The sequence below is a fragment of the Ovis aries genome, chromosome 5 (assembly GCF_016772045.2).
Source record: "Ovis aries strain OAR_USU_Benz2616 breed Rambouillet chromosome 5, ARS-UI_Ramb_v3.0, whole genome shotgun sequence".
Taxonomy (NCBI): domain Eukaryota; kingdom Metazoa; phylum Chordata; class Mammalia; order Artiodactyla; family Bovidae; genus Ovis; species Ovis aries.
Window position 1 is genome coordinate 74,190,789 of NC_056058.1, and position 144,179 is coordinate 74,334,967.

The following is a 144,179-nucleotide window of genomic DNA, read 5'->3' on the forward strand; positions in this document are numbered from 1 at the left end:
AGAACCCCATTGCCTTTCTAGAAAGGCTAAAAGAGGCCCTCCAAAAGTTTACCAATCTGGAATTAGACTCTTATGAGGGACAGGTGATTTTAAAGGACAAATTCCTGTCCCAGTGTATATCAGACATCAGGATAAAGTTGTAACAGCTACAGCAGCAGGACCCTGTTTTTAGATGAGATGGTCCAGACAGCCACGAATACCTTTCATATCAGAGAACAGGAGAGGGAAACCAAGGCCCAGGGGAGGGAGAAAAGGAAAGAGACAAGGCATGCCCAGATGCTGGCCACCCTCCAAGGAAGCCCTATGGGAAACCCCAAGTCCTTGAAGGACAAGTCACGAGGCAAATGGCTAATCTGTAGACAGGAGAGGCATTGGGCCAAAGAGTGTCCAAACCGTGACAAGTCTCCTAAAACAGCTTATAAATGTCATCAGTTGGGACATTGGAAGGCACTCTACCCTTGGGACCTAAGAGTCTCTAGGTCAAGCGTCAAGTCTTCCCTCATGATGGTTCAATAGTACTGAAGCAGCCCACTCAAGCCAGCCCACCTGTCACAGATAACCATCATGGTGCTGGAGCCACGGATGCAACCGAATGTGGCAGATAGGTCTGAGAAGTTTTTGGTTGACACAGGGGCTACCTACTCTGTCCTGACCTCCCACACTGGAGCCTTCTTCTCCAAAACCTGTACAGTTTGGGGTGCTACAGGAAAAACGATTACAAAAAGATTCACTTGGGCACTTTGTTGATGGGGTGGACAAATATTTTTCCCACCAGTTTCTGGTGGTCCCCGAGTGTCCTACTCCCTTACTGGGAAGAGATCTTTCCCCGCCTTCAAAATCTTGCAGCTATTGCAGTCCTGATAGGAGATGCTTTAAAACTCTGTCTTGGGGGCAAGCTAACTATTTTTACCAGCCACCAAGTGAAAGAACTCCTGGAAGGGAGAGGCAATTTATGGATGTCTGATCAAAGTATCCTCAGATAACAAGTAGTGCTGATGGAAAATCCAGGCCCAACTCTACCCCCTTGTGAGGTTCTTAACTCAGCCACCCTCTTGCCTACTCCCTAGGGTGCTCTCTCCCCTTTCACTTGTGCCTGGAAACTGTACCACTGGACAAAACCCTGAGAGGGATTATCAGAAGATCCTCTGACCAATCCTGAGGAAATCTGGTACACTGATGGAAACAGCTTTGTCTTGGATGGAAAAACAGCCAGATATGCAGTAGTCTCCAATATTGATACCATAGAGGCTAAACCTTTGCCACCAGGTACTTTGGCCTAATTAGCTGAGCTCATAGCCCTGACTTGAGCTTTAGAGCTGGGAAAAGGAAAAAAATGTAGCTATTTACATTGACTTCAAGTACGCCTTTCTGGTGCTACATGCTGCTATTTGGAAAGAAAGAGGCCACTTGACCACCTTAGGGTCCCCAATCAAGTATGGTGATCAAATCCTTAGTCTCTTGGAGGCAGTCCATCTGCCTGCTGAGGTTTCAGTCTCCCATTGTAAAGGACACCAAAAAGGGAGCACGGAAGTGGCATGAGGGAACCAAGCAGCCAAGCAGGCAGCTAAGAGAGCAGCATTACAGAACAATGACCTAATAGGGGTTGCCACCTTAGTTCCACAGACTCATTTGCCAGAAACTCCTTCATATACTGAAGGCAAGACTCTTAATACTGAGAGTGATGGCTTTCAAGATCATATGGGATGGTTTCAAAAGGAGGGACTCCTTTTCCTGCCTGGGAACCTCCAATGAAGGTGGGTTAACTCCTTGCATGCCACCACTCAGTTAGGGGAAAAGGCCCTCCAAAGATTACTAGAAATGTCCTTCAGAGGAACAGGCCTCCAAAGGACTATAAGGCAAGTAGACTCCTCTTATCCCACTTGCCAATTAAACAACCCCCAAGGATTTAAAAGACCCCAGCTGGCCCAGCCCATCCAATGGCATGGGACCTACCCAGCAGAGGACTGGCAGATGGACTTCACCCAGATGCCAGTTTTTCAAGGGTATAAATATGTATTAGTCATGATAGACACATGCATAGGATGGACTGAAGGCTTTCCCACCCAGACTGAGAAGGCTGAGGAGGTGGTAAAAAACAAAACAAAATGAAAGAAAAACTGCTCCATGAAATCATTTCAAAATATGGTCTGGTGGGAATGCAAACTAGTACAGCCACTATGGAGAACAGTGTGGAGATTCCTTAAAAAATTGCAAATAGAACTACCTTATGACCCAGCAATCCCACTGCTGGGCATACACACCGAGGAAACCAGAATTGAAAGAGACACACGATCCCCAATGTTCATCGCAGCACTGTTTATAATAGCCAGGACGTGGAAACAAGCTAGATGTCCATCAGCAGATGAATTGGTAAGAAAGCCGTGGTACATATACACAATGGAGTATTACTCAGCCGTTAAAAAGAATTCATTTGAATCAGTTCTGATGAGATGGATGAAACTGGAGCCGATTATACAGAGTGAAGTAAGCCAGAAAGAAAAACACCAATACAGTATACTAACACATATATATGGAATTTAGAAAAGATGGCAATGACGACCCTGTATGCAAGACAGGAAAAAGGACACAGATGTGTATAATGGACTTTTGGACTCAGAGGGAGAGGGAGAGGGTGGGATGATTTGGGAGAATGGCATTCTAACATGTATACCATCATGTAAGAATTGAACTGCCAGTCTATGTCTGACGCAGGATACAGCATGCTTGGGCTGGTGCATGGGAATGACCCATAGAGATGTTATGGGGAGGGAGGTGGGAGGGGGGTTCATGTTTGGGAACGCATGTAAGAATTAAAGATTTTAAAATTAAGAAAATAAAAAACTAAAAAAAAAAAAAAAATACGGTCTGCCCAGGTCATAATAAAGTGACAATGGTATATCATTTACTTCCAAGGTCACCCAAGGGGTCTCTAAAGCATTGGACATTGCTTAATATCTCTATTGTGCCTGGAGGTCTCAGTATTCAGGAAAAGTAGAAAAGAGCCCACCAATTCTTACAATCAGCGATAAAAAAGATAACCCGGGAGACCTCCCTGGGATGGAAAGAGGCTTTACCAACAGCTCTCCTCTACATCCATATCGCCCCTAAGGAACAGGCTGGTCTTAGTCCCTATGAGATGCTATATGGGAGACCCTTTGTTTATGTCAATGACCTCTTCCAAGATCCAGAGGCTCAGACCTTTGGGTATTATACCATGGCCATTGGGCAATTCCAATAAGATATACACGTGATATACACGTGTGGGGTGTCAACCAGGGCCCAAAAGATTCTAAAGAGACACCACTATATGCTCCAGGCACTCAAGTCCTAATGAAAGTTGAAAGATGGGTTCCCAAAGGCTCAAGTCCAACCCACACTCCAACCCTACCCTGTGATACTGTGTGCTCCTCCAGTTGTCCAGGTATCAGAACTTGACGCTTGGCTTCACTACTCATGAGTAAAGCTGTGGAAGAAAATGGAAGAGGATACTCAATACACCAGTGAGCCCCTGGGAGATCCTAGATACCTATTCAGGATAACAAATGAGTGTCATTCTAATGAACACCCCCAAAATTAAGTTTCAGGGGATAAGATTTCTCAAGATAGCTCTAAAGAGCCAGCCCAGCTTGGTAGGGGCAACATAAAATAGACAGGAGATAGATCTCCTGATCCCTGAACAAGGAGGGACTTGAGCCATCTTGAATGAGACATATTGTCTGCCCCTACTAATCTCTGTTATCACCGTATTGATGCTGCTTGTGATTGCTCCATGTATTCTCAATTGTCTAACCAGTTTTGTCCTGCTCAGGTCAACAAGCTACCACATGCAATGCTAGTTCAACAAGGATGTATGAAACTGCAGTGACCACAGAAAATATCACTCACCCTTAGGTATACATCGCTATAAGGACGCTGAGACTTGAGACTAGCAAGAGAGGGAGGCCCAGTGCCCCTCGCCATCCCAGCTCAGCAGGAGGTAGCCAGAGAGACCTTGACGCCCCTATTCCCAAAGAGTTTGGCCTACCATCTCTTGAGGGGAGGATGTTAGGTAGTTAGAATAGGAAAAAGAAATCTAGAATGATGGTAGCTAAAAGACAAGGGAAAAGCCTGTGAATATAGAACAGAGGAAGGTCCAAGGACTGGAGTGAGACCGTCAGGTAAAGTAAACAGCTCTCCTGGCTAGCCCAATTTATACAGGGCAGGCTCAGGCAGGGGAGGAAAGCCATATAAAAAGAAGAGACAAAATTGGGCCTCTGGTCTCTCTTCTCTTCCAGTCTTTTGGGTCAGCCTCCCCTCACACCTCGAGTATGTATTTTCCTTTGCTTACCAAATAAAACTGAGCTGTAGTACTGGTCTGTCTGTCGCTTCAAATTTTCAATGCGGCAAGACAGAACCGAGGAAATTACAAACTCCCACGACAATATGTAATTTTTAAAAATTTAGAACTGTCCTACCTATCTGTAGGCAAAATTATTTTAATATAGTCCATTTTATTTTAGCAAATACATGAAAGTGTTATCATTGAAACACCTAATGAATATAAAAACAGATGTTTTACATTGTTTCTGTACTAAGATGTCACCATCCACTTTGTGTTTTAAACTTGTTGCACATCTTAATTCAGACTAGCAACACATTTCAAGGGCTCAATAGCTACAAATAATTAATAGCTACCATACTGCATGCATAATTCCAGGTACTCAAACATGACATATTCGTAATTTCTGATTATCCCAATAGATATATGGAACTTAAGAGACAGGAGTAAAGATCTCAGGTTTAAAATCTAATAACACTTCAAAAGCAAAAGGAGAGATAGGTATTAGCTATTAACATACAACCTAGACTCATTACTTATGTATGAAATCGTTGAGTGAAAACTTTTGTGACTATACCAGAGTAAAATCCTAGTAGTAACTGACTGACAAGGCTCTCAGTTCTGTAGGTAAATCAGAAATTTGAAATAAGAGTTATTCATATTTGATAGTGAAGGAAGTAAGCAGACATCTTAATCACCAATGGAGAGAAGAGAGGGTATCAGAATGACATATATGTTCAATGAAAATTAGTTAGAAATGTCTCAAAACTTAACCACAAAATTATCCTTAGAAGTTAGGTTTGTATCTATATTTAATTACCTCCTTTTCCTGGGAAAGACCCTGAAAATGGTCTACTTTTTGACTTCTTATTAAAAACTCACTCAAATGAGTTGAGAGTCCATTATAATATTGCCTGGGGATTACAGAAGAAAAAAATATAAGAATGTTATTTTTCCTGTTTCTTAGTTTTATACACCATAAATATCTAATTTTTTAAAGAAAATTATACATATTACAGTAAAACTGCTCAGATAGCACAAGGTTTACCAGTATGTTCTATCTAAGTATTATTTGGTATTTATTTGCCATCTCCTCTTAGTGGTTTTGATTATTTCCACAGTGTCTATATCAACAGCAGGACAAAGCACACCTTAAAGTAAGATATTATCAAAAGTAGCAAAATAAATATGTTAGGAATTAGCACACATGAATTATCTCAGGAATATTACCAGGTAACTTCTTTCTTTGAATATATGATTTAGTATTTCAAAATATAGATTGAGAATGCAGTCTTGTTTATAGATAGTAAAATATTTATATGTTTTACTTTCTGACATACTTAATAACCTTTTAAAGCCAGACATTTTGGAATAACAAATTATAATGGGACATTCTTTAAAATTTCACCAAGTAAGAATACTGAATTTGTCTGCAGGGCTAAATAAAACTTCAGTATTATAGTACCAAGTATTTCAAGATCCCCAAATTTATCCAGTCACCTTTACTGTTTAGAATCTCAAGTGTAGAATAGCAGCACAAGAATCACATACCATTTTATTGACAATGTGGTAGCTTCTTAAGTCTTCTGAGTCTCTTTTAAAGTTGTATCAGTAGTTACCAGCAGTTAGTTCAGCTCTTCTCTAGAAAATGCATTAGTTATGTGAGATTTTTTTTTCCAGTATGTGTGGGTCCTCTGGCACACACAGATCTATTTGACATCTTCAGAAGGTAATGTCTGTATGTAGCCTATGTTGTTGCTGTTGTTGTTTAGTCATTAAGTTGTCTGACTCTTTGCAACCCTATGGATTTTAGCCCATCAGGTTCCTCTGTCCATGGGATTTCCCAGGCAAGAATACTAGAGTGAGTTGACCTTTCCTTCTACAGAGTATCTTCCTGACCCAAGGACTGAACCCAAGTCTCCTGCATTGGTAGGCAAATTCTTTATCACTAGCCACCTGGGAAGCATGTAGCATATGAATATATATGAATAAATAAATTTTCTGAATTTATGGTATGAAACATTAGAGAGATTTTCTTTTCCCTTTTACATTTTTATAGTGTAGCAGGAATTCTATTTTCCCTGTGAAAAATAGGATAGCTAATATTTAGTAATTTTTTTTAAAGTTTATCTTCTGTTAACATGAAATACCTTTGCTGCTCTGGTGTGATCACTCACCTAGAGCCAGACATCCTGGAATGTGAAGTCGAGTGGGCCTTAAAAAGCATCACTATGAACAAAGCTAGTGGAGGTGATGGAATTCCAGTTGAGCTATTTCAAATCCTGAAAGATGATGCTGTGAAAGTGCCGCACTCCATATGCCAGAAAATTTGGAAAACTCAGCAGTGGTCACAGGACTGGAAAAGGTCAGTTTTCATTCCAATCCCAAAGAAAGGCAATGCCAAAGAATGCTCAAACTACCACACAATTGCATTCATCTCACATGTTATTAAAGTGATGCTCAAAATTCTCCAAGCCAGGCTTCAGCAGTACGTGAACCGTGAACTTCCAGATGTTCAAGCTGGTTTTAGAAAAGGCAGAGGAACCAGAGATCAAATTGCCAACACCCACTGGATCATCAAAAAAGCAAAAGAGTTCCAGGAAAACATCAATTTCTGCTTTATTGATCACGCCAAAGCCTTTGACTGTGTGGCTCACAAACTGTGGAAAATTCTGAAAGAGTACCAGCCCACCTGACCTGCCTCTTAAGAAACCTGTACGCAGGTCAGGAAGCAACAATTAGAACTGGACATGGAACAACAGACTGGTTCCAAATAGGAAAAGGAGTACTCAAGGCTGTATATTGTCACCCTGCTTATTTCACTTATATGCAGAGTACATCATGAGAAATGCTGGACTGGAAGAAACACAAGCTGGAATCAAGATTGCCGGGAGAAATATCAATCACTTCAGATATGCAGATGACACCACCCTTATGGCAGAAAGTGAAGAGGAGCTAAAAGCCTCTTGATGAAAGTGAAAGAGGAGAGTGAAAAAGTTGGCTTAAAGCTCAGCATTCAGAAAATGAAGATCATGGCATCTGGTCCCATCACTTCATGGCAAATAGATGGGGAAACAGTGGAAACAGTGTCAGACATTTTTGGGGGGCTCCAAAATCACTGCAGATGGTGATTGCAGCCATGAAATTAAAAGATACTTACTCCTTGGAAGGAAAGTTATGACCAACCTAGATAGCATATTGAAAAGCAGGGGCATTACTTGCCAACAAAGGTCCGTCAAGGTTATGGTTTTTCCAGTGGTCATGTATGGATGTGAGAGGTGAAGAAGCTGTGAAGAAGCTGAGTGCTAAAGAACTGATGCTTTTGAACTGTGGTGGTTGGAGAAGACTCTTAAGAGTCCCTTGGACTGCAAGGAGATCCAACCAGTCCATTCTGAAGGACATCAGTCCTGGGTGTTCTTTGGAAGGAATGATGCTGACTCATTGGAAAAGACTCTGATGCTGGGAGGGATTGGGGGCAGGAGGAGAAGGGGACAACAGAGGATGAGATGGCTGGATGGTATCACCGACTCGATGGACATGGGTTTGGGTGAACTGCGGGAGCTGGTGATGGACAGGGAGGCCTGGTGTGCTGCAGTTCATGGGGTTGCAAAGAGTCAGACACGACTGAGCAACTGAACTGAACTGAGTGTCTTGGAAACCTTCATTTCTAATCACTTTCCTCCATGTACCTGCATGACCTTAATACCAAATTTCTAGACCATTGTATTCATCTTACTATCCTCCATAACAGTTCTATTTCCCAAAATCTTAAACTCTTCATGTGAAATCCTCTATTCTTCCAACCTTTGAATTCCTTCACTGGCACTGCTACTGAACCTAGTTATTGACCTTCCCTCTCACTTCAGACTCCTCCCAGCATCCCCTCTGATTACCTTCTACACTCCCTCTATACCTCCATCACCAATGACCTTTAGAAATTTGAGCTCCCTTAATAGGTTATTTTGTAGCTGGTTTTTCTTTTCTGTTCATCTAGCTTGGACACTTTCATCTCTCAGTTCAACCATGATCTTGTAGGGCTTTCTATTCTTTTGTTCCCCTTCATCATCCATCACCTTGTTGGCTCAGATGATAAAGAATCTGCCTGAAAAGCAGGAGACCCAAGGTCGATCCCTGGGTTGGAAAGATTCCCTGGAGTAGGAAATAGCAACCCGCTCCAGTACTCTTGCCTGGAAAATCCCATGCACAGAGAGACTGGTGGGTTACAATCCATGGGTTCTCAAAGAGTCAGACATGACTTAGTGACTGAACAAAAACAAGGATCAGTCCAAGCATTCTATTTGTCTTATCCTTATGTCAGTTCCTGAGGACTGCTAGAGAATCATCACATAGCTATTAGATCTGGTCCATTGGGGCTGTGAGTAGAGACTCTTCCTCCTAGCTGCATTCTTAATAATGCCTGACAGTCTTTTCCTTTTCTGCTTATTGTCTCCAGTTTGTTTGTTTGTTTGTTTGTTTTTTTATGTGGCTATTTTAGTGTTATCAAGCTCAGATGCCATCAACAGATGTCTTGAACTATATCCTAACTGAGAAAACAAGTCAACAGTGACTAAATGCCTTAGCTGCCTCTAAAACAGAGTCTTCACAGTCAGAAATACTAGTTTATCTCCCTTTCATTCCTCCAGTTTCAGAAAATGATCTTTTAGGGTTAGTTTTTCACCCATGTTCTTAATCTCTTTTCCTCTCACATATTCTAGGGTCTTAATTCATCAAATTTTTCCTCACTTTTTTGGATCTGCAAAAAAGATCTCCTTTCATGCAGACACTTTCTTAAAGCAAAATAAAATGTTTCTTAGTCCCTGTCACAAGTAATCCCCCCTGCAGGGCTACATTTCCCACAGGTTAAATTTCCATCTTGGTTCTTTTCACATTCATATTTCAAAAATGACTGCTTTCCTCATTTTCTTACTTAGCACTTTGCCCACTGTAACCCATCTCTTATTTTTCCCATTTCAAATATGCTTTGCAGTATTGACTATCGTACTCCCTTTATGTCTTATCCAGTGGGCTTTCCCTAGTGCTTATATATCTGGACACTTAAAAAACATGCACATCAGACTTTGGCGTCCTTAAAACTCTCTCCTTCATTCTGTAGGTTAAACTCTTACTTCTAATGACTAAAGATAGATTGATTTATTGAACAAAAGGATCAATCCTTTTTATTTGACTTGTCCCTTCAATGCTGGTATATTCTCCCTGGTTCAATTCTTGTCAATTTACTTCTGCAATTTGGCATTCTTTCCATAAGTAATACCTTGCATGACTTTTGTCTCACATGTAACTCAAAGGCTAAAGTTCACAAATATATAGCTAAATTAATATCTAGCCTTATAGATGATGATAAGAAGAAGATGATGATGATAATGATTTCTTTCAGTCAAAGTCCACCAAGTGCTCTCCTACAGCTGAACACAGTTGGATTTACTGTTCACTCCATGACTGAGCGACTTCACTTTCACGCCTTGAAGCAGACAATGGCAACCCACTCCAGTGTTCTTGCCTAGAGAATCCCAGGGACAGGGGAGCCTAGTGGGCTGCCATCTATGGGGTTGCACAGAGTCGGACACGACTGAAGCGACTTAGCAGCAGCCAGTGAGGGAGAACACGTGAGTGGAGCTGAGGGACACATCAGTAAGAGGAGTTTTGAAAGGAATTAAGATTGGGTTTGTCTTAGATAATTTTGAGGAGAGTTCAAGGAAATTGAGTTTGACTCTGAATTGGAAGCTATTGGAGATCAGGCCTAAATCTGTGATAGACTATCTTAGTCTAGAAGGAAGGAACTATAAACCTAGGCTAAGGCTCTGATTGATAAAGAAGAGCAGCTTGTCATATCAGCCCTGAGAAGGGTTGCTTTTGGCATTTCCAGTTTGTATAATGACCATATTTTTGTTTATGCTTATACATGATTATGAAGTGGTCTTAATTTTATGTTTTTGTCTCACTTCATCATAGTCACAAAGTGACCTTGTTGGATCTTGGTGTTTTTCGTGAGATTGCTTTTACTCACAAGAGAATATTATGTCCTTAGCCAGGTCAGCCAAATGCCAGGTCAGCTCCTAACAACACCAATTCCTTGGTGTTGAGTCAGTTAGTTCTTCAATATAAGCAGATGATTTTTTTTTTCCTCTTTCTCAATAGCAATGATGGCAGTGATGCCAATAACAGGTATGTTAAGTCTTATAATCCCCATAACATTACAAAGTAGGTCCTATGATTTTTCTTTGTTTTTAAAAATGAGGAAATTAAGACCCCAGGATGGGCATAACTTAAGAAAGTGACAAAGCTGATCATTTGTAGAGACCAGCTATATCAGTTACATACCATTGCATAGCTTCCCAACTGCATCATCTCCAGGACTTGGCCACTTATTTTGTATTATCTTCCTTGTGATTGATTCTCACAGGTACAACTCAACAGTATCTTCTGTGCATGCTGTATTTCTCTTGCTTTCTGTACCAGGTCATCTCTGCTGCCACTGAGGTCCTTTGGTATCTTGGTATGACCAAGCTGATAGGAGAACTAAAGGATAATTGTACATGAGAATTATAGGTTTGGGAGTGAACATTTCACTAATGTTGTTGAGACCTGGTTGAATAGCCTCCTTTTCTTCTTCTACATGGACTATCTTCAAATGCAAAATTTAAATGGCCTCTTAGAGGATTCTCCTTTAATCAGAGTGTCAAGTGTGTTTGACTTAATATTGAATGTTTGCTTCCCCTATATCAATGACTCATTCAAATTTATCCTCACTTCTGCTTCCCTGGAATTGTATGCCTAATAAATTAGTGGTATTTAAGCTTTTACACCAGGTTTTGCTGTTTGGAGAAGTCAGGCAGTCGGAATTCAATGTGTGAAACCTCCATCTGGACTGTCTAGTCTCCTTCCAAGCAGAGAGGTTGAAAACCTCAGCTTTAAGAGAAAAGAAATCTCAGTTGGAATCTGGATATTGCTCTTCATAAGCAATGTGACTTTGAACAATTTGTTTGATCTTTCTTACTCTGTCTTAAAAATTGTGGATAACAGTAGAGTTGACACTTCAACAACACAGATTTGAGCTGCACAGGTCCACTTAACTGGAAATATGTACTATAGTACTATGTAATCAGAGGTTGGGTTGGATCAGTGGATATGGAACCACCAATACAAAGGGTTAATTGTAAGGCCATGCATGGATTTTTGACTTTTTAGGGTGGGGAGTCAGTGCCCCTAAGCCCTTGGGTTGTTCAAGGCCCAACTATACTAATTCTAAATAACACTACCTCCTTACAATGAGTTAGGACACATTTAATAATGTTTGCTCTGACTAGCACACTAATACATAATAACATACATATCATCCTCAACTTATGATAGGGCTTGTCCCAATAAACCCATTGTAATTTGAAAATGTTGTAAGTCTAAAAAAGCATTCAGTATACCTAACCTGGGACTTCCCTGGTGGTCCAGTGGCTGAAAGTCTACCTGCCAATGCAGGGAACATGGGTTCTATCCCTGTTTTGGAAGGATTCCACATACCATGGGACAACTGGGCCTGTACATCACAACTACAGACTCCATGCTCTGGAGCCTATGTGCTGCAACTACTGAAGCGTGTGTGCCCTACAGCCTATGCTTTACAACAAGAGAAGTCATGGCAATGAGAAGCCTGTGCATTGCAACTAGAGAGTAAGCCTGGCTCACCACAACTAGAGAAAGTCCACATGTATCATGGAAGACCCAGCACAGCCAAAAAAAAAAAGATACACCTGAGCATCATAGCTTAGCTTAGCTTGCCTTAAAAGTGCTCAGAATGCTTAAATTAGCTTACAGTTGGGCAAAAGTATCTAACATAAATCCTATTGTATAATCAAGTATTGACTATATCATGTAATTTATTGAATACTGTCCTGAAAGTGAAAAGCAGAATAGTCTTATGGATACAGAATGGCTATAAGTGCGTCAGTTCTTTACCCTCATGATGGCATGGCTGAACGGGAGCTGTGATTTGCTGCCACTGTCCAGCATCACAAGAGTATTGTACCGCATATTGTTAGCTGAGGAAAATCAAAATGCAAACTTTGAAGTATGGTTTCTATTGAATGCATATTGCTTTTGCACCATCGTAAAGTCAAATTGTAAGTTGAACCATTGTAACCCAGGGACTGTGGATGTAAGGATGATCTTTATTATCATTGCTAATATCCCTCAAAACATGCTCCTTCTCCTGTGTTCCAATGTTTGCTAGTGTTAATACTATAACCTACCACCCAACTAAACAAATCTTAAGGAAATCATTGACTCTTTCATCTTCTTCAACCCCTTTTCCCTCCAAATTTCCACCGCATAATTGCTCAATATATCAGTACTTATTTTACCCCTCAGATTTCCCCTCATACCCATTTAAAAATTAACCTTATTATTTTCATCGTGATGGTCCTAGCCCAGGTCTTTCCATCATCTCACCATAAAGAACAACAGTAGTATATTGATTTTCCTTGCCTAGCACATCACACTCCATAGTTTCCTTAGTTTTTTAAACCATCATATTTCAAGACCAATACTACTGTATTGTTAATATTTCTCTATGTCTCTCAAGTATTTATCAACCTTGGCCCCTATTGACATTTTGGTATGGATAATTATCCATTGTAAGGGAAAATATTTCATGTATATGCAAAATGTCCTTTGCATTGTAGGACTTATAACAGCATCTCTAGCCTCTATCCAGGCAATAGCACCCTCTTCCCAGTTGTGACAAAGAAAAATGTCTCTAGACATTGCTTTAAGTCCCTTGAGGGGAAAATCATCCTTTCTGGGCATGCTTTATAGACAGAGGTTGTGTTTTATTGACAGAAACTTCTGACCTAAAGTTCCTTGTTGGAAATATGACAAATGTCAAAGGAAACTATGAATAAATGAATGAATTTCTTCTCTAAAATCTGCATTTTTAATCTCAGGAACTGCCCTTCAGTCTGTGCTTCCTTGGCGTTTGCATTCTGCTATGCATCTATCTTTTCGCCCAGTTATATTGTATGATTTCCTTATTTCTTCAACACCTATAGAATGAGTGGAATGTAGAGTTCTTGATAAATACTTACTTAGTTATATTTACTTAGTAAATTAGCATCTATAAATTATTCTATTAATATGTTCAGACCACATGTTTTGTGGGTATTATGTAAAAATAGTTGTATCCTGTCACATCATGCAGGCCTTTCCCTTTGTCGCACTTTTGCCAACTATAATTAACAGCTACTTGTATTCTTAGTTATTTAATATCTGTCTATAAATTAGGTGAGAGTAAAGCCATGTCTTCTTTTTTGTTTTGCCCCCCAGGTGGCTAACACAAAACTTTGTGCAGAGTAACACATTCAGTAAACTGAAAATCTTTGTCCAATGAATGAATGAATGAGTGAATGAAACAGATTCATGCTGTTGCTATATGAAATGGAAAATTTATGCCCTTGGAGAATATGGCTCAATATATGTATCATGGTTCACTGATTTATGTGATGCATCAGTATTTGAACCCATATTGTATCATGTAGTTTTGAAAGTTTCATCTTTGTCAAATTAGTGAAAAAATAATGTCCCTCTAAATCATCTCACAAAATAGAGAATTTGAGGATGTCATAAGTCAGTGCACATGTTTGATATCCCAGGCTTGCAATCTCCAGTAGCTCAGCATGTTCATTTTTTTTTTCCAGTACTAATGAATTAGCCCACAATTTTAATTGACATATTGACCTTGAAAACTGCACAAAATGATCTCATCTGCCAGCCCATTATCTATGGCTTTATTAGCCAAGGAAATTTGACAATAAAACATGAGTCATAATTAATCTATATACTGATACTATAAATTATACTTCTATCAAATAAAAGTAACCAACATAATTCTGATCACTGGATCTCATAAAAATATTTTGGTCTTGTATTCCAAATAGAAAAGGTTTGTTCTGCTATTGTCTGAAACTACTTCTTAACCTATAATGTTTTCATCTCAAAAATGAATGTTTTATAAGCATTTCAAGGAACAGAGTATTGTTTAAGATCTTAAGTTTAGTGTTTTTTAAAGAATGTGCCCACATCAGAGGAAACCAGCATGCTATCTTAAAGAATATTAAGACTAAGAGGAAAAAAAAAAATCTCCTTCGTATATATTGCTGTGTATTTTCTTTCCTTATGGTGGATTCCTATAGTTCCCAATGGGGATCCCAATTTTTAGAATATGCAGTAGATATCTATACTATTGAAGTTAAACCTGAAAATTTTCAGGAGAAGCTGAGATATGGGCTTTCATTTAATAAGAAATTGAAAGCAAAGAAATCATAGTAAATATCTACAATAAATGACCTCTAATGGAAGTGTGCCATATTTTTTACTAACTGACTTAGAGTGTTCTGATGGAAATATTACGTCAAAACAAACTTGAAAGAGATCTAACCATAAGCAGTCGTATTAGGAACCTGTTGACTCTTCTATACCATTCGTAACTTAATGAAAAAGACAATCTTTTCTCACAGAAGTGTATAACTGTGTTCCAATAGGGAGTAAAAATTACAAAAGTAATAAATTGTCATTTCAACTTAAAAGCTACCCATATTTATGTGGACATTTTATTTTAGCTGAGAGTTTCTCTATTATGCATGCCTTCATTGCTTTTCAGCTTTTAACACACAAGTATTTTCCAGGACATAAACTGAGTTATTATTTTGTTTATTTCTAGTGCCAATAGAGTCAAATTTCCAATATACTAATGCTTAGTCTTCTTTTTCTCTTTCGAATCTCATTCCCATTTGTCTCTTTGTTCCTGTCCTGCAACTCTTAACAATGTGAAAGCACCCAAACTGCCTCAACATGCAGAGTTTCTGGTGGTGCTGTTGCCTCTGCCTAAAATGAACCACCTACTGTTTGTATTCCTGGAAAGCTCTTCTTTGCCTTTCAAATTTCAGCTCAAACCAGCATTCTTCCTCTTTGAAGCTACCATTGACTCTTCCCAGGCAGACTTAGGGGCTTATTCTTTCATACCTGCTTTGACCATTTCATCCCCTCTTTCTACTGTAGAAAGCAAATTATCAGAGGTTTAGTGTCAGTATCAGTGGACCTAGAAGTGTTACTTGCCTCTGAACTGATTAGACAGCATTTAGGAAATATCTTTAATTCTTGACCCTTGAGCAACATTGATGAATAAGAGCACATACAGAGAATAAAAAAGTCTTATAGCCATTATAACATGAACTTCCATTTCCACAGTTATAAAATGGTGATAATAATATCTGGTACTTTTATAAAACTGCAGTAAAATAACACATAAAAATGCTTTGTTGCCTTGAAAAATAAATTTTTCTAAAAGTGTTCCATACCTGTTTTACCAATTTCACTCTCCTATTTACTGCCCACCATTTGAAAAAATAGACTCCCCTCTGTGCACTCATTTCCTCTGGTTATAAACAAACTTGTAATGAAATTACTATATTTTTACTTAATTTTTATCTCCTTGATTGAATATAAGCTTCTTAATGTCAACTATTTGTGAAATTTTTCCTATATTCTTTAATTCCCACAAGTAATACTAAGCCCATAGTATATAGTCTTTGAAGGAATATGAAGAAGGATAGAAAAAAATTAGTTTCCACCAAGGGAAAGAAAGTAATTCATACAAATGACTAGTAAATAGAAATGAGTAGAAATACATAAACTAAAAACAAAAGCCTAGTCTTATCTTTTTGAAAACCACTCTTTATAATATCCTTCAGGAAGTCATTCTACATATAAGTGTGTATTTATGAAGGTATTCACATTTTACACTGAAGGTAGCCCACCTATTCCCTGTTCTAAACCCTCTGTCTTTTATATAAATACATAGTATCCAATTTCACTTCCTTACTGGTAAATATTAAATTATTGAGTTTATTTGTGAATGTGAAGACTCTTGAGAGTCCCTTGTACTGCAAGGAGATCCAACCAGTCCATTCTGAAGGATATCAACCCTGGGATTTCTTTGGAAGGAATCATACTGAAGCTGAAACTCCAGTACTTTGGCCACCTCATGCGAAGAGTTGACTCACTGGAAAAGACTCTGATGCTGGGAGGGATTGGGGGCAGGAGGAGAAGGGGATGATCGAGGATGAGATGGCTGGATGGCATCACTGACTCGATCGACGCGAGTCTGAGTGAACTCCGGGAGATGGTGATGGACAGGGAGGCCTGGCGTGCTGCGATTCATGGGGTCGCAAAGAGTCGGACACGACTGAGCGACTGAACTGAACTGAACAATGTTGTTATGGGGAGGATATTTGTGAATGCATGATACTTTGAAATACGTATCTTGGAGAATTTTTCTAAGGATTTATGTTAAAAGGAAGCCAAAGAAATGGACTTTCTTGTGAGGTAACAATGGTGTTATGTTTTCAGAGGGTTTTCTTTAGGATATTCCTGCACTGGAAGTGAAATTAGACTAAATGATTCTGAAAACCTCTTCATAATTCTAACAATAATCAAAAATTTTTTTCTGTTGCTATTTACACCAAGTAGTTCTTCTCAACCTTAACTGTGTATGACAGTAACCTCGAGAGTTTTTAAAAAATGCTAATCCTCAGGTCACAACCCTGATGAATTAAATCAGAAGTACTAGAAATGGGACTTAGGCCTCTTTAAGGTTCCTGGGTTATTCTAAAGCACATTCAATGTTGAGAATTACTGATATAAATGTCATGTCATTAACATTGTAAATTTGAAAAATAAAAAGAATGACAGCAGAAAGGTACAAGAGCTTTAAGGAATTTGTTTTTGTATCATCTACCAAAATGTGGGGCGTATAAGAGTAACTTAAAGAGTAGAAACAAATTAGAGAGAAACTTAGGCAATGCTAGTACAAGACTTTGGTAAATGCTGGTAATTTTCTCAGAGAAAATACTCCTCTCTGTCACTTTTCTCTCTGCCTGTGCCACAACAGAAGAGAAAAGGGTCCATATCTGCCTGCACTCTTTCTCATTGTTATTCATTGGTCCAAGGAAGCTGAGATGGGCATCTTAGTTTATTTAATCAGTGGTTCTCTACAAGAAGGTTAGGAATCATCTTTGTGTATCAGAACTGATATGTAGCAATGTCCATCAGAAGAGATTAGTAGGCTTCTGTCAGGATAGACGCTTCAGGGTAGAATGAAAGCTGAAGCTGGGTTAAGTAATTGGGTTCTTGTTCAATAAAAGTGCTTGTTTGTGCTGTGTAATGAAAGATCTTTGGTGCAATAGATGTCTGAATCCAAATACCCTTTGGATTTTCTGATGGATAAAGAGATAAGGGTGAAAGAGATTTAATTTAGAACTATTGAAAAACTTTAAAGAGATTAGAAAAATTGGTAAATGCACTTTCTTTTTAAAAATCAGGACTCTTTGTTACTTATCAGAATTAGATATTTTTTTAAAAAATTGACAATAACACTTTTTTGTTAATTTTGTTTCGACTGTCTTTTTTCCCCATTTCTGTTTGTCATCATTAACTGACCTTTTAGACTCAGGTTATGAAGAAGATAATGGAGAACTGTTATCTCCCAGCCCACGGACCCTAACCTGAATTTAGGAAATGGTAACACTTTCAGGTCTCACTGAAGTGGCACATCAGAATGGTAGGCAGAGCATTTGTGAACACGCTTATTTCCATAAAGTCAATACTCACTACTACTATATCTGAGCTTCTGTCAAAAAAGAAATTGACATTTAAACTAATATTTTTAAAGAGTGTACTCTAAAAGCATATCTAAACCAAAAACTTTCTGTGAGACATCAGAGCAGTGTAGGTGTCAAGTGGGTGGTATTTGGTGAAACATATTAATCTTAATAAAATCATTTATGTTTTGGGCATTTTAAAACTTTGTCCCAGATAATTTTAATAAGTGATTATTTGAATCTACTTACTTTCTTTGGGAAGAAATTATATTAGAGAAATGAGTAACAAAAAACACCTTTACTTTTCATTTTACTCATCTTATCTCTAACCTGATTAGATAGAAGTCTTTTATTGGGGAGGGAGTAAGTCATGAATTCACAACTCAACGGAGAAGGAAAAGAACTCTCTTGATTGGACATAATCTTTAAACTCATTTGTTTTTGTTCAGTTGCTAAGTCATGTCTGACTCTGTGACCCCATGGACTGCAGCATACCAGGCTTCCCTGTTTTTCACTATCTCCTGAAGTTTGCTCAAGCTCATGTCCATTGAGTTGGTGATGCCATCCAATCCTCCTTCACCTCTGCATCCTCTTGCCATCAGTCTTTCCCAGCATCTGGGTCTTTACCAATGAGTCAGCTCTTTGCATCAGGTGGCCAAAGTATTAGAGCTTCAGCATCAGTCCTTCCAATGAATATTCAGGGTTGATTTCCTTTCAGATTGACAGATTTGATCTCCTTGCTGTCCAGGGGACTCTCAAGAGTCTTCCCCAGTACGACCATTTGAAAGCCTCAACTCTTCAGTGCTTAGCCTTCTTTATGGTCCAACTCTCACATCTGTACACGACTAATGAAAAAAAAAAAAAAAAAAACAACAAATAAACCATAGCTTTGACTATACAGACCATTGTTGGCAAAGTGATGTCTCTGCTTTTTAATATTCCCTTTACTGCATGGTATGTTACAGGGTTTTGGTCTCTGGTGCAAATCACGTACTGTTTTTCCTCTTAGCCTCTTCAGTTCACATCCATGTGTTATACTCTCTAACCCTCCCTTCACTGGGTGATCTAGATATTCACAGTTCATATTATTTTGTTCTTTCCTCAGGTTTCCCCCCTTTCCTCCCTTCTCTCTTCTATTTCTCTGCACACACACATATATGTACATACCCCATTTTATCATTATATCTCAAATAAATGAACACTTGTTGAAATAACCTTGGTTGCCCTAACCTTGGTGTTGCCTAGCAAGCAACGCAAAACAGCTGAGCTAGGGAATACAAACACTGGGTGGAAGCAAAAGTTCAACCTAAAATTTTCTGTGTCAGTCTCAGCAGCTCCTAAGCACTTTAGAGATACATTTTCTTTCAGTGGAGGGTCAAAGGCACAACAGATGATGCATGGCAGTGCTGTAAGTGGGAGTCTCTTCTGATGAAAAACATTGCTTGCAGCCTGTGGGTGTCATGTGAGGGACTGAATTAATAATACTTTAAAAGAGGCAACTGGCTTCTGGAGAGCAACCACCTTTTAAAAAACAAGCAGACAACAACAACAACAACAAATTCAGGAGCTGGGCTTCCCATTTCTCTCTGAATGAAGGAGACCTTCTCCTTTTTCCCTAATTGTTGACTTCAGTTTGGAACTGACAAGTTTAAACAAGATGAGAATCGGATTGCTTCTGCCTATCTCATTCCTTCAGACTCAAGCCGACAATGTAATTAATGTTGCTGTAGGAGAAAGAAAAAACATTTTTGATGAGCACTTGTTTCCTCTTTGTCTTTTACAGATGCCTATCTTGAGAGGGTAACTGGTCTTTTTGACGTATTAGTAAGCAAGGTACCACACACAAGTGCCCTTGACGAATTTCATGTGTTAATTTATAGGTAAGCCAAGGTTGCCTTTGTCTTTTAAAAAATATTTTTACGGTACACAGAAAGTGAAAGAAATTACATGAACAAACATAGTTTCTTCAACTGGCCCTCCCTCTAATGTGTGATTTTCTTCAGCACATTGGCTTTCTGATTGTATTTCTTTGGGGAAATTAGCTACAGCCAAGTGTTTGTTACACTAATAGTTACCTGGCACCTGTTATAACTAGTTCCCCTCAGTATAGAGTTTCATTTCTTCTTGCCTAGATTATCAAAATAGTCTTTCAACAGCATTCCTACAAATTCCAGTGGACTTCCTGCCTTCTCTTAGGTTTCATGCTCAAAGTCTTTCAGTTTCTCTTTCTTAGTTACCAAGTTAATGATGAATGCATTATTTTGGCACTCAACATTGTCCGTAGCTAGACCAAATATATTTGCTTTCCTACTCTGACACATATATGCTCCAACTTTTGGTCTCTTAATTAAATTATATAGTGAGAGTATTCAGGGCTTGCCTATGATATTCAGTTAACATGGGTTGCTTTTGTGGTACACATATTTACTATTCTATTCATTTATCAAGATCCATCTTAAATGCTGTTTCATTTATAGTTTTTTTTTTTCCTTTTTTTCTCTCATTTACTCTTCTTAGCATCCCATGCCCACCACCTTCTACAACTATGGAAACACCATCATAATTTATTATTTTTTCCTTTCTTTGTTTTTGTACTATGACAAATGCCTAATACCTTATGATATATTTATCCCCATATGTTTCTATCTGCTCACAAGCACCACAGAATAGGAATAATGTTTCTTTTTATACATAATATAATTACATAATTTTAAGATATGTTTAATGGTTTGGATACTTTTTAGAGCACATATAAAAGTCTTTTTCTTACCTTCATTTTTAAAGAACCTGATTAGATTATTATGACAAAAATTTAGTGAGGATGCATTTGATGTCTTCTATAAACAAACATTCTGTCAAGAAGACAAACTAATATCTGTTTTCAATGGCAGCAGATTTTCTTGCTAGTAATAATGGGAAACAGATTAACCTCCTACTTTTTAGTCAAAAGAGGATTGAGGGTATTTATCATGCTTTGATTTGTTATCTCTGAATCTGCAAATGTAGTTTGGCTATTTATAGTCAAGGTAATATGTTGTATATTTTCAGGGTTGCAGATGAGGACATTATATTACTTCCCTTGGGAAAGTGGCAAAGTGGACATATAATACAAGTAATTATGGATGCAAAAGAAGGATAATATAGAAAGATAGAAGATGGCATTAAACATGAACTATCTTGTTACACAGTAGGTGACATACCATTCTCTATAGAGAAAGCTACGTAGAACAAAAATTCCAAGATTCTCATAATTTTGTGATCATAATTGTAATTTGAAATGGTTTCTACTTATAATAGGAATCAATATTTGGTCTTGTGTATCCTAAGTGTATTAGAACTATTTCAGTTCAGTTCAGTCGCTCAGTCGTGTCCAACTCTTTGTGACCCCATGAACCATAGCACACCAAGCCTCCGTGTCCATCACCAACTCCCGGAGTTCACTCAGACTCACGTCCATTGAGTTAATGATGCCATCCAACCATCTCATCCTCTGTCGTCCCCTTCTCCTCCTGCCCCCAATCCCTCCCAGCATCAGAGTCTTTTCCAATGAGTCAACTCTTCACATGAGGTGGCCAAAGTACTGGAGCTTCAGCTTTAGCATCATTCCTTCCAAAGAAATCCTCCCAGGGCTGATCTCCTTCAGAATGGACTGGTTGGATCTCCTTGCAGTCCAAGGGACTCGCAAGAGTCTTTTCCAACACCACAGTTCAAAAGCATCAATTCTTCGACGCTCAGCCTTCTTCACAGTCCAACTCTCACATCCATACATGACCACAGGAAAATGTAATTGACTATTTAGAGTATAAAGTAAAACTGTAAAATTTAGATCCATGAATCAAGGTAAATGGGGCATGGTCATGCAGGAAATGGTAGCATTGAATATGGACATCCTAGGAATCAGTGAACTAAAGTGGACAGGAATGGGCAAATTTAATTCAGGTGACCATTATATCTATTAAATGCGGGCAAGATTCCCCTAGAAGAAATAGAGTAACTTTCATAGTCAACATAAGAGTCTGAAATGCAGTACTTGGGTACAACCCCCAAAATGACAGAATGATCTGGGTTTCTTTCCAAGGCAGCATCAGAATAATCCAAATCTATGCCCCAACCACTAATATTAAAGAAGCTGAAGTAGACCAGTTCTATGAAGACCTACAACACCTCCTATAAATAACAACAACAACAACAAAAAAGGTGTCCTTTTAATTATAGAAGATTGGAATGCAAAAGTAGGAAGTAAAGAGATAGCCAAAATAACAGGCAAGTTTGGCGTTGGAGTACAAAATGAAGCAGGGCAAAGACTAGTAGAGTTTTGTCAAGAGAATAAGCTGGCCATAGTAAACACCATTTTACAATAACCCAAAAGATGACTACACATGGACATCACCAGATAGTGAAAACCAAAATCAGATTGATTATGTTTTTTGAAGCTGGAGAAGCTCCATATGGGCATCAAAAATGAGATGTGGAGCTGAATGTGGATCAGATCATGAGCACTTTATTTCAAGATTCAAGCTTAAGTTGAAGAAAGTAGGGAAAACTACTAGGGCATTCATGTATAACCTAAATCAAATCCCTTGTGATTATACAGTGGATGTGACAAATAGATTCAGGGGATTAGATCAGGTAGAAAGAGTGCCTGAAGAACTATGGATGGAAGTTTGTAATATTGCACAGGAGGTAGTGACTAAAACCATCCCAAAGAAAACCAAATACACGAGGACCAAGTTAGTGGTTGTCTAAGGAGGCTTTACAAATAGCTGAGAAAAGAAGAGACATGAAAGGCAAGGGAAAAAGGGAAAGATGCACCAAACTGAATGCAGAATTCCAGAGGATAGCAAGGAGGAATAAGAAAGCCTTCTTAAATAAACAGTGTAAAAAATAAATGAAAACAATAGGAAAGGAAAGACTAGAGATCTCCTCAAGTAAATTGGAGACACGTAGGGAATATTTCAAGCAAGGATGGGCATGGTAAAGGACAGAAACAATAAGAACCTAAAAGAAGCAGAAAACGTTAAAAAGCGGTGGCAAGAATACTATGCAAGAACTATACAAGAAAAGTTTTAATGATCTGAATAACCATGATGGTGTGGTCATTTACCTAGAACTGGACATCCTGGAGTGTGCAGTCAAGAGGACCTTATGAAACATTACCATGAACAAAGCTAGTGGAGGTGATGGAATTACAACTGAGCTATTTAAAATCTTAAAAGTGCAGCACTCAAGATGTTGGAGAACTTAGAAAACTGAGCAGCAGTCATAAGACTGGAAAAGATCAGTTTTCATTCCAATTCCAAAGAAGATCAATGCCAAAGAATATTCAAACTGCCACACAATTGCACTCATTTCACAAGCTAACAGGTTTATGCTTAAAATCCTTCCAGCTTGGCTTCAGCAGTGTATGAACTGAGAACGTTTAGATGTGCAGCTGGGTTTAGAAAAGGTAAAGGAAAGAGATCAAATTGCCAACATTTGTTGAATCATGGAGAAAGCAAAGGACTTCCAGGAAAACACCTACTTCTGCTACATCGACTACAGTAAAGCCTTTGACTGTGTGGATCACAACAAAAATCTGTGGAAAATTCTTAAAAAACTGGGAACACCAGACCACCTTACCTGTCTCCTGAGAAACCTGTATTTGATTCAAGAAACCAACTGTTAGTACTGAACATGGAACAAATGATTGGTTCCAAATTCGGAAACGAGTACCCCAAGACTGTATATTGTCACTCTGCTTATTTAACTTATATATAGAGTTGTTGTTTAGTCGCTGAGGTGTGTCTGACTCTGTGATCCTGAGGACTGCAGCACGCCAGGTTCCCTGTCCTTCACCATCTCCCAGAGCTTGCTCAAACTCATGTCCATTGAGTTAGTGATGCCATTCAACCATCTCCTCCTCTGTCGTCCCCTTCTAATCCTGCCTTCAATCTTTCCTAGCATCAGGTCTTTTCTAATGAGTCAGCTCTTCCCATCAGGTGGCCAAAGTATTGGAGCTTCAGCTTCAGCATCAGTCCTTCCAATGAATATTCAGGACTGATTTCCTTTAGGATTGACTGGTTTGATCTCCTTGCAGTTCAAAGAACTCTCAAGAGTCTTCTTCAACATCACAGTTCAAAGTTCAGTTCAGTTCATTTCAGTCGCTCACTCGTGTCTGACTCTTTGTGACCCCATGAATCGCAGCACGCCAGGCCTCCCTGTCCATCACCAACTCCCGGAGTTCACTCAGACTCGCGTCCATCGAGTCAGTGATGCCATCCAGCCATCTCATCCTCAGTCGTCCCCTTCTTCTTCTGCCCCCAATCCTTCCCAGCATCAAAGTCTTTTCTAATGAGGCAACTTTTTGCATGAGGTGGCCAAAGTACTAGATTTTCAGCTTTAGCATCATTCCTTCCAAAGAAATCCCAGGGTTGATCTCCTTCAGAATGGACTGGCTGGATCTCCTTCCAGTCCAAGAGACTCTCAAGAGTCTTCTCCAACACCACAGTTCAAAAGCATCAATTCTTCGGTGCTCAGCCTTCTTCACAGTGCAACTCTCACATCCATACATGACCACTGGAAAAACCATAGCCTTGACTAGACGGACCTTAGTTGGCAAAGTAATGTCTCTGCTTTTGAATGCTATCTAGGTTGGTCATAACTTTTCCTCCAAGGAGTAAGCGTCTTTTAATTTCATTGCTTCAGTCACCATCTGCAGTGATTCTGGAGCCCCCAAAAATAAAGTCTGACACTGTTTCCACTGTTTCCCCATCTATTTCCCATGAAGTGATGGGACCAGATGCCATGATCTTAGTTTTCTGAATGTTGAGCTTTAGGACAACTTTTTCGCTCTCTTCTTTCACTTTCATCAAGAGACTTTTTAGCTCCTCTTCACTTTCTGCCATAAGGGTGGTGTCATCTGCATATCTGAGGTTATTGATATTTCTCCTGGCAATCTTGATTCCAGCTTGTGTTTCTTCCAGTCCAGTGTTTCTCATGATGTTCTCTGCATATAAGTTAAATAAGCACAGTGACAATATACAGCCTTGACGTACTCCTTTTCTTATTTGGAACCAGTCTGTTGTTCCATGTCCAGTTCTAACTGTTGTTTCCTGACCTGCATATAGATTTCTCAAGAGGCAGGTCAGGTGGTCTGTATTCCCATCTCTTTCAGAATTTTCCACAGTTGATTGTGATCCATACAATCAAAGGCTTTGGCATAGTCAATAAAGCAGAAATAGATGTTTTTCTGGAACTCTCTTGCTTTTTCCATGATCCAGCGGATGTTGGCAATTTGATATCTGGTTCCTCTGCCTTTTCTGAAACCAGCTTGAACATCAGGGAGTTCACAGTTCATGTACTGCTGAAGCCTGGCTGGGAGAATTTTGAGCATTACTTTACTAGCATGTGAGATGAGTGCAATTGTGCAGTAGTTTGAGCATTCTTTGTCATTGCCTTTCTTTGGAATTGAAATGAAAACAGACCTTTTCCAGTCCTGTGGCCACTGGTAAGTTTTCCAAATTTGCTGGCATATTGTGTGCAGCACTTTCACAGCATCATCTTTCAGGATTTGAAACAGCTCAATTGGAATTCTATCACCTCCACTAGCTTTGTTTGTAGTGATGCTTTCTAAGGCCCACTTGACTTCACATTCCAAGATGTCTGGTTCTAGATTAGTGATCATATCATCATGACTATCTGGGTTGTGAAGGTCTTTTTGTACAGTTCTTCCGTGTATTCTTGCCACCTCTTCTTAATATCTTCTGCTTCTGTTAGGCCCATACCATTTCTGTCCTTTATTGAGTCCGTCTCTGCATGAAATGTTCCCTTGGTATCTCTAATTTTCTTGAAGAGATCTCTAGTGTTTCCCATTCTGTTGTTTTCCCCTATTTCCTTGCATTGATCACTGAGGAAGGCTTTCTTATCTCTTCTTGCTCTTCTTTGGAACTCTGCATTTACATGCCTATATCTTTCCTTTTCTCCTTTGCTTTTCACCTCTCTTCTCTTCACAGCTATTTGTAAGGCCTCCCCAGACAGCCGTTTTGCTTTTTTGCATTTCTTTTCCATGGGGATGGTCTTGATCCCTGTCTCCTGCACAATGTCACGAACTTAACCTTATGTATTTTTCAACAATAAATGAAGACTATAATATTCAGAAGACAGAACATATTTTTAAAAATAAGTTTTAACTACAAAAAAATAGAAGAATTGGAAAATATATGACTTAGAAGTTGGATATTTCAAAATATGAATGTTAAAAAATAAATATTCCACCTAAGTATTGTAAAATTGGAACGAAAAGGAGACAAATTTTATTACAGAAGTTTGTTCAGAAATTCTATGAAGGATGAAGTTTAGGATATCTTTCAACCTGTTGAAAGAATAAGAAAATACAATTAATAAAGGAAAGGACAATAGAAAAAAGGTTAAATTCATATTTACAAATAGTTGATATTCCTAGAGAAGAGACTGGTGGAGTAGAAGGAAGAAAGGCTATATGAAAGACATTGAAAAGAAAGCATTTATCAGCAGATTGATGTCTGAACTTTAGGCCTTATCCATACAACCAGTGGATGAATGAAATTAAGAACTACAGAAAGAAAATTGTTATTAAAGTCCTATTTATGTATGTACATTCCAACAATTTAATAATTAAATATAAATAACTATTAAACTGTAATTTCCATACAAAACATAGTTAAATAAAAATCCTTATAAGTATGATTAACACATAAATAAAAAGCCAGAAATTATTCCTAGTAGAGAAAATAAGTGATATTTTTAAATTCATAATAAGTTTTACATTGGTGTTTACATTCACCTGTTATGCTTCAGAAGCAGGAAAGTCTATGTAGGAAGACAAGATATTGGTGTGAGAGAGGTTAAAATTCAGATCAGCAACTAAAGGGATAGAGATAGAACACAGTGCAGAAATTCTGAAAAGGTCAAAGAAAGTAGTCAAAGAAATCATCAGTGAGGATGGGACTTAAGAGTAAGTTTCTGAGTAATTCATCATCAAGGAGATATAGGTTTAAATTCTACTTCTGTCATACACTAGCTTGAGACCAGAGACTAAATATCTGATCTCCCTGAATGTCATTTCTTTGTCTATTGAAACAGAAAACATGAAACAAAATAGTGTCATGGGCTGCTCAGTAGGACTAAGTGAGATATTGGGCACAAAGCATTTGACACAGCTTCTGGTACATGATAAACTTGATAAAATCCTCCTCAAAATTAATTGTTGTTGTTGCTATTATTTTCTTGGGCTATCTAAGTAATGCTTTGGAGTAATTTGCATATAAGCTAAGTGTTTTCATTGGAAGAAGCTTGATATATGGGGCCCAGAGAGTAGCATTTATCAGTTATGTGGTATAACCATACTGTATGCCTGAACTTCATATGTGATTAGTTTGACTTGGTATCTTAAGAATGTCATTGACTTTGATTTTCCAGTTTCTCACCATTCTGTATGGTCATCTCTACAGCTTTAGAGAAGTATTTGAATTGCCTCATTTAACTTTAAAAACACCAGGACTTTTTATTTCTATAACATACAGTTTGTTACTAAAATGCAGATATGCCTGGTAAATAAAGCACTTTAACATACCTGTGGTTATTTTATATTTTTATTGAAAACATTGGTTTAAATATAACAGTGCAGATTTTGATGGTCAGGGGTGAGGGTAGAAATTGAGAAGGACGAGATCAACGAAGGCACTGGTTCACCAGAGTACTCACCCTAGATAGTGATAAGTGTGTAAAAACATAATATCTATTCTTCTGTAAATAGATTTACAGGTGCATTTGAGTCAAACTTAACCTGATAGGCTGTATATTTTGTTTTGTCATGAAGTAGATGGAAAAATCTTTTCAAAGGCATTTTTGTCTTACATAGAGATTATTTTTTACCTTTAATCTCAGGTCATTTATTAGTGTTCAGTGATTCTTCACATAGGGATCCGAAACAGGCATCCATCAGAAATTTTGGCAAAAATGAAGTGGTTTCTCCAAATATCTTCTGACATCTCATTACATCTTAAAGAATTTATGGATACATTTACTGGAATTATGAGAATGCAACAACATAAATCCTGGAGAACTACAGTTTAACTAAATCTTAGGAACTTCTTGTCCAATTTTCAACGTTATTCAGAAGACACTTCTATAAGTTTCCAGTCATCCAAGTCTGTGCCCCAACCATTAATCCTGAAGAAGCTTAAGTTGAATGGTTCTATGAAGACCTACAAAAAACTTGCTAGAACTAACATAAAAAAAGATGTCCTTTTCATCATAGGGGACTTGAATGCAAAAGTAGGAAGTCAGGAAATACCTGGTATCAGACAAGTTTGGCCTTGGAGTACAAAAATGAAGCAGGGCAAAGGTTAACAGAGTTTTGTGAAGAGAACATACTCGTCATAGCAAACACCCTCTTCCAACAATGCAAGAGAGGACTCTACACATGGATATTACCAAGTGGTCAATATAAAAAATTAGATTGATTTTATTCTTTACAGTCGAGGATGGAGAAGCTCTATACAGCCAGCAAAAACAAGACCAGGAGCTAACTGTGGCTCAGATCATGAACTCCTTATTGCAAAATTTAGACTTAAATTGATGAAAGTAGTGAAAACCACTAGACCATTTAGGTATAAGCTAAATAAAATCCCTTATAATTATACAGTGGAAGTGACAAATAGATTCATAGAATACCTGAAGAACTATGGACGGAGGTTCATGACATTGTACAGGAGGCAGTGATCAAGACTATTGCCATGAAAAAAAATTGCAAAAAGGCAAAACGATTTTCTGAGAAGGCCTTACAAATAGATGAAAAAGAAGAGAAGCTAAAGGCAAAGGAGAAAAGGAAAGAGATACCCATTTGAATGCAGAGTTCCAGAGAATAGCAAGGAGAGATAAGAAAGCCTTCCTCAGTGATCAATGCAAAGAAATAGAGGAAAACAACAGAGTGGGAAACACTAGAGATCTCTTCAAGAAAGTTAGAGATACCAAGGGAACATTTCATGCAAAGATGGGCACAATAAAGCTGAGTGATGCTTTATTGATGAATTTATCGAAGAATTGATGCTTTTCAACTGTGTTGTTGGAGAAGACTCTTGAAAGTCCCTTGGACTGCAAAGAGATCAAACCAGTCAATGCTTAAGGAAATCAGTCCTGAATACGCATTGGAAGGACTGATGCTGAAGCTAAAGCTCAAATACTTTGGCCACCTGATAAGAATTGACTCATTGGAAGAAAAACTGCAGCTGGGGAAAATCGAAGGCAGGATGAGAAGGTGATGACAGAGGATGAGACGGTTGGATGGCATCACCGACTTGATAGACATGAGTTTGAGTAAGCTCCGGGAGTTGGTGCTGGACAGGGAAGCCTGGGGTGTTGCAGTCCATGGGGTAGTAAAGAATTGGACACGACTGAGCAACTGAACTGATATGTCCAACAGCTATTGAAGAGACAACCTTTAGTAATTTTAAAAGTGTGATTAGCATTGACTCAAATATAATCTTGCAAGTAAGTTGGGAAGTGTGTTGGAGTGAGAAGAGGGAGGTAAAGTGTACGAGAAAATGAAGATAGATTTCTTTGAAGGTCTCTCAGAATGCTTCAGCTGTTTAGGTTTTGCTTTGCTTCATTGATTGTTGCAGATACTTATCTCTCATAACTGGTAACAGTACCTAGCCTAGGCTGTTACATACAGCTCTCAAGCCTACTATGAGCTTCATCATTTGGCTCCCTAACCTCTTTTATGTTTTTTAAGAATTTTAGAACAAAATTATAACCTGGGCTTTTCCATATTTCCATCCTGGAACTGAACATTCTCTGTCATCATGAGAGAGAGAAAAGTTAACTGGAAAAGGAGAAAGCATAACATGTAACTCTCTCTTCAGATGTCCTTGGCAGAAAATCTAGGATAAGAAAGTCAATAAAAATTTTTAAGTGACAACAAACACAGTGAAATTTGTGTAACAAGATGTTCTACTTGGGTAATTTCTTAGAATAAAGTTTGTGATAGACTTAAGGTAATCTAGTCAATCACTGACTATGATGGAGTGAAAAATTAAGTTTGAAAAATAAGCCTGGCAATAGTAACAATTACTTTTGAGTCACCACCTATTTGGATGGAGTTCCAGTATAGGTATGTTAGTACTTTATTTTCAGAAAATTGTACTGGTATTTCACAGATTGAATAGCTCTGGAAAGATTTAGAAAATTTGCTGTTGCAACCAAAATTTTTTAAAAAAACTTTTTTTATATTAATAACTGTATATTCCTGTGATAATCATAGTACCTCACCCTAGTATTTGCCAATTCAATAAGTCGTTTCAAATTAAAAAGAATAGTTGAGATGTGCTTACCCCTCTTATTGCATCACTTCCCTCTCTGTCTCTCTTTTACTGTTTTCCATTGTTCTGTTTCTCCTTCAGCTATGTCAAGCTCTTTTGAATCTAAAGACATTACATATAGTATGTCCTCCGCGGACATTGCTCCCCCTACTCTCTATTTTTACATGGCTGCCTACTTGTTGCCATTAGATGAAAGATCAAAATTTTCTTTTTGTTTCACATACTGCCTGTGTGTGCGCATACATACAGTCATTTTCTTCATAGTACTTAAATGTTTAAATGGAAGAATCTTGTCTGTTTTTTCTCACTTGTTGTCAGTCTCCAGCAGTTTGTACAGATGAGTTACCTTTTTGTCCTCACTAGCTTAGTGTATAAATTAGTATCTACTTGGAGTGAGGACTCCACAAGCATTTGTTGAATGAATGGAGCCTTTTAACAAGGCAAAGATGATAATTATTTGCCTAGATACCCAGGAAATGTTTTACAATTATATCTTATTTAATGTTTTCTCTAACATTTTGTTGACTTTGGCTGATAGATTTTGGCCATTTCTTCATTAGCTAGTATTATGATGAACAGGACTTAAATAGGTATATGTCATTACTATGTAGGTCTGCATGGGACTGAAGATTATTGTAGATACACTACTAAGAGGTAGCAAATTTGTGTTAAAATTTGTATAGACACCCTTTTTAACACTTGGGTGTTGTGTGATCTGGATATTTATCATTAAATTTAGCTTAATGTATTGTTACCACTTGGTAAATATATTTAAATCAATTCCTATATTTTTATGACTGAAGATAGCTGTTGATACACACATATATAGCAGAGTTTTGGAGGCCAGAATACTTATTTATGAATCATTGCATATTTAACTGTCAATGATTTGTATTTAGAAAGCATTTATGTTTAAATATGTTCTATATTAGACAACTACCAAATGCCTAAGTCCTACTGCATATTTTAAATTTTCCAAGGATGGTTGAAAGTGTAAGATGCTAATTATCTTTTTCTGATGTGTTGGTGCTATTAAAATCATATCATGATAACTTATCATTTACATATAAATCTTGTTAAAATTTCAAAGCCTAGTGCTGAAAATATAAAATAAGTATATTTAATATAATTGACATTAGATTGCTATTTTCCACAATTTTTCTGAAGGTAATAAGAGAGATCCACTTTTGCATGCCTCTTCAAACAGCATTTTGAATTCTATCAACATCACACTCCTTTTATCCCCAGTAGCTGAAGTCCCAAAAGACTATCTCACCACAAAAATAACATCTGAAATATCAACTCTATGCATATAAATTCGGTTGGAAGGAGAAAACTCTTCATGACTTTAGAGATGTCAATTTTATTACAAACTGTTTCTTCTACACACAGCTATGTGAGCATGTTAGAATATATGTGCAAATTAATGTGTAATTCTTTCATTTTCCATTATAACTCAGTGTGCAAAAGAACTGTATAAATGCAAGTATACAGCAAAATCAAGGGTTCCACAGACTGTATACCTGTTTATATGTGGATTCTTTATATCTTAATTCTAAATTTATCTCAGAGAATTCAGGTTAACAAATGATATGTAAGCACTCATCATCCCAAAGTTCTACTCTTTTTTCTTTTTCTTTTTTTGTCTTTGATTTCTTAAAATCTTATAAACCAATTAAAAATTTCCTACCTCTCTCTTCCTCCCACTTCTCACATATACATACACACACAATAACAAACCTGAATTTCTCATTTTTATTCCTTTTTTGTTTTAAAATTAGTTAGCATGATCTTCCTGGTCATTTATACTTAAAAGCATGTATTCAAATCTACTTTCTCCTCATCTCACACTTTCATTCATAAATAATAATGAATTAAAATCCACCTATGGCACACATGCAACCAGTTTATTTCCGTCTCTCTGTTGTTCTCTAAATCAAGACAGCCTGGATTGTTTTTTCAGTTTTCTTTTCCCCCTACTTGCCAACTGATTTATCCTATATAGCTCACTAGGGGGAAAAAAAAAATAGAGCGCAGCTACAATTATGATGCTTGTCACCCTACAAATGCTCCATGACTCTTCTTTACAGAATAAATGTCATACCTTTTTATCACACTTTAAAATCAATCAATTATACTTATTGCAAAAATTCAAACTGAAAAATATGCAGAGAGAGGGATAATAATCCTTCTTCATTACTATCAGTTTCTTATAATACCACTCCCTCCTCAGTTAACATCTGACAATTAATTAGGATAGCATGCTTCCATATCTAGTTTTGAATGGCCTCTGTGTGTATGTGTGTGTGTGGGTATAAGTAGTTTGTGACTAGATTAAAAACAGATACTGGTATAATTAATTCATCATTCACTGTTTAATAACTAGATGAATTCAATTTATGTAGCCATTTTGTTTTTCATTAGAAAAATAGATATAGTGTTTTGAACATAGAAACCTACTGTAAATTCACTAATTGCAAAAAATTGTTAAATGTATTGTTTCTATTTTACCTGTTTTTATTTTACCTGTCTCTATTTTAAAGACCAAATATTAATTTTAATATATTTTAGTTTATAAACTTGTAAATTGTTAAAAATAATTAAAGGTTTTTTTTTTTTTTTTGGTCTAAGTGTCTTATTTACTGATAGAATCAATGCAGAGTTTTAGATTAGGTGCTCAATAAATATTTGAATCATTTAATGTATTATAAGGGGAAATCCCTGGTGGCTTAGAGGGTAAAGCATCTACCTGCAACGCAGGAGACCCGGGTTCAATCCGAGACCCAGGTTTGATCCCTGGGTCAGGAAGATCCCCTGGAGAAGGAAATGGCAACCCACTCCAGTACTCTTGCCTGAAAAATGCCATAGATGGAGGAGCTTGGTTTTTACATATCATTTTAATTGACTTAAAAAACCTGGGGACATAGAACAGATTTTAAACATGCTCTGATATGTTAACAGTATTGGACAAAGTGATCTTTATTAAAATATATGGTAAATAAGGAAAAAATGACCTATTTTCCTTGTTATCCTTCCTATTCTTACTCTGATGCCTGTTATTAAAATTTAAAAATATGCATTTTTAGCAAGAACTCTACATAGTTCATGTGCACAATTGAGTTTAAGAACTATTGCCTTTCAATGATTTCCAGTTAATACTACTTAATATTTGTGATTTAGAATGTATTTTTCAGGTTGAATTGAAATCTATTCAGAGTTTATAAAGTACTCTTAAAACTCAACAAAATTTTACAGATGGTTAATAATGTTGAGTATCCTCTCACGTGCTTATTGTCACTTGTCTATCTTTTCCAGAGAAATTTTTCTTCAGATTATTCGCCCATTTTAATTGGATTATTTTTATTGTTGATTTGTCAGAATTATTTATATATTCTAGACACAAGTCCTTTATCAGATTTGCAAACACATTTGCAAATATATTCTTCCACTCTCTGAGTTGTCTTTTCACTTTAATGCTATCCTTTCAAATACATTTATTAAAAAATTATGTTCAAATTTTTAATTCTTTTAATTTGGTTGCTTGTACTTTTCGTATAATATCTAAGACACCATTACTCACTTCAATGTGACAAAGATTTAAATTTATGCTTTTTTATAATAAGTTGTAGTTTCAGTTCTTATATTTAATGTATTTAATTCAGGTGTATTATTTTTGTATATTAAGTGGTAGTCCAAATAAGTGGTAACCCAAGTTCATTACTTAGTACATGTATGTCCAGTTATTGCAGCACCATTGTTGAAGGCTATACTTCCCACACTCAGTGCTTTTGGCACCTTGAAAATGAAATGTAAAGGTGTATTTCTGGACTCAATCCTACTTGATTGATAATTATCTCCTTGGGCCGGTACTGTCATACATTCTTGATTATTACAACATTGTGGTCAATTTTGCAATGGGAATTGAGAGTGCTCCAATTTAGTTCTTTTTCATGATCGTTTTGACTGGTCTGGGTCCCCTGTATTTCCATATCAATTTTGGGGTCAGATTGTGAATTTATGAAAGACAAAAAGGCAACTGTAATTTTGATAAAGATTACACTGAACCTGTAAGTAAATTTGGGGATTGTTATTATCATAAAAATGTTAAATTTTAAATCCATGAACCCAGGATTTTTCTATATATTAAAGTATTTTTAGTTTCTATGATATTAGTTTGCAGTCTTACACTTCTATTATATTTATTTCTATTTATTTTACTCTTTTTAGTTTTATTGTAAATGTAATTGTTCCTTTGCTTTAATTTCTTAATTATTATTAGTGTTTAGAAATATAAGTAAGAGTCAGACACGACTGAGTGACTTCATTTTCACTATCTTTCAATCTTGCTGAACTATTTTATTAGATCTAAAATGCACTTTTGGTATATTTTTTAGAATATTTTATGTGAAAAACTATGTCATCTGGAAATAGAGATAGTTTACTTCTTACTTTCTTATATAGACAAGTTGTATCTCCTTTTCTTACTAATCATCCTGGCTAGAACTTCCAGCACAATATTTATAGTGCTAATCTTAAATGGAAAAAGTATTAGTTTGTCATAATTATGTATGTTGGCTGTAGATTTTTGTGCATGTTCTTTACCAGTTTCAGAACTTTTCTTTTTACTCCAAGTTTGTTGACAGTTTTAAACATGAGAGTGTTAGATGCTCAGTTTGCATTTATTGAGATTATCGTGTAATTTCTGTCCTTATTCTATTAAAACTATGTGGACTTCCCTGGTGGCTCAGACGGTAAAGTGTCTGTCTACAATACAGGAGACCCAGATTCGAGCCCTGGGTTGGGAAGATCCCCTGGAGAAGGAAATGGCAATCCACTTCAGTACTATTGCCTAGAAGATCCCATGGACAGAGGAACCTGGTAGGCTGCAGTCTATGGGGTCGCAAAGAGTTGGACACAACTGAGCAACTTCACTTTCATTGTATTGGTTGATATTCATATGTAGAAACAACCTTCCATTCCTAAGATAAATTCCATTTGGTCATAATACATTCTGAATTTTGTCTGCTGGAGTTTAGTTGAGCATATATAGGAGATATTGGACTGTACTTTCTTCCCCTTGATATCTGTCTGATTCTGATATCATATTTGCCACATAAAATAAGAATCATTTTCTTCTCTACTTTTTTAATAGTTTGTGAAAAATTGGTGATAAATCTTTAAATGTTTAATAGAATTTGCAGTGAAGCTATAGGGTCCTAGACTTCCTTTGTTAATGTTGCTTAGGCACCAAGTTGTGTCTGACTCTTCTGTGACCATAAGGACTGTAGCCCGCCAGGCTCCTCTGTTCATGGAATTCCCCAGGCAAGAACGCTGGAGTGGGTCGCTATTCCCTTCTCCAGGGGATCTTCCAGACCAAGCATTGCACCTGCATCTGTTGCTTCACAGGTGGATCCTTTACCACTGAGCCACCTGGGAAGCCCAGACGTCCTTTAGGATTTTGTTTTTTGTTTTAATTACCAGTTCAGTATCTGTTCTTGTTATAGGTCCTTTCAGATTTCTTGTTTATTTTTGAGTCAGTTTTGGAACTTTGTATATTTTTAGGGGAATTCGTACATTTCATGTAGATTTTCTAATTTGTTGGCATAGTTCATGTAACTAATACCCTATATGATGTGTCCCTCTATGAGCCATGTCGTGTAGGGCCACCCAAGTTGGACAGGTCATGGTGGAGAGTTCTGACAAAACATGGTCCACTCTAGAAAGGAATAGCAGACCACTTCAGTATTCTTGCCTTAAGAACCCCGTGAATAAGTACAAAAAGGCAAAAAGATATGCCACTGAAGATGAATTTCCCCAGGTCAGTAAGTGCACAAGATGCTACTGGAGAAGAATGGAGAAATAGCTCCAGAAAAAGTGAAGAGGCTGAGCCAAAGCAAAAACAACAGCCGCTGGTGATGAAAGTAAAGTCCAGTGCTTTAAACAACAGTATTGCATAGGAACCTGGAGTGTTAGGTCCATGAATGAAGTTAATTTGGAAGTGGTCAAACAGGAGATGGCAAGAGTGAACACTGACATTTTAGGAATTAGTGAATTTAATTCAGATGACCATTCCATCTACTATTGTGGGAAGTAATTCCATAGAAGAAATGGAGTACCACTCATAGTCAACAAAATAGACTAAAATGCAGTACATGGGTATAATCTCAAAAACGACAGAATGACCTCTGTTCCTTTCAAAGGCAAACCATTCAATATCACAGTAATCCAAGTCTATGTCCCAACCACTAATGCCAAAGAAGCTGAAGTTGAATCGTTCTGGGAAGAGCTACAAGAACTTCTAGAACTACACCCAAAAAATATGTCCTTTTCATCACATGGAGCTGGAATGAAAAAGTAGGAAGTCAGAGATACCTGGAGTAACAGGCAAGTTTCGCCTTAGAGTTCAAAATGAAGCAAGGCAAAGGTTAACAGAGTTTGGCTAAGAGAACACACTGGTCATAGCAAACACCCTCTTCCAACAACACAAGAGATGACTCTACACATGGATATCACTAGATGGTCAATAAATACCAAAATCAAATTGAATAAATTCTTTGCAGCCAAGATGGAGAAGCTCTATAGAGTCAGCAAAAACAAGATCAGGAGCTGACTGTGACTCAGTCAGCAATAAACTCCTTATTGCCAAATTCAGACTTAAATTGAAGAAAGTAGGGAAAACCACCAGACCAGTCAGTTATGACCTAAATCAAATCCCTTATAATTATACAGTGGAAGTGACAAATAGATTCAGGGGATTAGATCTGATAGAGTGCCCGAAGAACTATGTATGGACAGAGGTTCATGACATTGTACAGCAGGCAGTGTTCAAAATCATCCTTAAGACAAGGAAATGCAAAAAGACAAAATGGTTGTCTGAGGAGGCCTTACAAAGAGCTGAGAAAAGAAAAGTGAAAGGCAAAGGAGAAAAGAAGTGATATTTCGATCTGAATGCAGAATTCCAAAGAATAGCAAGGAGAGATAAGAAAGCCTTCCTAAGAGATCAACACAAAGAAATAGAGGAAAACAATAGAATGGAAAAGACTAATATCTCCTCAAGAAAATTAGAGATACCAAGGGAACATTTCATGCAAAGATGGGCACAATAAAGGACAGAAATAATATGGACCTAACAGAAGCAGATTATATTAAGATGAGGTGGCAATAATACACAGAAAAACTATACAAAACAAGATCCTCCTGACCCAGATAACCACGATGGTATGATCACTCACCTAGAGCCGGACTTCCTGGAGTGTGAAGTCAAGTGTGCTTTAGGAAGCATCTCTGTGAAAAAAGCTAGCGGGGGTGATGGAATTCCAGCTGAAATATTTCAAATCCTAAAAGATGGTGCTGTGAAAGTGCTGAACTCAATACGCCAACAACAAATTTGGAAAGCTTACCAGTGGCCACTAGACTGGAAAAGATAAGTTTTCATTCCAGTCTCAAAGAAAGGCAATGCCAAAGAAAGTTCAAACTACTGCACAATGGTGCTCATCTCACATGCTAGGGAAGTAATGCAAAAATTCTCTGAGCTAGGATTCAACAGAACGAGAACTGAGAACTTTCAGATGTTCAAGCTGGATTTAGAGAAAGGAGAGGAATCAGATATCAAATTACCAGCATCTGCTGGATCATCAAAAAAGAAAGAGAATTCCAGAAAAGCATCTACTTCTCCTTTATCGACTATCCTTTTAAAGCCTTTGACTGTGTGGATCACAAAAAAACTGTGAAAAATTCTTCAAGAGATAGGAATACCGGACCACCTTACCTGCCTCCTGAGAAACATGTATGCAGGTCAAGAAGCAACAGTTAGAACCAGACATGGAACAATGGACTAGTTCAAATTGGGAAAGGAGTATGTTAAGGCTACATATTGTCATCCTGCTTATTTAAGTTATATGTATAGTGTACCATGCAAAATGCCTGCCTGGATGAAACACAAGATGGAATCAAGATTGCTGGGGGATATATCAGTAACCTAGATATGCAGATGACACCAAAATTATGGCAGAAAGTGAAGAGAAACTAAAGAGCCTCTTGGTGAAAGTGAAAGAGGAAAGAGAAAATGTAGGCTTAATACTCAACATTCGAAAAATGAAGATCATGACATCCGGTCCCATCATTTCATGTCAAATAGATGGGGAAACAAGGGAAATAGTGACAGACTGTTTTGCTTGGTCTCCAAAATTACTGACGACCATGACAGCAGCCATGAAATTAAAAGATGCTTGCTCCTTGGAAGAAAAGCTATGACAAACCTAGACAGCCTATTAAAAAGCAGAGATATTACTTTGCCATAAAGTTCCATGTAGTCAAATCTATGGTTTTTCCAATAGTCATGTATGGATGTGAGAACTGGACCAAAATGAAAGCTGAGCACTGAAGAATTGATGGGTTTGAACTGTGTGAGGTTTTGAAGATGCTTGAAAGTCCCTTGGACTGCAAGGAAATCCAACCAGTCCATCCTAAAGGAAATCAGTCCTGAATATTCATTGTGAGGACTGATGTTGAAACTGAAGCTCCAATACTTTGGCCACCTGATGCAGAAAAGACCATTCATTGGAGAAGACCCTGATGTTGGGAAAGATTGAAGGCAGGAAGGGAAGGAGATGACAGAGGATGAGATGGTTGGATGGCATCACTGACTCAATGGACATGAGTTTGAGCAAGTTCTGGGAGCTGGTGATGAATATGGAAGCCTGGTGTGCAGCCATCCATGTGCAGAGTCAGACTCAACTGAGCAAGTGACCTGAACTGAACTGAATAGCCTATATTTTAAAATCTGTATATTTGATTATTTCTCTTTTATTTCTGGTTATAAGAAGTTGTCTTCTACATTTTTTATAATTTTTTTTTAATTTTTACTTTATTTTACTTTACAATACTGTATTGGTTTTGCCATACATTGACATGAATCCACCACGGGTGTATACAAGCTCCCAATCCTGAATCCTCCTCCCACCTCCCACCCCATATCATCTCTCTGGATCATCCCCATGCACCAGCCCCAAGCATCCTGTATCCTGTATCAAACATAGACTGGTGATTCGTTTCTTACATGATAGTATACATGTTTCAATGCCATTCTCCCAAATCATCCCACCCTCTCCCTCTTCTTCAGAGTCCAAAAATCCATTCTAAACATCTGTGTCTCTTTTGCTGTCTCGCATACAAGGTCATCATTACCATCTTTCTAAATTCCGTATGTATGTGTCAGTATACTGTATTGGTGTTTTTCTTTCTGGCTTGCTTCACTCTGTATAATCGGCTCCAGTTTCATCCATCTCATTAGAACTGATTCAAATGTATTCTTTTTGATGGCTGAGTAATACTCCATTGTGTATATGTACCACAGCTTTTTTGTTCTTAATTGTTGATGTAGCTAATGGTTTGTAAATATTCTTGATCTCTTTGAAGAGATTTGTTCTGTTTATTTTCTCTGTTGTTTTTCTTTATCCATTTTCATTTGTATCTGGTAAAAATCATTATTTCCTTCCTCCTGCCTGGTTGTGGTTTCAGTTCAGTTAGTTCAGTTACTCAATCGTGTCCAACTCTTTGCGACCACATGAACCACAGCACGGCAGGCCTCCCTGTCCAAAACCAACTCCCAGAGTCCACCAAAACCCATGTCCTTCGAGTCGGTGATGCCATCCAAACATCTCAACCTCTGTCGTCCCCTTCTCCTCCTGCCCTCAATCTTTTCTGGCATCAGGGTCTTTTCAAATGAGTCAAATCTTCTCATGAGGTGGTCAAAGTATTGGAGTTTCAGCTTCAACATCAGTCCTTCCAGTGAACATCCAGGACTGATCTCCTTCAGGATGGACTGGTTGGATCTCCTTGCAGTCCAAGGGACTCTCAAGAGTCTTCTCCAACACCACAGTTCAAAAGCATCAATTCTTTGGTGCTCAGCTTCCTTCACAGTCCAACTCTCACATCCATACATGACCACAGGAAAAACCATAGCCTTGCCTAGACATACCTTTGTTGGCAAAATAATGTCCCTGCTTTTCAATATGCTATCTAGGTTGGTCATAACCTTTCTTCCAAGGAGTAAGAGTCTTTTTATTTCATGGCTGCAATCACCATATGCAGTGATTTTGGAGCCCCCCAAAATAAAGTCTCACACTGTTTCCACTGTTTCCCCGTCTATCTGCTATGAAGTGATGGGACCAGATGTCATGATCTTCATTTTCTGAATGTTGAGTTTTAAGCCAACTTTTTCACTCTCCTCTTTCACTTTCATTAAGAGGCTTTTTAGTTCCTCTTCACTTTCTCCCATAAGGGTGGTGTCATCTGCATATCTGAGGTTATTGGTATTTTTCCCGGCAATCTTGATTCCAGCTTGTGCTTCTTCCAGCCCAGGTTAAGAAAGCACTATTGTTAGGTAATCTTAGTCATAGTCACAAATTTAAATCTATTAAGTAAATTGAGAAAGACATATCTATAAACAAACAAAAACTATGCTCATTTGGTGCTTATTTCAGATATTCATGGTTCATTTAGCTTTTTAAAAATTAATAACTATAATTTGCAACATTACCAAATAACTCATTATCAAAGAGTTTTATCAAAAGAAAAAATTATTAAATTCATAATCTATTTGTAATAATAAAAAAGTCAGCAAAGTAGGAAAAGAAAGGAACTTTTTTAATCTTTTAAAAATAACAAAATTATCTCATAACACCCCACTGAAGACACCAAACTTAAAATACTTAATTGCCCAAAAGAACATTAAAATCTTTACTTTCAAGTACAGGCTCAAGATGTGGGTTCTCAGTATCACCAATGCTGTTTAATTTCATTCTGGAAATCTTAGAGCAAACAGGCTGGAAAAAGATATACAACCTAAACGAACTAAAGAGAAGATGCCAGCTTTCATTGAAGTGGGTAATATGAATATATGTTAGGAAATCATAAAATTTACAAGCATATTATTAAAATTAAAATACTTTAGCAAACTTTCTTAATATTATATATTATATCCACAGCATACTCTCTTGTAATTAGAATTAATTAATTATAGTTCCATGCAATATAGAAATGAATCATAAAAAAATCATAGAGTTGAAAACACAGTTAAACAACGTTTGAAGTATGCATAACCAGCTAGTAAAACTATAAAAGAGGAATTAAGAAGGTAAAAGTGAAAGTAGATTTAAAGGTTCAATTGGGAAGAGGTGTAATAGGGAAGGTAAGGCACTTCTGGACCGCAGGCATCTTTGCTGTGATAATTACATGGCCAATCTCTTTATAATTATGTGCTAAGCTAATCATTTATATTTTATAAACTTTCCTCTATTGTATTATTTTACAAAATATAGTCTAAAAAATAACTTGGACTCAAGGATAGGTTTGGAAAAGTTATAGTATGTAGATGAACAGAAGTGATAAAGTCAGCTCCATTTCACAATCAAAGATTACTTGATAAATTAACTGTGTAAAGGGTATTTTGCTAATAGTTGTTTATATTTAAAAACATATATATATATATACACACTCATATATATTGTATGTATATATACATAATCTTCTGTAAAACCAAGTACCAAAGGGATACAAAATACAAGTACTTCAAAGATTATTACTTTGATTTGAGATTTCATACCTCATATTTAGAAAATTTTTTTGGACAAACTCATTTGCACCTTCTGGAAACATAGCTTGAGTTTAATCTGTGTTATCTGGGGAAAAGAAAGATAGACACTGAGGTATGATTTAGACTTAATTATACATATTTGCATGAATTCTTTAATTTTAAGAAACTACATTATCTTGTGAATAGAATGTTTACCACTAATTGTGTTTTGGTTTTAAAAATGAATATGTTGAAAATAAGCTGTACTTAACATTCTAAAATAGTATTTCTATTAGATTTTTAAAAAGAATTTATGAAACAATGGTGGCAGTAACTTTATTGATATTCCATTTTATAATATGTTTTCATCTCCCAAACCATCATAAAAATAGATCAGTGTAACATTAATAAAATTACATTTTTTGCTGAAAAACAGTAGGGACAGTTGTATTTTTGCCTGAATTTGAGAAGTGTATATACTATGTCTACAGGCTATTTGTATTTAAAGAAGGATCAATATCCAATTCTTAGATGAGAGCATCTTCTTTTGAAGATGTGGTAGAGAATGTCAAACCTAATTAACTTGATCTATTATAAGTTTATCAAAAATATAATGGATGGCAGCATCAAACTGTTCCATAATTACCACTCACAGATGGCCAAGGTTTCATAAAAAGATCATATATGGCATAGTATAGTCTTTTTCTATTTGAGGAGAAATAAATAAATCTATTGGAATTCATTATATTGCCATCACCTGTAAAAAATAATATAGGGAGTTTTCTAAAATCTATGTTCCCTCACAGAATATTATTTTCTTCCTTTAGATGCCATTTGGTTATAATTATTTTGAATCATGAATGTTTGCTACAATAGGAAGAACATCAAATAAAAGATATTTCTACAGTACTTTGCTTATAAAGTTCTGAAAATCAAAACAAAATTTTCATTTATGGCACCTAATATTTTAGCATGTTTAAGTATCATGTTAATGGCTTTTTTGTTTCTTCTTAATGCAATTCACAACTCCCTTCTTTTGAAAATTAGACTGTTCTACCACACAGAATGTTCCAGTGGCTGGCACTGGTATGAAATAGCTCCATTCCAGATTAAGATAGAACTGTTATATAATTAGAATTTGATATTCAGAGATCATTTTATAATTCTAAAAATATTAGTAAAATATTAAACATACAAAATACATTGTTGGCAATCCTATGCATTGAGGTTTGCTACACTGCCATGGACACAACTTAATATTTTCCTATGAATCAAGCAGGCCTGCTGTTTCAGTTCAGTTCAGTTGCTCAGTTGTGTCCAACTCTTTGTGACCCCATGGACTGCAGCACGCCAGGACTCCCTGTCTATCACCAACTCCCATGAGTTTTCTCAAACTCATGTCCATTGAGTCAGTGATACCCCCCCACCATTTCATCCTCTGTCATCCCCTTCTCCTCCCACCTTCAATCTTTCCCAGCATCAGGGTCTTTTCAAATGAGTCAGCTCTTGGCATGAGGTGGCCAAAGTATTGGAGTTTCAGCTTCAGCATCAGTCCTTCCAATTAATATTCAGGACTGATTTCCTTTAGGATGGACTGGTTGGGTCTCCTAGCAGTCCAAGGGACTCTCAGGAGTCTTCTCCAACACCACAGTTCAAAAGCATCAATTCTTCAGTGCTCAGCCTTCTTCACAGTCTAACTCTCACATCCATTCATGACTACTGGAAAAACCATAGCTTTGACTAGATGTACCTTTGTTGGCAAAGTAACGTCTCTGCTTTTTCTTTTTTTAGGTCTATGATATGTTTTGAGTTAGTTTTTTTTAAAAAATTAATTTCTTTTTTAAAATATAAATTTATTTATTTCAGTTGGAGGTTAATTACTTTACAATATTGGTTTTGCCATACACCAACATGAATGCTGTCTAGGTTGGTCATAACTTTCCTTCCAAGGAGTAAGCGTCTTTAAAATTCATGGCTGCAGTCACCGTCTGCAGTGATTTTGGAGCCCAAAAAATAAAGTCTGTCACTGTTTCCACTGTTTCCCCATCTTTCCCATGAAAATGTGGGGCCAGATGCCATGATCTTCGTTTTCTGAATGTTGAGTTTTAAGCCAGCTTTTTCACTCTCCTCTTTCACTTTCAAGAGGCTCTTTTGTTTTTATTCGCATTCTACCATAAGGGTGGTGTCATCTATGTATCTAAGGTTGTTAATGTTTCTCCCGGCAATCTTGATTCCAGCTTTTGCTTCATCCAGCCCAGCATTTCTCATGATGTACTCTGTATATAAGTTAAATAAGCAGGGAGACAACATACAACCTTGATGTACTCCTTTCCCTATTTGCAACTGGTCTGTTGTTCCATGTCCAGTTCTAACTGTTGCTTCCTGATCTGCATACAGATTTATCAAGAGGCAGGTCAGTTCAGTTCAGTCTCTGAGTTGTGTCTGACTCTGCAACTCCATGAATCACAGCACACCAGGCCTCCCTGTCCATCACCAGCTCCCGGAGTTCACTCAAACTCATGTCCATTGAGTCAGTGATGCCATCCAGCCATCTCATCCTCTGTCATCCCCTTCTCCTCCTGCCCCCAATCCCTCCCAGCATCAGAGTCTTTTCCAATGAGTCAACTCTTTGCATGAGGTGGCCAAAGTACTGAAGTTTCAGCTTTAGCATTCCAAAGAAATCCCAGGGCTGATCTCCTTCAGAATGGACTAGTTGGATCTCCTTGCAGTCCAAGGGACTCTCAAGAGTCTTCTCCAACACCACAGTTTAAAAGCATCAATTCTTCAATGCTCAGCTTTCTTCACAGTCCAACTCTCACATCCATACATGACCACTGTAAAAACCATAGCCTTGACTAGACAGACCTTTGTTGGCAAAGTAATGTCTCTGCTTTTGAATATGCTATCTAGCTTGGTCATAACCTTTCTTTCAAGGAGTAAGCGTCTTTTAATTTCATGGCTGCAATCACCATCTGCAGTGATTTTGGAGACCAAAAAGAGAAAGTCTCTCACTGTTTCCACTGTTTCCCCATCTATCTGCCATGACGTGGTGGGACCGGATGCCATGATCTTAGTTTTCTGAATGTTGAGCCTTAAGCCAACTTTTTCACTCTCCTCTTTCACTTTCATCAAGAGGCTTTTTAGTTCCTCTTCAGTCTCTGCCATAAGGGTGGTGTCATCTGCATATCTGAGGTTATTGATATTTCTCCCAGCAATCTAGATTTCAGCTTGTGCTTCTTCCAGCCCAGCATTTCTCATGATGTACCCTGCATAGAAGTTAAATAAGCAGGGTGACAATATACAGCCTTGATGTACTCCTTTTCCTATTTGGAACCAGAGGCAGGTCAGTGGTTTGGTATTCCCATCTCTTTCAGAATTTTTCAGTTTCTTGTGACTCACACAGTCAAAGGCTTTGGCATAGTCAATAAAGCAGAAATAGATGTTTTTTCTAGAACTCTTGCTTTTTTGATGATCCAGTGGATGTTGGCAATTTGATCTCTCATCCCTCTGCCTTTTCTAAATCCAGCTTGAACATATGGAAGTTCACAGTTCACATGCTGTTGAAGCTTGGCTTGGAGAATGTTGGCCTACTATTTGTTCATACATAGTTAATATATATCCATCTGGTCTGTTCTAATACATTTATAGAATACAGAGTTTGATTTCTAAAGCAAGTTCTTAGAGTCAAATGCTTCAGTAGTTGAAATATATTCCATTAATAAAAACCAAATTATAAACAAAACTGATTAAGAGAAATTATGAGTTTTTATTATTATGTCCATCAAATTAAATGAACATCTATGAGGGGAAGGCACACACAATTCAAACAAAAAGTAAAATTACATTTTTTGAATTAACTATGCACCTTAGGGGCTTCCCAGGTGGAGCTAGTGGTAAAGAAGCCACCTGTCAAGGTAAGAGACTTAAGAGAGTTGGGTTTGATCCCTGGGACAGGAAGATTTCCTGGAGGAGCCATGGCAAACAACTCTAGTATTCTTGCTTAGAGAATCACATGAGCAGAGGGTCCTGGTGGGCTGCGGTCCATAGGGTTGCAAAGAGTGGGACATGACTGAAGCAACTTAGCACACATGCACGCGTGCATACACCTTAGGGATACGATATCAAAAGAAATGCCTTTACTTTAGATTGTTGTCTAATTATAAGCCTTGTAGGAGTTAAATTTTAATCAAATTTATGTTTTTATGATGATTTAAACTAGGTTGCCACTAGGATTGCCAGTAATCCCCCAAATATTTATTGAGTATATTTTGTAGTTCAGGTGATTTTCTCTAGGTTTTAGAGATGAAGTTGTGAAGTCAGAGCAGTTACTTCTTTTCAGAGTTTATATTCTGATGGAGAGAGGAGAAAAAAAATGAGATGACTTCAGATAGCAATAATCTCTATGATAAAATAAAATTGTGTACAACCACCATGCCTGCAGGTATACTTATTTAGATATTGTGGTTAATAAAGTTCTCTTTGAGATATGACAATTACATGAGCTGAATTCTGTTCTAGAAATTGACTATATCAAGGTCTAAAAAAGAACTTTTCAGGCAGAATGAACAATGGGGGCAAGAGCCATAATGTAGTCATTATGAGAACAATTATAAGGCCAGTGTTGGTGAATCCTAAAAAGCAAGGTGGGGAAATGGTAAGATATATAGTGAAAAAGTAGACAAGGACTAGTTTACTAAAAGGGCCTTTTTGTGACATGGCAACAACTTTGAATTATAGTCTCTATATAATAGGAAGGGAATATTATGATCTGAGTGACATTTCAAATGCATTTCAGTTTGGCATAGAGAATAAATTGCAGATACCAGTTATAGGTTATTACTCTGATTTAGGCCAAATGTGTTTGCAATAGCTACAAATACTGCAATTGTTTAAAATTATCTTTGCCAGGGGCTGTTTATCTGGGGATAAAATATCTTAGGAGAGAAATTGATTTGAATCTTTTTTTTCTTTTAGTTTCAGATGGTTTGAATGATGTGTTTAATCTATGTTCTATGTAATCTTTTAACAATACTTTTCAGCTTTTTATAATAAAGTAAAAAAATAATGATATATATATGCATATATATGTGTATATATAAGTATATATAAAAATCTTGCTAACATTTTTTAGGAGATATAGTAGTTTATATAGTACAAGCTTTTTGTATGATAAGCCAGAGGATTTTATGTGGGACTTTTGGAAAGAATAAGGCTCTTCAAAGAACATAAAGACCAAAAATATTTCAAACACTCTATTTTACTCAAATTATTTTCTATTGATCTTTCTCTTAGGTATGAAAAATTATTACTTTTTCTAACTCTTAAAAACCATCTTCAATTCTGTAATTGATTAGATTGATCTCCTCAGATTTGTTTAAAGAAACATTGTTAGAAAAATTTATTGATAGATATCTTCAAAAAGAGGATCCCATCTCCACCTATGTTGAATCAGTTGAGCCTTTAATGTGGTAGCCTACATCACTGTACAGTTTTAAAAGAAAGAATACAAGCTGAACTTCTCATGCATATTTCCATATGGGACAGTTTTTCCTTCAAATAGTGCTATTCACCCCTATCCCACAGAACACCATTTGAGAAGGCGCGCGCGCGCACACACACACACACACACACACACACACACACACACACACACACACACACACACACACACACACACACACACACACACACACACACACACACACACACACACACATATATGAAAAGTCAAAGTGATAGTCACCCAGTCATGTCCAACTCTTTATGACTCCGTGGCCTGTAGCCCGCCAGTCAAGAATATTGGAGTGGGTAGCCATTCCCTTTTCCAAGGGTCTTTCCAATCCAGGGATTGAACCTCCATCTCCCACATTGCAAGCAGATTTATTATAGTCTGAGCTACCAAAGAAGATATACATACATACATATGTACATAAACACACATATATATGTATATAAATCATATATAGAAATATATGCATATATTCTTTTTTATATATGGCTTTATATGAATACGGTTTATAGTTGCTTGAAATATAGGTTCAGTCTTGCTGCACAATAGGTAATCATTAAGGCCACCTCTCTTTTTTTAGGGAAACCTTGATTATTTTAATAACAATTTCTTTACTGTTTATTGTGCTAGTTTATCTTCTTATTACATGATTTGATTTCTGTCATGATCTTACATGGTTTTCATATTATTCTGGAACATACACTGTAAAAAATTACCTATAATTAAATAGCTAGCTCCATTTCCCATTCAACATTAAATGTTCTCTTTTATATTAATTAGATATAGATAATAGCCCAAATGAATAATCAATGAGCAGTCAACCAACAGATTAGCAATTTTTAGTTATGGATAGTTGGGATTGGTATTATTCTTGGGGTTATCTCATTGAAGGAAAAAATGTGTGATATAGTCTAGGAAATATGCTGGCACATTATGAGAAGTCCAAATGTTTTACAATATGCTGAACAAAATCATCTTGATTTTTTTTAAAGTAGGTTTATTCAAAAAAATAAATAAAGTATGTTTATTCATCAATAAAAGTATAAAAGCAAATAAACAAAAAGAAATACTTGTTCCTCACATTAATGTAGAACGTTTCCATTTCATAAACATTTATTTTCTACTTTCCAACAATAAAAGAGCTTAATGGTAATATTGTTACACTTTGATTTTTTCTTTGCCCTTTATTTAACATTTAATATTATTTAAAAAAATTGTAGGTAAACTATATCATGTTCTGTTTTTCTTTTTTATAGTCACATTTTGAGTTTAGTGCTAAAACAAGTTTAAAGCTAATAAGCAGAGAAAAGTACATAAGAAGAAAATAGGATAATCACAGAAGCATAGTTTAACCAATCTCTTATGAAGAGAAGATGTCTCCATTTGCTCTGCCTAGCCTTATTATCTCAGTCACTAGTACTGGATGCCCCTTCTCTGCGCTATGGCTTGTCTCTTTGTATTAGTATTCAGTGGCTCTCTTCTTCCTGAATACACCATTCAAAATTATGATATATTAATCACAGACATTAGGGATGGAAATGATCTATTACTGTAGGTCATCTAATACCCTCCAGAGGCCAGGCCTTGCTGTATTATCCTGTGCTTTTCACGGGTTACTTGAAATGATTCAAGAAAATGAAGATTTCCCCCATTTCCTTATTACGCAATCAGTTTCCCCATGGAATTCACTCTGCTTTGATACTCTAACCAGTTGCTAACAAGCAAACCATTTCTTGACACATGGAAAATTGCACAGACTTGTAAAACCTCAGGCACATTGTGCTCTTTAACACTATTATTAATATGTTAACAGGTGGAAACTTATTATCATCTGACTGCTTGCGGTGTGAAATATCTCATACTCATTTCATTTTCAATTCTTTGTAGTTTATAGTTACACTTGATTAAAGGTGGTACTGTGAACACTTCAAGTTGTTTTAATTCAAGATAAAAATACTGTGAACTACATTCAGAAATGTATTAGATATTGATTCTCACATGGCCTTAGCCTCTGTCTAATATGAACCCAAATGCAAAAGTTTTGAAACAGTATGGAAAAATCAATTATCAACCAAGCTCTAGCCAAAATTAGTAAAACAAATGTTTTGAAAGTGCTATGGAACAGTAATAGGAAAATACTAGAAGGCAACTTAAAATACTGATATGTTAGGTTTCCAAATAGAGGGTTTGAGAAGATTGATGATGGGGACTATTCTTTTTAGGTTGTAGCTTATCTGTTGTTCTTGTTCAGTCGCTAAGCTGTGTCTTATTCTTTGAGACCCTGTGGACAGCAGCATGGCAGGCTTCCCTGCCCTTCACTATAGTTTAGCTGTATTGCTCTATATTCTCAAGCCAAGTACATCCTGGAGAAGAATGCTTACATTAGGGATGCTGTGGTAAAAGAAATATCAGTGTCTTACATGTGCATGGTTTACATTTTTAGGAATGCTTTTTCCTGATTTTGGTGTTTTGGTTTTTTTTCTTTCTGATTTGTTCCTATAACTCAAAATGGAGTATGGCAATCAAATAGCAAATAGCAGTAGCACCTGGAAATAAATATGATATTTTTATCCTAAGTAATATTAAGAGGAAGATTGTACTTATACAATAAAACATTATTTATCTTAAATATAAATAGAAAGTTGATACAGTATGTAGCCATTTAAAGGATGAATCTGTGATATTTTCAGTTAATCTCATATCTCCTTAATTATGTTTCACAATGGGCCAGTTGAATTTAGTCTAATTTAGTCATTGTTAGCCTAAAGTTGGAGCCCAGCTTAGAGACTAATAGCAAATACAGAAAGAAGCAGGATAGATCTCATTCCCTAGAAAGTCTAGACCTACAGAAGCTGCCTTTTGCTCCAATAAATGTGACCTCATGTCCTTATGTTGTGTTCGCAAATTTTCACTCTTAAGATTATATCACTCTCAAAGTTTGTCAAGAAAGAGTTTGTCTAACTGAGCTTGAGACATGTTTGTTTCCTCCATGTACTAGGGAGAAGGAGGATTTGGTGTTTTTTCTGTTGGTAGGAATTAACTCCACTCCACCAAGTCTATACATGATTGGAAATCTCTGAAAGAGAGATATGAGTATAGAAAATGGTTAGAGGTAACTGAGGCTTCTTTTCTGGTGACACCATCTTTTCTCATAGGGTTTTAACAATCTGTCAAAATATAAATTTTATATAAAAGCTAATGTTGAAAATGTCATGATCTGAAAATTATAATAATTTCTTTCATTTCTATTGTCATTTTTATTCATTGTTCAGAAAAAAATAAGGCATTTACCTCAAAAGTTTTGTCCATAATGAAATGTCATAGAATATAATCTCTTCTTTTATAGTATATGAAGAATAATATTATGAAACTTATAAGGCTATTTTAAAGGTTAAATATGGCAATAAATATATTGCACATAGAATATATCTGGCTCTTAATAATGAGTGCAGTTTGCGTCTTATTCTTGAGAGCTAAAAGTACATTTTAGAGTGTTGTTGCTGCTACCAATACTACTTTCGATAACAACAATATTGTTATTCTTCAATTTTCTTGCATGTAGTGTATAGTAATGTGAAGTTGTACAGTCTGAATTTCAGATTAAATTTGATCACCACTGGTAATTTACTGTAAACATACACATGTTACTATGTAGTACACTTACAATAGATACACACAGACCCCATTCTCTGCTGTAAAATTTAATCTACACTAATATCCACATGTAATGAATACTCATAACTGAGTTTATATTATTTGTTGATTGTCTTAACTTTGCCAGTTGCCTCCCCTTGCGAAATAGAGGACAATGAAGGTAGTTGCGCGTTTCATCCTGTTTAGTGCTGTGTAGGCAGTCTTTACCAGTGCCTGGCACATCGTAAATTCCTAATAAACTGTTGCAAACTATATTGAGTCCCCAGAAACACAGGTTCAGTTCACTTTACTCTTCTGAAGCATTTTTATTTCAATGTCACAAATGTATTCATTTGGCACATTCCTTTTTCTCCCCAATCAACACTCACACGGACACAAAAACACAAACATACACATACAAATATACACACTTACACACACATTACCCAGATTTTAAAATTAGCATATGTAGAAGACACAGATTTTTCTTAGTGGATTGTTGTCTTTGCTAACTCTTACCTACTTCATGCTTATATTTCTTATTTTAAAGCATATTTATATTTTAATGAGCTATATAGATAATCAGCCTCTAATTGTATCAATTCTTTACTAGCAATGACTCTTAGATTCTTTATTTTTCCACTTTGATTGCCATGAACTTAGTCTAAGCTCTCAACACCTTTATTTTATACTTTGGTTTCTGCACTATCTTCTTCAACTCTAGTCTTTGCTGTATCTCTTTAAGTTATGTTCTCCTCTATCCCATATGAATCACCTATGAATCCATATTGTTTACCAAGGATAGTGTCCTCCATGGACTCCTCTATTCATGCCCTTTCTTTTCCTTAAATTCATTAACAACAAGTGGTAGGAAAAAATTACAAGTTGAAAAACAGCATGAGGAAAGAGAGAGTACAAAAATGAGAATGCTATTGTGAGAGGCACAAAGGAGAAAAACTGATTATAGTGTTGGGGGGGGGCAACTCCATATTAGGTTGGATTGCTGTTAACCTTATATACACAAGAACTGACTTTTGATTCACTGACACATTTAAAGCAGTAGGAAAAGACAGTGTTGTAAAACATGCCAGATACGCCAAAATAGCAGCAACACTGTAGTAATAGTGGCGACGGCATTAAAAGCTCATTCTTTCCAGACACTTTCCTAGGGCTTTGTCCCCATTATTTTAATTTATATCTCTTCATAATCTTTTAAGGAACCTATTACACAATATATAACATGGCTAACTTTTGCCTTCTATTTGTTATAATTTACAGAAGAGATAACTGAGATGTAGCGATATCAAGCAACACGACTAAGGTGAAACAGTTTCACTAAGCAGAATTTGTGGTTGAACTTGAGATTGACACTGAAGCTTGAGCACCTCACCACACTGTACTCTTTCTCCAATGCCATAAACATATAGACTATTATTGGTGAACGAGTGATAAAAATAAATGAAATTCTATTCTAGAAATTAAGTTCTAAGAAGATAGGAGGCAGATACATTGAATGACACAAAAGGATAATGTGTCTGATCTTTAACTTTATAAAATATAAAGTCATTTGCAAAATTAACTAAAACCCACTAGAATCTTAGAAATATATTCCTATTTGACAGTAGAGAACTAATATATAGATGAAGGTGCTGAAACAATGTCTAGGAGCTGTGAAAAGATCTGGCTTGTTCTGGAATATTTTACATTTAGACTGGTAAAGTTAAAATTGTATAATAATCTGACTGGGAAGTGGATTGGAGCAGGACTATGATTTGGATGAAATTTTGCCCATGTATTTAAGTTACTTGTGATAAAGGTTTCTTATCCAGAAACATGAAGCTTCTCTTAGTCTTTCTCACTCACACTACTCCATCAGAAACCAAAATGTATTTTGTTTGTTTTGTCAAGATAAGCAGAGTAAAAGTTAGGTAGGAAAAGTAAAGTTAGGTAAAAATTCTGTATGATAATATCCATGATAAATGTCTCAATTTTAGCATTAGTAATTTATGCAGAAATGGGAGCTATTTAAATAGTTTATGATTAGTTGAAGAGTATTCTGTGGTTTAGACTGGTAAATGATGTTATTAAAAGCCTAATCTTTATATTTAGTAGTAAATATTTTAATAATGATTATATGCTAAGAAATAAAGTTGTCTCCATTCATTTCTAATGCTATTAAACAGACAGTGACCATTCAAACAAGACAGAAGGGAATTGACCTGACATATGAAAAACAGTATAATTTAATTAAAACTGACTTGGATATTTTTTAGTAGAAATAAGTTGAACCTGTGGAATGGATTTTAAATGGCATTTGAAAGAAAAAATAGACCAGCCCTTAATTTGAACTTATCTGTTAATAAGTCTTAAAGTTTTAGTATATTTCATTCTGTATAATCCAAGGATATTACAAAAAATAACTAAAATAACAGGCAATTAATATCTTGAAATTAAATGTCCTTCTGGGAAATAAATTTTCATTATTTATTGTGATAAAATAAGCATTATTGGTAGTACAAAAGGCTTACAAACGTTGCTGACTTCTCATAGGCAACATGTAGTAGATATTTTTCTTTTGCCTTTTCTATTTTACTTGCCTTTCTGGGAATTTTTATGGGAATTGATAGTTTATATAGTGCTAAAAGATACTTGTATTTCCTTATAGTGTATATAAGAAGACTTTATCAGCTAGATTTATTTCATGATAATCTTGCAATTAATTTTAACTTCCTAATCATGAATATGTATGTACAGTTGTGAGTGGTCTTGAATTTATATAAAAAGTAAAATTGGCTTTTATCAGGTTCTTATTTTATGAATATACTTTTAATAGAGAAACTAAGGCTTGAAGAGTTTAAATTGTGCAAAATCACACAGCTAATAAGAGAAAATCTCAACATTTGAGTTCAAAATATATGACTCCTCTGTAAATCTCCTAACTACAGTGCTAGATTCATATGTATCTATCTTTATCTTTCAGTTCTCTAGATTTGTAAGGTTCTCAAATGCAAAGCACACATGTTGCTGAGGGGTTTTTTGACGTAGATTTTTAATACTATAGATAGTAATAAACAATTTTTGCATGTTTTAGTGTTGTAATACCAGACATATAAAATGTGCATAGAAGAAACGTAAATCTTAGCACTGAGGCAGAATTTGTGCTGGCTTGTGACTTACTTCTTAAGGCCAATATGACTGATGATATCTTTATAGTTTTCCATTTTAATAAAGATCTGTGCATTCTGTTTTGAAACAACTCAACCTATATATCTGAAAATTTTCTTTATTTTCCTTTTTAGATTTCTCATGGTAATAATATGAATATAAAGTATATCCTTAAATGTTTCTTTATAACTTAGAAATATCCAAAAGTTTAATAAACTTCTCAGTCTCTGATTATAAAAGGTTCATGCAAAGTAAATTGCAATTTCCTCTAGAGAGATGTGAGTTTATAAAGATTAATTCCTGTATCATTTCTCTACATCAGCCTAAATATTTTTTACTTCCCAGGGTGGCTCAGATGGTGAAGTGTCTGATTGCAATGTGGGAGACTCAGGTTCAATCCCTGGGTCAGAAAGATACCCTGGAGAAGGAAATGGCAACCCACTCCAGTACTCTTGCCTAGAAAATACCACAGATGGAGGAGTTTGGTAGGCTACAGTCCATGGGACAACAAAGTCGGACACAACTGAGCAACTTCACTTTTCACTTTTATTATTAAGTTAACTGGAATGTATTAGAAATATATAGAGAATGAACACAAATGGTTTTGTTAAATGGTCAATATATTATTATAAGGATCTTGAAACCCATAGCCATAACAATAATGATAACTATGACTTATTTAGATCTTACTAATATTGCTACACAATGCAGTAAACGTCTCGCATATTGAGTTATTTCATCCATTAATTATTTGTCGACTGCCTGCCATATTCGAGATATTGTTGTAGGTGCTTGCAATATAGCAATGGAAAAGTCAGAAAACTTCTTGCCTTTATGTAATGAATACTCTGCTGGACCTCAGTACCTACTGGGAAATAAGTAACATTTTATCCTACTTTTTTTTTTTTTTTTTTTTTTGCTGAGAGCTCTAAGGTTTCCTCAGAAAGTAAGTCACTTTCCGAAATCACTTTGCAAAGCCAGAATTCAACTCATGTTTGTTTGGTTCCCAATTACAAGCACTAAAATACTGATTAGTCATGCATCAATATTATACTTCAGATGTTATCTAAATGTTATCCAAATAGCTCATGTGTTAATACTTTGTCTTTTGAATTATGCTTTACATTTGTCATCTCTGATTACTCAGTTCTTTTTTGGGCTTCATGTACTTTTGCCTATGATGATGTGGGCACACCCTATGTGTACTGCCTTTATAATAAAAATATTGAGCAATATGAGAATCATAAACTACACAGGAGGCTGGATTATAGGTGGAACTGTTCAAAAGTATTGCTTTAATAGTATGAACTTTTGTCTTTTTTAAACAAAATAAACCTATCCCCAAAAGTGAATACCTTGTTTGCTAAGTATTATTCAGGTTATAATTTAAATTAAGTAATTATGCAGTAGTTTAGAAATCTATCTCATATAGTGATAAGTGTTATGTGATGTCACTTTTTAGAAGGGAAAATAGAGACATTCTACTTAAATAGTTGAGTAATGTGAAAGGAGTATATCTATCTATAAACTATCTGTTATATCTATTTATCTGTTAAAGAAATTTTCTCTTTCAACCTCAGGAACCTAGAACTGAGTCAATCTTGTTGTTCAGTCACTCAATCATGTCCAGCTCTTTGTGACCCCATGGACTGCAGCACACCAGGCTTCCCTGTCCATCACCATCTCCCGGAGCTTGCTCAAACTCATGTCCACTGAGTCAGTGACGCCATCGAAACATCTCATCTTCTGTCATCCCCTTCTTCTCCTGCCTTCAATCTTTCCCAGCATCAGGGTCTTTTCCAATGAGTCAGCTTTTCGCAACAGGTGGCCAAAGTATTGGCGCTTCAGCCTCAGCATCAGTCCTTCCAATAAATATTCAGGACTGATTTCCTTTAGGATTGACTGATTTGATTTTCTTGCTGTCAAAGGGACTCTCAATTCCCCAACACCACAGTTCAAAAGCATCAGTTCTTCAGTGCTCAGCTTTCTTTATGGTCCAACTCACATCCATACATGACTACTGGAAAAACCATAGCTTTGACTATGCAGACCTCTTATGGCAAAGCAATGTCTCTGCTTTTTAATATGCTTTCTAGGTTTGTCATAGCTTTTCTTCCAAGGAGCAAACATCTTTTAATTTCATGGCTACAGTCACCATCTGCAGTGATTTTGGAGTCCAAGGAAAAAATCTGTCCTTGCTTCCATTGTTTTCCCCATCTATTTGTCTATTTGCCGTGAAATGATGGGACCGGATGCCATGATCTTCATTTTTTGAATGTTGAGTCTTAAGCCAGCTTTTTCACTGTCCTCTTTTAGCTTCACCAAGAGGCTCTTTCCTTCCTCTTTTGTTTTCAGCCATAACTGTGGTGTCATCTTCATATCTGAGGTTACTGATAATTCTCCTGGCAATCTTTATTCTGGCTAGTACTTCATCCAGCCCAGCATTTCACATGATGTACTCTACATAGAAGTAAATAAGCAGGGAGACAATATACATCCTTGACATTCTCATTTCCCAATTTTGAACCAGTTCGTTGTTCCTTGTCCAGTTCAAATTGTTGCCGTTAATTTTAGAAGTAAACAAAAGATTTTGTTTCTGTGTTCTTCATGCTCTGCCAATCACAACCCCAAAGATGTGGTTAATATCTAAGGCAAAGTATTGTTAGGATGTCTTACTTTTGTTTCGTGGGCTTCAAATAGTAATCAGCAGCAATCTTCACTATAGAATTCATCAGTGGATTTTATGGTGATGGAGAGGGTCCTTAGGCTTTACTAGCATAATTTGAAAACTTCAGTGGTAAACAATCATCTTGAGAACATGTTATAAAGGGAATTCTGGGCTGTATGCTATTAACAGTCATAGGATAGGCTTTCCGTGGAATCTTCATTTTCAGTAGGAGCTTAAAAAAAAATCTTCATTTTCAGTAGGAGTAATTCTAAGAGTTTGTTTCTGGTTTTTAGTGGGTAACAGGCAGCTTTACTGAGTAAACAAGAAGTATTGAACTTCCATGCAAAAATAAATAAATAATTGAAAAGAATAATTTTCCTTCTTAAACATTATTCCTACCATTTGTGACACTTACTTGCCTTTAATCTGCTTATATTGATGGAATTCGTAAACTTCAAGTATTCCTCACAGACCTATGCTGTCATTGAAATATCTGATACTTGGAAATAAGCATAAATCCTTTCTTGATAGATCAAAGTTTACATATACACACATTAATAAAATTGAATCAGATATTTAGAGTGGACGGGTTTTCTATGAGATAAGACAAACATTAGATGAGCTTACTTTTAAATTATTTTTAATGCCATTTTCTAGCTTTCACAAATTGTTTTTGTTTTTGCATTTGTGACACTATGATTTATAAGAAATATTTAAAAAAAGAAATACATATTTGGTTTTAGTCCCTTTCTATCACCAGAGAGCCTAAAACCTTGGAATTTCATAAATGACAGAGTAATAAGGGTGAAAAGAGTACCTTTTGTTATTCATAACATGTCCCCTTCAACCAATACTGAGGTTATGTTAATGAGGTAACTTTTGGAAAACCCTTAAGGAGGGGCTGGTTGCCAGGAAAAATGATCCAGGAAAGGAAGAAGGCCTGGATATTGAGTTCAGGGATGATTTACTGATACCTGCCCCTGTAATGAAGACTTCATAAAAGCTTTAAAGGACAGGCTTTGATGTGCTTCCTGAACTTTGGTTGCTGAACCAGAATGAATCTAAAGACTGGAACAGAAGCTCTCGTATTCAAGACCCTTCCAGACCTTGCACCATGCACAGACATATCCCTGAGATACTGAACATTTGCTTCCAGACCACTGCAATAAAGTGAATTTTCAATACAGTGAGTCACACGATTTTTTGGTTTCTCAACCTTGTACTAATAGTCTATTAAGCGTTCAATAACAGTATTTCTAAAGAAAATAATGTGGATACTTAGTAAAAAGTCTTTATGACTAAAAAATGCTAACCATCATCTGAGCATTCAGTGAATTGGAATCTTTTTGCTAGTGGAGGGTCTTGCCTTGATGTTATGGCCACTGACTGATCAGGGTGGTTGCTGAAGGTTGGGGTAGCTGTGGCAGTTTTGAAAATAAGACAGAAAGAAGTTTGCTGTGTCTATTGACTCTTCCCTTTGTAAATAATTTCTCTGTGGCATGCAGTGCTGTTTGACAACTTAAAAACTAATTTATTTATTTTAACTGGAGGCTAATTACTTTACAATATTGTAGTGGTTTTTGCTATACATTGACATGAATCAGCCATGGGTGTACATGTGTTCTCCATCCTGAACCCCCCTCTCACCTCCCTCCCCATCCCATAACTTTTCCCACAGTAGAACTTCTTGAAAAAATTGAGTTAATCCTCTCAAAGTGCTGCTATCTTAACTTACAATTAAGTTAATATAATAGTGTAAATACTTTGTTTTCATTTCAACAAATTTCACAGCATATTATTGGGGATAGAGTCCATCTCAAGAAACCATTTTCTTTGCTCATTCATAAGAAGCAACCCCTTATCCATTAAAGTTTCATCATGAGACTTCAGGAATTCAAGTCATATATGCAGATTCTTTCAAATCTAGTTCTCTTGCTGTTTTCACCAAATCTGCAATTATTTTCACCCTTGAAGTCTTTATCCCCTCCAAGACTTCAGGAGAGTTGTAATCAACTGCTTCCAAATTTCTGTTCACGATGATCTGACCTCTTCTCATGAATCATAAACGTTATTAATGGCATCAGGAATGGTGAATCCTTTCCAGAATATTTTTAATTGAATTTTCCCAGATCCATCAGAGAAATCATTAGCTATGGCAGCAATAGCCTTATGAAATGTATTTCTTTAGTAATAAGACTTGAAAGTCAAATTTATTCTTGATCCAAGAGCTGCAGAATGGATGTTATGTTATCAGGCATAAAAGCAGAATTAATCTCATTGAACATCTCTATCAAAGCTCTGGGGTGACTAGGTATATTGTCAGTGAGCACTATTTTGGATTTTTTTTTTTTTTCTGAGAGTAGGTCTCAATAGTGAGCTTTAACTACTCAATAAACCACGTTATCAACAGATGTGCAGTCATTCTGTCTTTGTTACTCCACAACCGAAGTGTTTTTAACATAATTCTTGAGGGTGCTGGGATTTTCAGAATGGTCAATGAGCATTGGCTTCAACTTAAAGTCACCAGTGGCATTAGTGCCTAGCAAGAAAATTAGCCCGCTCTTTTAATGTTTTGAAGGCAGGTGTTGACGTCTCTTCTCTAGATGTGTAAGTCTCAGATGGCATGTTCTACCAGTAGAAGGTTATTTTGCCTACTTTGAAAATCTGTTGTTTAGTGTAGCCACTTTCAAGAATTTTCTTAGATAGATCTTCTGGATAACTTGCTGCAGCTTTCATATCAGTACTTGAGGCTTCATTTTGCACTTTTATGTTATAGAGGTGGCTTCTTTTCTTAACCCCCATGAACCAACCTCTGCTAGCTTCAAACTTTTCTTCTGTGGCTTCCTCACTTCTCTTAGCATTCATGGAATTGAAGAAAAGGCCTTTCTTTGGATCAAGTTTCTTTTTAATGGGATGTGTGGCTGGTTAGATTTTCTGTCCAGATCACTGAAACTTTGTTGTCAGCAATAAGGCTGTTTTGCTTTCCTATGAGTCATGTGTTCACTGGAGTAGCCCTGTCAATTTCCTTCAGGAACTTGTCTCTTGTGTTCACAGCTTGGTTAAGTGTGAAGAGACCTAACAAGAGACCTAACATTGGCTTATCTCAACTTTCAACATGCCTTGCTTGGTAAACTTAATGATTTGGAGTGAGAGCTTTTGATTTGAAGTGAGAGATGTGCTACCCTTCCCTGCCCACCTCCCTTGGAGGTGTCCTAATTTCAGTATTGTTGTGTCTTGGGGTTAGGGAGAGGACAGTAGTTGGTTGGTAGAGCAGTCATTAAAACACATTATTAAATATTTGGCACCTCAAAACAAAAATGATAGAAACATCAAAGATCATTCATCACCATAAGAAATATAACAATAGTGGAAAAGTGTGAAATATTGTGAAAACTACCAAAATGGGACACGGATACATAGTAAGTAAATGGTGTTGGAAAAGTGGCCCCATAGACTTATTCAATGCAGGGTTGCCAGAAACCTTTAATCTGTAAAAACTGCAGTATCTGTGAAGTGCAATAAAGCAAAGAGTGATAAAATGAAGTATTCCTCCATCTTTTAATTAGCCTACTCACTTATGTCCTTGAACATCCTGTGTAATAAAGCAGTAAGTTGATTAGTAAACTTGTTTCCAGAGTTCTGTAAGTGAATCTGGTCCAGGCTCCCCAATCTCTGGAATCTTATGCTAGATGATCTGAAGTGGAGCTGATGCAATAAGAATAGAAATAAAGTACGCAGTAAAGTCATAGGCTTGAATCATCTTGAAAGCACCCCAACAACCCAATACATAGAAAACCTGTCTTTCACAAAACCGGTTTCTCTTGCCTGGCAAGTCCCATGGACGGAGGAGCCTGGTGGGCTGCAGTCCATGAGGTCGCTAAGAGTTGAACATGACTGAGCGACTTCACTTTCACTTTTCACTTTCTGCATTGGAGAAGGACATGGCCACCCACTCCAGTGTTCTTGCCTGGAGAATCCCAGGGACGGGGGAGCCTGGTGGGCTGCCGTCTATGGGATCGCACAGAGTCAGACACGACTGAGGTGACTTAGCAGCAGCAGCACCTAGAAGGTTGGAAACCTCTGCTCTAAAGAGCTATTAGAACCCAGGAAGGACCAATAGAAATCTTCAGTTCATAGCCTGTCAGTCAGAAGAACAGGTAACAACCTGAACTTGTGATTGGCATCTGAACTGGGGGCAGTCTTGTAGGACAGCGTCTTCACCTGTGGAATCTGACAGTAGGCTGACAGAACTGAGCTAAAGTTGTAGGAAACCCACTCAAGGTTCAGTGTAAACTGTAGAATTACTTGGTGGTGTTGGATAATAAACAGCAGAGAGTGGAAATACTATATATTAACTTGAATATTTTTAAACAGCATTTTTCGTTTATGCCCCTGTATTCTTTGTCAAGATCATAGTTTGACTCGAATTCTTCTCTGCCTCTTTCTCCACTTATTTTTGCCTTCCAATTCACTTCCCAGTTTCTTGGTACTCTGCAAGTACCTACTGGTTTTCAAGATCATTTGATTAAAGAAAAAAAAATCCCAAGTTTATATTTTCCAAATATGTCCTTCACTTTTGGTCCCAAAACACAAGTATAAAGCTAAAACTCTCAAATATTATAATTGAAATCATCTGAGAATAGTTTAATATGAAAAAAGAAAATTAGCAAATATATTTTATGCAAATATGTTTAAAGTTGGTTGCTTTTACATTTTAATACAAAATTTTGATAAATATTTTATAATACAGTTTTGATTTATGTTATAATAAACTCATATTTTCAATTTAAAATTTAGCAAGACATATGAAAACTTTGAAATTCACAAGAAATCTTATTTGTATTCTTATTTTTGATATTTTGGCTGAGAAAAGAGTGGTTTGATTCACTGAGGATAATAGTCTCAACTAAAAAAAAAGAAATTCCACAACAACACTGTTTGCAGTTTTTGTAACACCTACGTGTTCTTATTGCCTCCCTTATGGTTCTGTTTGGAGCTATGCCAGTGTCATAAACTAAAAGAAAAAAACAAAAACAGTGCAGTGGAGTTTCCAGTAAAGGTAGAGTAAATAATTCGAACAAAGTTTTTCTGCCGAGGACAACTAGAATAATAGAAAATGGAGAGATGTAATAGAAAGCAACAGAATTAATAGGAAGATTAATGCCAGAATGTTTTTCCCCATGGATGTTTTCCAGTTCCTGAATGAGTTGATAAAGGGTTGAACAATTCTTCTGAAAGCTTTTTTGAACTAAGAGGGAAAGGATAGGTGTCCAGGGTGACATCATAGGGATATGGAAGAACTGAATGTAGTATCCAGCAGTGATTGCAGCTCAGTTTTTTATTCTCTCATATCTGGAATTGAATTGCAGTAATCTTACTGCTGGTCTCTCTAGAGACAGGCAGAACAAATATTAAAACTCTGGAGTAAGATGTTATCATCTGAAAAGTCAAATGATCTATCAACATTAAAAAAAAAAAAAAGTACACAGTAGAAAAATCACCAAGAATAGGAGTTGAGAATGCATGATGAAGAAAAGTAATAAAAGCATAGAAGATAGAAACAAGCCCACTAAGTTTCGAATGGTAAGGTTATTAGACACAGATCTTGAAATAATGATCTCTCTCTGTCAAAAGAAGCTAAAGCAAATATTGAGTACTTACAGAAGACTAAAAAATTTAAAATACCAAGTAAAAATACAGAATTTCAATAAATTCAAATGAAGAAACCAATAAGATAAGTTCAACACACGCTAGACACAGTTGAAAAGAGAATTAATCCAAAGAGGATATCTTAGAAGTAAATGTCCAGAATGAAGCACAGAGAAGCAAAAAATGAAAATTACAGAATAATGGAATGTGACATAGATCACACAGAAAGCAGGCCTTCCTTTCTGAAATTGTAATCCAAGGAAAATTGGATAGGAAATGGGGCAGAAGTAATATCTGAAGATGGCTCTGAACTGAACGAAACTGGAAAAAGGCATCAAGTTATCAAGTCACAGAATCGGGAGCACTACAAACCTCAATATGATAAAAATAAATTGAAACTCAGTTTTATATTTAAAAACTGCTGAGATAAAAATATAAAGAACTGGAGTTAAAATCCATCAGACATGTTATGTTCCAAAGAACAGTATGATTAACAATTGAATTTTCAATAAAAATGATGGAAACCAGAATACATTGGAATGACATGTTTAAATGATGAAAGAATACAAATTTCAACAAATTTTATACTCAGCAAAACTGTAATTCAGAAATATAGTAAAAATAAAGATGTTTTCAGAAAAAATGAGAAATGAGAGAATTTATTACAGGAAGATGCACGGTAAAACACTAAAGAAATTATTTCAGGAGAAGGAAACTTGCTTCAAAGACAGCAGGAAATTACACAGAAATAAGAATACCAGGAAGGGGGAAATATCTGGTATATCTGTAAGAATATTAACTTCATTCAACAAAAATAAGGATGTCTTATAAGGTTTAGCACAGCTTACAGTAATAGAGTTTAGGCACATGAGCTTAAAAAAAAGAGCTCATAACTAGAATAAAAAGAGGGAGAGAGTGAATAATAAAAGCTTTCAAGCAAAAAAGTTGAGAGATGGAAAATAAGAAAACAGAAAAATGGCCTATATAGAGAAGATTGAAAAATATGGTATATTTAAATTCAGTTATATAAATATATATATGCAGATACTACTCTAATGGCAGAAAGTAAAGAGAAACTAAAAAGCTTCTTGATGAGGGTAAAAGAGGAAAGTGAAAGAGCTGGCTTGAAACTCAACATTAAAAAACCAAGATCATGGCATCTGATCCCATAACTTCAAGGTAAATAGAAGGGGGAAAAAAAAATAAAAAAGTAGAAGCAGTGACAGATTTTATTTACTTGGGCTCCACAATCACTGTGGACAGTGACTGCAGCCATGAATTCAAAAGGTTCTTGCTCCTTGGAAGGATAGCTATGACAAACCTAGACAAGACTTTAAAAAGGAGAGACATTCCTTTGCTGACAAAGGTCTAATTAGTCAAAGCTATGCTTTTTCCAGCAGTCATGTGTGGATGTGAGAGTTGGATCCTAAAGAAGGTTGAGGGCCAAAGAATTGATGCTTTCACACTGTGGTGCTGGAGAAGACTCTGGAGAGTCTCTTGGATGGCAAGGAAATCTATCCAGTCAATCCTAAAGGAAGTCAGTCCTGAATATTCATTGGATGAACTGATGCTAAAGCTGAAGCTCCAATACTTTGGCCACTTTATGCAAAGATCTGACTAATTGGAAAAAAACCCTGATGCTGGGAAATATTGATGGTAAAAGAAGGGGGCTGTAGAGGATCAAAGTAGTTTCCCCAGTTGGTCAGGAATTTAAATAAGCTCCAGGAGATAATGGAGGACAAAGGAGCCTGGCATGCTACAGTCCATGGGATCACAAAGAGTTAGACACAACTTAACAACTGAACAGCAACAACAACAAATAGATTAAATGTTTTAATTAAAACACAAGGATTTTCAGATTGCAGAAAATAACTTCTAGAGTAACATGTCAAAAATATAAAGATAAACAGTTTGAATTAGTGAGTTGTTAAAAAATGATAGATATTATCAAAAGAAGAGGGAACAAAAGGTAGTTCATACAAAATACTTGAAATTCTGAGTTATATTAATGATAGAAATATTATAATTAAAGGTAAAAGAGATAAAGGTAGACAGTCCATATCAATTTTAATTCACTGATGAGATATAATATGTCTAAAATTATATAAATTATTTAGTATTTAGTAATATATAAAAAAGAAAATTTATAGCACTCTAGCAGAAAAAAGCAGGTCCACAAAGATAGTGGGAACTGTTTATAAAATTGGATCAAAAATCAGTGCTATAGAATATTTGAAAAACAATTAGCAAACCTGATAAAATGGATATTATGTATAAAATGTTACACCCAACAAATACAGAAACAAGCATTCTTTCAAGTACACTCATTTACAAAAGTTACATAGATACTGGGTTGTTTTTACTTAAGGCCAAAAAATAGATATCATAAAAAGAAAATGCTTTAGCCACAAATTATTTTTATAAAAACAAGTTATAAAGTTAAATAAGAAGCCTCAATATATTAGGGAACTAAGGGAAATACTTTTAAATAACTCAAAAGTCAAAGGGAAAAGCCATAATATAGACTAGAACAGATTTTAATCTGAATGATAAAAATAACACACCAAACCTTGCAGAAAAATCTTTGCTTAGAATTTTTGTCTTTCACTGCATGAATTTGAAAAGAAGAAAGACAGAATCAATTGACCAAGCATCCTGCTCAAGAAGTTATATAACAGTAATTTGTATATTTTCCAAATATAGGAGAATTAGAGTAAAATAATAGAGTTAATAAACCAGAAAGAATAAAATAACATTCAAAAGATCCATAAAATTGACAAACCTTGGTGTGTTTAGGGAAAGAGAGACAGACAGAGCAGAGAGAGAAAATGGCCAATTTCAAGAATAAAATTCTTAGAAATTCTAACTAATTGACATTCTGAAAAAGACAAAACTATGGAGATAGTAAAGAGATCATTGATTGCTGCGATTAGGAGTGTTAGGGTGAAGGGCATAATTGTGGAGGACCAGGAATTTTTGGACAGTGTAAATATTCTCTCTGATCCTATAATGATGGGTACAATGAATATGCATTGTCCAAATCCATATAACAGAGTGGGCTTCCTAGGTGGCTCAGTGGTAAAGAATCTGCCTGCCAATGCAGGAGACACAGGTTTGATTGGGAATATCCCCTGGAAGGGAAAATGGGAACTCACTCCAGTATTCTCGCCTGGAGTAACCTCATGGGACAGAAGAGCCTGGCAGGCTATAGTCCATAAAGTAGGAAAGAGTTGGACATGACTGAGCAACTGAGCAGGTATGCAGCACATATAATATAGAATACCAAGCTGCTGCTGCTGCTGCTAAGTCGCTTCAGTCGTGTCTGACTCTGTGCGACCCCCATAGACGGCAGCCCACCAGGCTCCCCCGTCCCTGGGATTCCCCAGGCAAGAACACTGGAGTGGGTTGGCATGTCCTTCTCTAATGCATGAAAGTGAAAAGTGAGAGTGAAGTCGCTCAGTCATGTCTGACTCTTAGCGACTCCGCGGACTGTAGCCCACCAGGCTCCTCCATCATGGGATTTTCCAGGCAGGAGTACTGGAGAGGGGTGCCATCACCTTCTCCTATAGAACACCAAGAGTGAATCTTAATATAAACTATAGACTTTGGGTGGTTGTTATGTGTTGCGACATATGGACCACTCTGGTGTGGGTTGTTGATAACGGGAGAGGCTTTGCATGTGTGTTGTTGTTTAGTCGGTAAGTCATGTCCTACTCTTTGTGGCCCCATGGACTGTAGCCCACCAGGCTCCTCTGTCCATGGGATTCTTCAGGCAAGAATACTGGAGTGGGTTGCCATTTTCTCCTCCAGGGGATCTTCCCTACCCAGGGATTGAAACCTGCATCTCCTGCTTGGCAAGGCAGATTTTTTTTTTTTTTTTTTTTAACCACTGAGCCATTACAGCCCATGGAGTCACAAAGAGTCAGACATTACTTAGGGACTAAGTAACAACAACAAATGTATGTGTGAGGGTAGTGAGTATATGAGAAGTCTCTGTATGTTCTTGATTTTACTGTGAAACTAAACTGCTTTAAAAGATAAAACTTTAATAGAAAAGTTCTCAGAAATATATAAGAGAATGTAATGAAATCTTGAAATCAATAATATGGCAATTTAGCCGACACAGTAGAAATAGTAATTTGAGTAATCCTATAAATACTGACTAAATTTAATCCCTAGTTAAAAGCCTTTCAACAAACTTTTTTTCTTCAAATATAAGGAAAACATTTCAAAGCCATGCAAAACAAAAGTTTAGGTCTAGATGCTTTCGTTTGGTGAACAATTACAAATATTTAAGCAATAAATAATTTAGTCTTGTTCAAAACCCTCTAGGGGGAATAAAAAGCCCACAGCACAAATGTTGTGATAACAGAACACTTCCGGAAAGGACATTTTTATGCCTATCTTAAGTATGAATATAGAATTCAAAATATAATAAATATTAGCAAACTTAGTTTAGGAAGTTACTAAAAAGGGTGATACATCATAACTGCTGCTGCTGCTGCTAAGTCACGTCAGTCGTGTCTGACTCTGTGCGACCCCATAGATGGCAGCCCACCAGGCTCCCCTGTCCCTGGGATTCTCCAGGCAAGAACACTGGAGTGGGTTGCCATTTCCTTCTCCAATGCATGAAAGTGAAAAGTGGAAGTGAGGTCCCTCATTCGTGCCCAACTCTTAGCGACCCCACTTACTGCAGCCTACCAGGCTCCTCCATCCATGGGATTTTCCAGGCAAGAGTACTGGAGTGGGTTGCCATTGCCTTCTCCAACATCATAACTAGTTTAATATTATTTGGAGAATATAAGGTTAGTTTAATATCAGAAAATCTATTAATGTAACATTAACAGGAAAAATAAGAATTATATCATCTTAAAAATGTTACAGGATAATATTTGATAACACTTAATTTACATCATTTCATATATACTCATTATTTTTAAAAAGTAGAAAATCAAGAATAAAATGAATGCCTTCAATCTAGTAAATGAATATGACAAAAAAAAAGTGGTATCACAAACATAGTGCTTGATATTGAAATTTTTCAGTTCAGTTCAGTTCAATCACTCAGTCCTGTCCGACTCTTTACAACCCCATGAATTGAAGCACACCAGGCCTCCCTGTCCATCACCAACTCCCAACGCCTACCCAAACTCATGTCCATTGAGTCGGTGATACCATCCAACCATTTCATCCTCTGTCGTCCCCTTCTTCTCCTGCCCTCAATCTTTCCCAGAATCACGGTCTTTTCAAATGAGTCAGCTCTTCGCATGAGGTGGCCAAAGTACTGGAGTTTCAGCTTCAATATCAGTCTTTCCAATGAACACCCAGGACTGATCTCCTTTAGCATGGACTGGTTGGATCTCCTTGTAGTCCAAGGGACTTTCAAGAGCCTTCTCCAACACCACAGTTCAAAAGCATCAATTCTTCCATGCTCAGCTTTCTTTATAGTCCAACTCTCACATCCATACATGACTACTGGTAAAACCATAGTTTAGTCATCCCTTTAAAATGGAGACATAGGTACCTGCTACTACCAGCCATTAGAATCTTATTGGAGATTTGAACAGTTCACCAAGCTAAAAGAAGAAACAAAAAGAATGGAACTGAAAAGGAATCTTCTTTATCCACATATAATAATGTATAGATATAAACAAAAGAATACAAATAAAGTATTAAAATCAATAAACTACTTTAGCAGATTCTCTGTTTGCAAGTTAAATCATAAAACTCAATTGCAAAGAAAAAGAAATTCTAAAACAGTATCATTTAAAATAACATAAAACATATCGAATAATAAGTCCAGCAAACAAAGAGAAATACCTCTCTGGAAGAAACTATAAAACATTATTGAGAGAATGTAAAGGAAATATATTGATGTGTCTATCATGTTTATGGAGTAAAACATTCATTATTGTAAAAATTCTAATTTCCCTAAGTTCACCTTTAGAGTCACTACAATCTCAATAAAATTCCAGTAGAGGAGTTTTATGGAATATGATGGACCTACCCTAAAACTGACACGAAAATGCTAAATGCTAATAATAGCCATTACACTCTGCCTCAAAGAAGAAGGGCAAAAGGGAGGACATGCTCTATTAATCAGAACTGATATCACATTGCAGTAAAGGAAACATGTGTCATTTCTGCAAGAATAGATAATCAGTTGAACATAAAATACTACAGTGAATAGATTTGTTCATATATGGACCCAATTCAAGTGTAAGTGGTAATGTATAGCAATAAGAAATAAAATTGTCTTCATAAATGTTGGTGCAGCTGTTGATTTTCTATATGGAAAATAGTGCAACTTGATTGCTACCTTGTACCATATTGAAAAATTAATTCCAGGAAATTATAAATTTAAGTGCAAAATAACAAAACTTCTAAAAGATACTATTGAAGAATATCTTTATAATGGAATGGGGCAATATTTCTTAAATAGGACGCACAAAAATGTAAACCATAAAAGAAAATATTGATAAATTGGACATTAGATTTAAGAACTTATTTTCAAGCAATGCCAGTAAAATGAAAAAAAAAAAAGGTCACAAAGTGGGAGAATTTATTTACAATACATAAACAGGCAAAGGACTAGTATCCAGAATATGCAAAGAACTGCTACTAATTAATAAGAAAATAACCCAAAAGAACTTGTAAGAAATATGGGAAAGCTATCCCATAAGATATCCAGATGTCGAATAAAAATCTGAAAAAATTCTTAAATCTTACTGGTATTCAGGGAAACATGATGAGACACCACTATGTATCCATTGAAATGGTTAAAATGTAAAAGTGTGGCAAAAGTGTAGAATCCCAGGAGCTCTCATACATTACAGAAGAGAGAGTAAGGGGAAATCAATGTGGTGCTCTCTCCTAATTGTGAATGTCTGCATACACCATTTTCTAGCAATTATACTCCTGCTCAGTCGCTTAGTCATGTCCGAGTCTCTGCAACCCCATGGACTGTAGCCCTCCAGACTCCTTTATCAGTGGGGTTTTCAAGGCAAGAATACTGGAGTGGGTTGCCATTTCCCCCTCCAGAAATGATACCCCTAGATATGTAGCAAAGAATAATAGGTATAAGAGACATGTATAAGAATATTCACAGCAACATTATGTAGAACATTTGGATAAATGAAATTGTCATGCGTGCAAATAATAGAGTGCCATAAATTAATGAAAATGAAAGATCTATAGCTACACTGAGCAATATGACTAAACCTTACAAATATAATATTGGTTGGATGATACCAGACATAAAAGAATATGATATCATTTATACATATTTCAAAAATTAAGCAAGTGTTTATTAGAGTTTTAAGCTAGATTTGTATAAATTATAAAGAATATATAAAGTGACTGCTATGAAATTCAGTTATCGTTTAGCTGTTGGGAGTGGATAGTTGGGAGGGAGTATGGGATTGGATTTCTAGGTTGCTTGCAGTGCTCTATTTCTTAATCTAAATGATGAATACACAAGTATTTACGATAAAATTTTATGCTATATTTTTTTACAAGTGATATTTTGCAATTAAAAGGTTTAAAGAAAATATATTTAAATTTCAGTATCTTCTTTCAGAAACACCTAATAGATTGTCAGGGTGAGGACGATATGGAAAAACTGTACATATTAACAAACCAGAGCTGTGGTCAAAGTTACCTCCATAAGTGACAACGTACTGCACCAAGGCAAATTACTAGTATCAAGACATGTCAATCAGGTGTGCAGTTCTGCAGAAACAAACATTCACAGCAGCAGCTCTCAGCACCACTGCTCTGGACAAAACAAACTAAAGCCCAAACCAAATCAACAAACAAAAACTCAGAGAAACTAAACTTGTGAAGGCAGTTCTCAGCTTTACATTCTGTCAGGAGACGTCTTTGCATAGTTGCATGCAACTCTCCTACATGGTCTTTCCAAGTGGCCATCTCTAATGCAACTCTAATGTACCTGCCAAACAGAGCTTTCAAGGGTGGGGTTAATTGGCTTTCATGGCCAGTATTTAGTTGATCACTAAGACTGTGCCATGGTTGGGATGGTAGTGATTAAATTACTTTCTAAACTAATTGAGAAAGTTTCACAGCTTGTTAGCAACACTTACAATAAAAAGGCCCTGTTGTCGAAAGATATACATGGATTTTTAAGATCAAATAAAATCAAATGTTGCCTTCAGTTGTTTAAAGTTTTTTTAATATAAATTTATTTATTTTAATTGGAAGTTAATTACTTTACAATATTGTATTGGTTTTGCCATACATCAACATGAATCTGCCACAGGTATACACGTATTCCCCATCCTGAACCCCCCTTCCTCCTCCCTCCCTGTACCATCTCTCTGGGTCGTCTCAGTGCACCAGCCCCAAGCATCCAGGATCATGCATCAAACCTGGACTGGCGATTTGTTTCATATATGATATTATACATGTTTCAATGCCATTCTCCCAAATCATCCCACCCTCTCCCTCTCCCACGGAGTCCAAAAGACTATTCTATACATCTGTGTCTCTTTTGCTGTCTTGCATACAGGATTATCATTACCATCTTTCTAAATTCCATATATATGTGTTAGTATACTGCATTGGTGTTTTTCTTTCTGACTTACTTCACTCTGTATAAAAGGCTCCAGTTTCATCCACCTCATCAGAACTGATTCAAATGTATTCTTTTTAATGGCTAAGTAATACTCCATTGTGTATATGTACCACAGCTTTCTTATCCATTCATCTGCTGATGGACATCTAGGTTGCTTCCAGGTTGCTTCCATGTCCTGGCTATTTTTAACAGTGCTGCAATGAACATTGGGGTACACGTGTCTCTTTCAATTCTGGTTTTCTTGGTGTGTATGCCCAGCAGTGGGATTGCTGGGGCATAAGGCAGTTCTATTTCCAGTTTTTTTAAGGAATCTCGACACTGTTCTCCATAGTGGCTGTACTAGTTTGCATTCCCACCAACAGTGTAGAGGGTTCCCTTTTCTCCACACCCTCTCCAGCATTTATTGCCAGTAGACTTTTGGATCACAGCCATTCTGACTGGCGTGAAATGGTGCCTCATTGTGGTCTTGATTTGCATTTCTCTGATAATGAGTGATGTTGAGCATCTTTTCATGTGTTTGTTAGCCATCTGTATGTCTTCTTTGGAGAAATGTCTATTTAGTTATTGGGCCCATTTTCTGATTGGGTCATTTATTTTTCTGAAATTGAGCTGCAGGAGTTGCTTGTATATTTTTGAGATTAGTTGTTTGTCAGTTGCTTCATTTGTTATTATTTTCTCCCTTTCTGAAGGCTGTCTTTTCACCTTGCTTATATTTTCCTTTGTTGTGCAGAAGCTTTTAATTTTAATTAGATCCCATTTGTTTATTTTTGCTTTTATTTCCAATATTCTGGGAGATGGGTCATAGAGGATCCTGCTGTGATGTATGTTGGAGAGTGTTTTGCCTATGTTCTCCTCTAGGAGTTTTATAGTTTCTGGTCTTAAATTTAGATCTTTAATCCATTTTGAGTTTATTTTTGTGTATCGTGTTAGAAAGTGTTAGTTTCATTCTTTTACAAGTGGTTGACTAGTTTTCCCAGCACCACTTGTTAAAGAGATTGTCTTCAATCCATTGTATATTCTTGCCTCCTTTGTCAAAGATAAGGTGTCCATAGGTGCATGGATTTATCTCTGGGCTTTCTATTTTGTTTCATTGACCTATATTTCTGTCTTTGTGCCAGTACCATACTGTCTTGATGACTGTGAATTTGTAGTAGAGGCTGAAGTCAGGCAGGTTGATTCCTCCAGTTCCATTCTTCTTTCTCAAGATTGCTTTGGCTATTCGAGGTTTTTTGTATTTCCATACAAATTGTGAAATTATTTGTTCTAGCTCTGTGAAAAATACCGTTGGTAGCTTGATGGGGATTGCATTGAATCTATAGATTGCTTTGGGTAGTATACTCATTTTCAGTATATTAATTATTCTGATCCATAAACATGATATGTTTCTCCATCTATTAGTATCCTCTTTGATTTCTTTCACCAGTGTTTTATAGTTTTCTATATATAGGTCTTTAGTTTCTTTAGGTAGATATATTCCTAAGTATTTTATTCTTTTTGTTGCAATGGTGAATGGAATTGTTTCCTTAATTTCTATTTTCTCATTATTAGTGTATAGGAATGCAAGGGATTTCTGTGTGTTGATTTTATATCCTGCAACTTTACTATATTCATTGATTAGTTCTAGTAATTTTCTTGTGGAGTCTTTAGGGTTATCTATGTAAAGGATCATGTCATCTGCAAACAGTGAGTTTTACTTCTTTTCCAATGTGGATTCCTTTTATTTCTTTTTCTGCTCTGATTGCTGTGGCCAAAACTTCCAGAACTATGTTGAATAGTAGTGCTGAAAGTGGGCACCCTTGTCTTGTTCCTGACCTTAGGGGAAATGCTTTCAATTTTCACCACTGAGGATAATGTTTGCTGTGGGTTTGTCATATATAGCTTTTATTATGTTGAGGTATGTTCCTTCTATTCCTGCTTTCTGGAGAGTTTTTATCATAAATGGATGTTGAATTTTGTGAAAGGCTTTCTCTGCATCTATTGAGATAATCATATGGCTTTTATTTTTCAATTTGTTAATGTGGTGTATTACATTGATTGATTTCTGGATATTGAAGAATCCTTGCATCCCTGGGATAAAGCCCACTTGGTCATGGTGTATGATCTTTTTAATGCGTTTGTTGGATTCTGATTGCTAGAATTTTGTTAAGGATTTTTACATCTATGTTCATCAGTGATATTGGCCTGTAGTTTTCTTTTTTTGTGGCATCTTTGTCAGGTTTTGGTATTAGGGTGATGGTGGCCTCATAGAATGAGTTTGGAAGTTTACCTTCCTCTGCAGTTTTCTGGAAGAGTTTGAGTAGGATCGGTGTTAGCTCTTCTCTAAATTTTTGGTAGAATTCAGCTCTGAACCCATCTGGACCTGGGCTTTTGTTTGCTGGAAGATTTCTGATTACAGTTTCAATTTCCGTGTTTGTGATGGGTCTGTTAAGATTTTCTGTTTCTTCCTGGTTCAGTTTTGGAAAGTTGTACTTTTCTAAGAATTTGTCCATTTCTTCCACGTTGACCATTTTATTGGCATATAATTGCTGACAGTAGTCTCTTATGATCCTTTGTATTTCTGTGTTGTCTGTTGTGATCTCTCCGTTTTCATTTCTAATTTTATTGGTTTGATTTTTCTCCCTTTGTTTCTTGATGAGTCTGGCTAATGGTTTGTCAATTTTATTTATCCTTTCAAAGAACCAGCTTTTGGCTTTGTTGATTTTTGCTATGGTCTCTTTTGTTTCTTTTGCATTTATTTCTGCTCTAATTTTTAAGATTTCTTTTTCTCTACTAACCCTGGGGTTCTTCGTTTCTTCCTTTTCTAGCTGCGTTAGGTGTAGAGTTAGGTTATTTATTTGATTTTTTTTCTTGTTTCTTGAGGTATGCCTGTATTGCTATGAACATTCCCCTTAGCACTACTGTTACAGTGTCCCACAGGTTTTAGGTTGTTGTGTTTGCATTTTCATTCATTTCTATGCATATTTTGATTTCTTTTTTGACTTCTTCTGTGATTTGTTTGTTATTCAGCAGCGTGTTGTTCAGCCTCCATATGTTGGACTTTTTAATAGTTTTTCTCCTGTAATTGAGATCTAATCTTACTGCATTATGGTCAGAAAAGATGCTTGGAATGATTTCAATCTGGTTTTAGCAGAACATCTGGTTCAAGTCTCAGGTATTAGAGAGGATTATATATAACTTTATATAACAAGCATATTTGAAGTATTTGGCTATTAAGCCCATTTAAAATATTAGAAAGTATACTGGACTTACAGATAAAATATATCTAATGATGTTAACTCTACAATATCAGCCTGTTAGATATTATATCATCCTTAAATTTAGGCTCCACTTTATTCAGTGAAGTTCTCATGCTGCTATGAAAATTTTCTCTCTTATGGTTATAAAATTCCAAAATGACTTTCTGCATAAAAATAGCAATTGTTATTTAGTTTCTCCTCAACATTTTGCTCTCACTTTTTTCAAGGTCCTGTTTAGGTTATCTTTGATTTTTGAGACTCTCCATTCTATTTCCTTCACTTTTTGTTTTCTTTATGCCACTCTTATAGCAATGAAACCATAATTTGTCTTATAACCCAATCGCTTTTATTTTTGTTGTTCACTTGCTAAGTCGCATATGATTCTTTGTGACCCCATGGACTCTGGCATGCCAGGCTTACAAATATTTCATTATCTCCTGGAGTTTGTTCAAACTCATGTCCATTGAGTCAGTGATGCCATCCAATCATCACATCCTCTGTTGCCTCCTTCTCTTCTTGCCCTCAGTCTCCCCCAGCATGAGAGTCTTTTCCAATGAGCTGGCTCTTAGCATCAGGTGGTCAAAGTATTGGAACTTCAGCATCAGTCCTTCCAATGAATATTCAGAATTAATTTCCTTTAGGATTGATAGGTTTGATCTCCTTGCTGTCCAAGGAATGCTCAAGAGTCTTCTCCAGCAACACAGTTTGAAAGCATCAGTTCTTTGGAGTTCAGCTTTCTTTCTGGTCCGGCTCTCCCATTCATACATGACTATTGGAAAAACTATAGCTTTGACTATGTGGACCTTTCTTGGCAAACTAATATCTTCCCTTTTTCATATACTAGGTTTAATAGGTCTAGGTTTGTCATAGCTTTCCTTCCAAGGAACAAGCATCTTTTAATTTCATGGCTAGAGTCACTCTCTACAGTGATTTGTAGCCCAGGAAATAAAATCTGTCACTGTTTCCATTTTTCCTCCTACTATTTGCTATGAAGTGATGGGATTGGATGTCAATTTTCTGAATATTAAGTTTTAAGCCAGTTTTTTCCCTCTCTTCTTTCACCTTCATCAAGAGGCTCTTTTGTGCCTCTTTGCTTTCTGCCATTAGGGTGGTATAATCTGCATATCTGAGGTTGTTGATATTTCTCCCAGCAATCGTGATTCCAGCTTGTGATCATTTAGCTAGATGCTTTTAATACAATTTTTATTATTCCTGTATTTTTCTGATTTGATTATTTTTTTCTGTTATTGACTTTTTTCTATTATTGAGCACCTACATTTTTTGTCTTAGGTTTTCTGTTAGCTCTATTTTCCCCGAGTTTCAATCACACCATAATTTTAATTATCATTTATTACTAATAGCTGCCAAGTCAGTTTTTATACCCTAGATAACTGTAGTAAGCAATATATGCATATTAACAGTCTTTACTCCTCAAAGATATCCCAGAACTTGGTGACTGCTAGGGCAACCTCTTTCATTTATTCACCCTAAGATTTATTGAAAACAGTTACTGTTAGAAAAGAAATTTCTAGGTTATTTTAGCAGTGACATTAGTGAATGGGAAAGCATGTTTGGGTAGGAAGAAATAATTTCTACTACGTAAATGCCTAAGGAATATAGATTCCAAACTAATGAGTAACTGTTTAAAACAGAATAAAGGGATCATTTCTGTTCAGGATCAGAATAAAGGGATACTTTCTGCTCTCCTTTATTTGAATTTGTTGGCATCTTATTACATTTTATCTCAATTTATTTCATCTAAAAATCTCATTTTTTGTGTATGAGTCATGATTCTTTTTATTAACCCTCCAGTACAGGAAATCTCAATTATTTGATTTTTCACCAATATAAATATTATGAAAGTATGAAAGAACTGTATTTATTCAATAGCTAAACACAGAAAAGAAACAAAAAAAGGTCTTTTTTTTTACTGTGAAAAATGTTATATATTTGTACCTCCTCAGAACCCTCTTAAAACATATATTCTTGAAAGTGAAAGTCAGTCTCTCAGTTGTGTCTGACTCTTTGAGACCCCGTGACTGTAGCCCTCCATGCTTCTTTGTCCATGGAATTCTCCAGGTAAGAATACTAGAATGGATTGACATTTCCTTCTTCAGGGGATCTTTCCAACACAGGGATCTAACCCTGGTTGGTCTCCTGCATTGCAGGCAGATTCTTATGAAATGTGAAATACAAAAAAAAAAAAAAAAAGTTTTGAAAATGAAAGGTGAAAAGACTTAGTGTCTGCTTATATGAAAATTATTTAAATATAAAGTTACAAAAATACTTTTTCACATTCAAGTGCAAATGGAAATGTTTGTATGTATTGTTGGTTTCATAAATTCTTAATCTTCAAGACATGCTAAATATTTATGACATACTAATAGTATAGAAATCTTTGCCCCCCACCCCCAATATGGCACCCTCATAATGTAACTGGGAATACTTAAATTTGAACAAGCATCAACATTCCCTGCAGGATTTGTTACACTCAGATCACTGGGTGTCACTCTCAGAGTTTCTGATACAGTGGTAGATCTGAGGAAGAGACTGAGAATTTGCATTTCTAGCACATTCCTAGTTGAGGCTTCTTAGAAGACCACCCATTGGGAAGCTTAGGCATATAATATTAATAACACTTTAATAATACTTTCACATCTATTTTAAAAACATTCTATATGTTTAATATGCCACATCAATAGATATTTGAAGAAAGTAAAAAGTGTAGCTTGATTTAGGGTCTGCATAATGCTATTCTTTTCACAGAATTTTTATTTAAACCTTGACCAAACCATTTGCACATTTAAGATAAAATCATTTACACAAAGCTTCAGGGAGTAATTTTATTGTATTACTTCCTAGACCAACATGCTTACTGAAATATCACAAACTTTCAAGTCTCTTCACTGGAAACAACACTGCAAAGGACAACTTATTTGGTGAACTATTTCAGAAAGAGCTCCAACATCATGAGTGATTATTATGCACAGCAGGTGTAAATGAATTATTTATCAAATATGTTTTCATTATTTCTCAGTGAAAACATTGAAGATCTTTTTCCAAGCACTCAATTTCAACAGTCATTTGTACACAGTGCAGGTCTTTACTTAGACAAATATTTATGGATATGCTTTCATATGAAAAATGAAAGAGTTATTACAAATGCAAACACTGTACCACATTTTAAAAGCTTAAAGTGAATAATTAGTAAATAATTATTCCATTTGATAAATAATTTTCTTCATTGCTCACTTTATCTCATTTTATATTTTAACATTTGGCACATTTTAAAGAATTTATTGTATACCCCTTTCTTAGAAGAAAACAGTTAACCTAAAATCATAAGCAGTTTATGCAACTTCATATTATAATGATGACAGATACTGCAATGATGTTGCAGCTTTCAAATTAAGTGTCAAAGAACAGATATGCTTAGGGAAACAAGGATTTTAACTATTTCTGTAAAGGTCTTCCATACATATGTATTAATGGTATGGAGGCTATTGCTCACAGAGATTTATTAGACTGGTTCAAAACTGGGCAAGGTATATGACACAGCTATATATTGTCAACCTGCTTATTTAACTTATATGCAGAGTACATCATGTGGAATGCCAGCTGTATGAATCACAAGCTGGAATCAATATTGTTGAGAGAAAATTCAACAACCTCACATATGCAGATGATACCACTCTAGTGGTAGAACGTGAAGAGGAACTGAAGAGACTCTTGATGAGTGTGAGAGTGAAAATGCTGTCTTGAAACTCAACATTGAAAAGAAAACTAAATCATCATAGCATGCAGTCCCTTCACTTCATGGTAAATAGAAATGGCAACAGTGGAAACAATGACAGGTTCTATTTTCTCGGGCTCTAAAATCACTGCAGATGGTGACTGCAGCCATGAAATTTAAAACAAACAAACAAACAAAACCCACTTGCTTCTTGGAAAGAAAGCTGTGGCAAACCTAGAGAGCATATTAAAAAACAGATATATCACTTTGCCAGCAAAGGTCCCTATAGTCAAGGCTGTGGTTTTTCCAGTAGTCATGTATGGATGTAAGAGTTGGTCCAGAAGGCTGACTGGTAAAGAATTGATACTTTCTAATTGTGGTGCTGGAGAAGACTCTTGAGAGTCCCTTGGACTGTAAGGAGATCAAACTAGTCAGTTCTAATAGAAATCAACCCTGAATATTCATTGGAAGGACTAATGCTGAAGCTGAAGCTCCAATACTTTGGCCATCTGATGTGAAGAGCCCACTCATTGGAAAAGACCCGATGCTCAGTAAGATTGAAGGCAATAGGAGAATGGGGCAACTGAGAATGAGATGTTTAAATAGCATGACTGACTCAATGGACATGAATTTGAGCCAGCTCCTGGAAACAGTGGAGGACAGAGGAGCCTGGTGTGCTGCAGTCCATGGGGTCACAGAGTCAGACATGGTTTAGTGACTGAACAGTGACTAAACAGCGACAACAACAAATAGTTTAGTCATCTTTGCATAGTCCCCACATCTTTTGGGTATTATCAATTCTATTGTTTTTACTTCATATTACATATAGTTTCTTGAATGTAAAAGGAAACAAAGCAATAATAAAAACATGAGTTACATTTGTGGCATTTTCTAACTGTCCATTTTACTGTATAAATGTAGGCTTTAAACAAAGAGCTTGACAAAATTGAGAAGAAAAGAATCAAGATTCACCCATTTTCTCCCAAGTAAATTAGTTGTTCTAAGTCAAAATATAGCACTAGAGGCTTTCTTACTTTCCATTTCAATACATTGTATGATGTTTTAATGTGTAAAAACCCAGCTGACTCGATTAGTCATGTTAATTGACCACTCTGTGGCTTAAAGTTCTAATACACGTGTGTATGTATGTCTTAGTTGCTTAGTCGTGTCTGACTCTATGCCACCCTATGTCACCTGCCAGTTTCCTGTCCATAGGATTCTCCAGGCAAGAATACTGGAGTGGATTACCAAGCCCTTCTCCAGGGGATCTTCCCTCCCCAGGGACTGAGCCCACGTCTCTTATGTTTCCTGTATTGGCAGGTGGGTTCTCTACCACTAGCACCACCTGGGAAGCCCAATGTCCTCACAGAGTTTAGGTTTAAAACAGAGTCTGAAGAAATCTGATGGTGATCATACATGTGAGAAATTTCTTACAAGTTCTGTATCATTCAGTCATCCACTAGACAGTAGTAGGAGATTTGAACAAGAGAATAATATTTTTACAAAATTTAATTTGAATATTAAATCTAAATAAATGTTAAATTCAAAAAAAGATACCCCATGTCCAAGGGCAAAGGAGAAACCCCAGCAAGATGGTAGGAGGGGCAAAATCATATTTAGAATCAAACTCCATACACACCAGAGATGCTCCAAGGGCTCAAATAAAATCTTTGTGTACACCAGGAGACGCCACGGAAACTGAGCCAGACCTGCCTTTGAGTGTTTGAGCGTCTCCTGTGGAAGTACTGATCAGCAGTGGCCTGTCACAGGGGCAGGGGCTCTCAGTACCACAGACCAGGGTATGGCATAAGCCCTCTTGGAGGAGGTCACCATTAACCCCACCAAAGAGCCGCCAGAACTTACACAGGACTGCGGAAAAAAAAAAATCTTGGAGGGCACAAACAAAACCTTGTATGCACCAGGACTCAGGAGAAAGGAGCAGTGACCTCCCCTAAGAGACTGACTTAGACTGGCCTGTGAGTGTCCAAGAGTCTCTGGTGGAGGCGTGGGATGGCGGTGGCACACTGTAGCTTCCGAGGCACCCAGTGCTGAAGTGTGTGCCCAAGATCTTTGAAGGAGGTCACCATTATCTTCATTTAGTTCAATTTAGTTCAGTCGCTCAGTTGTATCCAACTCTTTGCGAGCTATGAATCGCAGCACACCAGGCCTCCCTGTCCATCACCAACTCCTGGAGTTCCCTCAGACTCACGTCCATTGAGTCAGTGATGTCATCCAGCCATCTCATCCTCTGTCTTCCCCTTCTCCTCCTGCCCCCAATTCCTCCCAGCATCAGAGTCTTTTCCAATGAGTCAACTCTTCACATAAGGTGTCCAAAGTACTAGAGTTTCAGCTTTAGCATCATTCCTTCCAAAGAAATCCTAGGGCTGATCTCCTTCAGAATGGACTGGTTGGATCTCCTTGCAGTCCAAGGGACTCTCAAGAGTCTTCTCCAACACCACAGTTCAAAAGCATCAATTCTTCGGCACTCAGCTTTCTTCACAGTCCAACTCTCACATCCATACATGACCACTGGAAAAACCATGGCCTTGACGAGACGACCTTTGTTGGCAAAGTAATGGCTCTGCTTTTGAATATGCTATCTAGGTTGGTCATAACTTTTCTTCCAAGGAGGAAGTGTCTTTGAATTTCATGGCTGCATTCACCATCTGCAGTGGTTTTGGAGCCCAAAAATAAAGTCTGACACTGTTTCCACTGTTTCCCCATCTATTTCCCATGAAGTGATGGGACCAGATGCCATGATCTTCATTTTCTGAATGCTGAGCTCTAAGCCAACTTTTTCACTCTCCTCTTTCACTTTCATCAAGAGGCTTTTTAGTTCCTCTTCACTTTCTGCCATAAGGGTAGTGTCATCTGCATATCTGAGGTGATTGATATTTCTCCCGGCAATCTTGATTCCAGCTTGTGCTTCTTTCAGCCCAGCTTTTCTCATGATGTACTCAGCATATAAGTTAAATAAGCAGGGTGACAATATACAGCCTTGACGTACTCCTTTTCCTATTTGGAAGCAGTCTGTTGTTCCATGTCCAGTTCTAACTGTTGCTTCCTGACCTGCATATAAGTTTCTCAAGAGGCAGGTCAAGTGGTCTGGTATTCCAGTCTCTCTCAGAATTTTCCACAGTTTATTGTGATCCACACAGTCAAAGGCTTTGACATAGTCAATAAAGCAGAAATAGATGTTTTTCTGGAACTCTCTTGCTTTTTCCATGATCCAGCAGATGTTGGCAATTTGATCTCTGGTTCCTCTGCCTTTTCTAAAACCAGCTTGAACACCTGGAAGTACACAGTTCACATATTGCTGAAGCCTGGCTTGGAGAATTTTGAGCATTACTTTACTAGCATGTGAGATGAGTGCAATTGTGTGGTAGTTTGAGCATTCTTTGACATTGCCTTTCTTTGAAATTGGAATGAAAACTGACCTTTTCCAGTCCTGTGGCCACTGCTGAGTTTTCCAAATTTTCTGGCATATTGAGTGCAGCACTTTCACAGAATCATCTGTCAGGATTTGAAACAGCTCAACTGGAATCCCCTCACCTCCACTAGCTTTGTTCATAGTGATGCTTTCTAAGGCCCACTTGACTTCACATTCCAGGATGTCTGGCTCTAGATGAGTGATCACACCATCGTGATTATCTGGGGCATGAAGATCTTTTTGTACAGTTCTTCTATGTATTCTTGCCACCTCTTCTTAATATCTTCTGCTTCTGTTAAGTCCCTACCATTTCTGTCCTTTATCAAGCCCATCTTTGCATGAAATGTTCCCTTGGTATCTCTAGTTTTCTTGAAGAGATCTCTGCTGCTGCTGCTAAGTCGCCTCAGTCATGTCTGACTCTATGTGACCCCATAGATGGCAGCCCACCAGGCTCCCCTGTCCCTGGGATTCTCCAGGCAAAAACAGTGGAGTTTCCATTTTCTTCTCCATGAAGAGATCTCTAGTCTTTTCCATTCTGTTGTTTTCCTCTATTTCTTTGCATTGATCACTGAGGACGGCTTTCTTATCTCTTCTTGCTATTCTTTGGAACTATGCATTCAGATGCTTACATCTTTCCTTTTCTCCTTTGCTTTTTGCTTCTCTTCTTTTCACAGCTATTTGTAAGGCCCCTCAGACAGCCATTTTGCTTTTTTGCATTTCTTTTCCATAGGGATGGTCTTGATCCCTGTCTCCTGTACAATGTCACGAACCTCAGTCCATAGTTCATCAGGCACTCTATCTATCAGATCTAGGCCCTTAAATCTATTTCTCACTTCCACTGTATAATCATAAGGGATTTGATTTAGGTCATACCTGAATGGTCTAGTGGTTTTCCCTACTTTCTTCAATTTAAGTCTGAATTTGGCAATAAGGAGTTCATGATCTGAGCCACAATCAGCTCCTGGTCTTGTTTTTGTTGACTGTATAGAGCTTCTCCATCTTTGGCTGCAAAGAATATAATCAGTCTGATTTCGGTGTTGACCATCTGATGATGTCCATGTGTAGAGTTTTCTCTTGTGTTGTTGGAAGAGGGTGCTTGCTATGACCAGTGCATTTTCTTGGCAAAACTCTATTAGTCTTTGCCTTGCTTCATTCCATATTCCAAGGCCAAATTTGCCTGTTACTCCAGGTGTTTCTTGACTTCCTACCTTTGCATTCCAGTCCCCTATAATGAGAAGGATATCTTTTTTGGGTGTTAGTTCTAAAGGTCTTGTAGGTCTTCATAGAACTGTTCAGCTTCTTCAGCATTACTGGTTGGGGCATAAACTTGGATTACTGTGATATTGAGCGGTTTGCCTTGGAAGCAAATAGAGATCCTCTGTCATTTTTGAGATTGCATTCAAGTACTGCATTTCAGACTCTTTTTTTAACCATGATGGCTACTCCATTTCTTCAAAGGGATTCCTGCCCACAGTAGTAGATATAATGGTCATCTGAGTTAAATTCACCCATTCCAGTCCATTTTAGTTCGCTGATTCCTAGAATGTCGACGTTCACTCTTGCCATCTCTTGTTTGACCACTTCCAATTTGCCTTGATTCATGGACCTGCCATTCCAGGTTCCTATGCAATATTGCTCTTTATAGCATCAGACCTTGCTTCTATCACCAGTCACATCCACAGCTGGGTATTGTTTTTGCTTTGGCTTCATCCCTTCATTCTTTCTGGAGTTATTTCTCCACTGATCTCCAGTAGCATATTGGGCACCTACTGACCTGGGGAGTTCCTCCTTCAGTATCCTATCATTTTGCCTTTTCATACTGTTCGTGGGGTTCTCAAGGCAAGAATACTGAAGTGGTTTGCCATTCCCTTCTCCAGTGGACCACATTCTGTCAGACCTCTCCACCATGACCCTCCCATCTTAGGTGGCCCCATGGGCATGGCTCTTTTTCATTGAGTTAGACAAGGCTGTGGTCCTAGTGTGATTAGATTGACTAGTTTTCTGTGAGTGTGGTTTCAGTGTGTCTGCCTTCTGATGTCCTCTTGCTACACCTACTGTCTTACTTGGGTTTCTCTTACCTTGGGCATGGGGTATCTCTTCATGGCTGTTCCAGCAAAGTGCAGCTGCTGCTGCTTACCTTGGATGAGAGGTATCTCCTCACTGCTGCCCCTCCTGACCCTCAACATGGAATAAGCTCCTCTAGGCCCTCCTGTGCCCATGCAGCCACCACTCCTTTGATGTGGGGTTGTTCCTCCTGGCCGCTGCCCCTGGCCTGAGGAATGGGGCAGCTCCTCCTGGCTGCCGCCCCTGACCTCAGACATAGGGTAGCTCCTCTTGGTTGCTCCTGCGCCATGGCAGCCTGGCACTCTCAGCCACTGCCCCTGACCTTGGATGCGGGGTAGCTCCTCCCGGCCACTGCCCCTGACCTCGGACGTGGGATAGCTCCTCTCGGCTGACACCCCTCAGGCAACGGGTCCTCCCAGCTTCTACCCCTGACCTCGGTCGTGGGGCAGCTCCTCTTGGCTGCTCTCTGTGCACTGTCACAGCCGCCCTCGACCGGATAAGGATAACAGAATGAAAACCACAATCACAGAAAACTAATCAAAATGATCACATGGACCACCACCTTGTCTAACTCAGTGTAACAATGAACCAAGCTGTGTAGGGCCACCCAAGATGGATGGGTCATGCTGGAGAGTTCTGACAAAATGGTCCACTGGAGAAGGGGATGGCAAGCTACTTCAGTATTCTTGCCTTGAGAACACCATGAACAGTATGAAAAGGAAAAAAGATAGCATACTGAAAGATGAACTCCCCAGATCAGAAGGTCCCAATAAGCTACTAGAGAACACTGAAGAAATAAGTCCAGAAAGAATGAAGAGATGGAACCAAAGCAAAAACAGCACCCAGTTGTGGATGTGACGGGTCATGAAAGTAAAGCCCAATGCTGTAAAGAACAATATTGCACAGGAATCTGGAATGTTATATCCATGAATCAAGGTAAATTGGAAGTGGTCAAACAGGGGATGGCAAGAGTGAACATCGACATTTTAGGAATCAGTGAACTAAAATGGACTGTAATGAGTGAATTTAACTCAGATAACCAATATGGATGTGAGAGTTGGACTGTGAAGAAGGCTGAGCACCAAAGAATTGATGCTTTTGAACTGTGGTGTTGGAGAAGACTCTTGGGAGTCCCTTGGACTGCAAGGAGATCCAACCAGTCCATTCTAAAGGGGATCAGTCCTGGGTGTTCTATGGAAGGACTGATGTTGAGGCTGAAACTCCAATACTTTGGCCACCTCATGTGAAGAGTTGACTCTTTGGAAAAGACTCTGATGCTGGGAAGGATTGAAGGCAGGAGGAGAAGGGGATGACAAAGGATGAGATGGCTGGGTGGCATCGCTGACTCAATGGACATGAGTTTGTGTGAATTCCAGGAGTTGGTGATGGACAGGGAGGCCTGGCATGCTGCAGTTCATGGGGTCACAAAGAGTCAGACACGACTGAGTGACTAAATTGAACTGAACCATTATATCTACTACTGTGGGCAAGAATCCTTTAGAAGAAATGGAGTAGCCATCTCAGTCAACAAAATATACAAAAATGCAGTACATGGTGCAATCTCAAAAACAACAGGAGGATCTCTATGCATTTCTAAGGTAAACTATTCAATATCACACTAATCCAAGTCTCTGCCCCAACCAGTAATGCTTAAAAGCTGAAGCAAAATGGTTCTATGAAGACCTATAAGACCTTCTAGAACTAATACTCAAAAAAGATGTCCTTTTCATTAAAGGGGACTGGAATGCAAAAGTAGAAGTCAAGAGATACTTGGAGTAACAGGCAAATTTGGCCTTGAGGTATAAAATGAAACAGGGCAAAGGCTAACAGAGTTTTGCCAAGAGAACACACTGGTCATAGCACACATCCTCTTCCAACAACACAAGAGAAAACTCTACATATGGACATCACCAGATGGTCAATACCGAAATCAGACTGATTATATTATTTGCAGCCAAAGATGGAGAACCTCTATATAGTCAGCAAACAAGACTGGGAGCTGACTTGGCTCAGATCATGAACCCCTTCTTGTAAAATTCAGAGTTAGTTGAAGAAAGTAGGGAAAACCACTAGATCATTCAGGTATGACCTAAATAAAATGAGAAAAAGAAAAAGACTGAGAAAAAGACTGAAGGAATTAGATCTAATAGAGTGTCTAAAGAACTGTGGACAGAAGTTCATGACATTGTACATGAGGCAGTGATCAACACCATCCCCAAGAAAAAGAAATGCAACAAGGCAGAATGATTGTCTGAGGAGGCCTTACAAATAGCTGAGAGAGAAGAGAAGCTAAAAACAAAGGAGAATAGGAAAGATATATCCATTCTATTGCAGGGTTCCAGAGAATAGCAAGGGGAGATAAGAAAGCCTTCCATAGTGATCAATGCAAAGAAATAGAGGAAACAATAGAATGGGAAAGACTAGAGATCTCTTCAAGAAATTAGAGATACCAAGGGAACATTTCATGCAAAGATGGGCACAATAAAGAACAGAAATGGTATGGACCAAATAGAAGCAGAAGATATTAAGAAGAGGTGGCAATAATACAAGAAGAGTTATACAAAAAAGATCTTAATGCCCCAGATACCCATGATGGTGTGATCACTCACACCAGAGTGATCCTGGACATCTTGGAATGTGAAGTCAAGTGGGCCTTAGGAGCCAGACATCCTGGAATGTGAAGTCAAGTGGGCCTTAGGAGGCATCACTACAAACAAAGCTAGTGGAGGTAATGGAATTTCAGTTGAGCTGTTTCAAACCCTAAAAGATGATGCTGTGAAAGTGCTACACTCAATATGCCAACAAATTTGGAAAACAGCAGTGGCCACAGGACTAGTAAAGTCAATTTTCATTCCAATCCCAAAGAAAGGCAATGCCAAAGAATATTCAAACTAGCACAAAATTGCCCTTACCTCACATGCTAGCAAAGTAATGCTTAGAATTCTCCAAGCCAGGCTTCAACAGTACATGAATCATGAACTTCCAGATGGCCAAGCTGGATTTAAAAAGGCAGAGGAACCAGAGATCGAATTGCCAACATCTGTTCGATCATCGAAAAAGCAAGAGTTCCAGACAAAACATTTACTTTTGCTTTTTGACTACGCCAAAGCCTTTTACTGTATGGGTCACAGCAAACTGGAAAACTCTTCAATATATGGGAATATCATACCACCTTACCTGCCTCCTGAGAAATCTGTAAGCAGGTCAAGAAACAACATTTAGAACTGGACATGGAACAGACTGATTCCAAATCAGGAGAGAAGTACCTCAAGGCTGTATATTGTCACCCTGCTTATTTAACTTTTATAGAGGTACATCATGAGAAATGCTGGCTGGATGAAGCACAAGCTGGAAACAAGATTGCTAGGAGAAATATCAGTAGCCTCAGATATGCAGATGACACCACCCTTATGGCAGAAAGTGAAGAAAAACTAAATAGCCTGTTGATGAAAGTGAAAGAGGAGAGTGAATAAATTGGCTTAAAATTCAACATTCAGAAAACAAAGATCATAGCATCTGGTCCCATCACTTCATGGCAAATAGATGGGGAAGCAACAGAAACAGTGACAGACTTTATTTTGGAGGGCTTCAAAATCTCTCCAGATGGTGGCTACAGCCATGAAATTAAAACACACTTGCTCCTTGGAAGAAAACCTATGAACAGCCTAGACAGCATATTAAAATCAGAGATATTACTTTACCAACAAAGGTCTCTCTATTCAAATCTATGGTTTCTCCAGTAATCATGTGTGGATGTGATAGTTGGATTATAAAGAAACCTGAGCGCTAAAGAACTGATGACTTTGAACTGTGGTGTTGGATAAGACTCTTGAGAGTCCCTTGAACTGCAAGGAGATCCAACTAGTTCATCCTAAATGAAATCAGTCCTGAATATTCATTGGAAGGGCTGATGCTGAAGCTGAAACTGCAATAATTTGGCCACTTGATGTGAAGAACTCACTCACTGGAAAAGACCCTGATGTTGGGAAAGATTGAAGGTGGGAGGAGAAGGGGACAACAGAGGATGAGATGGTTGGATGGCATCACCTACTCGATGGACATGAGTTTGAGTAAGCTCCAGGAGTTGGTGATGGACAGGGAAGTCTGGCGTGCTGCAGTCTATGGTGTTGCAAAGAGTTGGACATGACTGAATAACTGAACTGAACTGAATTTGAATATTTGATATACCTCTTAGAATTACTTAATTTTTTAAAAAGTTTTCACTTCCAATCTACTCCTGGTTCCGCATACTAAATTCAGAAGGGGAATTAGTTTAATGTGAATGTAGAAAATGTTTTTCTTTTTAAGCAAGGACATATTTCTTTCCTTTTTCATAAGTAGTAGCAGCTATGAAACTATGTACACATTTTTTTCAATCTTTAGTTACAAGTAAATAATGGATAATTCATATCTGTAGTATTAGGTAGGAGAAAGGGAACATGTTGGCAGGCTAAGTATATGAAGTGTGTTTTTCATTTCACCATGGCATGCTTTAATCCAAGTATGTAGATAAAGGAATCAATTCCAAGGGACTCTTCCAGAGTCCACACATTAGAAAAAATGTTGGCTTTTTTCTATTAGCTGGTATTCTGTTAATTAAGTAATAAGTCTGTGTCCTGCTGTTCATATAGCAACTCAAAAATGGTATCAATTTAATTGTCAGATTGTTCATTATCACTTGTATATGGTATGTCTGAGAAGGCTGGAGACTCTAAATGCATTGCTCTAATAGGACACACTTCTGATATCACTGTCAGTTGATTGCTGCCACCTGAGAGAAGACAATTATAGTAAACTGGGGACATTTTCCAGAGTTATAACCGACAAAATGCGCTCTTAAGCTATTTCAATGGAACCTGACACTTGATCAGCAGTTTTGCTGAGGAGGGGGAAATAAAAACCAGCAGCATGAAAGGAAAATCTTGTTATCTAAAGAATATGGAGAGTTTTATTCTCTCTCAAGAGTAAGAGGATATGAAGATGGGACTGTAGGTTAGCTATTCAGCTCCACACAAAATTTTCAAATTCTTCAATTATTTCTTCTTTCTAAAAAACATAAAATTATAAAAAACAACAAAACAAGCAAACAAGGAAACAAATGACAAAAATAAAAGGACCAGAAAGGAAGATAAATGTTTGGAAGTTGTAAATAGGAAACAGTATTTTCAATAACATAAATCAAGGCAAGTCAACTGGTAGTAGTAAATGATAAAGAGATGTTTCATGCCCTTTATTTCCTGAGGAATATGCATGAAACCTTGTATTTGATAAATAAGGATCTAAGCTAAACATATATGAAAGATTCTTTAGAAATCACAGTTTTTCCCCACAGAATTGTTGCCTTCTCTGATACAAATGAGTACTTTGTACATACACATAAAAAGGGATTTTTTTCCTAGTTGAATTATTTTCATTGTGATGTGAAACAAGACATTTGTATGGATTTGATGTAGATTTTTGAAAACAGAAAAAAATCAGACTCCCATCAGCTGGATATTTTAAAAAGAGAAAATATCAAGCTTTTGCCTGATTCTACAAGATCCAATTATTAAAACTATAATTTGTTAGTAATATAAGAATAAACAAAATTGTAAGAAATGGCCACTTTCCTAATCTGGTCTTAAATAAGAAAATGAAAAAGAATCCTCATAAGCTGAATTTTCCTCACTTTGGTCAAAGTAATTGTGAAGACTGCATGAAATCTAAAATGGAATTGGATTATGCATAGATAATCACTTTTAACTGAGTCAAAAATCTGAGTTTGTTTTAAATTTTGGACAAAGTGAAAAATTACGAATATCTCGCAACATTCTATCTCATGCTAATATTACATAGTATACAGAAGACAAACACATTTGTTAATGTAATTGTTTCCTGCTGTGTGTACTTCATGGTTTCAAAACCATGGTTGCTCATATGGTAATTTATTTCTGTCTAGCAGATACCAGTTAATAACATTGAACATCACACAAGACTAGGGGTCAAAGAAGCTTATGAACTCTTCTACTGCCTCATCCTAGCATCACTCCTTCCCTTAAAAATACAAAACAAAAAACAGTTAAATCCTTTGACTTAAAGTAGATGCAAATACCTTAACGTGTTCCTCCTCTTCCTTGCCTCCTGCAATTAGAGCATATTTTAAAATTAAGGAAGAGAGAAGCTCCATAGTCTAAATTTCAGCAAGTATTAGCTTATGGTGCTCTCTCCCTCTGTATGTTTTTCTCTTTCTCTCTATTCTTTTTCCTCTCCGTAGACAAACAACAAAAATCTCTCTGTATATACATATATCATACAAATATCTATGTATATACATACATATGTTTATTTGAAAGACTATAATTCGATATATAATAGGAAAAATCTAACAATGAGAATAATCAAATGAAAATTTCTGATAAATATTGTTTTAGTGATTCAGTTCAGTTCAGTTCAGTCTCTCAGTCATGTCTGACTCTTTGAGACCCCATGAATCGCAGCACGCCAGGCCTCCCTGTCCATCACCATCTCCCGGAGTTCACCCAAACTCACGTCCATCAAGTCGGTGATGCCATCCAACCATCTCACCCTCTGTCGCCCCCTTCTCCTGCCTCCAATCCCTCCCAGCATCAGAGTCTTTTCCAATGAGTCAGCTCTTCACATGAGGTGGCCAAAGTACTGGAGTTTCAGTTTTGGCATCATTCCTTCCACAGAAATCCCAGGGCTGATCTCCTTCAGCATGGACTTGTTGGATCTCCTTGCAGTCCAAGGGACTCTCAAGAGTCTCCTCCAACACCACAGTTCAAAAGCATAAATTCTTTGGTGCTCAGCCTTCTTCACAGTCCAACTCTCACATCCATACATGACCACTGGAAAAACCATAGCCTTGACTAGACGGACCTTATTCGGCAAAGTAATGTCTCTGCTTTTGAATATGCTGTCTAGGTTGGTCATAACTTTCCTTCCAAGGAGTAAGCGTCTTTTAATTTCTTGGCTGCAATCCATCTGCAGTGATTTTGGAGCCCAAAAAATAAAGTCTGACACTGTTTCCACTGTTTCCCCATCTAGTTCCCATGAAGTGATGGGACCAGATGCCATGATCTTCATTTTCTGAATGCTGAGCTTTAAGCCAACTTTTTCACTCTCCACTTTTACTTTCTTCAAGAGGCTTTTGAGTTCCTCTTCACTTTCTGCCATAAGGGTGGTGTCATCTGCATATCTGAGGTTATTGATATTTCTCCCGGCAATCTTGATTCCAGCTTGTGTTTCTTTGATTAGTATTAAATATTAAGGAAATGGCAACACACTCCAGTACTTTTGCCTGGAAAATTCTACGGATGGAGGAGCCTGGTAGGCTACATACGGTCCATAGGTTTGCAAAGAGTTGGATACAACTTAGTGACTTCACTTTCATGTTCATTAAATATTACATCTGATCAAGAAACCAAAATACAAGCAAAAAATATTTAGGCAACAGTTATCATAGTTAAGTAAACAGTAGAAACATTCAAAGAAAAGGTAGGATTAAAAGAAGATATTGAAAATAACTATAAAAGTGAGAATATATTTATATTCCCCTGGAGGAGGACAACCCACTTCGTTATTCTTTATCAACATTCTCCACCAGAGTTATACTTGTTACAATGGATGGATCTATATTGACACCCAAACATCATAATCACTCAAAGTTCATAGTTTACATTATGGTTCACTCTTGACATTGTACATTTTGTGGGCTTGGACAAATGTGTAACAAAATGTGAGGCTCCCCAGGTCATTAGTAGTAAAGAACCCATCTGCCAATGCAGGAGACTTGATATCTGGGTTTGGTCCTTGGGTCAGGAAGATCCCCTAGGGGAGGGCATGGCAACCCACTCTAGTATTCTTGCCTAGAGAATCCCATGGACAGAGGAGCCTGGAGGGCTACAGTCCATAGGGTTATGAAGAGTCAGACACAGCTGAAGTGACTTAGCATGCTTGCATACATATAACATCATGTTATGTGGTATTATGGTATTTTCAAAAAATACAGAGTAATTTCACTGCCCTAAAACTCCTCTATGCTTAGTCTACTCATCCCTACTTATAAAGCTGCTATAAATGTCCATGTGTAGGTTTTTGTAAGGACTTAAGACTGTGACAAAAATTTTTAACCCATGTGGGTAAATACTAAGGAGTGGGATTCCTATATTGTATAATAAGAATATATTTAAGTTTGTAATAATCTGCCAAATTGTCTTCAAATTGGCCTTGCCCTTTTGCATTCCAGCCAGTAATGAATGGGAGTTCTGACAGTGCTGCTTCTTCACCCAGCACTGTTGTTGCCAATGTTTCAGATTCTGGCCACTTTAATAGGTATGTTCTGGTATCTCACTGTTATTTTAATTTGTAATTTCCTGGTGACATTTGACATGAAGTATATTTTCATGTTTATTTGTCATCTGTATATTCTATCTCTTGTCTGCTAAGGTCTTTGGCCCATAAGGTTGTTGTTTTTTTTTTTTTTTTTTAATTGTTATTGAGAGCTATTTGCATACTTTGGACATCAGTCTTTTATCAGATATGTCTTTTATAAGTATTTTCTCCCAGTCTTTGGGTCATCTTCTCATTTTTTGACATTATCTTTTATAGAACAGACATTTTCAAAATTTTAATGATGTCTAACTTATCAACTATTTCTTTCATGGATCATGTCTTTGCGTTGTATCTAAAACGTCATTACCATACACAAGGTCTCCTAGGTTTTCTCCTATGTTAGCTGCTAGGAGCTTTATGTTTTGTTTTTTACATTTGGGTCTGTGATCCATTTTAAGGTTGTTTTTGTACTTAGTCACTCTTTATTATTTGCCTTCCTTCATCCTAGCTTCCTTCTGTGCTCAATATTCTTCCACTTGAACAATTCTTTTCAAAATATCCTTTACTACAAGCCTGATGGTGATTAATTCTCCCAGGTTTTCCTTTTTATTATTTACCTTGTTTTTGTCTGAAACTATCTGTATTTCATTTTCATTCTCTGTAGATGTTTTTGCTGGATGTGGAATTCTGCATAAGTGGCTTTATTTATTTTATTCATTTATTTTTCAGATTTTTGAAGAACAGCATTCCATTGTTTTCTGGATTTTGTTTTTCTAGTAAATCAATTTCATTCTAGATGTCAGTCCTTTGAAGATACCTGTCTTTTGTCCTTAGCTGCTTTTAAGACTTTGGTCCATTTTGAAATAATTTTTGTAAAGGGGATAAGCTCTGTGTCTAGATACATTTTTTTTTTTTTTTGCATCTGGATGTTCAGTTATCTAGCACCATTTTAAAGTATATTTTTCTCTTAAAGCACAGGCAAAAAATGTAAGTGAAATCTGTCAAATATTGACATATATCTATTTTAATATTTTTCCTTTCCAAACACAATTTGTAGAAGAACTTTCAAAAGAGAACTTAATAAAAATTAAACATTTGTCAGGTACAAATAACAAAATCATTGCAAATTGGCTTAATGAAATAGAGAATTTGTTTGCTTACATAACTGAAAGGTATGTTTAGTTTCAGATAAGGATAAATTCTAGATCTCAGTGTACGTCACCAGGTTCTTTTCCGTGTTTGTTTTTCATTCTGTAATCAGTTACTTTTCACAGAAGTCCACTCTGTAGTACAGTAAGGAGAATGACTTACAGCCTCACTAATTCATATTAGAATTTCAGGACTAAATTTGGCCCAATTAGAATCATATGCCACATTTAGAGGTTTGCAAGGCAGTGATTCATATAAACCCAGGTCACATGCTTGTCCCCTTGGTCTTGAGAGAAATTTATAATGTTACAAAAATTTCAAGAGGAATCTAGGGAAAAATAAAATAAAATCAACTATATAATGGTGAATACTTGTGTGTTCATGAAGGAGCATGTGTGAATGTTCAGCATGATATGAAAGAATGGAAATTAGCAATATTAGCATCTATATGTTTATCACAGCACATTGCTCTAGCTTTACTAAAAGGGCTTTACATTTATAAATTTGTTTTTGCCATCTTGAGTAAATGTGAATAAGCTTGTCTTTTGAAGGGACCCGAGATGTTCTATAAGCTCTGGGGATATCTAGCCTCTAGTTAAGAGTGTTATTATGCTTTCCTATCCTCATTTAAAGGTTTTATACAAGCATTTTGATCCTTAATCAGCTTCATTCTTTTCAGACTATTTTATTTTTTAAAAAAGATACTTTATTCTTTTTCCAACAACAATCACATTCTGACACTAACTTATGCTGGTTCAGAACTTGTATTTAGTGAATTAGTATTGATTTTAAAATAGGATATTCTTAGAAGTAGAAAGCCTTTGGTTTAGCATAGAATAACCAGTGTTCCAAGAGAGAAAGCTTTCACTAAAATGTTGCTAAATGTACTTAAAAAGCTAAGATAATGCTTTAGATGGCTGAAACCTTAATGTACTGTCTCCATGTTTATCATGTTTTGCCATTCCATATGATTTTACAGCTTTTGGATGGTCACACATGGGTAGGTAGTGATGTTTCTGTGTGCCCAACTCACACTTATTACCATACCCAATATTATTCTGGTTTATGCAGTATTCTGAGAGTATCCAGAATGGCATAAACATTACAGTGCTTTAATCTTTTACATTAGTAAATGGAAAGTTGGGTTCACTATCACTTTCAAAATAAATGATTTATTCACAACATTTGGTCCATTAACGATAGTAACAAGTTTCACAACCCTGTAATAACAGACACTATTATCTGGCCTGATGGTTGCATGCTCAATTTTGCTTTAATAGAGTTGTTATCCATAACATATCTCTTTGCTGAAATTTCTGATAGATTGTTAAGTAACTAAAGGGAAACCAATATGGTTTTATGAAAAAATTCTGTGGGCTAACATGTCACTCATGGAACAATAACCTAGAATGGATGACAGTTCTCACACCAACTGCTTGACATCTGAACAGCTGCTAGTGCCCTAGGAAATGTCACACCATCAGATATAGGCTCTGAGTGTGTGAGTAGCAAAAATGTATCTGGTAGAGGCCAGCACCCCAGGCCATGACTAACACCCCAGGCCCCATCATCCCATAAGCTTGAAGCTGGGGTTGAGCTGTCAGTTTAATAAATGAATAGCCTCTTTGTTTTGATCAGTATTGTCAAGGCTTATTTCAAAAAGGTGCTCTGATTCCTCTCACAGTCTAGCCCAGCCAAAGTCAATTGGTACAATTTCAAGGTGAATTTATTCATTCTTTATAAAGTTCTGTGCACGAATATATCAAGACAGTTGAATAAATTGAAATAAATAGACTTGGAGTTACATATTCTCCCAGTAATTGAAATAGTTTCCCCCCAATATATTTATAGTAATAATTCTACCTTTATGAAACCTAGTCCAGCTACAGAAAGGAAAGCACAGAATTACCATTTTGATAACATATTTGGAAAATGCAATTGGGGCTAATATGTTGATAAGGGCATCTGAAAGTTGTCCTTGCCTTTAACCATTCCATGTTAAACTTTGAGTAAAGCACTAGCTTTACCACTTAATAAGGATGCCTGATTAGCCTGCATGGATGTGCAAATATTTACCTTGAATTTGGACATTTCTAAATAGAAATGCATAACCACTAGCTCTCTCTGTTTTACAGTACTTTGGATTTGAGTTGCATACACACTGAACTAAACATATACACTGAACTACAAAATATCAGCATTGATGTCCATCTGAAAAGAGCAAATCTAGTTAATTTGATGTACCCAAATAATTTCACATATGTCACCTGTCATCTGTCACCTGTCATCATTGCAGTTTTTAACAGTATACGACTGTTATGACTTACAGCGTCAAAGCTCTTTTTCCCCTTTATTTTGTGAACATTCGGAAGCTACATCATAGTCAGAAAGGGTTACTGTAACAGAAAAAGCTCTCCTGATTATAGTAGACAAACCTCCCCAACTTTATCTGTGTGTGATGGAGAGAGAATTAATATCACATACTTAAAGCATGCTGTTCTTAAAAGGATTTTCAAAGTATAAAATATCTTATCTGAAAGTTTGGTTCCCCTTAAAACCATCAGTAAGCCTTGGGAAATGCTGCATTCTGAGGTTTGAGAAGGAAAATGGTTTGACTTGATAATGAAGGACACCTGGGAGTGATTGGCGTTTGCTAACAGAAAAGTCAAATAATTGAGGTATAATGGTAAGAAGGGGTTTAGGGAACAACTTAGTCCAATGCTAATCCTTTGAAAGCTTGAAGCAATGTCTATGATTTCTTTTCTCCCTCTGACAAGCAATCTATAAAAGTGATCAAACTGATCAACTGAGAACGCTGTTTCCCTTCCTTTATCTTTTTTTATCTTGCTTTTTAAAAGCAAATTGAAGCTCCCTCACCTGTCCATCAGGGTGCATATAAGCTCTGAAGTGCGACCCCTGGGCAAATAAGCATTTCTTACCCACTGTCTGGAACATTATTATTTCATAAAACATAAACAAAAATGAGTGAGTTACATTCAGGCTCAGGAGATGTATGGGTTGAATAATATAGGTTTCAGAAGAATATTTTTACCTCTAGGTCATTTAAAAATATATATATAGCTAAGTTGCTATTGATTAAAAGTCATCTTCCAAAGCTCTTTCAGGAACACCCAAATGAATGTGTTGAAAATCTCAGCTCTGATTTTTGTAGATGGATGTCTAAACACTCATAACACATAATCAAAGCAGTACCTTTAATGATGGTGAACAGATATCATACCTATTTCAGAGTTTGAGCCTCACCTTAAACAGAAGGGAGCCTGTGGGCCTGAAAGAAATAGCCATGTTGCTTTGCAATTAGAAGTTCTCCTGTTGGCTTAAATTGCTTGTTGGTCATCAGTACTTTAATAAGCGAAATTATGTTGAGGAAGAAAAGACTGTTAAACTCTGAGAACTAATTGAGAACATGAAAATGGCAATCACCTTCCATTTCTAGAGACTGAGTTGTGTCTTAACACAAAATGATCCCTTGAATAAACAATTAGACTAGTATTGCCTCAGGAGACCATGTCTAAAAACACACGTGAGTTTCTCACTACCCATGCTTCTTGCCTTATATCTTAACCTGAGACTAAGCAGCTGTTATTTTCAAGGGATTTTTTTTTTTAGCGAGTGTTCATATGAGAACTTTATTCCTTTCCTTTCCAGACAAAGGACTTTGAGTAGCCTGCGTCCTGATGCTGTTGGTTATCCAGTTTCTCTGTAATGTTGATGGAAGCATCTATTCTCCCCATTATTTGAAGCATCACAAAGAACCTCTAGAACAGCAGTCAGCAAACATTTTCTGTAAAGGGCCAGATGGTAAATATTTCAGGATTTGTGATCTCTGTTGCAATATTCACCTCTGCCGTTGTAGTGTGACAGCGGTCACATACAATATTTAAATAAATGAATGTGGTTGTGTTCTATTAAAAAAAAATAGGTGGGTAGGTTGGATTTGGCCTGTGGCCTGTAGTCCTGTAAATTCTGCTCCAGAATAAGAAACATCTAACTAATAAGAATCTATTGCTGTTATTCACATTAATATATTAGTATGAGATATTGCTATCACTCCTTTGAGTTGGGATAATTCCGGATGAATATTTGTATTAATCTCTTAAACAATACAACCCCTTTATTAATCTGATTACTCTACTCTTACAGTTGTACAACAGAATAGCAGTCATATATCAGAGCTTACTGTTTAGTTACATGTTAAAATATGCTGCTACTGCTACTGCTAAGTCGCTTCAGTCGTGTCCGACTTTGTGCGACCCCATAGACGGCAGCCTACCAGGCTCCCCTGTCCCTGGGATTTTCCAGGCAAGAACACTGGAGTGGGTCGCCATTTCCTTCTCCAGTGTATGAAAGTTAAAAGTGAAAGGGAAGTCGCTCTGTCGTGTCCGACTCTTCGCGACCCCATGGACCACAGCCTACCAGGCTCCTCAGTCCATGGGATTTTGCAGGCAAGAGTACTGGAGTGGGGTGCCACTGCCTTCTCCGGTTACAATATAATTTCTCTATTTTTTACAGTGGCTTTACTGTATGAACTACATAATAGAGATTAGAGTACCCTCCGTGAGGGAGCAGAATAAAATCAAATAAACCGCTAGATAAAGTATCTACACTTGTGATAAGTAATTTGTAAGGGAAAAAAATGGATCTTGAGATGACAAATAATGGTGGTAAGGTTCTACTATATATTCAGTGGTTTAGAAGCCTCTTACCTATTTCTCTTTACTATTTAAGAATAAGTGAGTATCAGAGTGGGGCCATGCCTCAACCTGAGTCCAGTGGCAAGAACAATTAAGTATATCAGAATATTTTTAAAAGATGACTAATTTTCTGAATTGGTAAATATAAAATTCAAAAGACAAAAAAAAAAAAAAAAAGTCGTAAAAGTAAATTTTCTTCCTCACATGCCCCAAACAATGCAGCTTCCTTTCCTAGGTACAGTGATTTGCAAGTTTTGTTTTGTTTTGTTTTGTTTTGTTTTAAATTCATTACATGAATGAACTTAACTTCTGGAAAATAAGACTTGGAAAAGAGAGATATACCAATTTCCTGCCTTTATTATACATTGATAATATCAGTGTCAGGGAAGAGGAAATCCCCCCTCTACCCTTCTTAAATTCTAATCAATTGGACTAATAATAAAACACAAGGAGAAGAATAAACAAAATTGAATTTGTGCACATGGAGGTCTCATAGAAATATGACATAAAAAGTAGCCAAAGCAAGCAAGTTTTATACCTTTTAGACAAAGAAACAATGAATTTATTTGGAGTTGACAGGATGAAGAAATTTAGGGTTTGGGTGCTTAGTGAAGATTCTATATAGAGTTTGGGTTTGGGGTAGTAAATTAAAGAAGTAACAAAGTTTGTTTATACAGGCTTCTTAGCCCAGAATTCTCTATTCTGGTGGTAAGGGTTTGTTTCTTGCTTTTGGGGAAAGAGAAAAGAAAGTCAAAGTGTCCCTCTTGCTTTGGCCTTCTCTAAAGTGACATTAACTGAAAAAAATCAATATGTCATATTTTGGGGTGGCCTGCCCTGATCTCCAACGAACATATACAAACTCAATAATACACTTAGAGCTTAAATATTTGTAAAGGTTTGTTTTTCTACAGAGGTACTGTGATTGTGGCTCAGATCATGAACTCCTTATTACCAAATTCAGACTTAAATTGAAATAGGGAAAACACTAGACCATTCAGGTATGATCTAAATCAAATCCCTTATGATTATACAGTGGAAGTGAGAAATAGATTTAAGGGCCTAGATCTGATAGAGTGCCTGTTGAACTATGGACGGAGGTTTGTGACATTGTACAGGATACAGAGATCAAGACCATCTCCATGGAAAAGAAATGCGAAAAAGCAAAATGGCTGTCTGGGGAGGCCTTACAAATAGCTGTGAAAAGAAGAGAGGCTAAAAGCAAAGGAGAAAAGAAAAGATATAAGCATCTTAATGCAGAGTTCCAGAGAATAGCAAGAAGAGATAAGAAAGCCTTCTTCAGCGATCAATGCAAAGAAATAAAGGAAAAGAACAGAATGGGAAAGACTAGAGATCGCTTCAAGAAAATTAGAGATACCAAGGGAACATTTCATGCAAAGATGGGCTCGATAAAGGACAGAAATGGTCTGGACCTAACAGAAGCAGAAGATATTAAGAAGAGGTGGCAAGAATACACAGAAGAACTGTACAAAAAAGATCTTCACGACCCAGATAATCATAATGGTGTGATCACTCACCTAGAGCCAGACATACTGTAATGTGAAGTCAAGTGGGCCTTAGAAGCATCACTATGAACAAAGCTAGTGGAGGTGATGGAAATCCAGTGGAGCTGTTTCAAATCCTGAAAGATGCTGCTGTGAAAGTGCTGCACTCAATATGCCAGCAAATTTGGAAACCTCAGCAGTGGCCACAGGACTGGAAAAGGTCAGTTTTCATTCCAATCCCAAAGAAAGGCAATGCCAAAGAATGCTCAAACTACCGCACAGTTGCACTCATCTCACACGCTAGTAAAGTAATGCTCAAAATTCTCCAGGCCAGGCTTCAGCAATATGTGAACTGTGAACTTCCTGATATTCAAGCTGGTTTTAGAAAAGGCAGAGGAACCAGAGATCAAATTGTCAACATCTGCTGGATCATGGAAAAAGCAGGAGAGATCCAGAAAAACATCTATTTCTGCTTTATTGACTATGCCAAAGCCTTTGACTGTGTGGCTCACAATAAACTGTGGAAAATTCTGAAAGAGATGGGAATACCAGACCACTTGACCTGCCTCTTGAGAAACCTGTATGCAGATCAGGAAGCAACAGTTAGAACTGGACATGGAACAACAGACTGGTTCCAAATTGGAACAAGAGTACATCAAGGCTGTGTATTGTCACCCTGCTCATTTAACTTATATGCAGAGTACATCATGAGAAACAAGCTGGAATCAAGATTGCCGGGAGAAATATCAATAACCTCAGATATGCAGATGACACCACCCTTACTTATGGCAGAAAGTGAAGAGGAACTAAAAAGCCTCTTGATGAAAGTGAAAGAAGAGAGTGAAAAAGTTGGCTTAAAGCTCAACATTCAGAAAATGAAGATCATGGCATCCGGTCCCATCACTCCATGGGAAATAGATGGGAAACAGTGGAAACAGTGTGAGACTTTATTTTGGGGGACTCCAAAATCACTGCAGATGGTGACTGCAGCCATGAAATTAAAAGACGCTTATTCCTTGAAAGAAAAGTTATGACCAACTTAGCAGATTCAAAAGCAGAAACATTGCTTTGCTGACTAAGGTCCATCTAGTCAAGGCTATTGTTTTTCCAGTGGTCATGTATGGATGTGAGAGTTGGACTGTGAAGAAGTCTGAACGCCAAAGAATTGATGCTTTTGAACTGTGGTGTTGGAGAAGACTCTTAAGGGTCCCTTGGACTGCAAGGAGATCCAACCAGTCCATTCTGAAGGCGATCAGCCCTCGGATTTCTTTGGAAGGAATGATGCTAAAGCTGAAACTCCAGTACTTTGGCCACCTCACGGGAAGAGTTGACTCATTGGAAAAGACTCTGATGCTGGGAGGGATTGGGGGCAGGAGGAGAAGGGGACGACAGAGGATGAGATGGCTGGATGATATCACTGACTCGATGGACATGAGTCTGGGTGAACTCTGGGGGTTGGTGATGGACAGGGAGGCCTGGTGTGCTGCAATTCATGAGGTCGCAAAGAGTCGGACACGGCTGAGCGACTGAACTGAACCGAACTGACAATTAAGAAACACATAAAGCTATATGAGATACCTGTATTAGAAGGCAATATTCTGTGGGTCTGTGAGTAGAGGCACTAATTGCCAGTTTATTCCGGATTATTTTGTCAAGGAGGTTTGTATGGCAAGTAGCCCATGGAAGATAGAGATGGTAAGTCCCTGTGGAAGGAGAGCAGGGGCAGTTATTAGTTAGCATAAATGATTCAGGTTCTTAACCTCAAGATTCCTCAGCTGTGATGCAAGCACAGAGGACATAGAGCATCCATTTGAGCCCTTCCTTTTCACACCTGTGGGACTTGAAAGGAAACTGATAGTAACAGGCAACTCAGGGTGCTTCTATCTCATGATAAAGTGGAAAAGTGGTTCATTTCTGCGTTGGAAATCTCTAGTCTTCTGCCAGCTTCCATGAAACTGTGGCAAGTTAACTGTTTTCTCAGAAGTAGGGGAAAATCTCAGATCCTTTAGAGTTTATGATAATCTGTAGCAAAAAGTCCTAGAGTTGGAATTGGGGTGGAAGGGGAGATTAAGTAAATTGCAAATACATTTTAATAATTATGTTAACATATTTGAGAGTGCCTGTTTCTCTTTCTCCAATCTCACTAACAAATTGTGTTATCCAACCTTTGATAATTTGCCAGTTTGCTGAGTGAATATGGAATATTAATGGTGTTTTACTTTGTATTACACCATAAGCATCTAAATATTAACCAAGACTTAATAGCTGTGGATTGTCTATTTTTACCATTCAGTGATTTTTCTTTTTAAAAAGCTGATTATGTAGAGCTTTGTAAGTACTAAGAATTTACTTTTTGTCCATCATACATTCCATGTATTTCCTTCTAATATTCAACTGTTTCTTTTACTTTAAGATTTTTCCTGTGAGTCAGAATTTTAAAAACTGGAAGTGAATAAACATCAGTCTTTTCCTTAGGGCTCCCGGATTTATATAATATTTTGCCTTTCCTACTCAGATTATGTAAAAAGTTTTTATATACAACTTGTAAGTTTTGCTACTCTTGGCAATTTTCTGAATTTAGTTTGTGCATCTAGGTCTTTGATCCATCTGAAACATGTTTTCAAACACAGATTAAGATACAGATCCAACTTATTTCTTTTTCTGAATTGGGATGTGTTGAAAGAACCAATACCATGTTAGAAATCTTAATTGAGATTTGTAATGAAAAAAAAGAATTTCCTCAAGAATAACTTAATCACACACTTGAGATAAACTATTAACTGAATTTACTAAACCGTTAAATTAAACATTTCAACTAATTACCAATATACTATTGAATTGTAAAGTTTACTTTGGCCAGGAGGCCTTCTTCACAGAGGGAGGGAGTTGATATATGTTCTCTAGTGAGGTCATGTTTCAGGCCTGTTATTTTGATCATCTTTCTCTCCTTTCCTCCTTCTTTTCCTGTACACCTCCTTTTTTCCCCCCTTCCTTCCTTCCTCACTTCCTCCCTCCCTTCCTTCCTTCCATTTCATGAATCAGACAAATATACCTCAAAGACCAATTATTATTTTTATTACAGTGCTGCCCATATTTTATAAGCTTCCCATTTTTTAATCTCTGAGATTCTTCCTTTCCTTCTGTGTCTTTCCTTTCTTTGGCATTTTACTGCATTCTGCTGCTAATTGCTTTTTCTTTCTTGCGTCTTCTGCAGATTTCCACTCTGTGCAAAGCCCTTTACTGCTGCTGCTTTTTAGAAGACCTCTATCCCCTTCTGGGCTCTTATTACTCTCTTAGTTATTCCCTGAATACTTGTAAACTTATCTGAAACTTTCTGTGCTTTTTCCCAGGCATAAACGCCTGCAAATAATCTTAAGGTTTATCTCTCTTGTTTTGAGGGGTGCTTTTTCCCTTTAAAGTTTTTTTTTAAGTTAATTACCCTCATAATATAATGGTCATCTGAATTAAATTCACCCATTCTGGTCCGTTTTCATCCACTGATTCCTAAAATGCCAATGTTCAGTCTTGCCATCTCCTGTTTGACCACTTCCACTTTACCTGATTCATGGACCTAACATTCCAGGTTCCTATGCAATATTGTTCTCTACAGCATCAGACTTTGCTTCCATCACCAGTCACATCAACAGCTGGTCATTTTCACTTTGGCTCACTTCTTCATTCTTTCTGCAGCTATTTCTCCACTCTTCTCCCGTAGCATATTGGCCACCTACCAACACTGGGAGTTCATCTTTCAGTGTCATATATTTTTTTTTGCCTTTTCATGCTGTTCATGGGGGTTCTCAAGGCAAAAATACTGAAGTGGTTTGCCATTCCCTTCTCCAGTGTACCACGTTTTATTAGAACAAAACCATCTTGGGCAGCCCTACCCAACATGGCTCATAGTTTCATTGAGTTAGACAAGGCTGTGATCCAAGTGATCAGTTTAGTTAATTTTCTGGTTTCTATTCTGTCTGCCTTCTGATGGATAAGGATAAGAGGCTTGTGGAAGCTTCCTGATGGGAGGGACTTGCTCTGGGAGGATCTGGGTCTTCCTCTGATGGGCAGGGCCATTCTCAGTAAATGTTTAATGAAATTTTCTATTGATGGGTAGGGCTCTGTTCACTTCCTGGAGTTTAGCCTGAGGCCAAAAATATGGTAGGGCTAATGGTAGAGTTAGGTCCTCCTTCAAAATGACTTAGCTCGGACTGTTGTATTCAGTGCCCCTGACTCCAGGGCAGGCCACTGTTGACCCATGCCTGTGCTAGGGAGGCCTGGACACTCATAGGCAAATCTGGCCCAGTCTCTTGTGGGGGTCACTGCTCCTCATAGTCAAGTGGGTAGCCATTCCCTTTTCCAGGGGATATTCCCAACCCAGGAATGGAACCCAGGTCTCCCGCATTGCAGGTGAATTCTTTACCAGCTGAGCCACCAGGAAAGCCCCTAGAGTGGAAGTGATTATACAGTGGAAGTGACAAATAGGTTCAAGGGATTAGATGTGAAAGATAGAGTGCCTGAAACTATGAATAGAGGTTCATAACATTGTACAGAAGGCGGTGATGAAAACAATCCCAAAGAAGAAGAAATTCAAAAAGTCAAAATGGTTGTCTGAGAAGGCCTTACAGATGGCTGAGAAGAGAAGAGAAGCAAAAAGCAAAGGAGAAAAGAAAAGATATATCCATCTGAATGCAGAGTTCCAAAGAATAGCAAGGAGAGATGAGAAAGCCTTCCTAAGTGATCAATAGAGACAGAAGAAAACAAAGAGAAAGCAAAGAAATAAAAGAAAGCAAAGAGATAGAAGAAAACAATAAATGAGAAATACTAGAGATCTCTTCAAGAAAACTAGGGATGCCAAGGAAATATTTTACACAAACATGGGCACAAATAAGGGTCAGAATGGTATGGACATAACAGAAGCACAAGATGGCAACAATACAAAGAAGAACTCTACAAAAATGATCTTAATGCCCCAGGTACTCACAATGGCATGATCACTCACATAAAGCCAGACATCCTGGAGCGTGAAGTCAAATGGGCCTTGGGAAGATTGATTACGAACAAAGCTAGTGGAGGTGATAGAATTCCAGCTAAGATATTTCAAATCCTAAAACATAATGCTGTGAAAGTGCTGCACTCAATATACCAGCAAATTTGGAGAACTTAGCAGTGGCCACAGGACTGGAAAAGTCAGCTTTTATTCCAATCCCAAAGAAGGGCAATGCCAAAGAATGTTCAAACTACCTCACATCTACACTCATCTCACATACTAGCAACATAATGCTCAACATTCTCCAAGCTAAGTTTCAACAGTACATGAACTAAGAACTTCCAGATGTCAAGCTGGATTTAGAAAAGGCAGAGGAACCAGAGATCAAATTGCCAACATCCGTTGGATCATTGAAAAGCAAGAGACTTCCAGAAAAATATTTATTTCTGCTTCATTGACTATGCCAAAGCCTTTGACTGTGTGGATCATGACAAACTGTGGAAAATTCTGAAAGAGACGGGAATACCAGACCGCCTTACCTACCTCCTGAGAAATCAGTATGCAGATCAAGAAACAACAGTTAGAACTGGACATGGAACAACAGACTGGTTACAAATCAGGAAAGGAGTACATCAAAGCTATATATTGTCACCCTGTTTATTTAACTTATATGCAGAGTACACCATGTGCAATGCCAGGTTGGATGAAGCACAAGATAGAATCAAGATTGCTGAGAGAAATATCAATAACCTCAGGTATACAGATGACATCAGCCTTATGGCAGAGAGTGAAAAGGAACTAAAGAGCCTCTTGATGAAAGCGAAAGAGGAGAGTGAAAAAGTAGTCTTTAAATTCAACATTTGAAAAATGAAGATCATGACATTTGATCCCATCACTTCATGGCAGATAGATGGGAAATCAATGGAAATACTGACAGTCTTTATTTTCTTCTGCTCCAAAATCACTGCATATGGTGGCTCCAGTCATGAAATTAAAAAACTCTTGCTCCTTGGAAGAAAAATTATGACCAACCTAGACAGCATATTAAAAAAACAAAGACATTACTTTGCTGACAAAGGTCCATATAGTCAAAGCTATGGTTTTTCCAGTAGTCATTTATGGATATGAGAGTTGGACCATAAAGAAAGCTGAGTGCTGAAGAATTGATGCTTTTGAACTGTAGTGTTGGAGAAGACTCTTGAGAGTCCCTTGAACAGCAAGGAGATCAAATCAGTCAATCCTAAAGGAAATCAGTCTTGAATATTCATTGGACCGGCTGATGCTGAAACTGAAGCTCCAATATTTTGGCCACCTGCTATGAAGAACTGACTCACTGGGAAAGACCCTGATGCTGGGCAAGACTGAAAGCAGAAAGAGAAGGGGATGACCAAGGATGAGATGGTTGGATGGCATTACGGACTTAATGGGCATGAGTATGAGCAAGCTCCAGGAGATGGTGATGGACAGGGAAGCCTGGCATGCTGCAGTTCATGGGGTCGCAAAGAGCTGGACATGACAGAGCGAGTGAACTGAACTGACTGACCATCATTATATGTAGTTATATTTATTTTGGAACCATGGAAAAGACTATGAAACTTTTGGCTAAAAGGGAATTACACCCATATATTTTGTCAGTTATTCTCTTTGTCTCATTCATCTCTTTACCAAATAGTTTAATAAAATAGCTCATATGTCTTTACTTATATTATAGCTACTTTTTTGTTTTTATCCTGTTCCTGAAAAGCAAAATAACCTTACATCTAGATACTATTGCCTCTGACAAATTTCCATCATCCTGTCCATTTATTTGTAGGCTATGACTCCATAATCATGCTTTTTATAGGGATTCTCTTCCTATCCTCTTCAAATGAATTGCCTTTATTTCAAGAGAGTTTGTGCATTTTCTATTTCCTTTCCAGCAGGCCAACTACTTCTTCCTCATCTACCTTTTTAATCCTTCTCAGGCCAAAGAAACCCTTGTTCCTCATCACCTTAGATTTTGATAGCAATTAATCACAATATGAAATTTAATTTTGTTAATCTCTGTATTTCCTTTCAGTTGTTTTATTCCATGCAGAGCTATAGGGATATTATGGAAAGAAAAAAAAAAAGCAGAATATGTACTTTCTAAGTGCATGTCTGTCTAGTAACGGACTCTTGGCTCAGTTGAACTGGGTCATCTCCATTTGAAAAACGAGGGAGTTTGACCAGATCTGTTGTTTAGACTACTGTGCTGTCTAGAACCTCAATGTTACATCACGGTCCACTGATCACATGCGCAGGCTCAACTGTGCACAACAGTGTCACTATACCCCATAGATACCATGCATGCTGAGAAAATATTGGCAAGGTATAATAATAAATGATTGTATGACAAAATTAGTATGTTACATGAGTGTCCAACTAATAGAATAGTCTTAAAGGAGACTATATTTTTCAAATAGGCACAGAAGCACCATGTGGAGCAAAGCTTTCCTGCTCAGCCTCAGAAGCTGGAGTGAGGGACTCATGATTGCCTCTGCTGTTATCTTTGTATGCATTGGGGTTCCTTATAAGACTACATTTGAATAAATGGTTATACTGACACTGAACAACGAGAGAGAGAGGGAGAGAGAGAAAAAATCTTTTGAGGAGTCTTCAGCTAGATAATCTTTAATGCCATTTCTGGTTCTAAAATTCTTTAATTTATGACTTATTGATAATAAATAAATTTACTTTTAAGAATTATTTTTGAAAGTCAGTATTTTAATCTAACAATCTGAATTGTTAGAAAAGATTCCCTCCCTTGAGTAGTCTCCAATAGGAACTAAATTATTTTAAGAGGGATTGCAATGGGATAGTAGAAACATAAGATTTTAGGTTTCTTAAAAACTAGGAGTTTTCCATATATAAGGATGCTTTTTTGTAATATGCTGCTGCTGCTGCTAAGTCGCTTTAGTCATGCCCGACTCTGTGCGACCCCATAGACAGCAGCCCACCAGGCTCCTCCGTCCCTGGGATTCTCCAGGCAAGAACACTGGAGTAGGTTGCCATTTCCATCTCCAATGCATGAAAGTGAAAAGTGAAAGTGAAGTCGTGCCCACCTGTTAGTGACCCCATGGACTGCAGCCTACCAGGCTTCTCCATCCATGGGATTTTCCAGGCAAGAGTACTGGAGTGGGGTGCCATTGCCTTCTCCTTTTCGTAATATACTCACATTAAAACTAAAATGTAGCCTATTACAATGAAAAGTTATATTTTTTATTGTTTTCTAAATGTAAAATAAAATTCAAGTGATAACCTATAAATGCATTAGCTTGTGCTCTTAAAGGTAATTCAGGTTTGAATTAATGTTTTTCTAGTTTGTAGTTAAAGGAAATACATTTGTTGCTGTACTTTTGCTCTCAGAAAAGTTTTCTAATAAGAATTATTTCCGTTTCTCAAGCAATATTTTAAAGTAGACTCAAACACTTTTGTAAAATGGCATTTAAATGTGTCCTTAATTTTATATTTGGAGTTAGGTTTTATAACCAGTAAATATGCTGCCATAAATATCTAAAACAATTACAACTTTGTTAAAATATAGTAGAAAGAATTTCAGTACAATTGGCAAGTAACAAAATAAAATAAGAATTAATATTTTTAAAAGACCAGTATGAAAGCACTTTATTGTAAACAGTGAGAGTCTGAATTTGTTGTAACATTTCTGACATAAATTTTGCAATATTAATGAAGATACTTAAAATGCCTATGTATGAAATTTATTATCAAGAAATATTTAGAGATAGGAATACCTAAGTATTAAAAATATATTTATCATATTAGAAAAAAAGTAATTTAATGTTAGCAAAACAGAAAAGTAATATATAGACTATATGGAAGATATATGTTATAGTTATTAAACTAAAAATTAAGCAATATTCAAAGACATGTAACATGTTTATTTTAAGTAAAAAGGAAGATTATCATATATTTCATGTGACCATTATTTTGTTTAAAATCCATACATATAGAATTTAAACTCCAGACCTATGAATGTTTAAATATTTAAACATGAATTTAATATTTAAATTAAAGTGTTTAAACATGAATTTGTTTAAATTTCACACATATATTTAAAGCTGGAGAAAAAAATTCACTAGAATATTTTCAGTAGTCAAAGACATGACTATTAAAGATTATTTTATTCTTCTTTTCTTTACTTTTCAAATATGTAATGATATATATTTATTTACATTAAGAAAAATAATTTAAATAATTCATATTGAGATTCTGCATTATGAATTCACAGAAAAAATCTGAATGTTATAAACTGAATGCTTATGTCTCCTCCAAATTTATATGTTGAAGCTCTAGCATATGGTGGCTTTAGGAGGTGGGGCCTTTGGCAGATAACTAGGTTTAGATGAGATTATAGGAGTGAAGGCCTCCAGATGAGATTCATGAATGGCCTTATAAGAAGAGGAGGAGCTCTCTATGGCTCTATAAGAATACATCAAGAAAGCGGTCAACTGCAGGCCAGGAAGAAAGCTCAACCATTGTGGCACCCTGATTTTGGGCTTCTCAGCCTCTAGAATTGTAAATAGTAAATGTGTATTATTTAAACCATCCAACTCATGGTATTTTTGGTTATATAGACCAAGCTAAGACACCAAGCTAATTCATTATTCAGAAAACTAAAATCACGGCATCCGGTCCCATCACTTCATGGCAAATAGACAGGGAAGCAATGGAAACAATGAAGCACTTTATATTTTGGGGCTCCAAAATCACTGCAGATGGTGACTGCAGTCATGAAATTAAAAGACGCTTGCTCCTTAGAAAAGCTATGACCACCCTAGATAGCATATTAAAATGCAGAGACATTACTGTGCCAACAAAAGTCCATCTACTCAAAGCTATGATTTTTCCAGTAGTCATGTATGGATGTGAATGTTGGACCATAAAGAAAGCTGAACACTGAAGAATTGATGCTTTTGAACTGTGGTGTTAGAAAAGACTGTTGAGAGTCCCTTGGACAGTAAGGAGATCCAACCAGTCCATCCTAAAGGAAATGAGTCCAGAATATTCATTGGAAGGACTGACGCTAAAGCTGAAACTCCAATACTTTAGCCATCTGCTGCAAAGAACTGACTCATTGGAAAAGACTCTGATGCTGGGAAAGATTGAAGGTAGGAGGAGAAGGGGACGTCAGAGGATGAGATGGTTGGATGGCATCAATGGCTGGATGGACATGAGTTTGAGCAAGCTCAGGGAGTTGGTGATGGACAGGGAGGCCTTGTGTGCTCCGGTCTATGATGTTGCATAGAGTTGGACACAACTGAGTGAATGAACTGAACTGAACTGAACTGAACACTCGGTTTCTGTTACTTCTCAGATATTATTCTTTAAAAAGCTTATTATCATTTGTGTAGATCAGCATGGCATTTTTACTTATAAAGCTAGATTTGTTCTGCATTTCCACATCACTGCATCTGCTAGTCATCAGCAGACAAATGTGGGTTTATGGGTCATAGTATGAGAACCAATGAACTAGGGTATCCCTTGGATGTGGGAAGGGAACAGGGCACATGTTTTCATATGCAAGGCAATTGTCTTTCTTCTTATTCCTCCTTTTCTCCTCATCTTCCTCCTCTTCTTTTTCTTTGGTTTTCTTCTTCCTGTACTGAGACAGCAAGTTAGTATGAATTACATTAACACTATAAATTTTATCCGTTTGTTTAACTTTTTCTGCTGCTGCTGCTGCTAAGTCGCTTCAGTCATGTCCGACTCTGTGTGACCCCATAGACGGCAGACCACCAGGCTCCCCCGTTCCTGGGATTCTCCAGGCAAGAACACCCTGTACAGGAGGTTTTGGAGCCCTGAGTGTAGTCTTGGTTCCATGAGCTCTTATTCCTGCTGCTCCCTCTAGGCATGTGCTACTGGATCATCAGATCATTGCAGCATCGATCAATTTCAGTCTCTGCCACCACTCTGAGAGCTGTGATCATCTCTCTTGGTCTGCTTGGAATAGGAAGCTGAACATTTCATTAGGCTCCACACCTCCCATCTTAGGTTAGGGAAAGGGGGATTTGCCCCCATATCTTATGAGCTCTTTTGGATGATATAATAAATAAATTGATACAAGATAGACTAACAGGAGAGGGAAAAAAAGAAAAGACAATTTGATTCAGTGCCTGGAAATCTCATAGAAATGGAACACTCGAAGTGGCCAAAACACCACTATCATTTTTGGACAAAGAAATGATTACTTGTGAAGATTTAGCAAACTGACGGGCTTGGGATGGCAGACTGTTCAATAAGTAAGAAAGCTTGTTTGTACAGCTTTCTTAGCCTTGAATTACCTTCTCTGGCTTCCTTTAAACATTTTATAACCCTTATAAAATGATTTCCTCTCTTGTTTAAGGTGAATCCTATTACCTAAAGTAAAAGAGTCTTACCTAATATAGACAGTTAAATTAATTATTAAAACATGGTCACTGGATTCAGGAAAAACATTATCTAGAAATGTAAGGAAATATTTAGTGCAAAGATATAGACCATAAACGGACAATTAAAATTAGAAGGAGCTGAAGATCATTGAAATGTAGTATTTGAGAAAGGCTTAGAGAATATAGGTCCTTAAAACTTAAGAAGAGTTTCTATATGTGAAGAGGACAATATAGGTCATTCCAGGAATAGGAAATATGAACAGAAACATGGAGTTTAAACAAAGCGAGAAGAAAAGAAATATTTTTTTTTACTGGAACTTGTATACAGATTGCTTGGAATAAGCTTGCATATTTTGTGAGGCACAAAGGAAGGGTTTAGAATCTGGCTTTAGACTTGATGCAGTGGGCTTTGTTGGAGGTGGTGTATTTTTTCCTTACTCTTTGTTTTTTTAAACAGAGAACAACATGATTAAGTATGCTCCTAGGAAGATGAGTCAGGTAAGAAAATTCCAGATGATTTAAGAGCCTAACATGACTGAGTGACTGAACTGAATTAAACTGAAAGAGCCTAGAGCCCAGATGGAAGAGATGGATTAGGATGCTGTATCAATTAAGAGACATTTAGCTTTAGGTCACAGAAAAAAATAAAACTAACTTTATGGTTTAAGAAAGGAAGGAGGGAGGGAAAGGGAGAGAACAAATTGAGTTTATCAGGTCATGTAACGAAAACATCCATATGTGGAGTTGCAGTTAGAAATGATGACTTTGAGGACTCAAATGATGCCATTAGGACTAAATTTTCTCTGGAATCTGCCTCACTTTGTGCTGGCCTAAACCTAGAGCTGCACGTCGTCACATCTGCCAGGTCCAGTCTCTCTTCTCTGGATGTAAAAATGCCTACAGGAGCTCCAACATCAATCTCTCCGAGGCTCATGTCTCACAGTAAAGATTTGGACACCTTTCTAGACTCGTCCCCAAATTATTGGACTTCATTCTCATAGATTGTGGGCTGGATCATATGTCCTGGATCCCAGAACAACTGCTTCGGTTGGAGGATACAGTTCTTTGGTTGGTTATATTTTGATCAAATGTTGACCCGCATGATGTAGAAAGATTTAATGTTTAACTTTGATTTATTGTTCAATGCCATTATTTTGTTCCAAAACTACCTTTCATAAATAATTTCTTGTTTTGTGATGAGGAAAGCAGTATCATTTGTAAGATGAAAATAATTTACTGAGTTTTCAGTCATAAAAATGTATTTAAAAGACACAATTTCAGACTTAAGATTTTTTAGTACAGTGTTACTTTATTAAGTATTCCAGAACACACTGCGTATGACATATTTCTTCCTACTTCAGACTTTCATAACATAACCCCTTGAAATCAGGAGTTTATAATGGAAATACTGATGCTACCTTAACTCTGCTAAAGTGAACTGTGCTGCTGTGATAAGAGGAAAATGTATGTTTGCATTTGGAAGACTCATCATCTTTCCAAATCAAGATTAGTAGGTGGCAGGACAATATAACACTAAATTGTATGCAAAGATAGCCCAGATTTGAAATATGAATCTCTTGTCAGTGCAAGAGATGAAGATGACAGTTGTAATCTCTTCAGATTCATAATTTACTAAGTTGTAGTCAGGTTAGCAGTGATTGATCATACCTGGGCAGGGTGTTAGCAATTTTAAAATCATTTTATTGCATTACGCAAATAAGAAATTTAAAAGTTTTAGGCTGTCCTTATCTCTATGTTAAGCAACTCTTGGGTACAAACTAACCTGTAGAAACCATATCTACAAAGAGTATGCTTATATCTATCTATCTATCTATATAGCCTATCATTTTGTATATTATATATTACACAGTAGATTGTTTAGGTATGAAAAATATTCCATTATTGTGAGGATATAAAACACTTACTACAGAAAGAAGTGTGGCAAAGAAATATAGGTTTTGCTACTAAATAGTAAAATGAAATTTCTCACTGCCTCTATAGTCAACAAAGAACATTTTGAGATGAAATTATTCAGGGTACAGTAACAGAGGCAGAAAGGCAGAACTTGCTCCCTATTAAAAAATAAGAAACTATTGTGGTCTATCATAGCAAGGGATGTTTTCTATTCAAAACCATCAAGGAAAGGTATAGGAAGACAGCTGAACAATGTAGATAAAGGGGTTCTCAGTGATGGCTTTGTGTAGGCTTCTGCTTTATTGTTAACTATAGAAAGCATTGTCAAATTGGTGTGGCTTAGAACGTAGCAGAGGGAGTGTCCTTGGAAATATCAAAGGACATTTCCTTTTCCTTCAGGAACCTCTCATTTTACCATATCTCTGATTTACTTGCAATTTTAATTCTTAAGTGTGATTGTGTGATGAATCAGAGTAGTAGTCTCAGCTAAGCCTATATCACTTTGAAAGCTTACATGAAGGATGGTACGAGTCCCTGGGGAGGATTCCTCCCCAAACCTCCAGCTTTATATAGCCACAGTCCCTACCTGTATAGAGGAACGTAAATCTATGAAATACAGATCAATTTGCTATAGACAGTTAGAAGGAGTAATTATCCTCCTGGCATTTCTTCATTCCATGGAAATCAAGTCGATATCCAAGATCAAGTCTGACTCAACAAAAGGGAGATTTTACAAAGACTTGTGGGAATTAAAATGCAATATTTATATGAGACTGCTTCCTTCTCAGGTTGGCACGTGGCAGAACAGAGTGTCACACAGAATAAGGAACACATTTTATAAGAGACAACAAATCAGGAGTCTGCAAGAAGTGACTGAGCCCTCTGCCCCCAGTCTCTTATCCTCTGCAAAGAGATTCATGAAAGGACAGCAGTGCTCTTCTTGGCAGGCCTCCTGAAGGTATATTCCAGAAAAGGAAATCAGACTTCTGTTGTTTTCTCTTTTATTAGGGCATGCATAAGAAGGACCTGTTAGTGAGGGGACAAATTACTTTTGGTGTCAGCTAGCCTAGTGTTAGAAACCAGCTGACTTTATGAACTTCCTGGAGGAATTTTCAGTTTTTCTTCCAGGAAAGAAGCTACTAGCTTATAGGTATGATGTGAAAGAAATTCCTGATCTCTGGCAAAGTTATCATTGAGGCAATCCAGAGAGAGCATTTAAAGGTATTTTCAGGATATTCTACAAAAATAAATTCATAACTTCCTTCCACTATCATCTTCCCAAGTTGTCCCTCTCATCTATTTGACACTACTGTAGGAGAAATTGGAAGAAATCCAAACACCGTAATTTTTCCGTGTCTATTAATATTCCACATAGATCATGACATATATTGTTAACAACACTACACTCAACTTCGTAAGTTCACAATTCAACAGTTTGTTTGTATCTGAAGACTGGGAAAAAGCCAACAAAAAACCGAGTAACCTTCATTGCTGTTTACCGTGTTGCGTGCTGTGCTTTGTTGCTCAGTCAGGTCTGACTCTTTGCAACCCTGCCAGGCTCCTCTGTCCATGGGGATTCTTCAGGCAAGAATACTGGAGTGAGCTGCCATGCCCTTCTCCAGGGATCTTCTCAAAGCAGGAATCAAACCCAGATCTTCCATATTGCAGGCAGATTCTTTGCCATCTGAGCCACCAGGGAAGCAAAGAATACTGGCCTGGGTAGGCTATCCCTTCTCCAGGGGATCTTCCCAACCCAGGAATTGAACCAGGGTCTCCTGTATTGCAGGAGGATTCTTTATCAGCTGAGCTACCAGGGAAGCTTGGGACCTAGTATTGAGGGCTTTTCTTCTTTTTTTAAGCAAAGGCATTCTAGGTCACCCAGGAAGAAAGGCACAAAGGAAAACGATTATGCAAATATACGCCCATTTGCAGCGTTCTGCTTTTCAGGCTCTGGCAGAAAATGAATAGATGTGTAAAACGTGAAGTTTTCTGCGGACTGCGTGTCCTTTCTTCTAACATTTTCTCTCTTACTGCTTCTAACTGCTCACACTGACCTCCTTGGCACACTCCTAAGACATACTAGTGCCTTCGACCCTTTGTTTTTCTTCCTCTCTCGCTCTCTGGCTAAAACGCTTTACCCATAGATACAGGTATTACTTCCTCCCTTGTTTACTCATATCTCTGCTCAGAGTTCATCTTATCTGTGAGGCCATACTACTGGTTAGTACAGGGCAGAAAAAAGGTTATATCAGTGTTTATAGGTTAGAAAACCAAAGAAATAGCAATAAAAATGATCACTAATACAATGGAGAAGAAAACTATTAAGATTCAAGGGAAACAATTAAATTTGGGGACTAACTAAGTTTTAAGACAGCACTGTGAGCAGCCCGAAAACTAGGTGGGGAGCATAAGAGATTTCAGGGTTGGCAGTAGTTTGGAATTTGTCAGGGTAAATAGGTGAGTTAAAACCATTTAGATAAAGAGTTCTGAGAGCCAAGAACAAACCCTCAGGAGAACAAACATCTAGTGGGTATATAGAACAACAGAAGAGAAAAGAAAGCTGACATACAGAGGAGACAAAATTAAAGAGGAAGAAATTCTCCTCTCCCCTTTCAGGTTCTTCTGCCTGGTTTAATAATTCAACTGGCTTGAGACAGATTAACAGAAGGAAATTAAAAATAAATTTAGTAACTTGTATATGAGAACAAACTAGTCAATCCTAAAGGAAATCAGTCCTGAATACTGTTGACTAAAAAAGATTTACAACTTGAGAGTTCTAAGTTAAGTTTTATTTGGGGCAAAATGAGGACGGCAGCCTGGGAGGCAGCATCTCAGATAGCTCTGAGAGACTGCTCCAAAACGGCAGTGGGGGGAAGGTCAGTATATAAGGTTTTGATGAAGGCGGAGTTCCATACCACGAAATATCCATTTTACAAAAGGTTTTTTGTTGTTGTTGTTGTTGTTAGTCATGAGGATCTGAGGTCACCATGAAGGGATTTAGTGCTTCTCTAGATATGAGGAGATGCAAGGAATGAGATCATAAAATCTGTTCCTAAAAATATCCAACTATCTAAAAACCTGTACCACCAGATTCCCTGGAGCACAGAGTGCCTCATCCCATCCTGAACTCCCTCAGGGTTTGTTGAAGCTCAACAGCTATTGCACCATGGGTTTCAATCTCCATACGGGCAGATGGTAAATGCCTTTGTTGTTCAGTGGTTGGTCACGCTCTTGGTAAGTGCCAATTTGTAGTTGACACAACCCCCTTGTGGTCATAAATCCAACCGTACTTTGGGGGACATTTCATGACCATTTTGTACTGTGTTGCAGGGAAGGCTCGTCCCCAGTTCTAAAGAAAGCTTTTGTTGATAGGCCGTTCAGTGTGCTGTTATTGGACTACGTGTTAATGGTCAAAGATCTCTGGACACCTGTCTTCTAGTTATCATCCAGGAAAGTGTTCCCCTTTCTTTGCATCTTCCCATATGCAGAGTTACACTATTACAACCATTGCTCATATATTGAGCTATACATTTGATCAACTGCTTCAAGTCTAGTCATTATTTTCACTGGAAGCTCAGTCATACACTTGGTAATACAAGAAATAACAATCTTGTGAAAGAAGCAAATACAAATGGTTTAGTTAATAATATTAATGGAAATAAAGGTAAATACTTTAATTTTTTACCATGAGCCTCCCACACCAAACTGATTTTATTTATTTATTTATTTATTTAAGATCATGAAGACTAGGGAATGGGTCACTTAAAGCAGAAATTTTATTTTTCATGTGGTTCATCAAATGTGTTACATTAAAGGATTTATCAGGTATGAAAATATAGCATTCATTTTGAATTATAGCACAGACATCTCCCTGAGATACTGTAAGGCTTTGCAGTTGTGTAGCACTGCCTTTCTTATCATAGAGATCTCAGAATTCAATAGGCTAATAGCCCGATTACTATCATTTAAAGCTTATGAAAGTTGTTAGATATGGCCGATCACATCCTCTAACCCCACTGAAGGCACACATACACACGTACAAAAAGGTGTTAAATGATCAAACCAGTAGAATACAGATCTTTGACCCATTGAGATCATACTAGTGGTAGATTGTTTGGGGATACCTCTAATTTCTTAACATGTTTGACCTTAAATTCATGGGAATACCAGGCTACACCTTCATATTCATCCCTGTAGATGTCAAGGCCATAAATTAGTGCCACAAATCCACTGAATTCCATACCAATCACTCTCTCTAAGGGTAATAATAGGCATAGTTCATAAAGCACCCAGTCTTGTCTCATAATTACCAGGTTGATCATTTTTAGTATGATTTAAGCCTTCCCAACATAGAGTAGCTTTTAAACTTAAACGACCATCAGTTCAGTTCAGTTCAGTTCAATCACTCAGTCGTGTCTGACTGTTTGAGATCCCATGGACTGCAGCATGCCAGGTCTCCCTGTCCATCACCAACTCCCAGAGTTTACTCAAACTCATGTCCATTGAGTCGGTGATCCCATCCAACCATCTCTTCCTCTATCATCCCCTTCTCCTCCTGCCCTGAATCTTTCCCAGCATCAGGGTCTTTTCAAATGAGTCAGCTCTTTGCATCAGGTGGCCAAAGGATTGGAGTTTCAGCTTCGACGTCAGTCCTTCCAATGATAACCTAGTGTTAACCATGTAGATCCACCCCATAATCTTGGGAGTTTCCCTTTCAATAGATGAGAGATTAATGTTTTTCTTTTCTTTTCTTTTCTTCTTCTTCTTTTTTTTTTTTTTTTGAGACTTATCTCGTCACTCTGGTTGAATTTGAATGACACTAAGAGAAAACTTAAATCTATGGCTAACATCAGAGCAAGTATTCTTAATTGGCCAGTTGAGAGGATCCCACCTAATAATATCATGAACAGATAGAACAGGACTGAACATTCAACTAAAATAAATTTCCTAGGGGGTATTCAATCAGAGCCCTGGAGAAAAGAAATCCACCAAGGTAACCCAGAGGTACTAGACACAAGTAATTGGCCACAAGCCAACAAGTGGGTTGAGTTTTAAATTAGCATAGAATCATGTCCATGATAGAAAACATTTGATTGATAGGCATAGGTCCAAGGAATTAAGAAAACATTTTAAATGATTATACAAGTCAGATCACCATCTTGGGCAAGCGGGGTCTACTTCTGATGTCATCTTGTTCTCGTCCTAGTATTGTGTAGTTTCCTGTTTGAGCATTGTTTTAATGTGAGTTTGAGATCAGCAGTCCCCTCTATAGACCAGCCCAGCTTAGGGGTTTTTGGAAGTGGGAGTTAACGCGAGAGTCAGTTTTCCCTTCAGTTTCACGGTGCATGAGCTAGTTAAGAGTACCTGATAGAAAGTTCCTTCCATTCAGGTTGAAGACAGGTCCTTAAATCATGTCTTCTCCCAGTGTTGGTTGCAGGTCATGGATGAGGCATCTGATTTTCATCCAAAGACAGACTACTGAGATAAGCTTCAGAAACAACCCTAGAGTGTCCTTTAATAATTCAATTAAATCTTACATTAATATAACCTAACAGTAAAGAACTATCCAGGAAATGAGTCTTAGTAGAGACAAACCTCCATTAAAAAATGGTGATTTAACATTCACTGAAACATCTTTTTCTCCCTAAAATCACCCATCACCTTTACCAAATATAACCAAATTAAGACTTGTTTGTGATATAGGTCTGGTCTCAATACTCTTGGACTGATGATTTATATAACCATAATTGATCATAGACATTTTTGCTTCACTGAAACTTTTATAAAGTCTCAGACTGAACTTTTAAAATAAAACCTTTAGGGTTAGGAAAGTCATGCCAAAGACTTATCACAGATTTTGCCTAAAAGATCTAAGTAAATTCCTCCCTTCTCAAGATCTCCAAAATGCCATGAAATTTCGGTACCTGTTAGTGAGATAACTTTCCTAACTTATCTAATAAATTTGCAGGAAACTAAGAGGTTTCCAATCTCTGGAGGGTTCAGATAGAGAGAAAACATTAAATGTTTCAATTTGTTTATAAACTATAATTTTACCAAATTACGGTCAGAATTAGTTTGAGGAGAAGGTTTTTCTTACACCTGGAAAACACAGACTTAACCAAGTAATTTTTAAGATCAGCTCAGTTCAGTTGTTCAGTCGTGTCTGACTCTTTGTGACCCCATTGACTGCAGCACACCAGGCTTCCCTGTCCATCACCAACTCCTGGAGTTTACTTAAACTCATGTCCATTGAGTCTGTAATGCCAGCCAACCATTTCATCCTCTGTTGTCCTCCTCTCCTCCCACATTCAATCTTTCCCAGCATCAGGGTCTTTTCAAAGGAGTCAGCTCTTCACATCAGGTGAAAGTATTGGAGACAAAGTGTTGGAGTTTCAGCTTCAACATCAGTTCTTCCAATAAATATTCAGGACTAGTTTCCTTTAGGGTGGACTGGTTGGATCTCCTTGCTGTCCAAGGGACTCTCAAGAGTCTTCACCAAAACCACAGTTCAAAAGCATCAATTCTTTGGCTCTCAGCTTTCTTTATACTACTCCAAGTCTCACATCCATACATGACTACTGGTAAAACCATAGCTTTGACTAGACTGATCTGTGTTAGCAAAGTAATGTCTCTGCTTTTTAATATGCTGTCTACGTTGGTTAGGAGAAATATCAATAACCTCAGATATGCAGATGACAACACCCTTATGGCAGAAAGTGAAGAAGATAAAGAGCCTTTTGATAAAAGTGAAAGAAGAGAGTGAAAAAGTTGACTTAAAGCTCAACATTCAGAAAACGAAAATCATGGCATCCCATCACTTCATGGCAAATAGATGGGGAAACAGTAGCTGACTTTATTTTTCTGGGCTCCAAAATCACTGCAGATGGTGATTGCAGCCATGAAATTAAAAGACACTTACTCCTTGGAAGAAAAGTGATGACCAACCTAGATAGCATATTGAAAAGCAGAGACATTACTTTGTCAAGAAAGGTCTGTCTAGTCAAGGCTTTGGTTTTTCCAGTAGTCATGTATGGATGTGAGAGTTGGACTATAAAGAAAGCTGAGCACCAAAGAATTGATGCTTTTGAACTGTGATGTTGGAGAAGACTCTTGAGAGTCCCTTGGACTGGAAGGAGATCCAACCAGTCCATCCTAAAGGAGATCAGTCCTGGGTGTTCTCTGGAAGGAATGATGTTGAAACTGAAACTCCAATCCTTCGGCCACCTGATGCTGGGAAAGATTGAAGGCAAGAGGAGAAGGGGACAATATACGATGAGATGGCTGGATGGCATAACCAACTCGATGGACATGAGTTTGGGTGAACTCTGGGAGTTGATGATGGACAGGGAGGGCTGGTGGGCTGCAGTTCATGGGGTTGCAAAGAGTTGGACATGACTGAGTGACTGAACTGAAAGAAGCCTGGTGTTCTGTAATCCAGTGGAGCTGCAAACAGTCAAATATGACTGAGCAACCTAACTGAACTGATATGTCCAAGAGATCCAGGAGAACTGGATAACTCTCCAGAATTTAATCCTGACCTTAAATACCATCCTCAGCTAAAGACAAAATAAATTAGGGGTAATTTAAAATTCCAAAGGGAAGGAAGGCAAGTCACAGGGAGGAGGAAAACAGATGTTTCAAAAAGAAGCATTTGCTGGACCCTGCAGACTGTGAGACACAGATTAGACTCTGATCTCTGAATTTTTCCCCACAATAATTATCTCATATTCTTTGCTGACATCTTTGGTAATAGATCTATTCTTTTAACAGATCTACTGTCTAAATAATTCAGACAGTAAGAGGAAATATCAGAGTTTCTTCCTGAGTCTTTTGAGCCTTTGATTGTTTTCAGCTCAAAATAATTTGTGTGCCAGAGATATTTTGGGTTGGCAAATTTTGTTCCCCTGCTATGTGTAGCTATAATTAAATAAGATAATTTGAAATATAAAAAATATAAATTAAAAAATAGTTATCAGGAAATTTTTGAAAGGAAAGTATCAAACAATGGCTAAAAACAGATTCTTGGATTTATAAATTTGTCAGAAAATTAGAGAGTCCATTTAGTAGGAAAGTAGTTGATGATATCTGTTGACAGTGAAGACAGTGGATGCCCAAGTTGGAAAAAGTTGCTGTATCTGCAACTTAGATGGAGCAAAGTGGAGTTGGGTATTATAAATTTGCAGTAAGCCCACACATACAAGAAGTATACTTTCCTGTTGCAACATTTAAGTGAGGAAATAAAAAGTGTTTGAGTTGACAAGACTAGAGATTGATATACAAATCTGGAAGGGCAGGAAGACAATGGAATCAATCATTTATATAAAAGGATTCCTTAAGCACAAAGAGAATTCTGAAAATTTTAGTTCTGTTTTGTACTTATAATGAAGTTCCTAAGGCTAAGGACCATGTAAGCCAGGCTCTTTATACAGAGCCACAGTGTTGAGCACTGGAGTAGGTTCATATTAAGCATTTTATATAGAATATTCTAACTATGAAATATGGATGGCAATCTTTGGAACAAGTGTATAGCTAAGGTTTTATTTTTTCCAGTATTTTATATATCTAAGGACATTTTTCAGGGTAGTTGGATCATCTTATTACATTACCAGAATATAGGTGGAATAGTTAGGTCAATGAATTTTTTTTAAGTCTACTATTACTAAAATTTTAATTATAATCCCATAACTAATAATAACAGTTGTATATATATGTTTATATATATATATGATACATATAAAATTTATCAAGTGCTTAGTGTGTGTAAGTTCAGTTCCGTCACTCAGTCATGTCTGACTCTTTGTGACCCCATGAACCACAGCACACCAGGCCTCCCTGTCCATCACCAGCTTCTGGAGTTTACCCAAACTCATGTCAGGCCCTTTAAAATTTTATTTATTTCATTTGATATATCAAACAAACCCCACAAAAGAATCCTATGTATCCCCTGGTGGCTCACTGGTAAAGAATTTCCCTGCAATGAAGTAGACCCAGGTTTGATTCCTGGGTAGGGAAGATCCATTGGAGGAGGGAATGGCTACCCATTCCACTATTCTTGCCTGGAGAATTCCATGGACAGAGAAGCCTGGAGAGCTACCGTCTATGGGGTTGCAAAGAGTTGGACAGAACTAAGCAGCTAACATTTTCACTTTTATCCCCAGGTTAGAAATTAGAAAGCTGAAGCACTTGTGACTTTTCTGAGGTCAATTGGTTAGCAAATGTCTGAACAGGAATGATGTATCACACTTACATAAAATTGGCCACACACCTACACCCACACCCACATACACACACATATGGCCACATGATACTGTGCTGCTAGTAAAGATTTAGGATTCTTTTAATGAGATGACCTTGTATTTGGTAAGAAACTCTTACATTATCCAAATTCTACTACTTATTAAATCAATTTTATTTGCATACAAACCAGTTTGTTTCTAGCTTAATCTTTCTCATAGTATCCTTTTAAATGCAGCTAGCCTTGAAATCCCTCCCTAATCCTACAAATTCATTGGATACATTTTCTTTCTTCCCAGTTATCTCAGGTGATGGCTTTATTAATACTATGCAGTATATGTCACCATTTTTCCCATCCTTATACAATAGTTTCCTTATCAATCTCCTAACCTCTTATAATAATTTCTAGTAACTTTCTGCCTTGTTTCAAAACCAATGTTATATATGGTAGGGATATTTTGCATAAATTGTTATACCATTCCATATTGCCACAACAGTGCTGTTTAATCGACCAGCCAAGTATTCAGTGGCATACTTAGTTACTCACACATGTTTAGGGAGACTGTGGTTGGCAGATCCAAGTTCCAGTTACAGATTGGGCTCAAGTTTCTCATTTTCCCCTGGATGAACTAGCTAGCTTTGACATCTTCCAGTAATGTTAGGAATTATAAAGTAATGTTGGGGCTTCCTTCATAGCTCAGTTGGTAGATCATCTGCCTGCAATGCTCAGATGGTAAAGCGTCTGCCTACAGTGCGGGAAACCCAGGTTCAATTCCTGGGTTAGGAAGACCCCTGGAGAAGGAAATGGCAACCCACGTCAGTACTATTGCCTGGAGAATCCCATGGACAGAGGAGCCTGACAGGCTACAGTACACAGGATCTCAAGAGTTGGGCACGACAGCGACTAAACCATCACCCGTATTGTTAGGAGAGCAAAGAGCAGACAAGGTCAGTCACAGAGGCACACAACAAACCTCATTTTGTACTATGTGTGCCAATAGCTCATTGGCCAAAGAGACTTGTATGATCATGCTCAGAGTTAATAGGCAGGTAGATATGCTTCACCTATCATGAAGTCAAGCCAAAGGTACAGATGCACAGCATTAGTATCAGTTCAGTCACTCAGTCATGTCCAACTCTTTGCGACCCCATGGACTGCGGCATGCCAGGCCTTCCTGTTCATCACCAACTCCCAGAGTTTAACCTAACTCATATCCATTGAGTTGGTGATGCCATCCAACCATCTCAACCTCTGTCACCCCCTTCTCCTTCTGCGTTCAATCTTTCCCAGCATCAGGGTCTTTTCAAGTGAGCAAGCTCTTCGCATCAGGTGGCCAAAGTTTTGGAGTTTCAGCTTCAACATTAGTCCTTCCAATGAACTCTCAGGACTGATCTCCTTTAGGATGGACTGGTTGGATCTCCTTGCAGTCCAAGGGACCCTCAAGAGTCTTCTCCAACACCACAGTTCAAAAGCATTAATTCTTTGGCACTCAGCTTTCTTTATAGCCCAATTCTCACATCCATACATCACTATGGAAAAACCATAGCTCCGACTAGATGGACCTTTTCTGTCAAAGTAATGTCTCGGCTTTTAATATGTTGTCTAGGTTGGTCATAGAATTATGCCCCATATTTAATTTTCTATAATGAGATTTTACCAGTATTCCTCTGATTGATAAAGAAGATAGAACAACCAAAAACTATCATAATTTTGACTGTTGTTTTATCACAAAATTATTTTTATAACTCTTGAATATTCACTTTAGTAACTATATACTACAGAATGTAAATTATTAAATTACTAAATTTTGTCTCACCTTATGAATTGAGATTAGAACATACCGATAGAGTGATAGTTTTTAACAAACTAAATGTTTTGATTTTTTGATTTTATATCATTTCTAGAACCTAAAGCAGTGCATAGAACATGGTACACACTTATGAAGGATTTATTAACTTGAATCCTTAGTCATGTGTAACTTGTTTTCAATTAATATAATAAATAAACTCCATGTATGGATTTTTCATCATTTTCTTTCCAGTGCGAAAGTTCTGTATTTGTGTGGTAAATTAAATGCAAACCAAACAAAATGCAAAACTTTTCACTCCAAGTTCTACTTCCTTGTCACCTTTCATACGTTGCTGCTTGTTGTAATTGGATTTTTAAGCATTGCAAAGAACTTTGTATAAAAATATAGGCATTGTTTTTAAGCACTTCTTAAACAAATTCTCTGCTCTTCAGAGGAAGTGTTGTGAAATAAAATGTCCAGTCATCAGAAGCCTGCTAAAACCTTTCAACCTCTGTTGGCCTTTCTCTTTGCCTGAGTGGTTGCAGTATTTGTCTTGTGCTGCTGGAGGCTACCCGTGGTAACTTCCTGTAGCTAAGTCAAAACTCTTAGATTCTTAAATCCTGTGCCTCTAATTAATAGCTGTGCTACATTAAAACTAAGATGTTCATTCCCCTGAAAATGTAAAAACCTGATCTAAGTGAGCTGTATCTAACTAATCCTTTGGTGTATTCCCTGCTTTTGAAGAATCGCATTGTAACTCCCCAGCTTCAAAATAAACTCAACTTTGGTCTTCTCTCATTCAGACATTTTCTAGTTCAAATAATCCCTGCTTTTTAGTTTGCATTCTCTTAGCTACTGATCCAAAAATTTGGGCTTTAATATTATGAAGAATTTTTCTTTCAAGATTTGAGAAGGCCTATAAGAATTCAGCTGTTTCTGTTATTAGTGTTTGCTTTGCTTCTTTACAAAACACAGAAGAGTTGGAAAAGATGATTCCAGGAGGTCTACATAAGTTTACTAACCTTCCTGGCTACCAGCTCCTTGAATTTACAACCAAGCTGTTGGATAGCGATCCTGTCATTATGGTTGGTCAGTAAGGATCGTATTTGAGAAGAGCTGTCCAGGAGATCAGAAATCCTGGACAAACCTCTGGCACTTCCTGTATCTCTGCTGTATTGTGACTGCTGTTTCATTTCTGCTTGGCAAATTGCTTGCAACTTTAGTTTCATCAGTCTCAAACTTGAAATCATATAGGGGAGGAGATTCTGGGAAAAGTAGTTTTCAGTATAACCATGTTAATAGAGTAACCCACTAGAGTTACCAAAGAAATTGAGGTTAGGTGTTCAAAGACATGAGCAAAATAAAAATCTGGAGATAATGTACTGCCAATAGTTGCAAAACAAAGCTGAATGATGAGAAATATTGGTTAGCATGATGTATTACAGATTCATACAGATATATAATGAATAACATATATAATTATTTTGCATGCTCAGTTGCTCAGTCATGTCCGACTCTTTGCAACCCCATGGACTGCAGCATGCCAGGCTTCCCTGTCCATCACTGTCTCTCAGACTTAATCAGTTCTGATGAGATGGATGAAACTGGAGCCGATTATACAGAGTGAAGTAAGCCAGAAAGAAAAACACCAATACAGTATACTAACACATATATATGGAATTTAGGAAGATGGCAATGACGACCCTGTATGCAAGACAGGGAAAGAGACACAGATGTGTATAACGGACTTTTGGACTCAGAGGGAGAGGGAGAGGGTGGGATGATTTGGGAGAATGACATTCTAACATGTATACTATCATGTGAATTGAATCGCCAGTCTATGTCTGACGCAGGATGCAGCATGCTTGGGGCTGGTGCATGGGGATGACCCAGAAAGATGTTATGGGGAGGGAGGTGGGAGGGGGGTTCATGTTTGGGAATGCATGTAAGAATTAAAGATTTTAAAATTTAAAAAATAAAAAACTAAAAAAAAAAAAAGATACTTAAAAAAAAAAAAAAAGACAAACATGTATCCATTGAGTGATACCATTCAACCATCTCATCCTCTGTTGTCCCTTTCTCCTCCTGCCTTCAATCTTTCCTAGCATCAGGGTCCTTTTCCAGTGAGTCAGCTCTTTGTATTAGGTAGCCAAAGTATTGGAGTTTCAGCTTCAGCATCAGTCCTTCCATTCAATATTCAGGGTTGATTTCCTTTAGGACTGACTGGTTTGATCTCCCTGCAGTCCAAGTGACTCTCCAGTCTTCTCCAAAAACCACAGTTCAAAAGCATTGATTCTTCAGCACTCAGCCTTCTTTATGGTCCAGCTATCACATCCATACACGACTACTGGAAAAATCATAACTTTGACTGTACAGACATTTGTCAGCAAAGTAATATTGTTTGTTTCTAATACACTGTCTAGGTTTGTCGTAGTGTTTTCCCCAAGGAGCAAGCATCTTTCAATTTCATGGCTTGAATCATTGACCGCAGTAATTTTGGAGCTCAAGAAAATAAAATCTGTCACTGTTTCCAATTTTTCCTGTTCTATTTGCCACAAATTGATGTGACCAGATGCCATGCTCTTTGTTTTTTGAATGGCGAGTTTTAAGCCGGCTTTTCCACACTCCTCTCTTACCTTCATCAACAGGCTGTTTAGTTCCTATACACTGTCTGTCATTAGAGTAGTATCATCTACATATATGAGGTTGTTGATATTTCTCCCAACAATCTGGATTCAGGTTTGTGATTCATTCTGCCCAGTATTTTGCATGATGTACTCTGCATATAAGTTAAATAAGCAGGGTGACAACATACAGCCTTGATGCACTCCTTTCTCAATTTTAAACCAGTCGGTTGTTCCATGGCTGGTTCTGGCTGTTGTCTCTTGACCTGCATACAGGTTTCTCAGGAAGCAAGTAATGCAGTCTGGTATTCTCTTTTACATTAAAAATTTTCCACAGTTTATTGTGACCCACACAGTTAAAGGCTTTAGCGTAGTCAATGAGCAGTAGAGGTTTTTTGGCCAATGTTAGCAATTTGATCCCAGCTTGTACATCTGAAAGTTCTTGGTTCATGTACGGCTGAAGCCTAGCTTGAAGGTTTTGATAATTTGCTTGTTTGTATATGAAAAGTCCCCAATTGTACAGTAGTTTGAACATGTTTTGTCTTTACCCTTTTTTGGGATTGGAATGACAACTGACCTTTTGTAGTCCTGTGGCCACTGCTGAGTTTTCCAAATTTACTGGCATATTGAGTGCAGCACTTTACCAGCATCATCTTTTAGGATTTAAAATAGCTCAACCGAAATTCCATCACGTCCACTGGCTTTGTTCATAGCAATATTTCTTATGCCCCACTTGAGTCCACATTCCAGGATGTTTGGCTCTAGTTGAGTGACCACACCATTGTGGTTTTCTGGATCATTAAAACCTTTTTTGTATAGTTCTTTTGTGTATTTTTGCCACCTCTTCTTAATCTCTTCTGCTTCTGTTAAGTCCTTGCCAGTTCCGTCCTTTGTTTTGCCCATCTTTGCATAAAATATTTCTTTGGTATTTCCAATTTTCTTGAGAGATGTCTAGTCTTTCCCATTTTGTTATTTTCCTCTATTTCTTTGCATTGTTAATTTAAGAAGATGTTCTTATCTCTCCTTGCTGTTCTCTGGAATTCTGCATTCATCTGACTGTATCTTTCTCTTCCTCATTTGCCTTTTGCTTTTCTTCTTTTTTCAGCGATTTGTAAGGCCTCCTCAGACAACCACTTTGCCTTTTTGCATTTCTTTTTCATGGGGGTGGTTTTAATCCCTGCCTCCTATACAGTATTACAAACCTCCATCCATAGTTCTTCAGGTACTCTGTCTACCAGATCTAATCTCTTGTATCTATTTGTAACCTTCACTGTATAATTATAAGGGATTTGACTTAGGTCATACCTGAATGGTCTAGTGGTCTTCCCTACTTACTTTAATTTAAGCCTGAATTTTTCAATAAGTAGCTCATTACCTGAGCTCTAGTCAGCTCCCAGATTGTTTTTGCTGACTGTATAGATATTCTTCATCTTTGGCTGTAAATATTTTCAATCTGATTTCAGTATTGACTATCTGTTGCTGTCCATGTGTAGAGCCATCTCTTGGGTTGTTGGAAAGGAATGTTTGCTAAAACCAGTGTGTTCTCTTGGGAAAATCTGTTAGCCTTTGCTCTGCTTCATTTTGTACTACAAGGCCAAACTTTTCTGTTATTCTGGGTGTCTCTTGACTTTCTACTTTTGCATTCGAATCCCCTGTAATGAAAATATGTCTTTTCTTGTTGTTAATTCTAGGAAGTCTTGTAGGTCTTCATAGAATCATTCAACTTCACCTTTTTTGGCATTAGTGGTTGAGGCATAGAGTTGGATTCCTGTGATGTTGAATTATTTTCCTTGGAGACGAATGGAGATCATTTTGTCGTCTTCGAGACTGCACCAAAGAACTGCATTTTGGACTCTTGTTAATGGTGAGGGCTATTCCATTTCTTCCAAGGGATTCTTCCCAACAGTAGTAGCTATAATTGTCATGTTAATTATATTTGCTCATTCTCATCCATTTTAGTTTACTGATTCCTAAAATGTTGATGTTCAGTCTTTTCATCCCCTGCATAAAAATATACACATACATAATATGCAATTACATATTATATACATAATTACATATATAATATGTAATTCTATAAATATTGACTGAGTTTATTAAAGACTAAATGTGTAGAACAGCATTTAACACATAAGTAGAACTTAATTTTATTTCCAATAAATTTAATAATTAGGAATAATTTAGTCTATTAATACCATGGACACTAGAGCCAGCATAATCTTTCAACCATTGGCTTAGATTTATCATCTCCTAATTTTTTGTATTTTGAAATACAAATTGATCTAAATTCTGAGAAAATTAAAGCATTATAATTCATACATTAAACTAAGTACAAACCACATTTGAAGATTTGGGACAAAGCTTTATTATGAAATTTAATAAAACAGAATTAGATTCAATAAATATTGCTTTTTAAATTAATTGGGTTCCTGATATGACCGACTTATTATATATAATAGAATATATAAGAGGCTGTTATTTTAAGTGAAATTCTAGAGTTTGCGATGTCCAAGTATTTAAACTTGGCAAGTGAAAGAAGGGAATGCTATAATTATGTGCAGCATAGAGTTTTTGTGAAGTTGGATAAATAGTTCTTACAAATCTTACCTGAAAATTCCAAACAAATTAGAATTTATAGTATATACATTTAATAGCTATAATAAATATGGAAACAATTTTACTTATATAACATTTGCTAAAACTATTGTACACAGAAATTTTTAAAGACTTACAAAGGAAAAAAAGGAAATAAACTTCTATATATTTCAGTTGTTAGAAAAATCTCAAATTTTTAAAACTGTTCAAGGAAAAACAATTAAATAGATGGATGCAGTTAAGCATGACTATTAAATTTTCTGTCCATAGGGGTGTTAGGCATGACATATTATGATAAAGATTGGATTAGAAGTTAAAGAAATTTTTATTTTAGAAATGAGAAAAATAACTTACATTATATAATTGCCTGTTCCAGTTTTTGGACTCCTGCCTTCTTCCTGCCATGCTCTAGTAAACTGTATTTTAGAAAAGGGCATAGTATTATAGCATTTCACAATATAACAAGATTGCATATTTGTAGAATGCTAACCATGGCATATTTCTCAACTGCTGCCTGTAATGAGTTACATTCTTCTTTGAAATCTTTTAGTGTGTGTTTTCCTATTAGTGAAACTACAAACTAAAATCTCATGGATAAATATATATGATTGACATTTGCTATGTGCATGTAGATGAGGCAATGTTAGAACTAGGACACAGGACTAACAATACAAAAATGCATTATAAGGCACTTGATAATATTTGAGAAATTTAATATTAAATTATAGTTAGAACAATCTTAGTTTGATAATGCCTACTTATTTCTTTTCAATATAAATCTGGTATATCAAAATCAAAATTTGATCAGCTATGACAAACTTAGTAAGTAGAGTGAATTTGAGAAAATTATCCTGGGATTTAACTATATTTAATTAAATTGAAAATGTACTAATGATGTTGAGAATGTTGATTTACTGTCTTATTCTTTTAGTAAACATGTCAGAAATCAGGCTGAGTTTCAGACAAGATTATGAAAGTATTAGTAAATTCTTCCTGTAGTTGAGAAGATTATCAATTGATCATAACTGAGTGACTTCTCATTTTATGTAACTAAAAGGCATACATTTTAAAAAACTAATTTTAAGTGATTACCAAAACTTTTCAAATAACGTGAACTACTTTTTTTTTTTTTTGCGGGGGGTGGGGGGGGGTGCTGGCTTATTTAGCTTTAAATATTCTATATATGTGTTAACTAATTTTATGTGTCAACTTAGCCCTTGGTACTCAGATATTTGTTCAAATATTATTCTAGATGTTTCTCTGAAGGCATTTTTGTAGATTAAATTAACATTTAAGTCAGGCTTCCCTGGTGGCTCAGAGGTTAAAGGGTCTGCCTGCAATGAGGAAGACTGGGTTCGATCCCTGGGTCCGATCCCTGGGTCGGAAAGATCCCCTGGAGAAGGAAATGGCAACCCGCTCCAGTATTCTTGCCTGGAGAATCCCATGGACAGGGGAGCTTGGTGGACTACAATCCACGGGGTCGCAAACAGTTGGACACGACTGAGGGACTTCACTTTCTCACTTTCACTTTTACTTTCAAGTAAAGCAGACTACCTTTCATATTGTGGGTAAACTTTCTCCATTTAGTTGAAGGCCTTGACAGTTAAAGACTGATATTTCTGAAAGGAAAGGGAATTCTGACAGCAGATTATCTTTGGACTTGAACTACAGTGTCACCTCTTCCCTCGGTCTCCAGCCTGGCAGCCGACTCTGCAAATTTGTAGACTTGCCAAGCCTCCACCATCTCCTGAGCCAATTTTTAAAAATATCTCTCTCTCTCTCTCCTCCCTCCTTTCCTCCCCCTCTCTCTGTCCTTCTACATCCTATTGATTTTGTTTCTCTAGAGAACTCTGAACTCTTAATAATACATGATGCTGTTGAGATACCATAGTTGTATTCTGAACACTTTTTCACATTTTCATTGAAGGCACCATGATAAGTTAGAGGCAGGTAGAGTTATTTTTAGTTTGATAGGTTTCATTTCTGAGAAAAGAATGGGCTAGGAGTTGCATATAAGTGATTTTTAAAGTTTTTTGAAAGTTTCACTGTGGAATTATGTTTCTCTTTTAAATGTATAAAAAGTGGAATTTGATAAAGGTGTACCACATGAAGCCAGGTAAGAGTTATCTAAGATAAGGGTATGCTTTAGATGGGTTAGAATACTTAGTCTTATTTCTAAATTACCACAGTGCTAAAAGTAAAGTCAATATAAATAGGACTTTGTGTATTGAATAAATAATATTTTATAAGTAGAAATGTGATTTCTATTTCCTTTTACTCTTTTAAACTTAGTTTTGGGAGAAAAATATGATAAAACATATTTATTCTTAAGTTCTGTCCAATTTAAAAATATTTTTGCTAATTTGTTCTACTTAAAAAGAAATAACAAACACTGATTTTCAGCATCCAGTTCCTCCAAGTCAGGCAGATCAAAGTTTCACTGTGTTTGAGGTGCATCATTGAACAGAAAGCCCCAGGAACCATATGTTCTACCTGTTTCTTGCCTCTTCCCCAAAACTTCACCTGAATTAAAGAGATGAATAACAACTGCTTTTGATCACACATCAGGAAAGGACATCCTAAGTATATTAATAATTTCTGTTTGAAACAAAATCTTGTCATTTGCATATGTAACCCATGGTGACTATTGAATATTCTCTTTAATTAATTTGGGTGCCCTTGATCTACTTGATGAACTGCCCTGTATATTCACATTTGCTGCTACAAGAATGATAAAACAAATGCAAAACTTGAAAATCTTCCCAAAAGATAAATATTCTTTTGAATCAACACAGATGTGTTTAGACCCTAATATGTAATTAGCATAAAATGCTGAGTTAAATCTTCAAATCTTCCCATTACTTTAACTTTTTGCACTCAAGAGTATTCTGTGTACAATATAAAATTTTTCTTTCAGAGAATCAATGAAATAGTATTTATTTACTGCCTGTCTGTCTATTATTTATCTAGAAGATATAAAAGTAATACTTTAGCTCTTTTATCTCCTCAAATAGTTTTTGTAGCTTATTATGTTTCCAAGCATGCATTTAAATCAAAATCCTCAATCATCCCATTTTCCTTTAACAAAACAAATTATCAAGTGTTATTATTGCAAGATTGCTGTATCATTTTGAAAAAATTGTCACATTTTGCATGACTGACTTGAAAAGTATTTGGATAGTACTATAAAGCAAATAGTTATTCCTCTTGCATTATAGGTTGACCTATACAGTTGTTTCTGTATAAGTTTCATGTATTAAGCTTTTCAAACCTGAAAGTCTAGTTCTGGGGTGGAAAAATCTTCACCTTGTACAAATGAATTCAAGGTGAAAGTTTCATGAGGTAAATGGTGCGATGAGCAACAGACTCAGGAAAAGCCAAAACTTGCTTTTGTTTAAAATTCTTGTAGGTGCAAAAGGATCACAATGGGTATTGGAAAGAGTAGCACACTGGTTAATGTACTCCCCCTAAAAACATGATCTAACCTACTAGTTATTGTGGTCCAATCAGTGCCTCAAAACTGATAGATAAACTTAGCAATTCCTGGATAAAGAGCAAGAAGCATATAGAGGGTTCAATACACTTGGCTGCTTACATTTAAATGAAATAATTTTTTTTTAAAAATCAAAAATTCTGTTTCTCAGTCACATATCAAGTGCTTAACAACCACAAGTGGATAGTGGCTACTATTTTGAGCAGTGCAGAATAGATTATTCTGAACCCATTTTTTGGATAAAATAATAGTAGTTCAGATTTGTTTGCTACATTGACATTTAAAACTACTTTCTCATATATTACCTGTTTATTACAAAGCTGATGAAAAGCAAGTAAAGAAGTTCTATATTGTTTTCTTAAACCTGAAGTTCAAAGAAATTACCTCTATATGGCTAGTAAAAGGCAGGATTGTGAATGTAGCTTAAATATTCTGATTCTTAGAGGAAAACATCAAAAAAAATATTCCTGACTTTTTGGGTAGATATCAGTATAACATCATGCATATATATATTTCAAGATGGTTATTCTAAAAAGCACACTTTTGTATGTATAGGTCTTTAAGTTTATATCTAATCAATATTCTTTATTATTATTATTTTTATTATTCAGCAGTACCTAGAAGATACTAATTCTCTTCTAGACTTCATGCCCAGCTTGAAGTAGTCATATCTTGACCAAGGAAGGAAGTGAAAAGCAAAAATTTTATCATAGATTTTAGCATAATAATTGTTCATTGTTTGTGCCACAATTATAGTACATGGATTAATAATTATAATTTCTGAACCTAATAATTTATGCATTAATATTTTGTCTCTGTCATGTCTTTAATTTTTGCAATTAATTGTTTTAATAACGGAAAGGTTAATTGTGCTATTCATCAGAATTGCTTGCTGTGAAATGGTAGACAAATAAGAACTTTACAGATAAAGGGCATACTTACTAATCAAGCCTGTCATTTCTTTAGAAAGTAAACCTGCTGTGACAGCCTAATAGATTTATTTAATTTGCAAAATCTTGGGGTTCAGAAAAGTTCCCACTAAAACAAATGGAATTGTAACAGATTAAATTTATGTTTATACTCAACCATATCCAGAAATGCATATATTTTTCTATGTCTAGGTATATGCATACACACATTTGTGTACAGCAGGCACACATACACATTCTATAATCACTTTCATTAAACTATAGCCTGGAAAACAAGGTTTTGTTCTAAAATCATAATCTGATACTATGCTTCTTAAAATTATTAGTACATGATAGAAAAAGCGTTATTATATTCTTATCAGTTCAGTTCAGTGGCACAGTTGTGTCTGACTCTTTGCAACCCCACGAACTGTAGAATGCCAGGTTTTCCTATCACCAATGCCCAGAGCTTATTCAAACTCATGTCCATCAAGCCAGTGATGCAATCCAACCATCTCATCCTCTGTCGTCCCCTTCTCTTCCCACCTTCAATCTTTCCCGGCATCAGGGTCTTTTCTAGTGAGTCAGTTCTTCACATCAGGTGGCCAAAGTGTTGGAGTTTCAGCATCAGCATCAGTCTTTCCAATGAATATTCAGGACTGATTTCCTTTAGGATGGACTGCTTGGATCTCCTTACAGTCCAAGGGACTCTCAAGAGTCTTTTCCAACACCACAGTTCAAAAGTATCAACTCTTTGGTGCTCAGCTTTCACTATAGTCCAACTCACATCCACACATGACTACTGGAAAAAACCAGAGCTTTGACTGGATGGACCTCTGTTGGCAAAGTATTATCTTGCCTAGATCCAGGTACTGCAGGGTGAAGAAGGAAATGGCACAGATCACTTGCTGCTGTTTCAGGTCTGAAGCCAAATGATTATTTTTGCACAGGTCCATATATCAGTGAGGTTTGTATTATCTTAAAATTATCTTGTTCTTCTTATTTTCACCAAATTTCTGTCCAAAATTTTAGTAGAATTCCAGTCTCCTGCTTCCAATTAATTCCTTGGTTAAGTAGCCGCAGACAGAATTTTGTTTTGATATAGGTCTAAGCATGGGACCTCTTGTCATTTACTTCTTATTTTAAAAGCTTCAATTCTAATTACTGTGATCAGTAATTGCTGTTCCCTAAAATTTACCACTAAATCAAAAGCTTTACTGCTAAGCTTCTTTCTTAAACTCTTGACCCTGAAAACAATGGCTTGAGTGAGAAGACAAGTCTTTTCCTGTCCTTTTTAGGAGGATATAGACTTTATCTGGAGAAGAAAATGGAGAAGGGAATCACACACACACACACACACACACACACACACACACACACACACACACACAGAGTTTCAGGTTTAAAGTCATCATAGACAACCATTTGAATTTAGAGTGCAGAAGCAGTTGAGTTTTTTTTTTTTTTTGGCCCTGGAAAGTTCCTATTTGTGATATTTAGTCACACAGATTGCAGGGTAAGGACACATAGCAGAATGGTTAGCTCTACTTTGAGTTTATCTCTATTTTATAGAAATTGCAGGTGTAAAATGTCTCTCTGTGGCTCAGATGGTAAAGAATTTGCTTGCAATGTGCAAGACCTGTGTTTGATTGCTGGGTAGGAGAGATCCCCTGGAGAAGGGAATGGCAGCCCACTCCAGTATTCTTGCCTAGAGGATCTTATGAGTAGAAGAGCCTGGCAGGCTGTACAGTCCATGGGATCAAAAAGAGTTTGACATGACTGAGCAACTAACACTTTCATTTTCAAAAGTGGAAAAAAGAGAACCAGTGAATGCCAACACACACCCTGCCATTTACCTCTGTGTTCCAGCTGGTTTCATTTCTAATCATTTGTGAACTAACCACATCTTACAAAAATGATCTTTACCTTTCTTCAGGGATAACATTTTATAATGCCATTTTGAGTAAAGATTCTTTCCTTTAAACATAGGTTTTGCCTTCTCTTTTGGAAGCATTGATCACATAGATGGTCTAGTATTAGGGAATAGAGAAGCACCTGTTTTACTCATGCTACAGGAAAAGTTAGCTGTATTATGAAAGCAACTACAAGAGTCAACTAAATTCTGAAATGTGCTATTATCAGTTCTTAATTGAAAAGTTTGATTGGTAAGGGGAAGAAGAGGAAATATTCACCAGTTCAACCCATTCATAGACAGGCTATCCCAATAACGACCCCAGACATCTGTCATCCACTCAATAAATATTTTCAAACCCTATTATATGTCAGGAATTTTAATCCATTTGGGAAAACAAGGATGAAACAAGATTAGTACAGTCCTTCCCCTCAGAAATTTTAAAACCAAGTCTACCATGGTAGACAGATAAAATTTAATTTGAAAAATAAATCCATGATGTTATAAGAAATTTGGAAGAAATAAGTAGGATGCTACTATATTGATGACAAACACTGACTATATTTTGTTTTACTCCAGGCAGTATTATGTTTTATTAGTTTATTTAACCTAACCATTTATGAGGTGTTATTATCATCTCCATTTTACAGATTATGAAAGTGAGGCACAGAGAGTCTAAATAAATTGTTCACAACCATAGTTTTCAGTGGCAGAATGACACTAATCCTGTTATTTTAAATAGAGTCCATGCTCTTCTTCATCATGATACTATACTCACTTTCTTAAGACAATAAACTGGGGAAGACTTGTTTTCAAGGGAGATAGAAAAAGTATGGATGACAACCAAGTTAAGACCTAAAGGCTGAGGGAGAATCAAATGTGAAGAGTTGGAAAAAATTGCTTCAGGCTAGTTTAACTGCATGTAGGAGGAGCTCAGGATGGAAATGGGGAGGGTATGCTAAGCAAACTGAAATAGGCTTATATTTTTGGAGAATTGTGAACAAAAGAGGCAAGTGATGATAAGGCAAAAAATTTTCAGGCCATGATAAAAATTTAGATTTTATTCCAGGTGCAAAAGAAGCCACTGAAGAGTATTAATTTTTTTTTTTCATCTGGCAAACATTGCTGTCCTTTTAAAAGGGTTTTGAAATTTATAGAATACTATAGCAGAATGGTTAAAACTGAGAAAATTTCTTAAAATATCACATCTGGTCATTCTGTCTTCACAGAAAATCAAATCAACATGATTTCAAATATTTTCAGAAAAAATGCACTTTAGGTTGAAATCATTTCATTCATACACATCCGTCTTTTGCCTTGTGGCTTCTCAGTGGAGTACATAGCCACAAACACTTCTTGTTTCTTCAATCGGAGAGAAAGAAATGAACAGATGGGAGATCAAAGGAGCAGCTGAGCAAAGAATCTGGCAAAATATGCAGCAATTTATAGGTAGATGAATAAAGATTTGAAAGACTAGTGTAGAAAGAGACTATAAAAATTATTCCTAGCTTCTATGTTATGGATATTGAGATATCTTCTGATCTTTTCTGATAGGGATTAGTACAAGAAGTATAATTGATTTTTAATAAGTGCCTAGTATAGTACCTTCTCATGGAAAAGTACAAGGCAGTTGATCTTGAAAGGATGTTAAAAAAAAAAAAAGTAGACATGCCTTTTATATGAAACTGTTTCCCATTAGAACTAAGCATGAAGCTTTACTGCGTGTGTCCCAGGTCTCTTCAGTGGTTTCTGACTCTGTGATGCTATGGACTACAGGCTACCAGGCTCCTCTGTCCATGGGATTCACAGACAAGAATATGGGAGTGGATTGCCATGCCCTCATCTGAATCATTACTTCTGGAAGTTTATTAGAAAATATGCTTCTTTAATCAAGTCCATTCATCTTCTTCCATAATCAGCAGGTATTTCTATCAGTGAGTGATTCTATGCAAAGAATTTTTTTTAATTTTTAAAATTTTTATTTTTACTTTATTTTGCTTTACAATACTGTATTGGTTTTGCCATACATTGACATGAATCCGCCACGGGTGTACATGAGTTCCCAATCCTGAACCCCCCTCCCACTTCCCACCCCATATCATCTCTCTGGATCATCCCCATGCACCAGCCCCAAGCATCCTGTATCCTGTATCGAACATAGACTGGCGATTCGTCTCTTACATGATAATATACATGTTTCAATGCCATTCTCCCAAATCATCCCACCCTCTCCCTCTCCCTCAGAGTCCAAAAGTCCGCTCTACACATCTGTGTCTCTTTTGCTATCTTGCATACAGGGTCATCATTACCATCTTTCTAAATTCCATATATATGTGTTAGTATACTGTATTGGTGTTTTTCTTTCTGGCTTACTTCACTCTGTATAATCGGCTCCAGTTTCATCCATCTCATTAGAACTGATTCAAATGTATTCTTTTTAATGGCTGAGTAATACCCCATTGTGCACATGTACCACAGCTTTCTTATCCATTCATCTGCTGATGGACATCTAGGTTGTTTCCATGTCCTGGCTATTATAAACAGTGCTGCGATGAACATTGGGGTACATGTGTCTCTTTCAATTCTGGTTTCCTCGGTGTGTATGCCCAGCAGTGGGATTGAATGGAAGACATAGTTCAGGAGTAAAGTATGCTTAAAATATTTAGTCTAGATTTCCCTAATCTCGTTCTATTATGTTGCATACTTGTTTTCCTTCATTCAGTGTTATTATATATTATTTTATGTAGACATGTCCTAACGTCCTCTGAAGTTAGAAATTATTTTATTCATCTTTCTTGGTCTTACTACACCACGGAGCATACACTCAATAAATAGCACATTGTTTAAAAAACAAGAAAAATAAACATTTTGACAAAATTTGGTAACTTCCAGCTCTAAATTCCTTCCTCCATAGTCTACATAAATAAGAATATTATGTACATACACACACACACACACACTGTATTTTTTTCAGTGAATATGAAAATAAAAGCTAGTTTCTGGGAGAAAAGTCTATTTTGGTACTTTCCATTTCCTACTTAAACTCTTTGCTTCAAGATTTGTTAGGGTAAAGAGATATCTCAGCACTTTTTTTTTTAAATTTGTTAACATATGTTTATTAATTCCTACAACTGTAGTTTCTATTTATCCATGCCAAAGTTTAAAATATATCTACTCAGAGAGGGGAGCATCCTTAATTTCTAAAGCTCTTTTAGAAATATTTTAAAGGGAACAGCTAATACAATGTTTAATGGTGAGAAACTAGAAACTTCCTGCCTAGGATCAGCAACAAGGAATAATGTCCTCTCTCACAAATCATTTTCAACAACAACACAATGGAAGTACTAGCCAAGGCAGTAAGACAAGAAAAGGAAACAGTAGACAGATTGAGAAGAAAGGAATAAAACTTCTTTTTCTTGGCAGATGACATGATTATCTATGTAGAAAGAATTGACAAAAAAAATGCTTCTGGAACTAATAATTAATTATAGCATAGTTGTGGTGAGATAAAAATTGCTATACAAAATCAGTTGCTTCCTGGTGGACCAACAATGACCAAGTAAAATTTGAAATAAAAAAAATTATATTAGAACCTCCACAAATCAAATACTAAGGTGCAAATCTAAAAAAAAAAAAAAAGTACAAGCTCCGCAAGAGGAAATCTATAAAACTTTAACGAAAGAAATCACAAAAGAACCCTGTGAAAAATATTTTATATTCATGGATGCTAAGTCACTTCAGTCTTGTCCAACTCTTCGTAATTTTATGGCCTATAGCCCACCAGGCTCCTCTGTCCATGGGATTTTCCAGGAAAGAACACCAGAGTGGGTTGCCATGCCCTCCTCCAGGGAATCTTCTTGACCTAGGGATTGAACCCATGTATCTTAGGTCTCCTGCATTGGCAGGCAGGTTCTTTATCATTGGCACTACCTGGGAGTCCATATTAATGGATAGGAACACTCAAATTGTCAAATGTTAGTTCTTCCCAACATGATCTATGATTCAGTACAATCTCAGCAAGTTATTTTGTGGTCATTAGCAAACTGATTCTAAAATTTATATAGAGATGCCTAAGACCCAGAATAGCCAAGACGATATTGAAGGAGAAGATCAGTGTTGAAGGATTGACACTTTCTCACTTAAAGACTTACTTTATAAAGCAACAATAATCAAGACAGTGCAATTTAAAAAATAGAAAAATAGATTAATGGAATAGAGCAGAGAGCCCAGATTAGACCCATGCAAGTATAGTCACCTTGACAAAGGAACAATGGTAATACAATGGAGGAAAAAAATAGTCTTTTCAGCAAATGGTGTTAGAACAACTGGACATCCACAGGCAAAAAAAAAAAAAAAAAAAAAAGAATTCAGACACAGAACTTACACCTTTCGCAAAAGTTGACAGAATATGAATCTGAATGTGAAAGAAAAAATATAAAATTCTAATAGACAACATATACAAAAATCTAGAGGACCTTGGGTTTGGCAAGGACTTTTATTACAAATTTTATAGATTTATAATTAACATTTTGTGTTATGTTCATTGGGCTTTCCAGGTGGCATTAGTGGTAAAGAACCTCTCTGCCAATGCAGGAGATATAAGACATGGGGGTTTGATCCCTGGGTCAGGAAGATCCCCAGAAGAGAGGCATGGCTGCCCACTCCAGTGTTCTTGACTGGAGAATCCCATGGGCAGAGGAGCCTAGTGGGCTACAGTCCATAAGGTCGGAAACAGTTGAACATGACTGAAGCACTTTAGCATGCATGCTATATTCATTACAGGCATACAGCATAGTGATTAAGTATTTTTACACATTATGAAATGATCACCACAATGAGTCTAGCTATACAAGTTGTTATAGTATTAGTGATCATATTCCTTATAATGATTTCTATCCCTGTGACTTCAGTCAATTAAATTCAGTCTATCAGTTGTGTCCGACTCTTTGTGACCCCATGAATCACAGCATGCCAGGCCTCTCTGTCCATCACCAACTCCCGGAGTTCACTCAAAATCATGTCCATCAAGTCCGTGATGCCATCCAGCCATCTCATCCTCTGTCATCCCCTTCTCCTCCTGCCCCCAAACCCAGCCAGCATCAGGGTCTTTTCCAATGAGTCAACTCTTCCATTGAGGTGACCCAAGTATTGCAGTTTCAGCTTCAGCGTCAGTCCTTCCAATGAACACCCAGGACTGATCTCATTTAGAATGGACTGGTTGGATCCCCTTGGAGTCCAAGGGACTCTCAAGAGTCTTCTCCAACACCACAGTTCAAAAGCATCAATTCTTTGGTGCTCAGCCTTCTTTACAGTCCAACTCTCACATCCATACATGACCACTGGAAAAATCATAGCTTTGACTAGATGGACCTTTGTTGGCAAAGTAGTCTCTGCTTTTTACTATGCTGTCTAGGTTGGGGGAATGCTTCCAGAAACAATTTACAAGACCAGCATTACCCTGATACTAAAACCAAAGACATCACACAAAAAAGCAAAATTACAAGCCAATATCCCTGATGAATATAGATGCAAATATCCTCAGCGAAATGTTAGCAAACTGAAATCAACAATTGTTCAGTTGCCCAGTTGTGTCCTACTCTGAGACCCCATGGACTGAGTCACTCCAAGCCTTCCTGTCCCTCACCATCTCCTGAGGTTTACCCAAGTTCATATTCATTGCATCAGTGATGTCACCCAGCCATCTCATCCTCTGATGCACACTCTTCTCCTTCTGCCTTCAATCATTTCCAGCATCAGGGACTTTTCCAATGAGTCTGCTGTTGACATCAAATAACCAAAATACCTGGGCTTCAGCTTTAGCATCAATCCTTCCAATGAGTATTCAGGGTTGATTTCTCTTAAGATTGACAATTTTAATCTGCTGCTGATGCTGCTAAGTCACTTCAGTCATGCCCGACTCTGTGCGACCCCATAGACGGCAGCCCACCAGGCTCCCCCCGTCCCTGGGGTTCTCCAGGCAAGAACACTGGAGTGGGTTGCCATTTCCTTCTCCAATGCATGCAAGTGAAAAGTCAAAGTGAAGTCGCTCAGTTTTGATCTCCTTGCTTACAATTTCTTGCACGCTTTTGATTTCTTTTAATGAATTTGACAGTCATATATATGATCAAGTGGGATTCATTCCAGGGGTGTAAGAACAGACACATAGATCACTGGAACAGAGTAGAGAACTCAGAAATATACCCGTGATCATGTGGTCAATTTGGAGTAGGAAATGGCAACACACTCCAGAGTTCTCACCTGGAAAATCCCATGGATAGAGGAGCCTGGTGTGCTATAGTTCATGGGCTCGCAAAGAGTCAGACATAACTGAGCAATTGAACACACACATGTGGTCAATTAACCTATGACAGAGAAGGCAAGGATATACAATGGAGAAAAGACAGTCTCTTCAATAAAAGGTGCTGAGAAATCTGAGCAGCTACATCCAAAAGAATGAAATTGGATTAATTTCTTACATCATAAACAAAACAAACAAACAAAAACTGCATTAAAGATTTGAATGTAAAACCTGAAACCATAAAACTCCTAGAAATTATTTGTTCCTTTGCTTGAAACATTCCTCTATCTTCTCATTTTGTTTTATTTTCATTTTTGTTTCAAAGAGTTAGGTAAAACAACTACCTCTCCTGATCTTGAAGGGATAGCCTTATGCAAAAGCATCTACTGTATAGACTGCTTGTGCCTGAGAGCTTTTGCAGGCCAATTGGAGCTAAGTGGGCATTGGCCAGGGAGTGTCCCTAGGAAGCACTGTACCTCAGGCCACTTTAGCCAAGTGACTGGAGCTGAAGTGGATCCAGGCCAGGGGAGAAACCCTGGGGAGACTGAAACAATTCACTTGCTGACACCTCTGATTCTGGAGAGTTCCCTGACCATTTGGCAGAACTCTAGGGTTTAATAAATGGATTTTCTTCCTGTATACAATTTATGCTCTATATTCCAAGGCAAACAAGTTTGTGCTTGTGCCCTTCAGTAGTAGCCCTTCCTTTTACAGGTCATCGTGTTTAGATATTGTGTTTCTGTCTCCTACCAATTTCTATGTGGTCCTTCTATGTGCAGGAACTATCCAGTTAGCCCTCAGGTCTTCTTTAGGAAGAATTGTTATATATGTAGGTATAGATTCAAGGCATCCATGGAAGGAGATGAACTTAGAGTCTTCCTATACCACCATCTTAGATCTCTCTCCCAGCAATAACTTTTAGACCCAACACAAAAGAATATATTCCATGAAAGAAATAACTGATAAATTGTACTTCATTAGAATTAAAAACTTTAGTTCTCTGAAAGACTTTGTCAAGAAAATAAGCCAAGCTACAGACTGAGAGAGAGTGTTTGTAAGATATATATATATATGAATAAAGGAATATTATTTAAAATATACCAAGAAATCTTAACACTCAACAATAAGGGGAAAATGTCCAATTAAAAAAATGGGCAAAATACCTGAATTGATACCACTCCAAAGAAGTTACAGAGGACAGTGCATGAAAAGAAGTTTAACATCATAAGTCATCAGAGAATTGTGAGTTAATAACCATGTTATTGTGCTACATATCTCTTAGCATGGTGAAAATTCAAAACACTCTCAATACCAAATGCTGTTAAGGAAGTGGAGAATAGAAATTCTCAGTTACTGTTGGTGAGAATGCAAAATGGTACAACCATTTTGTAAGACAATTTGGCAGTTACTCATAAAACTAACCATACTCTTAACCACACACTTCAGCCATTGTACTCCTTGTTATTTACCCTAATGAACTGAAGTCTTATGTCCACACAAAAACCTTACATGGGGCTTATAGGAGCTTCATTCATAGTTACCAAAACTTGGAAACAACCAATATATCCTTCAGTAGGTAAGTGAATAAGCTGGAAAACTTCTAGACAATGGAATATTATTCAGCATTGAAAAGAAATGAGCTATTAAATCATGGAAAAACATGGAGAAACTTAAATGCATATCATTTAGTGAAAGAAGCCACTCTGCAAAGGCTATGTAGTATATGATACCAGTTATATGACATGCTGGAAAATATAAAACTATGGATACAGTGAGAAATATCAATAGTTCTAGAGGTTGGGAGGGAAATAAGGATACATAGGCAGAGGACACAGGATTTTTAGGGCAGAAAAATTGTTCTGCATGATGCTATAATGGTGGGCACATGATGCTATAGGTTTGTATCAACCCATTAATGCCCAACATCAAGTGAACCCTAATGTTAATGTGGACTTTGGACAACATCATGTCAATACACTTTTATTGATTATAACAAATTACTTTCAGAGGAAAGCTGATAGTAGGGCAGCTGTACGTGTGTGTTTGATGGAAGGCATATGAAAACTACTTTCTACTCAATTTTGCATGTAATATAGAATGGCCCCTAAATATAACTTTAAAAATAATTAGCTCCTTTGAAATACTTTGAACATCTAGAAGGACAGATTCATGTCTTAAATATCTTGGTATCCTGAAGTGAGGAAAAATGCTTGCAACGGAGAGGAGGCTCAATAAATATTTGTTATAAGAATAATATGTACTCTGTCTCTTTTTAGGCAATTTTAGGTATTGCTATGAAGTTGATCTATAATATATTTTATTAGATATCTAGTTTGTGACAGTGAGTGGGTATTTAAGTATGGTATACTAACGACTTCCCTGGTGGCTCAGACGGTAAAGCGTCTGCCTACAATGTGGGAGACCCAGATCCAATCCCTGGGTCAGAAAGATCTCCTGGAGAAGGAAATGGTAACCCACTCCAGTATTCTTGCCTGGAAAATCCCATGGACGGAGGAGACTGGTGCGCTACAGTCCAAAGGGTCGCAAAGAGTCAGATACAACTGCTAATGAGGAAAACAATAATTTAATCATTTAAAGAAAATACCTTTCTATTCTCAGTTAAACATGGTTTTGTTTCATTTCTAAAATCACACATACATTTCAATTTTATTAAAATGATTTTGAAGAATCTAGCAATAAATCATAAGGATTTTTCTCCCTTGAAATTTTCATGTGTTAGATGTA